Below are 136,054 nucleotides of genomic sequence, written 5' to 3' on the forward strand. Positions count from 1 at the left end.
CCGTCATACTGTCATGTCCTCCTGTGTATTAGTGCTATATTATGACCAGAAACAGCACAGGAGATTTATCTTGGTCATGACACAAAATATCCAGTTACATGTAAATCAAATCTACATTATATTTCACATTATAGGCAAAGTGTGCCTCCAAATTTAAGATGCTTTTTGCCACATCAGTCGTTAATGGTTAATTTTGTTCTTAAAAGGTGATTTGCTCTCAATAAAAAAGTCAGTAAAAAACCTGCAGCAGTGCAACAGTAAAATACATAAATATGCAGAGATTTGCATCAATAGTTATATCAAAGAAGTGCAAAAAAGTTGTTCTAGAAGTCACCATATTTACAGAGAAATCCGAGACGCATTTTGAGGGTTTTTATTTTATTCATATTTTGACCACAGCAAGATGGTGTAGAAATATAACGGTCCTCTCCGCTACCGTGCAAATCCAGCATCTGGATCCAATCATTTTTGTTAAGTCAGCCATCGACCTGCAGTGAAATATATGAAATATAAGAATTGTCCGGTCAGAGAGTCAATACACTTTCTTAAAATATGCTTCTTGACCAGACTCTAGACTCATTTCTTTGCCATTTGTTTTATATACATTTTTGACCTCAGTTAGTTGGTATAGAAACGTAACGGTCCTGTTTTCTACCCCCTCCCCCCTCCCCCCTCACTCCCCCTTACCCCCCCCTCCCGCCGTGCAGACAGAGGAAGAGCTGGAGTTGGTGAGTGAGGTGAATAGACTTCTAGACTTCTAGCCTCATGGATGTGGTGTCGAACTCTGTGTGATTTCACCGGGCATGAGTGTGTGTGACACCGTCGCCAAACGCATCCCACCTGGGCTGACTCACTGGCAGCAGTGCTGTGACTAGAATAGAGGCGGCGGCGGCGGCGGCGGCGTTAGCGTCAGAGCACACGGTGAAAACTTAGTGCGTCGCCACGGAGCGCGGATCACACGGTTGCCCCGGTTCTTGGGAAAAATTTGGACCGTGCAGAGTTCACCACGGGCTGGGTTCTACAGGGTTCCTCTCACATCTTGAAATTTACCACAAAATCCATGCCATTTGGTGGACACTTTTTACCCAAAGCATCTTACAGTGAGTGGCCCCCCAGTGGGAATCAAACCCTCATCAACCTCTGGGCAGTTAAATACCAGCAGACCATCATTTAGTGTTTTCCAGTAACTTTTTTCCTCCCATCAGGTGGGTTCAGATTAGGGATGGGCATTTTAAGTAATTTTTAATATTCGAGTACTCGCATTAAATTATTATAGAGTACTCGAGTACTCGCAAAAAAAAAAACTAACGTAAGAATATGGTCCAAAATTAACACCCAAGCGAAAAAGCGGAACCAGAGTTTGGCTAACGCTAAACAGTTAATTTCATAGGCTATAGGCCTGTAAGAATATCTATTACTATCTAATGCTTTCACATTTATGTAAATTGGCCAACAACGGAAAACAAGTGCAATTTGAAATTCATTCATTGAACAACCAGGCTTCAATTAGTCTATTAGCCTATTACGTTTATATTTATTATATACATATATGTTTTTTTTACAAAGCAGTACTCATGCCCATGCCTAGTTCAGATCGCATGTAATCGTATTTTCAACTCACAGTGAAATTAAAATGACTTCTTCACTTTGCTAGTTCTCCATATCATGTGTATCAAGTGCACCTATTTAACAATAAATGCCAAACAAATTTATATCAACTTTTTATATCAAAAGCCCATTACTTCCTGGAAACTAGTATATTTTCAGTGGTTTTAGTGGTTGCAGTGCATAATACCAATACAGAACAATCCCCAGACATTTTTGGGTCTTCACCCCTGAAAATCCTTTTTCCTTTTCCACCAGGTTGAGTCTTGGTGGTTTGAATTTACTGATTTTGAAGAATCAGAAATTTTCTGATAGCTCAAGATTATGAGCAGAGGATTTTTTTTTTTACTTTTTCTGAATCGATGTCAAATTACGGAATCAAGACGCCATAGAAATGCTGTTTCTGTGTGACTTTAAACAATTCAAAAAAGTCAAAGCTGCAACACATTTTTTTATTTTTTTTTTATTTCAAGCTGCACTTACACGCCATTTGGCCATTTACATTGAGTGGTAAATTTCAGTGTCAACAAAATGCATGGGACCAGGTACAGTAGCCCCCAGCCTTAAGTGAAACTGGTGTGATACAAATAGAGGAAAGGGAAACAGGGCAACCAAGTGGCTCCTCCGCTCTGTCGTGAATGCATTGTGAATGCTACTGAGCATGTGCATGGTTGGTGTCACACGGGTGTTAGCTGGTGTGAGGAGCAGAACGAGGAGCGGCCGGTCGCTGCAGGCATGGAGACATGTCGCATCATGTGACACCGACCCCTTCAATCCCATTGGCATCTTGGCACACACACACACACACACACACATGTACGCCGACATGTGTTCATCCACGTCACCTCATACATGTACACACACACACATACACACACCTCTCTCAATGTGCATCTACCTCCCATACCTCTCAGCACACGCATAGACAATCCTCTTAATTCACACACACACACTTTTCAATACACACACCTCGCTGTACGCATATGTACATGCACACACACACACACCACAGCACTCCCTACACACACACACACACACCCTCATTCCCACTCATTCCTCCTGTGCCACTTTAAGCCTTGTTGATGCATGCCTTTCTGTCAGCATGATTCTCAATAAAGCCTCTCATCACACCTTCCGCCGTGACGCCGCGCGACACGGGCGCCCGGCCCCGGCGACAGCGTTGCCGTGCCAACACCACCTTGAGATGCGAGGCGCTTTTCATCTTGCACGTCGATGTTAACGGTGTCACAGGAAAAAGTCGGAACGCCTCGCAGACGACCGAGGTGTTTGGATTTTATCAGAGGGAACGGAAAAAAACGGAGCGGAAACATGTAGTTACACTGTCCTGCGAAGGCAAAGTGCAGAGCTGGAACTGTTCATTTGGTCAAAAATTTGTGAATATTCAGACTTAATGAGACTTTGTTTTAAAGTATTTCCTTATCTAGTCCCCTGAAACAACATTGCAATAACTTCAAAAGCAGAGGTGGGAAGGAACAGAGTAAAAATACTTCATTACTGTACTTAAGTAGTAACTTTACTCAAGTTTTTCTTCTTTGAAGACTTTTTACTTAAGACTTTTTACTTTCTACTCACTCCATTTTCAAAACAGACTTGTTAACTCTCTGGAAATCATCAACTGTAAAACATTTGAAATGCCTTTTTTAGACTACTTTTACTTTTATACTTGAAGTAAATTTAAGACCATGTACTTTTATACTTTTGACTTGAGTAAAGGATTTACCAGAGTATACTTTTTTTTTTTATACCAGAGTATATTTTTAGATGAAGTGCGTATTTGCACTTTTACTTGAGTAAGGAATTTGTGTACTTCTACCACCTCTGTCTCAAAAGTGGCAGGAAAACCGAGGGTTCAAAGTTAGGTTCTATTTTTTTTTTTTTTCATTTTCATAAGTCACTGTTGCTGCACTTCACCTTTGCAGAGCAGTGGGGTAGAACTACTGCATGTTAAAAGGGCGATGAGATCAGCTGCCTCGTTTGAAATTCAACTAGAGGCAGAACGAGCCGTTTATCATAGTGAAACAGCTCAATAGTAATCATGTAATTTAATTGTTCTCAGTCACACTACAAGGTCTCTGGATCCACTCTGCTGTACAGTGGAAAGCACATGCTAGCCATTATCATTATTGCTGTTGAAAATGGATGAAGTCATGTGCCGTGGACTCCTACACCCGGCCCTTATAAGGAGAAAAAGACACGATTAGTTGTGGAACCAGACTGAGCTTTTCTCACGCCAGTCAGCCACAACACTGGATCCGCAAACCCAACACACACACACACACACACACACAGAGAGCGTTCGGCTGTAAATCTTAAAAAGATGTTCATGGACATTTTGCCACAGCACTCACTCACACCGACGCAGTAAACTGAGACCAGTGAGAATTGTATCATTCCACTGTATTAGTAGACCAGGGGTTCCCAAACATTTTCATGTCCCAGACCCCCAAATAGAATCACATTAGTGCCACAGACCCCCATCGGATAAGATTTTGTCCCCTGCACCCCTGCATTTGAAGGTTTTTGTTGTTTATTTAGTTTTAAATTGAGATTATAGTGGTGAGACTGGAACCTATGATTCCAGTAGTCATTTTTATACATTATTATTAAATTATTGTGAAATCAAACTATTCCACTTTTTGCTGTGGACCCCCTGGAACCCTCTCAAGGACCCCTTGGTGGTCCCCGGGCTGCACTTTGGTGAACCGCTTCACTTGAATCTTCACCTAGTCCACCTCTTCCACTTCCCAGTGTCCCCAATGTTCAACTTCCTTCCTCCGTCTGCCTCTGTCTTCCCAGAATGCCCAGCGGTTAGGCGGCTCCCAGGTGGCGCAGTCGCTCACTACGCCCGTGGTCTCCGTGGCAACGCCCAGTCTCCTAGCGCCCTTCTCCGGCATGCAGACGGCCTACAACACCGGTAAGCCACAGAAACAAAAGACAGGACATTATACCTTTTTTTTTTCTTTTTTTTGGTGATCAATTGTTTATTAAACTTAGAGTAGGTAGGACAAAAATGTAGATTAAGCACATAGGAATATTACAATTAAGAGTGGGATTAGTGAAAAATTCAAGAGCCACTTTTACTGTTTTATCAGACAAAATGCCTTTTAGAATATACATGACTCTGGTTAGTTACCTGCCATAACAACTGATTAAAGTCACAATCAGATGACAAGTGACTTTTTCACTTTGAAAGCTAATTCTCCTAAAATACACATATTTAACAATAAATGACTCAGGATTCACATAACTTTCATTCTCTCATATATCATATAAAAATCCCATTACTTTTACTTCCTGGAATATGTTTTAATGGTTTTTTGGTAATGGTAATTTTTATTTTGAATGGTTACTTCATGGCAGAGGTGGGATCTAACAAAGTAAAAATACTTAATTACTGTACTTAAGTAAGATTTTCAAGTATCTGTACTTTACTCAAGTTTTTTTTTCACTGAAGACTTTTTACTTTTACTCACTACATTTCAAAAGAAAAATCTGTACTTTCTACTCACTACATTTTCAAAACAGACTCCTTACTTTTGGGAAATCATCAACTGATGTTCTAAGAAAAATGTATTTTCAGCATCAGACGGCTTCCATCCCGGAAGCAGCTGATCAAGAGCCAGATGTGATTGGCTGCTTGTTCAGTAAAGTGACACCAAAAATTAGAGAAAGGGAGAGAGAGAAGCAACACAAAGAAGAGAGAAGCAACAAGAGAGAGAATTAACGTTAGTGAATTCAGCTGTCTCTGTCTCATCTGGGATTCAGAGGAACGCTCAACAGAAAACCAGTTTAGAACATTAGAAATTACTTTTTTAGAGAACGACTTTTACTTTTATACTTTAAGTAAATTTAAGTCCACGTACTTTTATACTTTGACTTGAGTAAAAGATTTGAAATGGTACTTCAACTTCTACCAGAGTATATTTTTTAAAAGAGTATGCACTTTTACTTGAGTAGGGAATTTGTGTACTTCCACCGCCTCTGCTTCATGGCACACCAGTAGTATGATTCAACATGCCTAATTTTGAACGATCCCCAGCCGCGTTTTGTCCCGCCCCCACAACATCCTGTTTCAACTGGAAATACGGCGAATTACGGAAGCAAGGCGCCATCGAAATGTTGTTTTCTTTTGCCTTTAAGAAAGCCAAATCTACCACACACACAACCCCAAAATTTACCAGCATCCGTCTGGCTTCTGCTGGTAATTTCCCTCCCTGATTGTGTGAACGGTAACTCTCTGTACAGTGGCACAATATCGAAGCATTATTATAGTATTGTATCAAGGAAATAAAAACATCAAAACAAGTAAAGGGTAAACGCTGTGTTATGTTATCAAGAGCTTTACTGCCGTGGAGGGAAAACTTGAAAACCTCGCAGTGTGACACCACAAACTGCCATGAATATTCACTTTGTTTATTGTGTGAGCGCTTCTGGAATGATTCCACTTCAAAGGTCTCCATTAATATGGATTAGCCCTGATTAATATTGATGCACCAGAAAGTTGTATGATGTAAAACAATCCCCCTCCCCTTCTGTTCTCTCTCTCTCTCTCTCTCTCTCTCTCTCTCTCCTTCCTCCCTCCCTCTCTCTGTGTCTCTCTCTCTCTCTCTCTCTCTCTCTCTCTCTCTCTCCCCCTCCCTCCGTCTCTCTCTCTCCCCCCTCCATCCCTCTTTATCTCAGAGTACCAGCTGACGAGTGCAGATCTCACGGCGCTCCAGACCTTCACACCGCCTGGGCTGGTGCCTGGCAACATGGCCGCCTGGCAACAGCAACAGCAACCAGCAGTATCCCAGCAACAACAGCAGCAGCAGCAGCAACAGCAACAACAACAGCAACAGCCACAGCAGCTGAGCTTGGCGTCGCTCAGTAACTTGGTGTAAGCTCCCTTTTTTTTTTTTCAGTCAACTAAAAATGTCAATGAGGTCGATTCGCCAGTTTCCTCTCAGCTGTATTGACTAAGACTTAACATGGCTGACCTTTGACCTTCCCCCTGACATATGTGACCAGTAGTGACTGATTTAAAAACTGTGTAGCCACTGTCTTAACAAGCCTTGTGCGCGTTAGCTTATTCAATACGCCAGCCATAACACATGCACATAAAACACTTGAAGCACCTCTCTCATATCTCTGTGGTTGATTCATCTTCCTGGTGACCTAGATAATTCCCCTCGCTCAGCTCCCACTCCCACTGGAAACCCACTGATTTAGCTTCCTGCGGCGGGGCTCGGCTGCTAGCTGCACTGTTAGCCCCGCAGACAGGATTTGAATCTGCTGGACTGGCAACCTTGTAAAATAATTCATTAACTCGTACATACTCGTTCATACTCGTACACTTGCTTGGCTAGTAAATAATGGCCGGTATATGATGTAGCTAGTTTTAGTTTAGCTTGTGCTATTCCTATCGAGCAAGGCTACTACATTTCCTTCTTCTGCAGTGTTTAAAGGATAAGGCCGGGGTTTTTTTTAATGCATTGCTGACCGTCAACAAATCCTATGAAAATAACAAAATCAACAATGCGTTTGCTCTACTCCCGTTACTTTCTGACTTCCCACGTACCGTTTTTAGCCGTCAACCCGGAAGTCATCGGCTCCAATTGTAAGCTAAAAACCTTGAAATACAGCTCACAAAGACATAGTTTACATTTTAAAAATCGCTAACTGTTACCACGAAAAGTCAGGCTGTTGTAGTTATTACCAAATCAAATTCAAATGGGAACAAATTCTTCATTACGCCGGGGACTATTTTCTGTGCTAAGGAACTACTTTCCTGAGATCGCAAAGTGTTTACAGCCGGCTTATTAAGTTGTTTGAGGAAAAAGTCGGCCGGCCCGGTGCATGGTGATGATGAAATATGTTGCCCAGAGCAACGACATGGCTCTTTGACGTGTTTTCAACCGTTTTTTTAATACAATGGAGTTCTATGGCTGCTGGGACATGGCTACACTGGGCACCGGCTACATGGACGAGACTTGTTGGCAAAACAAACACCCATGAACCTGCCCAGTGAGCATTTTTCCGTTGAAAAGACATTTAAAAAATGACTATGGTCACCGGTGAAAAGACGTTCAAAACAGGTTCAAAAGTGAACGTTTTTTCACCGACTATTTGAAGACGTTGATTGAACGTTCACATTTAGATCATATTTCACCGGGATATTACACCGGTGAAATATGGTCTAAATGTGAAAATAAAGGGAGAGAGAGAGATGGGGGGCGACATGCGACAAAAGTCCACAGCCAGATTCAAACTGCAGACCGCAGCAGTTATGAGGTATGCGTCTTAACCAGTAGGCTATCAGAGCACACTGCATTTTGCATTAAATATTTTAGTATATAACCATTAGTATATACACCACTTAACTATGTCAGTGTCAGTTGTAGTCGAAGCTGTACCACCGACTTGCGCATGCGCGTTACAGCAGTAAGCGCAATTTCTTACTTTACATTAATGTATAGAAGTGCTCCCATTACGATGTCCTGGAAGCTTCTTGTTGGCAGCACACAGCCTGTATAGTTCCATATTTATGACATTTTAAATGAAACATTAAATGCGTTGAAATTACATCTTCGTGTAGACCGCATTTCGCCTACCAGTGCAATATGACTTTGGAGAAATACCTTAACCCTAACCCCACTAATCAATATCGTCTCCCTTTCAAGCTACAACTGAACAAATTATCAAATGATTAAACAAATTTGTGTTTTGTGACACGTTGATGTTGTAACCGCGTTTTAGCTGGTTGAAAATAGGGCGAAAAGAGGTCTTAGACGTTCAGACCGAATATCACCCAGTTTTCAACTAGAAATCAACGTTGAAATCCCGGTTGGTGCTCACTGGGTGCTGTAGCCTAGCACTACTGCTGCAGCCACATTACTGTACTGTACCTTATTAGCATTGTGGCTAGCACTAAGTCTTCGGTGTTGTAATGTCACGCTGTGCTAGGCTAACCCATCGACGGGGGAGCGGCTTGTAACTGCCTCTTGTTTTGTCCTCCCTCCCCCCCCTTTTGTCCACAGCATGTGGGGTGCAGAGAAACAGAATGGGGAGATGGTTAACTGCATCTCCAGTTTTGCTGCTAACCTGAGGTGAATGACTTTAGCATTTAGCAGCTCCGCCGTGCATCTCTCTGTGAAGTTTACTGTGTGGCTCATAGGTGCCGGGCTCACTTATGAGCCAAAAGGAAAAAAAAAAAAAAGACAAAGAAATGCAAGAATACAACACATAAAATGACATCCTTAAATCCTGATATCAACACACCTTTTCTTTCCATTTACATGTTGGTCTTGATGCCTGTTGTTGCTTTGCTGTGTGTCTTTCATTGCTGTTTTTGTTCCATTGGAGACAAATGCACAGTTTTCCAGATTAGAAGAGGTAACCAGCGTGTTTGTAAGAGTTTTCATGTCACCTAAAGCTTGGATCTGACGTTCTTTGTGAGTGTCGGGAACAAAGAGGGAGAAGCTGCAGCGTGACAGCGACGGCGCGCCACTTCGTGTTCGAGTGAAAGCCGTCAATCATAAACACTAAACCAAAGCACCGGTGTGTGTGTGTGTGTGTGTGTGTGGATACTGACACGCTTATTGCATTTACAGTTTACATTTCAGCCGTTTTAGCCGACGCTTTTAGCCGGAGCAGCTTACAATGAGTGCAGCGGTGGCATAAGCTTCAATAAGCTTCAGTTCCTTAGATGCATGTAGGCCTGTATGTGTAGATGTAACTGGACACTGGCATGTATTGTAGCACTGCTGTAACATGAGTATGTGCAATGGTCGTGACTGAAAGAATAATTTAGATTTGGATAGCCTATGTATCAAGAAAAGTGAGTTTGATGTTGTTTTGAATTTGATGGTGTTCGATAGTCATTTAACTTCCCGCAACCCCTCTGGAGTCTAAGCCCACTTTTGCGATTTTGATATACATGGAAATTGGCACTTGTGCAACAATTAAAAAGTATTTTTACCCCCTTAATGCCGATATCCTCTCGTTCAGTACAAATTCAGCTACAGATGCATTTTACCATGAAGTCGGTTCAAGAGACGACACAGCTGCTCAGAAGCCCTAAAGACAACAAAGAGATTTAGAAATTCACTGATTTTTCTTCTTTTTTTTTTTATACACTCAAAATAATGTGAAAGTGAATGTCAACAAAGAGAAACTTTTTCCATTTGTTATCATTTCATCCAAGGGGAATATTATCCATGAAAATATGACAATAGGTTGTTTGTTATTGTTTACAGTAACTGTGACTCCAGGGGGTTCAGCATCTTTGTTAAGCAGCACTATAGTCAGTTTATACCAGGCGGTGCACAGTGTGGACTGAACACTTCCCTTTGTCAAACAGATCAGTAAAACTACTCAAACTGAGACGCCTGAACAAGCAGCCAGCACTCACTTCCCCTTAAAGAGGATTTGCTTTAACGATCCATTTGCCCTCAACTGCTGTTTCACCACAGCAGGCCATGTATAGTTTTTACCATAGCAGAAGTAAAACAGTCTTATTACAATTTCAGTTTCCATATTCCCATATTGGAAATACTGAAGCATTTCCTTTTTAGAATGGCTGCTGTACTTGAAAATAGCCGAGATGTTCCTCAAGCCACTGATGCTAATAGCCTTGCAATGTAATCAGGATTTTTATTTTATCCATAATCCTGCAGCCAACTATTGGTTATGGCACAGCATCAGCACCGTTTGGTTTGCCATTGGAATACCAAGCAGGTCTCCTTGTTTTTTTTTTTTGTGTGGGAGCAATGACAGCGTCCCTGCCAGCGTCATTTGTACCGCATAAATGTGGGAAGCTTCCCAGCTCGCCAAACTGTTCACAAAACATAATGGAAAACCCGTGGCGTCCTGAGACAGGATGGGCAGACGTGGGCGCTGCTGCTGCTGCGGTGGGGGGAAAAAAAAACAAAGTCCAGACTCCATTGGTTTGTTTTTGGTTTGGTCACACGGCAGCCTCACAGCGAGCGAGCGAGCGAGAGAGAGAGAGAGAGAGAGAGAGAGAGCGAGCGCTTCCAATCAGACGGTGATTGACAGCCTCGCCTCCGCTGTCATCCACGCTTTACCTCGCAGCAGGAAGCACGAGGAAATGATTTCTGTCGTGTTATCCTTTTCTTGCCCCCCCCCCTGTAATGCTTCCTTCACTTCTTCCTACTCTTCCGCTGAGTGGGCCAATCATTCTCCGCTCTCGTGTCAGGCTCGTTTTAACTCAGCGCACACCTGTTGACCCCCCCCCCCCCCCCCCCCTCCAATCTTTGCTTTTGACTCGTTTGCCTGTTTATATGGAAGCGGGATGCCAGTTGCTTGCAGGCGGAGCAGGATGTGTTGCCGTTGTTTGTTCTGGTTCCGAGGCGATGCGTTATCGGCAGATGGGGCCTCCAGTTGGGACGCTTTCAGAGGAAATGGAAAAAGAACGACTTCAGCGACATCGTCTGCTTGTGCATCATTGTCCTTGTTGTCCCTGTCTGTGTATTCGGTCCATCCTTACACCCCATGTGTGGTTATTTTTATTTTTTTTTTTATTTTTTTTTTGGGGGGGGATGAATATCAATATGGAGCCTACAGAACGGGTGTAATGTTTTATCGGTCTAACTCTACCTCTGTCTAATTTTTTTTCTTGTCTTTATTTGTGTTTTTTCGCCCACAAAAACACAACTTTCTGTCTGTCTGTGTCTGAACTCTCTCGCTCTCTCTCTCTCTCTCTCTCTCTGTATGTCTGTCTGTCTCTCTCTGTCTCTCTCTGTCTGTATGTCTCTCTCTCTGTGTCTGTCTGTCTCTCTCTCTATCTCTCTCTGTCTGTCTGTCTCTCTCTCTCTCTGTGTCTGTCTCTCTGTCTGTCTGTCTTTCTCTCTCTGTCTGTCCCTCTCTCTGTCTCTCTCTCTGTCTCTCTCTCTGTCTCTCTCTCTGTCTTTCTCTCTCTCTGTATGTCTGTCTGTCTCTCTCTGTCTATCTGTCTGTCTCTCTCTCTCTGTGTCTGTCTCTCTGTCTGTCTGTCTTTCTCTCTCTGTATGTCTCTGTCTCTCTCTCTCTCTCTCTCTCTCTCTCTCTCTCTCTCTCTCTCTCTCTCTCTCCTCCCTCTCTCAGCTCTCTCTCTCTCCCTCTCTGTTGTGGTTGAGGAAAACCACTGGCAGACAGTGCACACACTGCTAAATTGCTTACAGGACACACTGTTTGTCTGCAGGGCAGGATGCAGCACACATGCTATCAGAGCCCGTCCAGTAAAATTCTCCCCAGAGGAATCGCCGTTTGCCCAGAGTGCAGATTAGGGAATCACAGTTTAAAGCACAGCAGCGGCTTCATTAGGCTCTGCAGTGCTTCATACCTGGAAGACTGGAATGATGCTTCATAGAGCTGCAATGATTAATCGATTAGTTGTCAACTATTAAATTAATCGCCAGCTATTTTGATTTTTGAATCGATTAATCGGTTTGAGTAATTTTTTAAGAAAAATAAGTCCAAATTCTCTGATTCCAGCTTCTTAAATGTGAATATTTTCTGGTTTCTTTACTCCTCTATGACAGTAAACTGAATATCTTTGGGTTGTGGACAAAACAAGACATTTGAGGACGTCATCTTGGGCTTTGGGAAACACTGATCGTGATTTTTCACCATTTTCTGACATTTTTAGACCAAACAACTAATCGATTAATCGAGAAAATAGTCGACAGATTAATCGACAACGAAGATAATCGTTAGTTGCAGCCCTAATGCTTCAGTTGAGCCCACTTCCAAAGACAAATGTAGTTTTATTTTGCACACAAGGTATGCAGGTATGTGTTCAGTCAATACAATGTTACAAGATGGTCATATGTTGTTACTTAATGTCACGTTAAACAGCGAGATAACACTTTGCATCCGGCTGTAATAAGGGCTGGGTATCAAAAAATCAATACCTATCAGTGCCGATTTCTGACAGGGGAGTCGATTTTTATCAGAAGGCCTCAACATGTTGAATTCTTACTTATTTCAGTTATTGTGTATGGCAATTTTACTGAGAAATTCAGTTTAGTGTTTAGGAAAAGCAGATGTCTTTCCGTTTATTCATTCCATAATGAAATATGCTTTCATTCAGCGAAGGAAGCATAGCGTGTGGCCCGTTAACAAATGTGTTTCAGCACCAGCTTCAGTATCGGACAGTTTCCAGCTACACCCAGCCCTGTCTGTAGCAGTAGTGCGGTGTGACTGAAGTAGGTTCTGAGTCTCTGCAGTAACCCTGTCTGTTTTGGCCATCACTGGCCACCGTCCCTCTGTTTTCCCTCCTGTGTTAGGTTTTTAAACTTGCCTGTGTCTTTTTCCACCTCCCTCTACAGCTTGGCCTCTCAATCCAACTTGCTCTTTGGCAGGGAGGAGGGCCTCTGCTGGTACTGTACTCTTTCTACTTTAGCCGCACATCTATGGCACGCTTGTTTCCCAAAAAATCTGCTGCTCGAAGGAACCTCAACACTTCCTGGTTATCACTGAAAACCCAAATCTATGCTCGAAGAGTTTTGCTACCAAAATGAGATGATGTCCAGTATTTGAAAAAGATGAAACTTGAATGATCCCTGTGGGGAGATTAGGTGTTGTGTTCACAGCTGTAAATAGTAGTAGGATACAGCACAGATAAATAAAGCAAAAGACGGTCGTATATACTGTATATCTATATATACACAACCGACATGCTATGTAGAAATGTATGAATGAAAGTATGAGTCATGGATTATAAGGGTATGCAAAATAATGTAATCCACACCCTCTTAAATTTAAATTACACCTACTCATACAAAATCATTGATAACGCAAGATGAAAACAAATCACAGTGCTTTTTTTTAAAGAATTCTTCGAAACTTAAGTCCTTGATTTGTCAAAAAGCAACTGGATCCTCAAGAGTTACTTGAGGAACTTCAGATAATGATGTTTTTCCAATGTGGATATACAGCCAGTTTCAAAAGTATGTGTACTACATTTTTACAATGTACACCTACTAATATTTTATAGTAGTATTACACACATTTTATATATTTGGATGTTTGATATTATCAATTGAATGTTGAATAATTTTTTTCAAAGTCAAGTACTCAAGTACTAAATAAGTTAACAATGACAAAAAATGATACAACTTAAAACTACTTATAATTATTATTGTTATTGTTATTATTATGAAACATAGTATATCTACTTTTTGAAACACCCAGTGTAGCATTTTGGAAATGATCTCTTCAGTTATACTTAATGAGTTTGACAATGACAGGAGACTAAAAACAAACCGTCTCATGTGATTTGAATGGAGGAAGTTGTTTTTGGGAAAGCAGAGTGTTTTGGGAAACACGGCTGCACCCCACCACACCGCACTGTAACCAAGTGTTGCTGCTTCTGGCTGCGCTGGCTGTGTTAGCGCTCGGGGCGAGCCTGCCGCTCTCGCCTTCATCACTGTCACCGGCCCGCTGACTCGACCGTTTTCGCTCGCCATAGCAACGGCGCCCCCGTGGCGCCGCAATCCATCTACCTGCGCCGGTCCGCACCGGCACGCTCAGGGCGTGATGAAGTGGGCATGCCGAGACGGAGTGAGCCTCACCGCCTGGGGATTTGACTGTGTGTGTGTGTGTGTGTGTGTGTGTGTGTGTGTGTGTGTGTGTGTGTGTGTGTGTGTGAGTGTGTGTGTGTGTGTGTGTGTGTGTGAGTGTGAGAGAGAGAGAGAGAGAAAGAGAAAGAGAGAGAATGAATGTAGGAGAGTGTGTGTGTTTGTGTGTATGACTGTGTTCGTGAGTGAGTTAATATAGGAGAGTGTTTGTGTGTGTGAGAGAGAGAGAGAGAGTGGATGTAGGAGTGTTAATATAGAAGAGTATGGGTATTAGGGAGTATGTGAGTGTGTGTGTGAGTGAGGGAGTGAATGTAGGAGTGTGTGTGTGTGTGTGTGAGAAACAGAGGAAGACAGCGTGCACATTTGCGTGCCACAGACCCAAATTGCCTAGAGGAGTCCTATCTTAAATTCCCCTCTCGGTCTGCCAGTAATTGAGGGAATATTAGAGATGCTACGGACGGTTCATGATGTGCCGTATTAGAACATACCCGAGGGGCGAAGCGCGGTAATTGGGCGCTTCACATTGGAATCGACTCCACTCCATGTGTCAAGCTGAGGGGGAGAGCGCCAATTCGAAACAATCCTGTCGACATTGTCAAAGAGCGAGCCACAGTGCAGCGTCAACAACCGGTGTCAGGCTCGGTGACAGGTTCAGCACAGCAGGAGGAGGCGGGGGGGGGGGGGGGGGGTTAGGGAGAGGGGGAGGGGGAGGGGGAGGTTGATCAAAGAGATTTAGCAGGTAGAGATGCAGACACAGACATAGACATATGCTATTTGGCACATGCTTTTGTCCAAAGTGTCTTAGGGCGCGTTCACACCAAGAATGTTTAGAGCGATTTACTTGCTCCTTCAGGCCGTGCTCTCAGCGTTTTGAACGAGCCTTTGTTCAGTTGTTGTCAATGGTTTGGTCGCAGCAGGCGTGCATCTCCCCTTATCCCCTTTGTTACTTCAGGTTAGCTAGCTTACACTAATTAGAAAGCTGCTAGCTTACACTAATTAGAAAGCTTGCAAGATGCTGTCAAACGTGTTGCATAGCAACAGGATTGATGTAATGTTCCTTGCAACCTTTGAGTTCTTGCTCTCTCTGTTACTAGCTGCGCCTCTAAGGGGTGAAAAGCATGAGGAAAAAAAAGCATCCTGTCTGATCACAGCTATAGTTTGGTTTGTCTGTCCAGGTGAGAACGATGACCTTTGAACTCTGGTCACATCAAATAACGACAGAGAGTCTCAGTCTTCTAACAAGAGAGCTGTGGTGCAGTTCTACAACTACAGGAAACAAACAAAGGATTATGGGTATAAGGAGACAGATGTTAAAATCTGATAGCCAGCAGCTCCTCATATTAGAGTCTAGTATAACAGAATGAAGTGAGGGCAAACTGCATATGATGCTCATATTCAGCTATTTCCTCATGTGTTCTTAACGGGTATGAACACCAGAGAAGGGAAATTACAGCAAAGAGGCAGACAAGTACATCATGCTTAGCTAAAGTTACCGGGACTGGAATCGCTGCCAAAATCTCAAACCTGGCAGGATGACAGGTGACCAAAACTCTGTCCAATAAACAAGCTACTTGTGAGTCCATGAGACTTTTGTTTACAAGCCCTGGTTTGTGTATAATTGGGCAGTGTGATCCTAAACGAACCAATGCAGCAAAGTAAGCTTTTCTATTACGGTTTGAACCAAAGAAAACAAACTGTAGGTATTACTGCACCCTGACAGTACCATGAGTGCAGACATGTTTAGCATGGGTGACCCCACTGAGAACTGAACGCCTAACGCTGGCGGTGTTAATGCTGCACTCCAGCCATCTACTGATCCGACGGGAACACATATGAACATATGAACTTAACGTGGAGGTTTGGCTGCATGGCTTATGGACAGTGTGCTTTAATGTGGCCAATCATTTAGTCCTGTTTGTATTTGTGTGTCCTCCTTGTGTTGAAGTCCACCTGCATCAGCCTGCTGCTCCGGTGAATGGCATCATGCAGCGTGGCTTGGGTCTGTGTTTCGTGTCTTTGAAAAGGCCCACATGCTTATCTGGATATTGAGGCAATGGTGCATTCATTTGCCAGTGGCCATTCTTTAAGGTTTTTGCAATATGAGCTGTACTTTATGTTCCATCCATGCAAACAGTTTATACTGTTATTTAATGAAGTCCTGCTCTTATGTTAAAGGACAATAGGTAGAAACAGGTTCCCTAGCTTTGTAATTGCCTTGCTGATCCAGTAGGTGTCTTACTCTCGCTTCTTTTTCTTTCCCTTTGTTCCCCTTCTCTGTCTGTCTCTCTCTCTCTCTCTCTCTCTCTCTCTCTCTCTCTCTCTCTCTCTCTCTCTCTCTCTCTCTCTCCTCGCTCCACCTCTGCAGGCCAGTGGGCCACATACCTCAAGGCGCCACACTGACGGTCAACACAAACCCCAACATCAACATCAAGTCCGAACCCGTCTCACCCCAACCGTGACCGCACACCCCCAGCTCCATCGCGGCATGCGAGGCGGCCAGTCCAGGGCCCCGCTACCCGGGCTCCCTGCGCCTGGAGCCCGGCGCCCAGGGCCGCTCGCCCGTCGACAGCTCAGCAGCAACGGCAGCTCGACGACGGCAGCGACCGGGACGACGGCGCCCAGGGAGGGGCCCAGGGCCGAGGGGGCGCCCCGGACTTCCACCACCAGCCGGCGCGGGGCCCAGCAGCCCACCATGGTCCTGCTGCGGCCCTCTTCGGCCGAGCGCAGAGGAGCGGGCCACGTCAAGGGATGAGACTGGATACCTGGGTCACATAGAGAGACGAGCGGAGCGGGACGGACGGATGGACAGACGGACGGAGAGGACGGACGGAGATGTGTACTTGTGGCTTGTGTACATGCCCCCCCCACCAGCCCCGACCCCCCCCCCCCCCCCCCTTTTGTCCTCCCCTGTGCATACACACATATCCCCGCCATCTACCTAGTAACCTACTGTCCACACAGGAAATGCTGACCTCACACCATCTCATTTACCACACACACACACACACATGCAAACACAAGCATGCAAACACACACTCTCTCTCATGTGGCACGTGTGGACACTGATGCACACTCTTATGGCAATGTGCGTACACTTGTACTCTAATGAACTCTTTCACTCTCACAAACACACACACACACACAAAACCCTAAGGGGTTGAGCCACCGAACCAGGGATTATTTGTCAGTACAGTTATAACGTTGGACTTGAGTGTATTTGAATTGAAGTGAATGGGTTAGTTTTTAATCTATCCTTACCATAGTCGGAAGGAGGAACTTGACATGCCGTGGTCTTTGCTGGGTTTCTTCTTCACTCTCCATAAAACATGCAGCATATTAAAACACAGACACGTAATGTGCAGCAGGACAGGGAACTAACTTTTTCGTCTGCAGGCCACAGTGGCTACTAAATCAAAAAATGTTGCCACTTTGACTATTTCACCTCCCGCCGGCTACGAGTTCAAATTGACCGGCAGAGCGGACAAACTTACCAGCCTCGGTTTCCCAGCATGCCCTGCGTTTGTTTGGCGGCTGGTGGTAAGTTCCCACCCTGATGTCCTGTCTATGTGTTTATCCACAGTGGGTTTCGGTCAAAAGCAGCTGCACTGCTCTGTTGTGAAACGGTATCACCAAATGAGTCCACTTCTTTGTACGCATCGGCCCGGCCGCCGCGGTCGTGTTGCTATCGCTCTAGATTATTGTTTCTTTTCTAAGAGACTGGGCTGTTTTTTGCTCTTTTTAAGCGTGAAGTTTTGTCCTTCTGTCTGACTGTTGATCTCCTTTAGAGTTTGGATTCGTTTCAGTTTTGAATATGAAGACACTAAAAGAAACTCCGCCTCCCTCCCTCCCCAGCCGAGCCGGCGGCCATGTTTGGCGGACCGGCGCCACGCCCCCGTACGAGACTGACGCCCCCCCCCCCCCCCCCCGTCTTCATTTAATCTGAACCATGCAGACTAGCTAGTAAAACGAGGAACAAGATTTGTTGCCGAGGTAAAAGACTGTTTTTCTTTGAATCAGGGACGGGCTGCAACAGCTCAACGACACACGACACAGATACTCAAAGTTTCGCCCACATTGTGTCAACTACAGATGCTGAGGAGTGTGTGTGTGTGTGTGTGCGGTTGGTGTGTGTGTGTGTGTGTGTGTGTGCGTGTTCATTACCTCAACTGCTCTGTTTTTTAAGAAAGTGAATTTGGCAAATATTCATTCTCGGTTTCATCCTTGAACACACACCTGCGACGCGCACACAGTCGGAACTAGTTTTGTCGAACGATGAACGTTTTGAACGGATCTAAACCGCTGATGTCCGGAGGGGAGAAACGTGAGGTACCATGTATATAAGCAATCTGTAACCTTTCTTTGTGGCTTTTGTGTGACAGGGATAAGGTGTTTTTAAAGGTAAACAACAAAAAAAAAAAAAACAGATCATATACAAATATATATTTAAACAGCTTCAGGCGGTAGCAAGCGAGGTGGGAGACGACAACAGACGACAGGGATTGTACATAAGAAAACTATATATTCGGCAGGATGTCCCTTAAAAAAAAAAAAAAAAAAAGCAAATGCGTTGATTCTCAGTGGATCCGTCTTTTTTTTATTTATGCGTGTATATAAAGTGTAATATGTTGACGAGCCAAGAGAGGGCGCTGTAGAGGCAGAAAGGGAAGGCGTACAGTAGAGTAATCGTGGTGACTTGGACTGTTTTTGAGTGAGCAATGGTTAGTACTCTGTCACTGATGGAGCGCACTTTAACCCCCCCCTTCACCCCCCCCTTAAAACGCCTGACACCGCCTCAGACCCCAACACACACACACACACACACACGCTAGGGTTAGAGTGATATGTCAGGCCGATATTGGGCTTTTATTAAATATCGGATATCGACTGGTAGATATGATGGAGGTTCCTCCCAGACTACAGCTATGCAAAACAGTCTGTAAAACCTCCAATTAATTTTTTTTCTGCACATTTCATTTTTTCATTTAATTGCCCAAATTCTTCAGTTTTAGTGTCCCATGATGCTCTAAACGCTGTTTCAGAGGCTTTTCCACCCCGATAAGAATAAAAATTCCAGGGGAAAACTCTGAATACTTGTAATTTCCAAATTTAAAGATATAGAATATCGGCACAAAATATCAGCTAAGGAAACAGCGAATACTTATTTTTAAGTAATTTGTGAAAAAGTGAAAAGATATTGAATATCGGCTATCGGCAGCTTCAATACAAAAATATCAGTATCGGCCTTCAAAAACCCACATCGTTCGAACCCTAGCACGCACACACAGACACACACTACCAGTCAAAAGTTAGGACAGTGACCAAAAAAGTGTTAAACAAATCAAAACTATCTTATATTTTAGATTCTTTAAAGTAGCCGCCCTTTGCCTTGATGGAAAGGCAAAGGCTTTGGCATAGGATCAACTTCACTATTTATATTTGTCTTAAGAAACAAATTTCAAGCATTTAAGCAGAAGCCTTTAGATCAAAATGGCTTTAAGAGAATGAAAAACACAGAACATTCAGTCAGGTGGGCCCGGACTTTAGACTGGTAGTGTTTTCACAGACATACGATCACGCGAGCCAAGGATGCCCCCTGTCCCCTCTTTGGTTTAAGAAGTGGCGTTCCCTTGTCCTCTTTAGAAGCGAAGCCATGTGTGTATATTTAAACGACCTCTCCTCCACCTGTCACACGGGTCGGCTGTAGTTTTATATTACGGAGAGGTAAAAAACAACATTAAGCGGTTATAGTGCATTTGTGCATTTTGTGAACTATGAAGGATGTCATTTTTGTACTCTATAAATGTAGGAACATGTGATTTGGGGGCTAGGGTGGATGGATTTAAAAAAAAAAAAAAATACAGGTCAAGAGTGCAAATTTCTGTTTTGTTTTTTTTTCTTTCTAAAAGCACTCAGTGTCCATCCATTTGCTGGGTAAAAGCTGTGGAGGCAGGTTGGGTGTGGGTGCGGTTAAGCCGGAGGTACTCAGCACCAGTCTGATCTTTTAATGACTACCTCCCAAATCCAGCGCACACTTGTCCACTTTACCACATCGCCACCAGATCCTTCTTACGGGCCGGCCTTTTCACCTCCATCTGACCCCCGCCAGGCTTAACCTTAATGTGCCACACACACTCACACACACTCTCAAATCACACTCACACACACACCTCTTTTCTGTTTACTCCGTCCAGACAGCGGGTGTTAGCTGAAATGACACTGGCTCTTTTATTGTTTTTGTTTTTGTTTTGTTTTTTAAAATTTTTGTAGATGTCGTCGAGCAACAAATCGACAAGTCAAATTATATCGGGGTCGTTTCCATGGGCAACCAACCCCCCCTCCCCACCCTAACCCCACTTCATCACACACTACTACCATCATCTTCCTCTCTCTGTCTCTCTCTCTTGTTTCTCTCTCTCTCACTCACTCTCACACACATTTATTCACACTCTATGACGAGTGTGTGAGTCTCTATGTAGTTTTTCTGAGCGAGTGACAGAGCGAGCATAAACTCACACACTTAGACTGTTAGAATGTTGAGCTTTGAACAAAACAAACACAAAACTCGACCTCGAGGATTTTTGTGGATTCGTCAAAAAAAAAATCAAAAACAGAATGGCGTCTGTTGCGAAGGGGCTGATGGGAGATGTAGTCGTGTCGGCGAGGCGTCTGACACGTTCCTCAGAGCAACACCAGGGGTCGCTGTAATCACCAAACGGAAAGACAATCGTCATGAGAAATAGTTTAAAAACCCACAACCCCCCCCCCCCCCCCCCCCCCCCCCCCCCCAAATATATTTCCTCATGTATAATGATGTTTAGAAGTCTCACTCACTTTCCAGTGTTACTTTGTGCTGGTGACAGTTCTATCGTCTGTTTTTATTCTAACTGTTCTCTGATAATTGATATTATTACTATTATTATTATTATCATCACTACCACAGCCATCGCTGATGGAAACTGTCATGATGATATAGAAATGGCAATTTTACTTTTTTTTTTCTCTCTGCGGTTTTTTGTGTAGGTTAGGCATCTTGTTTTATTTGGAATTTGATTTTATTTTATTATTATTATTATTATATAAAATATTCTATAAATATATTTTTTGTTTTCTTTTTTTGGGATTTGTTTTCTTTTTTCTTCAAAAAGGGTGTTACTAATATTGCACGATTTTTATGAAACAAAACAACACAGCCGTAGTGATATTAGGAGCGAGGCGCTAAAGCACCAGTTCAATGCTGCAGTTTTTAGTCGGATGTACGAACCTACAGTGTCCAGCTGGGCGGGGCGAGGGGGGCGGGGGGCGCGGGGGGGGTGAGGGGGAGGGGAGGGGGGGGGGGGGTGGGGCAGCGTGACACGTCTAACTTATTCTGACCGGACAACGATGTCGATGCATGGGCGCTAAAACGAGCGAAGAATGAATCATGTTATAGGAAACAAAATACTGAAATGTAATATCGACACAAATATACATCACACAGAAATAAATTTAAGAAAAAAAAAAAATAGAAATTGAAGAAAAAAGTTTAAAATAAATTATAGCTAATATATTGTGTTCGGCTAGTCTGCTTTTTCTTTTTGTTGTAAAGATAATTTTTCTGTTGTTTTTGGAGAATGATATACAATTTGTGTATATTTTCATAAATAAAGTATGCACTGATATGTTATTACAAATTCTATACTGCTTTTACAAAAAAAAGTGTTTGTTATTGTACCAAAGTATCCATTGGTCCCCTCTTCCCCTCCCCCTTTTTGCGTATGTTTTACCGTATTTTATATATTAAATAGACAAGTTGACCTACACAGAGGCCCGGCTTTGTGTCTTTATTGAGACTTTCTGTCATCTGCTCTGTTCTGTTGTTGCGCTGAGGTTGATGCAGTACCGTGTTTTTACCACCAGATGGCACCCTAGTGTTTTGTTACAGTGGCTCTGCAGTGCCTGATGCAGAACGCAGTGTCATTTGTGATCCTGAAGGAAGTTCCGTCTGCAAGGCCAGTGCAGAAAACACACAGTGTCTGCTGCACCTCCAAAACATCAACTACTCAGGAACTAACACAAACAGCCTGCTTCTTGGTCTGAAGTCAAAACCATTTTGAGTTTATGCAGTGAGTTTGAAAGAGTTTGATCAGCCCGAGAGGTTTGAGATTTTACTCAAACTGTAGAGGAGCATGTGACCCTTCAGTTGATGTTACAACATGAAAAGTACCAATTCAGAGTTACAAGACAAGCGTTCCTGACTCCTCTTCCATTGTGTATTTTAAAGGGAAATTGATTTATAATACAATCACAAGAGAATATGAGAAAGGTGAGTTCTGACAGTGAATATACAGTTTGATGGTGCTTCATTTATTGACCCTCAATCATAAAAGATCTGTCACTTCCTGTGTGGAGGAGAAGATTTCCTGCCAGCGACCAAATGAGTGACTAATGAGATAATTTCTGCCTCTGAGAAATGACAGTATAGCTAAAACTCCCAAAAGAGAAGAGGGTGGAGGAAGGGGAGTGGGTGGGGTGGGGTGGGGTGATGGATTTGGACCCCCCCCCCCCCCCTCCCCATCCCATCCTCTCTCCACCGCCCTGTCAGCTGCGGCAGTCAGCTGGTTTGTCCGGAGCAGCCGGTCAGCTCATGTCTCAGACAGACTCTCTCTCCTGGATCAACAGGCCGCTAAGAATAAACAGACAGACAGACGGTTCAGTCAGCTGTCTGTCTGTCTCTCTGTCTCTCTGTCTCTCTGTCTGTCTGCCTCTCTGTCTGTCTCTCTGTCTGTCTGCCTCTCTGTCTGTCTGCCTCTCTGTCTGTCTGTCTGCCTCTCTGTCTGCCTCTCTGTCTGTCTCTCTGTCTGTCTGCCTCTCTGTCTGTCTCTGTCTGTCTGCCTCTCTGTCTGTCTCTGTCTGTCTGTCTGCCTCTCTGTCTCTCTGTCTGTCTGCCTGTCTGTCTCTCTGTCTGTCTGTCTGCCTCTCTGTCTGTCTGTCTGTCTGTCTGTCTGTCTGTCTGTCTGTCTGTCTGTCTGCCTCTCTGTCTGTCTCTCTGCCTGTCTGTCTCTCTGCCTGTCTGTCTGTCTGTCTGTCTGTCTGCGTCTGTGCAAACAGAAATCCTCCAGAGTGAGGACATGGTGGCCATTCCTCTCCTTTAAAGGCCTAGTGTAGGGTTAGGGAGTTGGGTTAAGATTAGGATTAGGATTATCTTTAGGTTTAGGTTAGGGAATAAATGTAGTCAGTGAAAGTTCTCAGAATAGTAATACAAATGTGTGTGAGAGAGAGAGGATTTCCTTTGCCTTTCTCTCAAGTGTGAAGTGTGTGTTAGTGTGTACTCAAGAAAGAACTGTAGTCCTTGTACTAATCTTTAAATTTGAAGTATGCATGTGTTTGTCTTATTGCAGGTGTGTGTGTGTGTGTGAGAGAGAGAGAGAGAGAGGGGTGGAGGATAGGATGTTAACCATTTTAGTAATCTTTGTGTGTGTGAATGAGGAAGACTTGTAGTCATTTTACTAATCTTTGCCTTAAATTTGAATTATGCATGTGTGTGTTTTATTGCAGGTGTGTGTGTGTGTGTGAGAGAGAGAGAGAGAGAGGTTTCAGTACACACACTATTTTCTTCCATCTTCATCTTTCACTTCCTCTCTGCTGTGCAGAGTGTGTTCCTGCAGGCTGGGTGTGTCCTGTCTGCCGCCGCTCACATAACTCAATTTCCAGCCGCTGATTAGATTACTGTGTGGGCATCTGGTGGCCGACACCCCCCAACACACACACACACACACACACACACACACACACACACCGGCAGGAGAACTAATCCACCTCGCTTCTGTTTACCCAACGTTTCCATCTGAATCTCACTGATATGGATGAGGGTCTTTATTAAAACAGACGAGTGTCACAGCCTTTCTAAATGTTCCTCACATGGAGGATCAGGGTTTGATTTTTCCCAGAATCCCATTCAGTCTGGATCCCTTTACAGACCTGCACACTTACAAATAAAAGCTCTAGCCGGACACATGTGGAGTTCTTTCACTAGAACTAGAATTCCACTAGAGCCCAACTAGTTGGAGCCGCTTTTGAGGGTTAAACCTGGAAAACCCTCAGAGGGATTCACCTAGAACCCTTACTGAAAGGTTCCACAAAGAACCCTCACATGTTCTTGAGGTTCTATCAAGAGCTATTCCTATAGAGGTTCTGCACAGGGGTGTCACATAGAACCTTTCAGTCAGTCAATCAATCCAACTTTATTTATATAGCACCTTTCATGCAAGATTGAAGTATACAAGTATAAAAAGAAAATAAAATAGATACAAATTTAATCAAAATCCCTTTACCTTAAAAACATAGCCAAAGTCAAGGACGTTATGACAAAACAAGATTTGGAAAAGCTGATTCATGCTTTTATCTCCAGCAAAATTGATTACTACGATGGACTTCTGACAGGACTTCCTAAAAAGACCATCAGGCACCTGCAACTTATTCAAAATTCAGCCGCAAGAGTTCTGACCAAAACCAAAAGGACAGCCCACATCACCCCAGTCCTTAAATCTCTACACTGGTTGCCAGTAAGCCACAGAATTGATTTTAAAGTTTTATCACTTACTTATAAATCAGTCTTTAAATCCAGACTGAAAACCTTACTGTTCATTGTCATTGTCTTACAAAGAGCCTCTGAGGAACCTTTCCAATAAAAACAGGGGTTCTTCAGATGTAAACAGTTCTAGGTAGACCCCCATCCCCTTTTCCGCTCCGAGTGAAGCCTGATTTTACTGAACATGAACATGAGACTGTGTCATATTGATAGAGATGAGACAGCGACACTCCCTCTCTGTCTTTATCAAAATAGACGAGTGTGAGCTCAAACATCCGGGTCACGCACTTTCCAAATCTTCTTCTCGTGGAGGATTAGGGTTTTATTTTTTATTCACAAGTCATTCCTGAAACCTCATTCATCCCAGATCAGTTCCCCGGCCTCGCCTGTCATTAGTGGATTGCACATGGCAGAGCAACCTCTGCTCTGTTCTAATGGAGGTCGGCGGCCGGTCGCTGACGATTATGTCTGTTGTGGCTGCAGACGGGATTTGACGGTGTGGTGATACAGATAAATGCCTTATAGCCTACACACAGATGGAGAGAGTACTCCAGTAAAAGTACAGTTACTTCCACAAAATATTACCTGAGAAGAAGTAAAATTACTGGTGTAAAAATCTAAGGGAAAAGTACCTTGTTTAAGTTGTAATTAGAGTAAAAGTTAGTAAAAAATTACAAATATAAATCATATAATAATACAGTTTTGTTTAATTTTGTTAAAGTTTATTTTTGTTTATTTTTGTTTCATTTAAATGTAAAAAAAAAAAAGGTATAAAATAATAATAAAATTAAACAAAATAAAAAAGTTACAAATACAAAATTAGAGTAAAATTTACTGAGTTACTTTACAAAACAGATATTGTTTCATACAATCTTTCCCAAATAGGACAAGAGGAGAGAGTTCAAACTAGCTTCTTTCAGTAAAAAAAAAAAAATCACAGTATAAAGTGCATTAACAAAGAAAAGAATGAATCAACACAATTCATTCAACAATACTATGACCATCCAGTTTCTGATGCAATGCTAATAGAGAGGCTGCAAATATCTGTAGCCTACTCTGTAATGGATACAATTTAAAATGTAGTGATGCACAATACCTCAATCAAAACATACTGAAGTAAAAGTAAAATGACTGACTTTGAAAAATACTCAAAAAAAAGCACTAGTACACAAAAAAAGCTGCTCAGTTACAGTAACGAGAGAAATCCACCCTCGCTGACATGTGAGGATGATTCACACATAATTGATGTGTGAGTGATGCAGGACTGCGGGCGGATCCTGACAGATGGAGCCATGACTGCAGCCAGTCATCTCTTCTGAAAGGCGTTTGTCTGAACTGCATCCATAAGAGCTTGTGTGTGTGTGTGTGTGTGTGTGTGTGTGTGTGTGTGCGCATTTACATTTCAACTAATGCTCTTAATCCACAGCGATTTACAATGAGTGCAACAGTGGAATAAGCTCCAGTTCCTAGATTACCAACATCAAAAGCAACTAACAATAAGGAGGTCAAAGGTCAGAGTGTCGTGCCCTGACAGCAGATGTGACAAATATCTGTGTGCCCTTAAAATGGCCATGACTCAACCTGTTAACAATTGAGAGCAAGCTGGGAACAGATGAGACAGATTAGCCCAAAATGACTCAGAGGGTCTAAATGAGGACAAATGGGATCGCAAAAGAAGATTCAAAATGTTTCACAGTCACAATTTTAAGTCATAATATGACTAGTAAGTATCAGGTTGCTGAATGGCAGTGAGTGCAACAAAGTGAGCAGCCATGGCGCACACGCTAAGGAGATTTCTGCATTCAAAAACACAGGAGCGGGCCGAGGCTGTGTGTTTTTGTTGTTTGAAGGCCCTCCTACCACACCAAGGTCCCTTCAAAAATCTGGCAATTTGTTTTTGACTTAATTATCGCCAAAAAACACTCATCTGAACATATAATTTGAGACTTTATTAGCAATCGGTAGGATGTTCTGGTAAATTTGGCATGTATATAATCCTCCAAATTTTAACGGACAGCCCATTTATGTGCCAAGGAAGTGGAGTTACTTCACACACAGAATAGCGACTCCATACCTTCGATATGCTCCAGAAATCCACAGACAGCAGGAGTCGTGGTGATGTCAGGATTCTGATCACATCCACTGAAACAAAAAAATCTGCTCGGTAAATCGGTAAAACAGTCCAACCTGCCCACCGTGCTGATGATGGTCTCGCTCTGCGGTGGGCAGAGTGTTGTTGCCATGACAATGCTGAACGATAGAGGCCAGCATTGGACCAGAAATTACACATAGACCCTTTAAGAAACTTGTCACCTGATGTACTTGTCACCAAAGTGTTTTAGTGAAAGCAGGGAAGCAGGTGTTTTTCTGTCCGGGTAGAAACAATTTTCCTTTTTTTAGTAATTTAATGATAAAAATGGATGAAAACTTTGACTTAAGACCTGCTTCTGTTTTGTCAGAAGTTTGCTCTCGACATCACATTGAGTCGGTGAAGCCTTTACAGCTGCTTAGCTTGAAGACTTTGCTGCAAAACAGTGATGTTTCAGTTCAGCTCTGCAGCTCCTCCATCCTCCACAGCAATGACATGAGGAGTAAATCAATGAAGAAGACGGGATAATGGATGGCAGATGGCTATCAGAGGAGAGTGCGCACACTCCCACAAAGAGCTGGGAGAGGTTTATGTCCCTCCTGACACACACACACACACACACACAAACACTCCTCCCCCATGTTAATAAACAGTAGCCTATAGCCACTGGTCACAGCTGGACCATAAGAGCACGTTCACACCAAACACGCTATGCACGGTTTATTCAAACTCTGCAGTGTTTCCTCTTTTAGTTGGATTATTTTTTTGTCCAGGTGAGAACAATGACCTTTGCACCAAATAACAGAGAGTCACAGTATAGAGTCTCAGTCCTCTAACAAGAGAACGGTGGTCCGTTTCTTTAGGAGTGAGAACGTAATCCAACCAACTACATGAAACCAATCAAAAACACAAAGGTTCTAAGCATGAGGAGCTGGTAACCAGCAGTTGCTCATGCTTGGAAAGTCTAGCATTACAAAATGAAGTCTGGACTGATGCTCATAATCAGTGGTTTCTTTGTGTGGGAAATTACAGCAAAGAGTGCAAACAAGTCCATCATGCTTAGCTAAAGTTACAGGAACTGGAATCAGATTTGAAGATGCTACATCTTTAATCAGTATTTTTATCTATATCTAATTCTGTGCTGCTGCGATGACCTAATTTCCTCTCTGGGGATCAATAGCATTCATCTTATCACAACTACTGGTTATCTAGTGAGAGTCCTGGGCAGGAGAGCGCTGTTGGTGGGCAGAATAAGAACATGCCAGACAGCTGCCGTCATGCCATTCCAGCACAACCGTCTGCGGTTTCCTTCCTCACTTCATCTCTCATTGGGCGGATTTGGGCAGCGAGGAGGCGAGCGGCCACTAAAATAGCCGTCATTGTTCAGTAAACTGACTAATGAATGACAAAATGGGGGGGGGGGGGGAGGACCGGGGGGGGAGGGCCGCGAAGCGGGACGAGGAGGAGAGGAGGTGAGGTCACCCATTGTTCCCTGGTTCAGACTCTTTCCTTGGCCTTCCCATGGGACGGTTTTTTGCTGTGCAGGGCCCCGGTGCCGCTTTGTTAGCCTGCCTGATTTGAGGTCAGCGAAACTGGGATGCAGCCAAGTCCACACACACACACACACACACACACACACACACACACACACACACATACACACACACACACACACACACACACACACAGCCTGTGGGTCTTCCTCAATGCAAACCCCAGAGGAAACAGAGATGGATGTTGCTGGAGGCAGCAAGCAGCTGGTTTCTTGACCTTGTCTTAAGGACGCAACTGTATTGTGAGTTAAAGGAAAGGTTCAGAGTTTTATTGATCACTAACAAAGCCCCCTCTTAAAGGAAAGGTTCTGAATTTCAGAATCCTGTCCTATTGATCACATCACTCTTATCTACTAATTAAACTAAACCAAGTCTCTTCATAGGGCATTGAAAAACTTTTCAAAAGTAGTATTTGTTATTGACAAAGTGGCAACAGCCTCCTCCTAGTATTTGTTAGCAATGGTAGTGCAAAATCCAGTTGTACTAATTGTAAGAATAAGTAATAGAACTACATGAAAGGTCTTGTATGAGACTGACAGTAATGGCTTCATACCTCATTGACTTGCCAACAAATTCCATTGCTAACAAATGCTAACAGGAGGCTAGTGCCAATTCGTCAGAAATGAAAACTCTGGCAGGAAAATGTTATGTTTAGTAGGGTCTGAAGGAGTTTCACACAGCTTTCCATCAGACAACTATAATCTGAAATGGTTTTATTCACAATGATAATGATGATGATAATCTTTTATGCTGACCACAGGGAATCTTCAGCAATCTATTTGCACCTACATGAGTTCTGTCAGTATTGTGAGGGCTATGGTGCAGAAATCAGTTCCACTGTGCAAGCAAACAAGACAAGAAATAAGTAAAAAGTAAAAAAAATAATGACACACCGAGTATATCTTGAATCTACAGTTTATTCTGAACCAAAATGGTACCAAGGCAGAATGAAACTTTACTGATGAAAATGAAGTCAGATCAATTTGATCCCTACATACCAAGCAAATAAACATAACACGGTTTGCAAATCCAAATGGCTACATGTTGTTATCTTTATTTAACATAAATAACCTTTTAAAACAATTCTTTCTACATACGTGTAAAACATGCACAAAGAAATTAGTTAATTGTAGTGTAGTGAAATGGGCTAACTCACTACTAGAACAACTAGCTGTCTTTTGTATACACTGTGAAATAGCAGCTCCTACAGGGAATACTATCCTTCTAGTTTCATTGATTTCAGTACAATCAGATTAGGCAGCAATCAATGAATGCTTTGACTTTCAAATGTCACCCTTTGTTCTGTCATCATGCTATTCCCTCATGCAGCAATTTCAAACCTTCTTCCGTAACGTGCGCACCAACAACGAACAGTTAGAACAATTAGGACGCAAGAATAGGACATGGTTAGTCAAATATGCCAGTGTAAGGAAACAGGGCAAGTGCTCAGTGTCTTTAGATAGAATTGGCACACTGGTGGTTAGCGTCACTGGGGTGTGCACCAAGGCACAACTTTGGTTTTCATAACGGATGCATTACGCAGCAAAAGTTAATTTTCATCTCACTAATACTGATAATGTGTTCAACTCTTTTTTATTTACTCTAACTGTTGATTTCTCACTATTTTGTATACCTATTCCTCCCCAGATGACCAGGATTCACCCTCATCTTCAGAATCCTCAGAATGGTCCAACTCCTCCTCATCGACATTTCTACGAAACTGCTTCACCTCTGAAGGCCTCTGTTCCTCCGCTTCCTTAGCGACCGCAGCCTTAGATGAGTCAATATCCATCCTGGAGTTCCCATTTGCCACATTCGGGTTTTCCAAATTCCCCCAAACTAGGCTGTCACCAAAGCCTAGATTCTGATTGGATTGCTCAGCTGCTTCGTTATAGGAATCATCCGGTTGATAGGTGGCACCTGTCTCCAAGGAGGAACCCCAGAAGTCATTGTTTACACCAGAGCTGAAGAAGCCATGGAGGTCCTTGTCTTTGCCATTTGTTTTCAGAGGTTCTGCTGAGTCCTTCACCAGAAATATGTCTTCCTCGGCCGGTATGCTGTCAGGGGAAATCTCGGGGGACTCCTCATTCTGTGTCATAGCACCTTGATGAGTGCTACCTTCATCATGGAAATAGCTTTGAGTTGATTCAGGTGCATTATCACATATTTGATCATCTTCATTCTGACCTCTGGTTTCAAAGTCTTCACTTGGGTTCTCTAGGACTTCCCATTCAGCTGTTTCTGGAACTTCAGGAAATGCCTCACAGTCTGCAACTTCCTCCACTGAACGTTCAAGAGATGCACCGGATTCTTCCACAGATACAGCCTCCTGATCTGCTGTTACATGTATTGTGGAGATCGGCTGAGAGCATTGGCTCGCATTGGGCGACTCATCCTCAGAGCTGTTGGATTCTTCCATATCTGAGTTATTCATGTTGATCTGACTCTCAGGCCTGCTGTTGAGGTCACTACAGACAGAGTGATCTTCTGTTACGTCAGCATGAGTCACCATTGACAGATTTGGTTCCTCTTCTTCCTCCCTTTTCTCTGGAGCACCCATAGTTCCTTGGTCTTTATGCTGGACCTCTTCTTCAGCCAAGGCATTTGTGTGAAGCATTTCTACTGAACTATCACTGAAATATGGGTGCTCATAAGGCTGATCGATAACTGTAGTGGAAGATGTAAGTTTGTGGTGTGCTGTCACTTCAGGCTCTGCACAGGAGAACATGTCCTCTCTTCTTTTGTCAGCCTCTTCTTCCTCTTCCTCTTCTTCCTGCAGATTTAGCACTGCCTCGCTCTCATTGGCCTGCTGCTGTGTAAAGTGTGCACTGTAAGTGGCTGTGGATAAACTTTCTAGCTCCTGTTCCACAAGCCTGTCCACGCTCTCTAACTCCTCGTCATAATCTACATCTGAGAATACCACGGGTTCCACCGGTTTGGTAAGTTCTTCCATTTCTTCATCGGAATGCCCCTCACTTATTTTCGTGATCATTTCAACTTCTGCACTTTTCTCATCATTCTCCAGTGTAGCATGCTCACTTATATCCCTATCATGGCCAACATCCCTGTCCTCAATATGAGTATATCCCAGATCATACTCCTCATCCAATGCTTCCCCTTCAGCTTCTTCGCACAGATCCTCCATAGTTCCAAATTTCTTTGACTTGCTTTCACTCCAAATGCCACTTCCTGTGTCTCCAACCTTCTTGTCCTCTTCACCCTCACTGGACTCGCTCTCATCCATGTGCGACGCCTGGGTGTTGGCATCAGTCTCGTCACTCTTGTATCGAATCAGAGGTCGAGTGTCAGCGAGTGTGTTATCCTGAGCATAGCTGTCACTTTCCAGCTCGGTCCTCCATGACACTGAGACATTTTGAGAGTCTTCCTCTTCGTCGTTTTCTTCTCCATCTTTGTCAGGGATCTGTACATGCTCCTGGTCTGAAAGAGCATGCTGCCCATTGCCTTCTAATTTTGTGTCCATCAGTGAAGAGGTCATGTTGTCGTCATGCAGTACTACAGACGCAACTTCTTCCCTAATTTCTTTCTCTTCACACTCTGGTTCTCTTGCTGATATGTCTTCCTCTGGTTCAGCATGTTGGGTTTTAGTTTCATCCTTTTTCATGCCATCATCTTTCTTCAGGTCAACCTTTTTTTCTATCACACTGTCCCACGTATCCATCTCTTCTCCATCAGGGTACAACTTATCCTCAAACTCTTTCTCATTTGTTCTTGCCATGGAACCCCTTATTTGCTGGCTTATCACCCCTGCAACATCATTAGAGATATTTTCCTCTTGACTGAACTCTGCCAGTTGGTCAAACATACTTTCTTCGGGCTCACACTCAGAAGCTGGACTGCTTGTGCCAGACTCAAGCGTTGGTTCAAGCACTGCCTCAGTTTCAGAATCTGAGGTTTCTTCTTGTACATGCTCTGCTTCTTTGCCCATTATCATCAATTCCTTCTCCACCCATGCATCAGTTGGAGCATGTGGCTCATGCATCTCTTCTTTTTTAGCAGGCTCTTCAAAAGGCACATCCTTACCAGATTCATCTGAGAAACCAAAGGGCTCTTCTGTCATTTGGACTTGGTGTGATGTGAGGTTCCCTGCGGTATATTGATGCTGCCTAATTTCATTGTTGAAGAGTGGTTCGCAGCTGAGGCCAGACTCAACCTGATAACTAACAGCTGACTCCACAACTGGTCCTTCCTCAGGAGGTCCAGCATCAAGAATGCTACAATTCTCCTCACTTTCCTTTTCCCCTGCAGTTGGTTCCTTATGGCTTGATCCAACCAGAGACTCTGCAAGAGGCTCTTGCTCATTGGGAGGAGAGAGAGGCTCAGCATACGTGACTTCTTCATGAACCTCCTGCGGTCTGAAGTGTTCAACTGTTCCGCTCTGCAGTACTTTTGGGTAAGGTGTTGCCCAAGTTGTTGACTTTGTAGATTTTGCTGTTTCTTGTCCAATCTGATTCTCTGCGTTTTTTCTCCAATACATCTCTGGAGTTTCATTGAGGGTTACAGGTCTTCTAGTCCAGATTGATGTTGTAGTTATCATGGCTGGTTTGGATCTGCTTCTTACACTATGGACAGATGAGAGGGGAGTGGTCTTGTGGCTAGTAGACAGCTGGGTCTGGTAATTCTTTCTAACCCCTTGAGGACATGAAACTGCATCTGTGGATGACATGTGGAGAGCTCATGAATATACAATAAACCTATCTACTGTACAAATAACACCCTGCATTGATATCTCCTGAAAACTACTACATTGTATTGAGTTCAGTGCCTCCACCGATATCTGACTAGTATTTCAAAGCATCTCCAGTTATCTTAACATGACAGAGATACTGCAAACCGCTTCCCAAAGGCATTATTAGAATACATGTTCTCAATGGAGGTTAGACACTAATGGGGAGGTATTGATTATCACTTCCTTTCCCCATGGTCTAAGTTACCGGAAAGCACAGCCATATGGCTCAATAACCTTTGGGGACCATCTTAGGTGGCTTGCATTACCGTACCCAAAGTGCCGAGCTCAGCCCCCTTAGCCAAGACCTCCCCTCCCCACTTAGACTAATGTGATTACAAACTGTACCAAGACAAGTCTGCCACATTGAGGAGCTTCTTATGAGTGAAATTACACAGTTACAAAGGGGGATTATTAATACAGGGAGAGTGGAAATAAGGGAGAAGATCGATGTGACATATTGTGATCCTGAACACTACAGCGATGAAGTCACTATGACATATCGGTTATTTATGTTGTTTAGTTTAATTACCTGTGATGTAGATGTTTCTTGGCTGATTTACTGAAGAGATGTCTCCCCTGAGGCTTTCGTTGTCCAGTAAAGCTCTGCAAAGAGAGATGAGAAGAGAAATTGTTTTTTTCATGTTCTCAAGTTGCACATCTCTTACACAGTACTACGAATATTGTTACATTTGGGATTTGGAAGAGCTGTGAATGGGGGAATGCCAACATGATGCTGCACACAGAGCAGTGGGTGGGAAGAGGAGTGAGGAGCAACTTTTGTTGCTCTTGAGCTGCAGCAGCAGACTGAGGCCTCTTGTTATGCTAATGGGGGAATGGCATTGCCATTGAGGAACCATCTGCAGGGCACAAACCTCTGCATCAATTCCTCTCACACACACACACACACAATCATGCACGCACATACACACAGTGACAGCTGATATTATGAATAGCCCATGCAGCACTAATGCCACTGTTTGCTTTCACAGATGTGGACAACACCAATGCCCATTCCAATACACACTTAGCGCATAGCTGCATAGCAGCTAATTATAGCAAATTAACTAATTTTCTGTGTCGTTTTTGTATCTTGATATCTTGTATCTTGAAAAAACAACAACATAACAATACAATACATCCAGATCTAACAGCCTGATGCGTAGTGAATGACATTGAAGTTTGTCCTCTAGGTTCTCCCACTCCCCACCCGCCCCCCCATACTCCTGTTACTCTAGACTCCCATAGCTCATAAATCGGTGACTACTCGCTGAAGGGTGAGGGTCAATATTTTGAGGAGGGGAGAAAAGGAGAAAGGAGACGCCACTATAGAGCTCCATAATGGATACGTTACTCTGCCCAAGACAGCAGAGGCTGTGTTTTCAGTGGGACGACCTTTTGTCCAGACGGCTGTGGCCTCTTGGACGAAGACCGCGGACAGCTCTATTTCATCAGCGTCTCTCTCTGGGGGAAGGGCGGTGTCCAGCTTGTTAGTGAGAAGCAGTGTTTGAATGGGTTAAACTAATCGTGTAAATCAAGTGTTGACATGGTAGTAATGATAGCTCAACTGGATGCGTTGTGTGTTTCTCACAGCTTTTCTTTCGCCGTTTGATAACATTCTCATAGACTGTTCACTTTGCAGCTGAAAGTGTCCCGATTCTGATTTTTTCCCCCTCAAATGTGACACAGATGTGATGTTTTCTAATCAATGTGGACAACAAAATTGAATTTGTTGAATTTTGTCAATTCCAATCCGGACAAAGGAAATATTTCCTTTAATATTAAGGACATTTTAAGGACTGCTTTTCTGTCCAGCACCTAGTACTAGATTGGATGTGTGTGCTTTTGTGTACCTTTACTCAATTTGTTACAGTTGCCATGACAACAAGTAAATCATTCAGTTGTCATTCAACTGAGACAATAGTCATATTTTTGGCTCCACGTCAGCTTGGCTGAGCAGCATTAGCATGGAGGAAACAAGACTCAACAATGGAAAGAGAGCAAAATAGCCGACTTGTTTGGAATTTAGGGAGACGCCTCAATTCAGTCAAAACTTTAAAGCTCATACTGAACTGTGTTCGAAACGAGTTACAAAAACGGATGTGACACCTTTTGTTATTGTTACTTTGCGCACTCATGTCTTTTCATCGGTCAGTTCATGTTGGTATCAGATATGGGTTACCAAAAAAAAAAATCTGACATGAACAACAATTCAGAATTGAGTGTGAAGGCCTGCAGTGTGAACATAACCATAAACTAACTTGAGTTCATATTTTTGTTCATATTAGCAATAAAACATTGAAAAAAAAAAAAACTCAGGATGTTTGGAAAATACTTTAGGAAAATACTTTAGTTAGTACACTGACATTCTGAGTGACAGGGCTTCCAACAAACATCAAAAATATGTGGGAGCTGCGTTTCCCTTTTAGGATGTTCAAACAAACATTAAATGCAGCATTCGTCACATACCTGTCTGACATCAAACAGGCTGCTTCCTTAGATCAACCTGGCAAAGTCTCAATATTTCTACATCACTCTGTGAAGCCAAACTTTCTCCTTTTACACAGCAACCTGACATTAAAGCTATAAACTGACACTCCAGAAAAGGCATCCTATCATATCAAAGTCAACACAAAGGCTGACTTCTCCAACACAAAACTTTTCTCTGCACACTGTATGTGGGAGGCAGCACTCCTTAGGCTTCTGCTGAACTGTTATATGTTGAGTCTGCTATTTAATTTCAAACCTGTCTGTCTGAAATATCCAATGATCCAACAATAAGCATACTCTAAAAGAGATTTTTGGCCCATTTATTAATCACAAAATCATTTGATACAAATCTGATAGCAAGATATAACTATACCGTATATTTCTGATATATTTCTTTCTTGGCAAATGGAAGCATTGTGTGCGCAGAAAAACATTTACTGTGAACTTGACCTTTGACTTGACTATTGCACAGGGATACTATATACCTCAGGAATATATCCACGGAACTATCCGAATTGCATTTATTATTTGCATTTATTTCATTATTTCTCTATCTCTGTTGTCTCTATTGTTGTATATTATGTTCACTGCCTTTATTCTATGTTAGTAGCTATTTCCTTTATCTTATCTTATACATCAATGGGATCCTGCCCAGATATAACGCAATGACACATGAGTGATGCAATTACATGCAATGCTAAGTGGTTAACATGTTGCAAGTCTCCACTTTCTGCTTCTCCAAACTGAAGAACTGATGAATCAATGATTTAATGTTTAGAGCAAATAAAGAGTTTCATTTCAAAATGTTGCATACACGATTTAAAAAAAAATAAATAAATAAAAAAAATACAACTACTCAAAACTACAACTTCTAAAATGAAACCATTGTGGGTTACTATTAAAGTTAGGGTTGAATATCATATTAAGATATTTTACTATAGAATCATCTGTGTTTTTGAAATTTTGACTGATGCATTTCAGGTAGCTCAGTTTTTCCAAAATCCATATATATTGATAGTTTTGGAATGAAACCTTCCAAATATTTGTCAGTATTGATTGGTGACTGAATCCTGAATCCATATATGTAATTCTAAATGTAGAGAGGACAAAGATGGTGCCTGGCCTTGTATCTTGGAATATGCGATCTGCTCACTCGTTGTTATTATCATCATTTCACCCTTTTATCTGTATTTATGTCCTTGATTTTCTGCAAAGCCTTTTGTGACAAACCTGTATATTAAAGGCGCTCTATAAATGGGTTTTGCTGGATGTGTACCAGCAGCTGACGGTTTGCTGTACCTGTAGGTGGCTACCTCCAAGCCCAGAGACATCTTCAGCTGCAGCAGGCCTCGGTTGTCCACGAGGAGACGATCGATCTGCCGGCCCAGCTCCTCCCTCTCCGCCTCCAGACCCGCCAAGTGTTCCTGCCAAAACGGGAAGTCAAACAGGAAAAGGAAGAGGTTAAAAAAAAAAAAAAAAAGGCTTGAAAACATTCTCAGCGTAGGGTGAGACCACATAAACAGTCTAGTTTGTCCTGTTTGCACCATGTACTGTGGGTTACACAAATGTAACTGTTGCTATGGTTAGGAAAACACAACATGTGGTGGAGAGTTGGTCCTATTAAAGCGAAGTAGGGCCAGATTTTACAGGATTTTACTGAGCGTACACTACCAGTCAAAGGTTTGGACACACACATTTTTCTTTATTTTTAATATTTTCCACATTTTAGAATAATAGTAAAGACATCAAAACTGTGAAATAGCACAAATGGAATTATGCAGTGACCAAAAAAAAGTGTCAAACAAATCAAAAGTATCTATGTTGTTTTCGTGGCGGTCAAGTGCCAAACAACCCCCATGTTAAAACTGAGTGGAATATTGCTTTAAGGGCAACTGGTTGGATGTTGCTGAGTTTAACATGTCACTGTGGGTGAATATTAGACTTGCAAATTACTCAGCAGTTCCTGGAAACTTGTTGCTAGTCATATAGGATCACACCAGAGCAGCCAGCATTGTCCTCAGAAATGCTTTATAAGGTTGCTTGACCTTCGCTGTGACCCAGAACTAATCCATCAGCCCCCAACCTATACATGTGCAGTCCGCCAAGCCTTTTCACACCCAAATGTTTTAATTTCATCAGAATATGAAATGAGGAAAGTGAGGGAGGGAGGTCCAGGGGAAACACCCACACTCCTGCAAGCTTCAGCAGGATATTAGGCAGAACATTAAAGGCCTTGTATGTTGGTTAGGGAATGACACATCAAGTAGTACAAAATGTCATGTTGTCATTGTGGTGGGGAAACAAGATCCTCAAGTACTATAAGTGGACTTTGAGGCAAGACCACAGTCTAGAAGGGTTAAACCGAACACATTTGTCTCCTGAGTCTTGCTGAGACAGAGGCATCATTGCATCTGTTCATCAACTGTCCACATGACATCATGCTTTGTCACCGCACTATTCCTGACGGTGTCTATTTGTGCCACATGAAGCTACGACAAAGACATCAAACATTGTGACTGATTGCCCATTTCATGAGCAATAGACGATGACCTTGTTGGGTAGATTTTCACTTGCGGTGGAAGTTAGCCAAGATGCTTTGGATGATTTTTAAATGACAACGCTGTGTGTATTGAGTAAAAGACCCATGCTAGTTTGAAAATCCATCTCCACTATAATGTTTAATAGATTTATATGTGTTATGTTTATTATTAGACCAAAGAAATGTTTTGATACGCACATTCAAGTTTCTAACTGGTGCTGGACAAAAAATGTTCAAAGGTGGAGCATATTTCTGAGTGCAGACCTGTTCTACTAGAGGCAATGTTAAAGCATGGAGCCAATACAATCATAAAATTATATTTACCGTCAAAATGACACCAAAATAAAAAAAACAGAAAACTATCCTATCCCATCAGATACAGAGCCTCTCTTACCTGGAGCTGCTGGATCTCCTGGTTGTGCCTGTCTCTCTGCTGGGCCGCAGTCTTCTCCAGATGCAGCCTGGTGTCCTGAGCCGAGCCAATCTCCTTCTGCAGGGTTTGGAGCTTCAGCTGGCTCTCGCTCTTCTCCTGGCCCACTTGGGCCAAGCGGCTCCTGGCCTGGTTCAGCGACTCCTCCAGCCGAGCCACCTGGCCCTGGTAGGCCTCCGCCGCCTCCTGCCATGCCCTGTTGGCCCTCTGGGAGTACTCCTGCCCCAGCTGGAGGAGGTTGGGCATCTGGTTGTGTGTGGGTGGCATTGCGTGTGTGGAGTGGGTCAGTGTGGCCTCCAAGTGGGCCACATCCTCCTGATGGGTTTGAATCAGGAGCTGGATCTCATTCTCCAGCTGGTTGACCGTCTCCCTCAGCCAGATCTGGGCCCTCTGCTCCTCCTCCATCTCCCTCCTACTCTCCTCCAGCTTCGTCCTGGCCTCCATCTGGGCCTCGGCCTCCCTCTGCCTGTGCAGGCCCAGGGCTCGGAGTTCCTCGGTCAGGCTTCCGACCTCCATCTCTGTCTGGTCCCTCTCCCTCCAGGCTGCATCCACCTCCATTCTCGCCCGGCGCAGCTCTTTCTCCAGGCCCGTCCTGCGCGATGAGGCCCCCTGGTTGCTGCGCCTCAGAGCCTGGATCTCGTTGTGAAGCAGCTCGTTCTCCTCCTCCAGGAGTTTGACCCTGCCCAGGTAGGCCTCCAGGCGCTGGTTCAGGTTCAGCATCTGGTGCTTCTCCTCACCCAGGTGGCCGTGGAGGAAGGGCTGACGCATGCTGTGGAGCTCCATGTCCAAAAAAAAAAGAGAAAAAGACAGAGAGATTTGGCAAACTGAGGCCTCACTCAGAAGTAGACTGATTATGATTTGGGAGCCAACTGTATCTGTGTGTCCAGGGCCTGAGCGAGTGTGTGTGTGTGTGTGTGTGTGTGTGTGTGTGAATGTGTGTGTGTGTGTGTGTGTGTGTTTTGTGTGTGAGTGAAGCTCCAGTGAGGCTCTGTGCCTCTGGTAGTGTGACTGCCAGCAAGAGGCTCCCCTTTCATACTGGAGTTAATGAAGGGGCTGGGCAGGCGGACAGGAGGGGAGGAGGGATGGAGAGGGAGGAGACTGAAGGATGGAGAGGGAGCGGAGGAGGAGGGATAGAGAGACGAGAAAGGAGTAATGGAGATGGAGGGATGAAGAGGGAGGGATGAAAAAGATGGGAAAGGGCGGACAAAGTCAGTGATGTAATTGTCAAGGTTAACTCTTTCACTGCTGGCAAGACTTTGGCTTTAAATGAGGAGGAAGATACACGCTCTTGCTTCAATGCATAATGCATAATTATTATCAAACACCGACATGTCGGCTTGTGCCTTTTTCAAGGTGAATAAACACCTGTGCATAAAGTTGTTCTTTTACAGGGAAACGCACCTGGTAGTAATTAGCGCTTCCTTTATCACATTACCACGCCTCCCTGCACTGCTGGAAGATGCATTACATGAAAATAGTATGGGAATTATGTGCTATTTTAGGAATGTTAAATAGCGATTAAACAAATGAAGCTGGAGTGTGTCTGTGCTCTTTAAAACCAATTCCAGAAACTAATCAACCCTCTGGGTGCTCAAGTACTAAACTATATACAATACAACATCACAGGAGAGTAAAAGGCATGTGCACACTGTGGGGAAAAAATGAGAATTTACACACAGAAAGGTTACCAATAATAAACTAAACTAGAATTTATAACCTCCTCCTCTCCTCTCCTTGTCTCCTCTCCTCTCCTCTCCCCTCTTCTCTTCTCCTCTCCTAATCTCCTCTCCTCTCCTCTCCTCTCTCCTCTCCTTGTCTCCTCTCCTCCTCTCCTCTCCTTGTCTCCTCTCCTCCTCTCCTCTCCTCTCCCCTCTCCGCTGCTCCTCTCTTCCTCTCCTCTCCTCTCCTCTCCTCTCCTCTTCTCTCCTCTCCTCCATGGTGGGACACACAAACACACAAACCGCTCTCCAATTATAGTAGTGGGATGTGAATTAGGAGTCTCAGAACCTGCATTAAGTAGGCCTACTATTTAAAGTACTGGTAGTTCAAAGAAATATAAAAACAAAATCCACTGGAGATAAAATGAAGAGTTCTCTTTTTGTTTGTTTGTTTTTTGGACTTCTTATTACCTGGATGACTGAACTGAATCTACACAGATTGGTGTTACAGTAATGCCTGGGATTGGCACAGTTTGACCTCACCGCCTCCCTCTGGTGGCCGTCTCTCCACACTGCAGCAGCCAAGTGACAGATCACAGACTGACATCAGCTTAACTCTCTGAAATATCAATGGATGGGTAGAAATTTGTCTACATAGATAGATACATATCTCTATCATATGCGTATCAATAATTGTTGATTTGAGAGAAAGACTCCATCATTTGTCTTTTGTTGGCAGCAGGATGGTCTAGCAGCTGGAGAGGCCCTCACCCAGAGGACCGGGGTTCAAGCTGACCGTGACCTCTGACCTCATTAAAGTATCACAAAAGAAAAACAACAATAGGGTTAGACTCATATATCAGTTTTCTGGTATTGGCCTTTCATTAAATCTTCAAACAAATGACAGTCAGTGCTTTTCAAAATAATTGACATCACCCATTGGCTTCTGAAGAGCCGTTTTGCCGCCATGTTGACATTTTTTGGAGTCAGCGCAGCCTAAGTGAGCCTGAGGGTCGTCACAGAGCCGCAGCGCTGCCTGCTATTGGTCCGTAATCGGCGACCTGTCGATCACTGGACAGGAAACCTGTCAATCACTAGGAAAACAATCCCGTTTTATAACCATTATATCCCGTTAATGATGCAATTATTTTGACTATCGCCATACGGACACACAACAGAAGAAATTAAATTAGCTACTGAGACCATAACCTTTATATTTTGAGTGAGAAGTTGGGTTGTGGTCCCATTGACTTGCATGGAGTTGGGCCGGGTTTGGAGCAAGCGCCTAAAACCACGGGTGAATTTTGAAGCCAATAAGGAAATGGCGGCAGGCGGTAATTCCTCTAAAAAAGGACTCCAAACTGCACAACTACAAAAAAAAATGTCAACATGGCAGCAATGGTAAACCCAAACTTTTGGCTTCAAAACGGCCCTTCAAGAAGCCTATGGGTGACATCACACTCACTACGTCCATCGGTAACACTTTACAATAAGGGTCACTAAGTAAAGGGTTAGTTAATGCTTAATAAGCATTAACTAACCCTTAATTAACAGTTAACTAATGTGTCTGGTAATTCGTTACTAATGTATTAATTTATACATTATTTCATTGTCATCTTTATAAACTATTCAATAATGTATAAATTAATACCTTAGTTAGTTATGAACACCATTAGTAAATTACACATTAGTTAACTGTTAATTAAGGATTAGTTAATGCTTATTAAGCATTAACTAACCCTTAACTTAGTGACCCTTATTGTAAAGTGTTACCCGTCGATCTTTTTTTACGGTCTATGGTTTGGAGTTGCCGCCTGCCGCCACTTCCGTATTGGCTCCAAAATTCACCTGAGGTTTTGGCGGCGTGGTTCACACATGTCAAAATGATCCAAACTTAGCAAAAAGGTCCTAAAGTCCAGACCAAACGATGCTGGTGTGAAAGCTGTTTGAGGCTTTTCCACCAAGAATAAAATTCTGGGGGAAACACTGAATAGGCCTACTTCTGTTTTTTGGCATGAAAATAGTTGAATTTAAAGATACTGAATATGGGCACAAAATATCACCTATTGGCATTTTCAATACGAAAATATCAGCATCGGACCACCCTTAAACAACAATTTGCTGGAGCACGTCTGGAGCGCTTCAGCTGTACTGTAACCAGCCGCAAACACAGCTTATTATCATATATCTTATCTGCACTAGCTACAGTATATTAATACTCTGTCTGTCAATAGTCATAGCTATTTGTTACTTTGTGACTCTCACTAATCTGAAGATAACACATGTAGGTGTAAAGTCCACTTCCTCATACAAACAGAGCTTCAGTGAGAAACGACTCAGCATGTGGATCGATGTGTTGCTGCTAAAACACCCACTGATGTGTCAAACATTCTCTCACGGGCTGTTAATGAATGGACACGCTATATTTCATTAGTTTGAAGGTATTTGGCATCTGGTCTGGGCAGGTCACTTTAAAAATGTATTCCATTACAGTAACTAGTTCCCTTATCAAAAGTGTAATCAGTAATGTAATCCAAGGAGTTACCCAAACATACAAAAGTAGTGCATTCTGATTACCTTCAGTTAGTTTCAGATTACTTAACAATATTTTTTTTTAAGTATTCCCAGATGTAATCCTCTAACTTTTCGCAAGTATCTGTAATCAGAATGCTTTATTTTAGGTAATATAACCAAATACAGTTCCATGTTTGTTTTTTTTTGTATTTGTGTTAGAATACAAAACACTGTTGGAAGTATTCCTTTACCACCCAACTGCAGACAATTGAAATATAAATTCTGCAGACAATTGAAATCTGCAGACAACTGAAATATAAATGTGATTTTGAATGGTGTGGAATGTGTTAGATCTCTGGATTGGATGCAGCCTGGACCCCCTCCTGTGTCTCACTTCCTTTCTCCTCTTTCCTACTGTCCCAGAAATGACCTGAGGATGGATCGTCTACTCTTCTATTTCGATTTCTTTTATTTAATATTTACTTAACCAGGCAGTCCCAGTGAGACTGGAGACTTGGCCAAGAAAGCAGCATCAAGACAAACATACAAATTGCAGACACACAACATACCTCAGTGTATGTGAGCAAAAATACAATTAAAATCTCATAACAGAGGATATCAGAGTCAAAAGTTGCTATGTAAGCGCTCATAAAGGCATTAGGTCAGGAGCAGAGCAGCTGAATCTATATGAAGTTTGGCCAAAAAAAGCATAAATATATTGTATGTTAAAATATATATCTTATTGTGTCTATAAAGCCATTTTTATAAGCAGCACTGGGAAACACAAACAGCTCATACTGGTGCATTCTCCTGCTGCAAAAGTGTGAGAACAAGGGGTAGATGTACATTTTTATTTGACTATTATTGAGAAATTCTTACACCAGCCTTAACTTGAAAACCACTCTGTCACCACTGCGGTGAGGTTCATTTGGTTGCTGCTATCGCAACATGAAATGTGTGTTTCCCCATACAGTGAAAAGCAAATATCATTTCAGGTGGCATAATGTCCTCTCTCTTCCTATCTGGACACAAAGCTAACTTTCATAACGTTGCCTTTCATTGTGATCAGAAAGATGTCTATCTTGCCATAAACACACGGCCATATATTTTCAGTGTCAATAATGCAAATGAGTTGCTCTCACAGCCTTAGCAAAAAGGGGAAGTTGGTCATTTCAAAGCCGTGAGTGATAGACTCTACTGAACAGGGGAAACAACCACTTCTCCTGTCAGGCTGGACTGTGGTTATTATTCAGCCGAACTTCTCCAGATAGTTGTCAGACAGACAAGCATCCTGGACAGAAAGTTTGTTTAGTCTGTTATGTTCTGTCTGAGTGATGGAGGAAGAAGTTAATTACGCTTCAGTTGTATTCAAAGCTAACAAAGCTTCGCCACCTAAAGGTAAATTTAATTTTTTTTTATATACATACATAAATCAGGAATGGTGATTCCACTGTTGATATGGATCAAATATCTTTGCTTATGCGATCACAATCATAAGTAGCAAGTTGTAGTAAAGCATTGGGAAGGTTACTTTAAAAATGTAATCCATTAGTAACTATCTGCGTGAACTAATAATGCACTGCAATTGTAAACATTTAGTGACATAATCTGATTATCTGCAGTTACATTTACCACATCAGCCTGTACAGCCGTTATCAAACACTGTTTCAAGATGTAAAATTATTTGTCTTGTCAATATAAATCCCACGGTATTTTCCCTTTAATCCTGTTCTGAATACTAATTTATCACCAAACTAACTGCAGTGTGGCTCCTGGGGTTTTAACTGTAGCGTTACGTTTGTTCAAAATCAAATTGCTGTAAAATCTTACAGGTAATCCGTTACTCCCAAACATACGTCACCCCAACATCTCAGGGTTACATCGATGTATTGGGCCAATATTGGATATCGTCATTCATGTGGTACATCTCTGATCTGATGGAAGTTCCTCCCTGACCACAGCTACAGGGAAACAAAACCTGCAATGACTTTTCTTTTTGATTTTCCTTTCACGTTTTATTCATTCATTTAATTATTCAATATGTTTTTTTTGTGAAGTACTTCTTCATTTAAAGGCCTAATGTACCTCAGAGTTTCTGAGGTGTGCTGGGTCACTCTGCCTTAAAGAGCAGCTGACACTAAAATCATTTCATCAGTCTGGGTTTCAGTGGAGAGTTTTAGTGTCCCATGGTGGTCTAAATGCTGTTTCAGAGGCTTTTCCACCCTGACAAGAAGACAAATCTGGGGGAAACACTGAATACTTGAATGAATTTCCAACTTTAAACTGCAATAAGCGATTGTAGACCCTGTAACCAATCCTATGTGCTACGTGCAGATTTCCGTGAGACGTCATGATATAAACAAACAGCAACACACACGGACCAGCTGTGTTGTTGTTTTCACCTCTTTCCTAAAGCTTGTTGACAGGTTCGGCCCGAGTCGTAGCTTTTCCTTTTTTTGAAACTAGCTTGTCTCCTCCCTCGCTCGTTTAAAGCGGCGCTCTCCCGCTCCCCTCCCTGAACAAACATTCTGGTAATGGTGGAATCGATGAAGCGAGTGAGTAAATGTTTTCATCTAGTAAACTTGCTACCTGCCTCTTCACTTGTCATTGGGGGACATGTGACCTTCAGTGGGAGAAAAAACTGGCAACCGGCAACATTTCTCCATAGGTACGTTTATTTTAGCCATTAGCCTTTATGCACGGTTTGTCCTAAGGGGCTTCTGTAGCCCAGCAGGTTTGCTGTGTGTGTTTACAGCTGTGTTGTGGTTTCTGTCACCCTCTAGTGGTCGGAAAAAATCACTTAGTGTAACTTTAAAGGCACAGAATATCAGCACAAAATGCTATCAGCAACTTCAGTCTCAACTACTGGTGTATTGGTATTGGCCTTCAAAAACCCATATTGGCCAAATCCTGTACAGTAATAGACCATAAGATTATTTTCTTCTTCCTTTCAGCTAAAAGTGAGGAGGAGACTGTGTACGATGAAGTGAAGGTTCAGGAAAAGACAACAAATCAAACTGCTGACACACCAGGTAAGCTGTACAGTAGAGGAAGGCAGCATTCAGCATTCAGATGTTATTCCTATGTGCCAAAGAGGATAATAATAGTGCTAGTGGGAATAATGTTACTGCTGCTACCACTACTACCACTACTACTACTATACTACTACTACTACTACTACCACTACTACTATTACTACTACTACTACTACTACTACTACCACTACTACTACTATACTACTACTACTACTACTGCTACTACCACCACCATTACTACTACTGCTACTAATAATAATAATAATAATTTGTGCAGAATTTTGATACATTTACAAAATTACAAATGTACATATATAAATGGTGAAATGACTTAGTGCAAATCTGACATTTTGAAGAATAAAACTGAAATAAAGACTATTTTGTTCTCTTTAATGATACATGCAGCATGGAGAGAAAGCTTATGTGGAGACAGGGCCAAACAAGGTCAAACATCTCCTAGACAAAGTGTCTCCTAGACCAGTGATTCTCAACGTGGGGTCCGGGGACCACCGGGGGTCCTTGAGGGGGTTCCAGGGGGTCCCAAGCAAACTGATGGATTGTTAAACTTCAAAATTATTTCATTTACAAGAAACTAACACAATTAGAGAATGTAGAAGAATGACTGTTTTGGTCATAGTTTCTCTGTTATCTCTCTACCTACAATACAGACAGTCATGGGAGTCTGGAACAAATCATATCTGACAATAAAAATATTCTTATATTTGGGTCTGAGAGACAAAATCTCATCAAATGGGGGTCCGTGGCTCTAATGTGGACTAAATTAGGGTCCTTGATATGAAAAAGGTTGAGAATCACTGTCCTAGACAAGGCAACGTCTCAAGATGGCATCACGATTACAGGAATGTCCTTCTAATTCTGAACCTCTAATTACATGTGGACACATGAAGGAAGAAAGCAGATATCCTGGCCTCAAGCAAAGACACACAATGCAACTTTTTCTCCGCACTTTTACAGCAAGATGAGGCTTATTTTATTTTACAGTGGTGGCAATCGTTCTAAATGTGAAAACGGACTGTACTGAGATGTTTTACTTAAGTGAAAGTAGCAATACAACAATGTAAAGATACTCCATTACAAGTAAAAGTCCTGCATTCAAAATCTTACTTAAGTAAAAGTACATAAGTATTGGCAGCAAAATGTACTTAGAGTATCAAAGTAAACGTACTCATTATACAAAACAAAATTTAGAGAGTTATATTTTTCATAAATGATTGGAATATTAATACTGATTCATTGACATACATGTACATGTAAGCAGCATTTTAAAGTTGTCAACGTGAAGCTAATCTTAACAATTTAGCTATACTTTTGGGTAGTCTAATCTATAACAATGCTATTTTATAGTTATTTTATAAAGATGATCAAATGTTTTAAATATAAAATATTGATCTGAAAAGTAACTATAGCTGTGAAATAAATGTAATGGAGTAAAAAGTACAATATTTCCCTCTAAAATGTAGTGGAGTATAAGTGCAAAGTAGCATAAAATGGAAATACTCAAGTAAAGTATAAATACCTCAAAATTGTACTTAAGTACAGTACTTGAGTAAATGTACTTAGCTACTTTCCACCACTGTCGGTCAGTAATACAAATTGAGCTTTCAGGCCAAATGAAAATCATATTACTGAAATAAAGACGTATCTACAGTACCTTTAAGGTTATATTTCTGTCAAAATTAATTAGAAAAATCATTTTCTGGAGATACTACAGTTTTTATTACATGTTTACAAATTATGTCATGTTCAAAGTTTTTTTTTTGTCTTCTCAAAGAGTTTTTCAGGTTCATATTGAACAGTCATAGACCATAAGAGACAGGGAGACAATTGCTTGATATAGTGTGATAAAAAGTCACTCATCAATAAACAAACATATTTATACAGGCGTATAATTTCATATGTAAATTGAGCAATGGAAATATTTCATAAGTAAATTAATCTAATTGCAGTGGGCATAAATGAGTCTACTCTCTCAGGACAGTAGAAAATGGCACTGGCCTTCCTCAATGTCTCGTTTCACAAGTGATAAAGTTATTAAAGTGGTAAATCACAAGATTCTTATTTTTTTTTCTTTTTGTTTTGGTGATATCTTTGTCGCTCAGCCTCACCGTGGTGTTTCTGCACTGCACTTCCCAGAGATCACCTGTCAATCAAACAATGTGGGCGGAGCTTGGATTTTCAGTTGATGCAGTTTGTGTTTCTCTTTTCTCTGTCTGTTCAGCCATGGTGGCTATCGCTGCTCATGCTAACTACCCAGTTCTTCTTCTTCTGTTTATTTCAAACAAACATAAAACGCTTCCTGTGCGTCAGAGGATTTTTCCCAGGAAAGAGCTACCAGACACCGGCTGTTTAGAACAGACAGTGGAAAAGCTTTATGAACTGGATATAGGTTGGATCACTGTTGTAATATCAGTTGGTGATAGCACGTAGCAAAGCGTACATCTCTTGTTACTTTAAAATCACCAAACCCCCTAACCCATCCCCCCATCATCCCTGTCTCTCTCCACTGTAAACTGTCAAATAAATCAGAAATGCCACAAAAATTGTCTTAAATCTGATTGCAAACAACTGAAATAACTGTTTCTGTTCCATTGCTGTTTGCCATCAGGAGTCTTGCCAGACGGGAAGTCGTCCAGCAGTTGTCCTCATGTTCAGGTGGTGGCGTGGTGTTTGGGGATTCTTTGTGTTATCTTGCTGTCGGCCGTCATAGCCCTCTGTGTCTACTGTAAGTACACACGTCTGCTATAATACTGTTGTTCCTTCTTCTGTATAAGCTAATCACTTTGGAGGTAGATCTTAGAGTATAACACAAAAACTAGAATTACACCAGTGTTTTGTTTTAAGGGAACAATTTTCTTATTGTAGTTGCTACAGCAATTCATGAGCGTGAGAGGTTGGTAAGTGATCTGAAAGCAGACAGTGACAACCTGACCAACCGCATCAACAACCTCAGCTCAGCCAATGATGAATTGAGGAAGGATTACAGCAATCTGACAATCCTGATAGGCAACCGGACACATGGCAATGGCATCTTGGAGAGCAGAAACAAGAACCTGACTACAGAAAACCTGCAGCTGAAGACAGAGAAGAGCAACTTAGAGAGACGAATAGAAAACATGACCGGAGAGAGGAATGAGCTCAACTTGACTCGTGCCCAGTGGAGCCTTAATGCCTACTGCCCCAAAGAACGAAACAGTAAGTCATCTTAAAACCAGTTCAGTTTGGTCCAAAAATGAGTCAGTGATAAAGAAATCACAACACAGTAATCATATTTATTAATTTTCCTTTCTTATTTCTCTCAGGGAGACAGTGTAAAGCTTGTCAGCAGGGCTGGATCCACTCTCCCTCCCTGTCCAGCTGCTATGGGATTGTAGACGAAACAAATGATTCTAAACAGAAAACGTGGGAAGAAGCTCGAGAAGACTGCAGAGGAAAGAATTCACATTTGGTTATTATAGGAAGTCTAGAGGAACAGGTAAACAGAACACTATGGGAATGTTAACATGACAGGAACAGGGAGGGAGATTAATATATGTGGGATTTATTAGCAGAGTTAGTTTGGAAAAGCAGCTTCAGAAAATCGTAAAAGAAGTTTGAAAAAGATAAAAAAAAAAGAGTCCTAAACTCACAATGTGTCACTTTCAACCAACATTTCTGTCATTAATCATCATTAATTCTGTGGTCATAAGGAATTCATCTATGCTAATAATTACGGCCGCACCAGTGAAACCAGTGGCTACTGGATTGGCTTGACAGATGCAGCTGGGAGTTGGAAGTGGGTTGATGGAAGCGATCTGACTGAAGAGTAAGACACATTCCTAAACACCATGAATCATAAAATCTGTCACCCATCATCTAACCATCATGTTCTTCCCTCAGCTACTGGATAAAACAACCTGCTGCCAACGCTCACTGTGCCATTTCTCTCAGAAAGACTTCGCCCTATGGATGGAATGCTGTGGACTGTACTGAGAGAAACAGATGGATCTGTGAAATGAAAGCTTTGTCTGTTTAGGCATTGCTGTCAGAACTGATAACGTTATTGTAAAATTGTGCTTTGTATTATGTATTGATTACCTGTAATGCAGTAAACTGTAATTTGAATAGTGTTATTAACATCATTTACAATGCAACCAGTATCAAACATTATTTCTAGATGTGTAGAATGATGATTGTGTCTAGAATCTTACAGCGACTCATTTGTATTCAAACATGATCATGAATAATTATCCTGTGTGTGTGTGTGTGTGTGTGTGTGCGTGTGAGTGTGAGTGTGTGTGAGAGAGAGAGAGAGAGAGATGCATTAATTGCTTACAAATTTGGGGTGAATAATATTGTAAATGTAACTGTTGAGAGTCAGTATTTAGAACAATATAGAAATTGGCCTCAAGGGGGCGCTGAAAGGACAATTCCAGCTTGATTGGAGTTTTTGCTGCATTCTCTTACTGGTTTACATCACTGTCGATCATTTAAGTGCTTTGATCATGTTATGAGATATCTGCCATTTTTCCCTCATCTCAGTTGTTTTTCACAGTAAACATTTTGAAATAAATGCTGTTGAAATATTATGAGTTACTTCCAGAGAAGAAGAGGGCAGCAGCTTTAAGCAGTAATTGTGTAAAATGACTTGTGTATAATTACTTTTTCGTTTTCATGTTAAATGTCATCTGTTTCTTCTCAACTCTTGAATGAGGTCAGGGGACCCCTGGGTGATGTGTAACTGGTTAGGGTGAGGAGGATGTGACACAGGAGAGAGAGAGAGAGAGAGAGAGAGAGAGAGAGAGAGAGAGAGAGAGAGAGAGAGAGAGAGAGAGAGAGAGAGAGAGAGAGAGAGAGAGCTGGGCCTTTTGACAACTCTTGTCACTGTGTTCAACATTTGACCAGGTAAATCTGTCCATCTCTTATCAACGACCTCAGGAACTACAGAGACAATCAAAAATGAAGCAATTGTAATGGCCAGACATACTCAAACTATTCTATCTATCTATCTATCTATCTATCTATCTATCTTCTGATCATTTTATCTGGAAGCTGGTTTTTTTTTTAGTTATATTTGTTCACCAGTGAATAAATCTGCAGCCAGACATTCTTGTTATTGATTCATGTTTTATTTCAACTTACTCCTTGAAAATGAAAGAAAGCTTTCATCAAGTTAGAAAGAACCACATGAGACAGGATCCTCTAACATGTTTGAACAGGATAAGACAGTAACAGGTCCGGCCTCAGTCTGTCTTGGTGTGTCTGCTCCATTTGGACTTCACTACCAGGTTACATACACTGTCAACATCAGCACCAACACAGCTCTGTAGAGAGGGATAGGAGGAATCATTATCAGGGAAATATCATATTGTGTATTTCACAAAGTGGGATTTCATCTCCAAAATTCTAGAAAAGGTGGTCATATAACATAACAGAATATTTTTTATTATCCTTAACTATTTTTTTATCTATCTTTCTTCAGCCCTCGAGGTAGATAAAACTGAGGTTTTAGCAGTTGGAGCAAAGTTGCAGAGAGAATCGGAGTTAACTCCATTATCACAAAATGTTAAATTTGGGTGTTATCATTGACTGTGATCTGAACTTTGAGCCACACATAAGGACTGTTAACTAAAGCTGAATTTTACCACCTGAAGAATATTTCAAAAGTCAAACTGAACTTTTTATTTATTTTTTTACCAAATGACGTATGAACACGACTGCATCTCCAACTGAACACCAGCTCATTTTAACCACTGGAGGGCAAAACTGAGCCAGGCTTATTCAGATAAATACCATAAAAACCAACCAAGCAGCCAAAGCCACGGGTGAAGCCAAGGAAGTGTCTGAAAGCTGCAGTTCCTCTAACGTCGGCTAGGCTCGGCTCCAAAAAGACTCTCAAACCCACCCAACTCCATTCATGTCTATGGGACGACAGCTCAACTTCTCACTCAAAATATAAAGTCAATCATTTTTTTTGACAAGAGGTTATGGTCTCAGTAACTAATTTCACTTTCACACAAAGGCTGGAGTCTAGCTGAGGTCTTTCCATGACAGAGTGTATGATCCAGCAGCGAGTGGATGGCAAACCAGGGATTATAAACTGTGTGCTGATGAGCTGATGGGAAGCAGGTGAGCAGACTGGGGATGAGCTGATTACAGGCAGGTGTGCAGGAAGAGCTTGAGCTGGGAGCCAGGAGAACAAGGGGAGACCACGCCCACACACAACAAGACAGACAGAGAGAGACAGACAAAAGATCACTGGGAACACCGGGAAAAGGAAACACAAGGAAAATACAAGGGCTAGGCAGGGATCATGACAGCATCTCCTATATTTTTTTTTTATGACTTGTTAACTAGCTCTGATGTAAACTTCATTGCATTTTAATGAACAAAATGTGCTATATAAATGAAGTTTGATTGATTGGTTGATTGATACTAAATTCTTACATCAAATCCGTAAAAGCTTACTGTCTTGATTAAATAAATTGATTCTAATCTGACTAATTCTGTGATTAAAAAACAAGAATGGGATTAATGAAGTGATATTACTACAACTACTAATACTATTTCATCATGGTTTATGTGTATTTTCCCAATACTATATACTCAATCAAACAAAACAATCTTCCCAAGTTCATGAGTTCTGTTTGGATTCTGATAATAAAATCTCAAATTGATATTTCAACATTTGTATTTTATTATCTATTTGGTTTTTTTTTTAGAGAAAATTTAGGAAGAGGCTGACATTGACCAGTTGACATTTGCCAGAGAAACCGCTGAACACACTGCAGACTCGAATCACTGAACGACAAGAATCAGAAGGAAAACCTGCATCCACAATAGTGACAACCAACATCCAAGAAAGTCCCCGTACTATTTTTGTCACAGAGTCAAAGAGTCTGGTCAGGACAGGAGAGCATTGAGTAATGTTTGATGTTTATTGACCTCTATCAGCGACCAAGAACTATGTTTACATGGACAGCAATAATTCGACTATTGGCCTTATTCTAAATAAGACAATATTCTGATGAGCTTCCATGTGTTGCCTATAGAACTATTCCATTCATATCCCTGTTTACATGATGTGGAACAAAGTCCGATTAACAGAACAAAGGAGAATCACTGGAGTCACAAGCTACTATCGTTTCCAGCATTTCTGGTGTCAGTCATGTTTTTCCTCTGTAAACAAGTTCCCAACCTCTGGAAGGCAGAGCGAGCGTCGTCAAGCGGTCGGATCGCCGCTCGTGTCGCAAAAAGCCGCAAATCCTCCGATAGAGAGTCCTAGTTGGATTCAGGTGTTTACGGTCTAAAATGCCCTTCAATAATGAGACTAAAATCAGAATACTCCACATGTCTTAATGCAATTCTGCTTACTACGTCTATGACCTTATTCGGGTTAAGGTAATCATAAAATGCTGTTTACATGGCAATTTCTTATTCAGACTATTGTCTTTATTGCCAAGAATCTTACTTACACCTTTTTGAGTGTTTTAGGGTGGATTTTTCATTTAGGAGATACCCTGTATTGAAAGATAAGAAGAGTTTTGATCTGCTGACCGCAAGAATTATTTTCAGTTGTTGTTGTTAGATCATCCACAATGTACAACTGTAATTAGGGCGTTGTACATGAAGGACCACACTGCATGCATGGATGAAGCTCTTACAATGGAACAGAGGAACTGGTATTGGAGCCAAAGAGCAATTACATGGCCTGCACCCATTGTAGTTATGGCCTTTCTAACGCACATAGATGGGCTTGTTTTTTAACTTGTATTTCCAGCTGCAGGTTTGCTGAAGTCAGGTTGTTGACGAGGCTCGTTAGGTGTTGATTTGCTTTAGGGCCATCTGGTTTTCTCTCAGCTCTCTCTAGTTTCCTCTCAGCTCTGCGTTGTTCTCAGAAATGACCGAGATAACTGTAGTGAAGGAAACAGGAAGGTCTTCAGATGTCAGATCGGTAATACTATAAGAATTTGTTGTGCTGTCAGTTTATGACTAGATTAAATTGAAACAATTTTGCATAAAATTGAACTGATATTCACATAACATTGTGACATTCCTGTTACCGCCCCATCCCCTTTACTTTTAGAGAGCAAGCCTGGGACCGAGTATTTCATCTGAACATTAATAAGGACATGTATATTCTTACAGAATAGGGGATAAATGTTCAGTTTGTACTCACAGTAGATACGAGGAGCCATGATTCCTACCAGTATCACCCAACACACTGCAATCAGTAGAGAAGACTGGAAATGGGAGGGAGAGCTCTCATCTAGCAGAAACAACAAAGAATCCAGTCAGATATCCTCAACAAGATGATTCAACAGTTTAACAGTTTCAGCATGAAACACACTGTTCCTTGCAAATTTTATCACTTTCAATTTTCAATGTTCAAGTCAAAACTTATTTTTTAGTTCCCATACATGTAATATAAAATAAAAGAATGTATAATTCATAATTTACCTGATGATGATTTAACAGTCAAATGTATTTTAATTGTCAATATAGAACAAAATGTTTGTTGTAAATATACAGTTAGTTTCAAATTTAATACTCAAAAATCATGTTTTTTAATTATCACACATTAACTCTAGATATTAATGATTAATGAGGAATTAATGAATCCATAACCATTTCATAATTTCATAATACTCACATCCTACTGCATTAGCACAGTCAGCCTCTTCCTCAATTTTCTCTAAAATATGATAGATAATGCTTATCAGATCAACATGACATCAGCTTCTAAACCATAAGGAACAACACAGTCACAACCTCACAGCAGAACTACAAACACCAAACACAGTGGACCTTCAGTGTGAAATAAAACTCTGGCACTCTGTCAGCGTTGAGACTTCCCTTCCAGCCCTCATACAGGACTGTTGCTGATCTGTCTGATTTGTGCAGGATGAACAGAAAAGCACAGGAGCCGGCTGTTATTTTCAAAAACCCTCATGTTTCTCTGTCTGCAGGTAAGATGCTTTTACTACATCAGATCTTGTTGAATTGCTTGAATCCCTTTAGAAACAATCTTTCCAAGTCCGTCTTGTGAATTATGAGTTCTCCGATCTGTTCAACACACTGCAATTAAAATCTTAATGAATATAAAAGATAGGCTATATATATAAATATATATATATATGTATATAAGATATTTCAACATTTTCATTGTTCAGACAAAATTGAGGAAGAAGCTGACTATGCTAATACCACGGGAAGCATTGCTGATCAAAGTCCAGCCATTTCAGGTAAATTATGAAATGCAATACATTATTTACCATACTATAATGAAATTTGTAAAATTTCTGTCATTTTCAAAATGACAGAAAAATATAATTGTTTCATGTGTTTTTATTAATCATCATAATCCGAACCAAATGCTTGGGAACTACAAAAGATGAAATTTTGACATGAACATCGAAAATTGAACACTGTACATGATGCATATTTACAAGGAAAAGTGTGTTTTATACTGAAACTGTTAAACTGTTGAATCATCTTGTTGAGGATATCTGACTGGATTCTTTGTTGTTTCTGCTAGATGAGAGCTCTCCCTCCCGTTTCCAATCTTCTCTACTGATTGCAGTGTGTTGGGTGATACTGGTCGGAATCATGGCTCCTCGTATCTACTGTGAGTACAAACATTTATCCCCTATTCTGTAAGAATATACATGTCCTTATTAATGTTCAGATGCAATGCTATCTGTCCCAGACTTGTCCCTAAAATCAAGGGAGGGTGGGGTCAGAGTGTCATGAGTGAGAATAACTTTTATGTGCCAATCAAACTTGATGTCAGATTATTTCTATGACCTTGTCCCACAGTGACAGCACAACAAATTCTTATAATGTGACTGATCTGACAGCCCAAGACCTTCCTGTTTCCTTCACTGTAGTTACCTCGGTCATTTCTGAGATCAACGCAGAGCTGAGAGAAAACCAGACTGGTTCAGCAGCAGCCTGTGGTATCTTAGAGAGCAGAAACAAGAGCCTGACTACAGAAAACCTGCAGCTGAAGACAGAAGACAACTTGACTCGTGCCCAGTGGAGCCTTGATGCCTACTGCCCCAAAAAAGTAAACAGTCAAGGTAATCTTAAAACCAGTTCAGTTTTGATCCAACATTAGCCAGTGATAAAGAAATCACAACACAGTAATCATATTTATTAATTTTCCTTTCTTATTTCTCTCAGAGAGACACTGTGGACCTTGTCAGGAGGGCTGGATCCACTCTTCTTCCCTGTCCAGATGCTACGCGATTGTATACGAAAAGTTTTATTATAAACAAAAAACCTGGGAAGAAGCTCTAGACGACTGCAGAGGAAAGAATTCAGATTTGGTTATTATAGGAAGTCGAGAGGAACAGGTAAACAGAACACTATGGGAATGTTAACATGACAGGAACAGGGAGGGAGATTAATATATGTGGGATTTATTAACATAGTTAGTTTGGAAAAGCAGCTTCAGAAAATCAAATGAAGTTTGGAACAGATAAAAAGAGTTCTAAACTCAAAATGTGTCAATTTCAATATTAAACAAAAACATTTCTGATAATTCTCATTAATTCTGTGATCATCAGGAATTCATCTACAGACACAGTTGGGGCACCAATGAAACCAGTGGCTACTGGATTGGCTTGACAGATGCAGCTGGGAGTTGGAAGTGGGTTGATGGAAGCGATCTGACTGAAGAGTAAGACACATTCCTAAACACCATGAATCATAAAATCTGTCACCCATCATCTAACCATCATGTTCTTCCCTCAGATACTGGATAAAACAACCTGCTGCCAACGCTCACTGTGCCATTTCTCTCAGAAAGACCTTCAGAAAGCCCTATGGATGGAATGCTGTGAACTGTACTCGGAGAAACAGATGGATCTGTGAAATGAACGCTTTGTCTGTTTAGGCATTGCTGTCAGAACTGGGAAGGTTACTGTAAAATTGTGCTTTGTATTAAGTATTGATTACCTGTAATGCAATCAATTGTAATTTGAATAGTGTTATTAACATCATTTACAATGCAACCAGTATCAAACATTATTTCAAGATGTGTAAAATGATGCCTGTGTCTAGAATCTTACAGCGACTTATTTGTCTTCAAACATGATCATGAATAATCCTACAAGTAATTCCCTGTGTGTGTGTGTGTGAGAGAGAGAGAGAGAGAGAGAGAGATGTATTAATTGCATACAAATTTGGGGTGAATAATACTGTAAATGCGGCTGTTGAGAGTCAGTATTTAGAACAATATAGAAATTGGCCTCAAGGGGGCGCTGAAAGGACAATTTCAGCTTGATTGGAGTTTTTGCTGCATTCTCTTACTGGTTTACATCACTGTTGATCGTTTAAGTGCTTTGATCATGTTATGAGATATCTGCCATTTTTCCCTCATCTCAGTTGTTTTTCAAAGGAAAACATTTTGAAACAGGTCCGGCCTCAGTCTGTCTTGGTGTGTCCGCTCCATTTGGACTTCACTACCAGGTTACATACACTGTCAACATCAGCACCAACACAGCTCTGTAGAGAGGGATAGGAGGAATCATTATCAGGGAAATATCATACTGTGTATTTTATAAAGTGGAATTTCCCTGTTTGTCTGATGGAGCTTCAGTCTTTTTTGGTTTGTCTAAACAGAACTGAAAGAAAGTAGGGAAATGTATTTCCATTATGATAAGAGACACTAGAAAATGCACAACTATAGTAGCGTGAGAAGATGCTAGAGTCACATAGTTTTGGTTAACAGCTTTTGAGACACCTCTGCTTATCAGATCAGCTTCTAAACCATAAAGAACAACACTGTCACAACCTCACAGCAGAACTACAAATATCAAACACAGTGTGAAATAAAACTCTGGCACTCTGTCAGCGTTGAGACTTCCCTTCCAGCCCTCGTACAGGACTGTTGTTGATCTGTCTGATTTGTGCAGGATGAACAGAAAAGCACAGGAGCCGGCTGTTATTTTCAAAAACCCTCATGTTTCTCTGTCTGCAGGTAAGATGCTTTTACTACATCAGATCTTGTTGAATTGCTTGAATCAAAACAATGTTTCTATGTCCGTTTTGTGAATTATGAGTTCTCCGATCTGTTCGACACACTGTGCAGGATTCTGCAAATAATATCTTAACGAATATATAAGATAGGCTATACATATACAGTATATAAATATACAGTATATATAAGATATTTCAACATTTTCATTGTTCAGACAAAATTGAGGAAGAGGCTGACTATGCTAATACAACAGGAAGCATTGCTGATCAAAGTCCAGCCATTTCAGGTAAATTATGAAATGCAATACATTATTTACCTTACTAATGAAATTTGTTTAAAAACGACAGAAAAATATAATTGTTTCATGTATTTCTGATTAATCTTAAACATATGTATGGGAACTACAAAAGATGAAATTTTGACATGAATGTTGAAAATTGAACACTGTACATGATGCATATTTACAAGGAACAGAGTGTTTTCTACTGAAACTGTTGAATCATCTTGTTGAGGATATCTGACTGGATTCTTTGTTGTTTCTGCTAGATGAGAGCTCTCCCTCCCATTTCCAATCTTCTCTACTGATCGCAGTGTGTTGGGTGATACTGGTAGGAATCATGGCTCCTCGTATCTACTGTGAGTACAAACTGAACATTTATCCCCTATTCTGTAAGAATATTCATGTCCTTATTAATGTTCAGATGCAATGCTATCTGTCCCAGACTTGTTCCTAAAATCAAGGGAGGGTGGGGTCAGAGTGTCATGAGTGAGAATAACTTTTATGTGCCAATCAAACTTGATGTCAGATTATTTCTATGACCTTGTCCCACAGTGACAGCACAACAAATTCTTATAATGTGACTGATCTGACAGCCCAGGACCTTCCTGTTTCCTTCACTGTAGTTACCTCGGTCATTTCTGAGATCAACGCAGAGCTGAGAGAAAACCAGACTGGTTCAGCAGCAGCCTGTGGTATCTTAGAGAGCAGAAACACACACCTGACTACAGAAAACCTGCAGCTGAAGACAGAAGACAACTTGACTCGTGCCCAGTGGAGCCTTGATGCCTACTGCCCCAAAAAAGTAAACAGTCAAGGTAATCTTAAAACCAGTTCAGTTTTGATCCAACATTAGCCAGTGATAAAGAAATCACAACACAGTAATCATATTTATTAATTTTCCTTTCTTATTTCTCTCAGAGAGACAGTGTAAAGCTTGTCAGAAGGGCTGGATCCACTCTCCCTCCCTGTCCAGCTGCTATCAGATTATAACTCATGATAGTTCTGGTCTGAAAATGTGGGAAGAAGCTCGAGAAGACTGCAGAGGAATGAATTCAGATTTGGTTACTATAGGAAGTCCAGAGGAACAGGTAAACGGAACACTATGGGAATGTTAACATGACAGGAACAGGGAGGGAGATTAATATATGTGGGATTTATTAGCAGAGTTAGTTTGGAAAAACAGCTTCAGAAAATCATAAATTAAGTTTGGAACAGATAAAAAGAGTTCTAAACTCACAATGTGTCACTTTCAATATTGAACTAAAACATTTCTGATAACTGTCATTAATTCTGTGATCATCAGACATTCATCTATGAACACAGTTGGGGCCACACCAATGAAACCAGTGGCTACTGGATTGGCTTGACAGATGCAGCTGGGAGTTGGAAGTGGGTTGATGAAAGCGATGTGACTGAAGAGTAAGACACATTCCTAAACACCATGAATCATAAAATCTGTCACCCATCATCTAACCATCATGTTCTTCCCTCAGATACTGGATAAAACAACCTGCTGCCAACGCTCACTGTGCCATTTCTCTCAGAAAGACTCGGCCCAAAGGATGGAATGCTGTGGACTGTACTGAGAGAAACAGATGGATCTGTGAAATGAACTCTTTGTCTGTTTAGGCATTGCTGTCAGAACTGGGAAGGTTCCTGTAAAATTGTGCTTTGTATTAAGTATTGATTACCTGTAATGCAGTAAACTGTAATTTGAATAGTGTTATTAACATCATTTACAATGCAACCAGTATCAAACATTATTTCAAGATGTGTAAAATGATGCTTGTGTCTAGAATATTACAGCGACTCATTTGTATTCAAACATGATCATGAAAAATTATCCTACAAGTAATTACCTCATTGTGTGTGTGTGTGTGTGTGTGTGTGTGTGAGAGAGAGAGAGATAGAGAGAGAGAGAGAGAGAGAGAGGGGTTCATTAATTGCTTACAAATTTGGGGTGAATAATACTGTAAATGTAACTGTTGAGAGTCAGTATTTAGAACAATATAGAAATTTGCCTCAAGGGGGCGGTGAAAGGACAATTTCAGCTTGATTGGAGTTTTTGCTGCATTCTCTTACTGGTTTTACATCACTGTTGATCGTTTAAGTGCTTTGATCATGTTATGAGATATCTGCCATTTTTCCCTCATCTCAGTTGTTTTTCAAAGTAAACATTTTGAAATAAATGCTGTTGAAATATTATAAGTTACTTCCAGAGAAGAAGAGGGCAGCAACTTCAGAATCAGAAATAGAATCAGCTTGATTGGCCAAATATGTACACATACAAGGAATTTGACTCCGGTTTTTCCGTTGCTCACAATGTACTTACACAGAATAAATATACAGCTAAAAACAAGGACAACAAAATGGAGGTAAACCTAAACATCTAACTACTATGTACAAATATGCATATATATAAAAAAAGTTTAAAAAAAAGTATAGAAAGTATATATATGTATATAAATAAACATATGTAAAGAACACTGAGACAGTAGTGCAATGGTGCAGAGTGCAAAGATGCTGGAATAAATGCTGGAATAAATATATATAATATACACAAATCAGCTATTCTTTTTTTTTTCTTTTTTTTTCCTTTCCCTTTTTTGTGATTAAACTTTTTATTGCTTTTTCAGCATTTGAACATACATTATAAATTTACAAACAATATTCAAATTTAAAGAAAAGAGAGAAAGAAAAAAAAAAAAAAGGAAAACAAAAAAGAAAATGCACATTCCTCTTGACAGTGTGTAACACAGGCTATCATACAACAATATTACATCTCATATTCATTCACTGAGCATAGACAATTAGACGATGTACAGAGACCAAGGATGGGGTATATAGGGCTGGACGATATGGTTACAATCAATATCATCATAATCACAAGGAACTTTCTCGACGTCAACATATATCACAACATGGTTCACGCATGCAAATTCACGTCAAATAATCAAATCAATGTTCATCCCATTGAACCGAATGGCAATGTCAGGTGTGATGCCAAACAAAACCAAAATCTTCAAACAATATTCCTACCACACCTCATCCCATCAGAGTTTCCAAGTAAAACCTGCTTGCTATCATCCACCTAGACAGCAGAAACGTGTGTCACGACATTAAGATATCCTCATATCATCACAACACGACTCCACCGAAAGACGACAAACGACAACATTGAATTATCGTCCAGCCCTAGGGGTATATGAATATCAATTGTCATGATAATCATCTCCACCTATCATTTCCAAATAGGGACCCCAGATCTTCCTGAAAACATTTAAACTATTATTAACTCTATGGATAAGCTGCTCAAAAGAAGCTATCCTAGCCAGCTCATCTCTCCATTCTTTGAAACTGTTTTTCTCTTTCGATTTCCAATGCCTTAGCACTATCCTGCTTCCCATTATGAGGGCTAATTTCACCCAGGAACACACTTGTGGGGATAGGTTGGTCTCCAATGGCAGGATACCCAATATGCATAATGCTGGGCCCTCAGTGAACTCTGTTTTCAGTATATTATTGATACATTGAACAATAGCTGTCCAGAAGTCCTGTACCATTTCACATTCATATAACATGTGGGCCAACGTACCCCTTTCTTTGTTGCATCTCCAACAGCTATCGCCCTCCCTAAGCCCCAACCTAGACATTTTTGCTGGAGTCCAGTAATTCCTATTCATTATTTTAAATGAAATTAGACACGTCTGCATGTCTTGGGCTATAGAGTACCATGACTGTACTGCTTTCTTCCAGGCTTCCCTGTGAAAAGGTGTTCCAAGGTCTTTTTCCCATGTGAGCTTAACACCCTCATAGTTTAGGGATTGATGTTTTCTAAGCATGTTATAAAACCTGGATGGAGAAATCAGCTATTCTATGGAGGATGATGATGATGATGATGATGGGGGGGGGGGATTATATACATGAGGTAGGTGTTACAGGTTTATTGCACAGGGATAGTTTCTGTCATTTAAGTGATTTAAGTGTTCATCAGAGTGATGGCCTGTGGGAAGAAACTGTTCTTGTGTCTGGTTGTTTTGGCGTACAGTGTTCTGTAGCGCCTACCAGAGCAGAGTTGGAACAGGCTGTGTTGTTGTGGTTTCCCCATGTGACAAAATAATCTTTTCTCAAGGCAGAAGAATGGTACAATGTGAAGATCTTTATTGGCAACAAAGACCTGAGTTTTTCCTGCAGAAGAACTGGCTTCATGCCAGACCACAATAGCTTTTATACACTTTTTCAGCATGACACCCCTTTAAGTTAACCACTCCTTCCCATGGGGTTTTTCCATAAGATCTCTCTGTTCAGTGTCACTTCTGGGTGAGGGCTGAGCATCATGTGAGAATCGTACCATATTGATGGACAGTCTCCTGACGTTCTATCAAGGTCTCCTCGTGCATTCCTAGACGTCTGATATCCCTCAAGGCGGCAGGCTAGTGGCCTTGTGGGCTATTTTGGGCTTACTCGGAGCTGTTCATTCTGCTAGTATATGGCTTTTGAGATCTTCTGTTTTACAGGCCTTTGACTTGATCTTATGCATACCAGAATATATGATTATTATATGTATTTATCAGCTATAAGCATGATTTTCTACTCCAGTGTCCAGGGTGTGATGGGTCTGCAGTGATCTTTCCTGCCCGCTTCCTGACTCTGGAGATGTATAAGTCCTGAATGGAGGGCAGGTCGGCACCAATTATTTTTTCTGCAGTCCAGACTGTCCTTTGTAGTCTGTCTGTAGTAGTAGCAGTAATTGTGTAAAATGACTTGTGTATAATTACTGTTTTCATGTTAAATGTAATCTGTTTCTTTTCAACTCTTGTCACTGTGTTCAACATTTGACCAGGTAAATCTGTCCAGCTCTTATCAACGACCTCAGGAACTACAGAGACAATCAAAATGAAGCAATTGTAATGGCCAGACATACTCAAACTAATCTATCTATCTATCTTTGGAACATTTCCGGTTCCTGTGATGCGATGTGTTCTGCTGTCTCTTATGTTTCCTCTTCTCTCCCTCTCAAGACACTTCATTCAGCAGCAAATCTAGCTCTAACTTTAAGGCTGCAACGCACAGTGAATCTAACAAAAGGGACTTCATTGTACTTCATCGCTCCGTCAAGGGGACAGAGCGTTTGCTCTCAGGGCCGATCTGGCCGAGGAAATCACTGTTGTCTCCCAACTTGGAACTCTAACCAACAGAAGGCTTACCAGGCCAATTTGAGATACCACCACCGACATAAACATTGCATTTGGGCCCGTGTCGCTACCTGACAATCATGGCCCCACTTACCTCTCCATCTGGCTGTGAGAGCTGCGTTCACCTCAGTCGGAGGATCACAGAGCTGGAAGGGAGAATATCCACTTTGTATCAGATTCGGGAGGAAGAGAAGCTCATTGATACTCTTGTATCTTTCGGTCCTGCCAGAGCTGGCGTTGCTGCCGCTGGAGAGTTGGATTCCACTGTTCCGTGTTCGGTTGATGCACTGTCCCTCGCCGAGGGTCCCTGGGTCCAGTTGGGGGCTAGACCCAAAGCCTTGGTCAGCTCCACTCCGCACCAACCGGAGCGTAAACATGGTGGAAGCCGCTCCTCTCGTCCAACTGCAACCTACGATGTGGAGCTGAGAAATAGATTTGACATTCTGGATGTCCAGGAGTTCCCCCCTCTGGCCAAAGATTCCCGATTCCCTCCACCTCCGGATAGGATCCAGGGCTCTCCACCACCTCCGCCGGATAGACCTGGGAAATCAGCTCATCCTTCAGTCCATGGTCCCAAGGCACGCAACGTAATGGCTCGGCGGGGTACTAGAACCACTCTTCGGCCTCATAACTCTTCCCCGGTCCGAATCCCCTCATCTTTTCCCCCCGCTTTACAGGGCCGAAGCTTATTGCCGTCCCCCCCCTCCACTCTGATTATCGGCGATTCCATTATTAGAAATGTCAAGAAAAGGTCAGTAGAGTCTCACTGCTTTCCTGGTGCTAAGATTTTAGATATTGTAGAAAAGCTACCTAGCCTTCTGGTCAAACACCCTCATGTCCGTAATGTGATTGTCCATGTTGGTTGCAACGATATCCCAAGCCAATCATCAGAAATACTGAAAGGTGATTTTATCCGTCTGTTTGACACACTTTCAGGCTGTGGAAAACGGGTTTTCATTTCTGGCCCAATCCCCTGTTTTGGTCGAGGCGTTGGTCGTTTTAGCCGAACTCTTAGTCTCCACACCTGGCTGCAATCGGTCTGTACGGCTCACAATATGGTCTTTATTGATAATTTTAACCTTTTCTGGAATCGCCCATCCTTTTTTAGGAATGATGGAATCCACCCGAGCGGTCTGGGTGCACGCATTTTAACAGAAAATATATTTTATACTGTTTTTAACGCCCCCAGAATCTGACTATCGACCTCTGCTACCTCTGCATTTCCAGATCATGGTCCAGATAATACACCGGTCACTAATTGTGTTTCTTCCTCACCACCACATCCTGCACTAAACTTACGCTCACTAGCCCCCCCTGGCGGCCTGGTGGCCTGCAAGTGTCTCCAGAGGATTTCTTCAATTATTAGGCCTAGGCACTCTACTCGGAAAACTGGCGGTGTTAATCCTCAGAGCCTTCGTCACATCACGTTAGCCCCTTCTACTACTGTTGTGAACCCGACATTGACCTCTTTCACTCCAAACGATTTTAAAGCACGTAAAGGGTCTCTTGGTCTCTTGCATTTTAATGCTAGGAGCCTTATAGCTAAGATGGACTTCCTAAGGATTTGGGTTGAGACCACAAACCCTGACATCATTGTTATCTCTGAATCATGGCTGAATAACACTATTTCTGATATGGATGTGGAAATAAATGGTTTTAACATCTTCAGAGTAGATAGAGTCAAAAGAGGTGGTGGAGTGGCCATTTTTGTAAGAAATGACTTAAATGTTGCTGTAAAGGTTTCCGTTTCTGTCCCAGGTCAGTTTGAACTACTGGCGATTCTTGTAGAAATAGGTAGAGACTGCCCTCTCATGGTTGTGGGAGTGTATCGTCCGCCGTCTGCTAGTTCTGTTCTGTTCAATATGACAGAGCTTTTATCTTCCTTGGTTACTTCGGAAGTGGTTATTATGGGGGATTTTAACCTGAACTGGTCATCTCATGTAGCTGATGGCTTGAAAGATATATGCTCTGAGTTAAATCTGACCCAATTAATTACAGAACCCACACGACCAAATATGAAAAACCTTGGGAATTCCACTCTTTTAGATCTCATTCTCACTAATAGGCCCCATAATTATCAGCATAGCTGTGTGTTCTCAATAGACTTCAGTGATCACTGTCCGGTTGGCTGTATTAGGGACACTAGAATGAAGAGGTCAGGGTCACAGTTAATCTGTAAAAGGTCTTTTAAGAAATTTGATAAACAAGCATTTCTACATGATCTATATCATAGTGATCTCGCTTCTACAGCTCTGGTTCCAGATGCTGAACCGGCCCTGGAACATTTTTTGTCTATTTTTAACTCTTTAACAGACAAACATGCCCCATTTAAGAGACAACGAGTTAAGAACAGATGTAACCCTTGGTTTACTCGTGAATTAAGTGGTCTTATTTTGCAGAGGAATAAAGCATGGGTATTGGCCAGATCTACTGGCTGTGCTGTGGACTGGCAAACTTTCAGATGTCTTAGAAATAAATGTACGTTCATGGTGAAAAAAGCTAAGTCTACCTTCTACCTGAACAGTCTGTCTGATTGTGGAAACAACTCAGCCAAATTCTGGAAATTGGCTAAATCTTTGAAGGGCAGTATTTCAGCCACTCTCCCGCAGCAGATAATGCTGGACTCTGGCCCTTTAAGTGACGAGAGGGAGATCTGCAATGTTTTTAATCATCACTTTATTGATTCAGGCTCTCTATTTGATAAATTGTATGGAGTACCTAATTCACAACTAGCTCTAGATGACAGGGTCGCTGACGCAAATGAGGAAGTGCCCTTGGCTTCTCCTCATGGAAGCGTTTCCATTTTCACAATCAGAGAAATTAACTACTATGAAGTTTTAGATGCCCTGTGTTCTTCTAAATTTATGAAAAGTTCTACAGGCGCAGATCAGTTAGACTCATATCTGTTACAGCTTGCTGCCCCCCTTATAGCTGAGCCTCTAACACACATTTTTAATTTAACAATCACCTCTGGCCTAATCCCTAAAATCTGGAAATCGGCCTTGGTAACTCCTTTACATAAAGGGGACGATACAAGTGATCTAAATAATTACCGGCCCATTTCTAAGCTTCCTTGCCTAGCCAAGATATTGGAATCTCTCATTAATACACAGCTTCGGAATTTCTTGTCTACAAATGCTATTCTAAACCCTTATCAGTCTGGTTTCAGAGCTGGTCATAGTACAATTACAGCTGCGAGTCTTGTAGTTAATGATGTAATTTCTGCTCTTGATAATAAGAAACATTGTGCAGCTCTGTTTATCGACCTATCAAAGGCTTTTGATACAGTAAATCATAGGTTACTTTTGGACAGACTGTCCTCTTTACGGTGTGATGAAGTAGCCTGTAACTGGTTTCGGGACTACTTCTTTGCAAGAACCCAACGTATAGAGGCCAAGGGCTTGCAATCCCAGGTTTTGGAAATAGTGAATGGTGTGCCGCAGGGTTCTATTTTAGGTCCAACATTGTTCACATTATATATAAATGACATTGGTGCCTCTGTAAAGAACTGTAAGCTACACTTCTATGCCGATGATACAATTCTCTATGCCTGTGCATCATCCGCAGAACAAGCTGTAAAAAATCTTCAAGTTGCATTTGACTGTGTTCAGAAATCTCTGACTGATCTCAGATTAATCCTCAATGACTCTAAGACGAAGTATATGCTCTTCTCACGAGCCAGAAACCAAGACAAAGCATTAAACATTTGCTCCCATAATGGGGCCAAAATTGAGCGTGTAGCCTCATACAAATATCTAGGTATCTGGCTAGATGAAAAGCTTTCATTTAAAACTCACATATTTGAGCTCAAAAAGAAACTGAGGACTAGACTGGGATCTCTCTACAGAAACCGATCATGCTTTACTCTTGAAAACAGGAAGGCAATTGTACAATCAACTCTTATATCAGTTTTGGATTACGGTGATATACTTTATATGCATGCTGCCCCTACTACTCTGAAATCACTAGATACATTCTACCATAGTGCCCTACGGTTTATAACTGGGGATAGTTTCAGAACTCACCACTGCTTACTTTATCTGAAATTAGGATGGCCTTCGCTTAGTGTTAGGAGGGAACAACACTGTCTCCTCTTTGTCTACAATGCATTACTAAATCAGTTACCTTCATATCTTACATCTCTTTTAAAGCTCAAATCTATCTCTTATAAGACACGTGCACAGGAATATTTGACTCTTGAAACTCCCTTCATTAACACTGAACTTGGGAAATTAGCTTTTAGTTTTTATGCACCAGACAAGTGGAACAGCCTGCAGGAATTGCTGAAACTAAAACAGTTGGTTTCACTCAATCATTTTAAGTTTTTATTGAAGGACATGGTAACAGTGGAGTGTTCCTGTTTCTATTGATCTGTAAAGATGCTTTATGTTATATGTATATGTATGGCTTTATGTAATTTCTATATATTGTGTTGTTATATCATGTGTCTCTGTGATGCTTTATTGTTATTGTATTGTGTCAGGGCGTCATTGTAAAAGAGGGCACCCGCTCTCAATTGACCACCCTGAATAAATAAAGGTAAATAAAAATATCTATCTTTGCTCACCAGTGAATAAATATGCAGCCAGACATTCTTGTTATTGATTCATGTTTTACTTCAACTTGCCCCTTGAATGAAAGAAAGCTTTAATCAAGTTAGAAAGAACCACATGAGACAGGATCCTCTAACATGTTTGAACAGGATAAGACAGTAACAGGTCCGGCCTCAATCTGTCTTGGTGTGTCCGCTCCATTTGGACTTCACTACCAGGTTACATACACTGTCAACATCAGCACCAACACAGCTCTGTAGAGAGGGATAGGAGGAATCATTATCAGGGAAATATCGTACTGTATATTTTACAAAGTGGGATTTTCCACACAGCAGCCTGTGGTATCTTAGAGAGCAGAGAGAAACAAGAACCTGACTACAAAAAACCTGCAGCTGAAAACAGAGAAGAGCAACTTAGAGAGACGAATAGATAACATGACCAGAGAGAGGAATGAGCTCAACTTGAACTTGTGCCCAGTGGAGCCTTGATGCCTGCTGCCCCCCAAAGAGAAACAGTCAAGATAATATTAAAACCAGTTCAGTTTGGTCCAAAAGTGAGTCTGTGATAAAGAAATCACAACCCAGTAATGATGTTTGTTGATTTATCTCTTTATTTCTCTCAGAGAGACAGTGTGGACCTTGTCAGGAGGGCTGGATCCACTCTCCCTCCCTGTTCAGCTGCTATGCGATTGTAAATCCTGATAGTTCTGGTCGGAGAACCTGGGAAGAAGCTCGAGAAAACTGCAGAGGAAAGAATTCACATTTGGTTATTATAGGAAGTCGAGAGGAACAGGTAAACAGAACACTATGGGAATGTTAACATGACAGGAACAGGGAGGGAGATTAATATATGTGGGATTTATTAGCAGAGTTAGTTTGGAAAAGCAGCTTCAGAAAATCATAAATGAAGTTTGAAACATAAAAAAAGAGTCCTAAAGTCACAATGTGTCAATTTCAGATTTAAACTAAAACATTTCTGATAATTGTCATTAATTCTGTGATTATCAGGAATTCATCTACAGATACAGTTGGGGCACCAGTGAAACCAGTGGCTACTGGATTGGCTTGACAGATGCAGCTGGGAGTTGGAAGTGGGTTGATGGAAGCGATCTGACTGAAGAGTAAGACACATTCCTAAACACCATGAATCATAAAATCTGTCACCCATCATCTAACCATCATGTTCTTCCCTCAGATACTGGATAAAACAACCTGCTGCCAACGCTCACTGTGCCATTTCTCTCAGAAAGACTTCGCCCTATGGATGGAATGCTGTGGACTGTACTGAGAGAAACAGATGGATCTGTGAAATGAACGCTTTGTCTGTTTAGGCATTTCTGTGAGAACTGATAAAGTTATTATAAAACTGTGCTTTGTATTAAGTATTGATTACCTGTAATGCAGTAAACTGTAATTTGAATACTGTTATTAACATCATTTACAATGGAACCAGTAACAAACACTAACCCTGATTCCAACTTGGTTCTTATCCTGTAGTAGAACCTCTAGAAACTCATTCTGCCTAAACCCTACTGTTACACTTTTCTCATCCCCAAGCCCCCTTTAACCCTGTTGATAGTTTTACACACAAGTAAGTTCGTTCTGGGGCTTTGACACCCAGACACAGGATGATTTTAACCAGACTCAGGGGTTGTAAATGAAAAACTCTGCCTAGCGTTTTATTGTCTAGGACAAAACCACTTCACTTCTATGCAGAGCTGAGGAGGGCTCACCCTAACCACAAAACTGCACTTCCTTTAAGTTATTTGTAGACACACTCAAGAGAAATAGAGAAATATATTTTAGAAAATTGTTTTTTATTACTCACCCAACAAAACCAGCAAAAATGTTGTCTTCAAATGCAGTTCATGTTGACAGGTTCATAAAAATCAAAATATGGTCCTTGTATTTAGCTATCTACCATACACATTCAAAGTTCTGCCATACTAACTTCAGCAAGAATTAAAGAGAATATTATCCTTATACGGAGTGTCAAAGAGCTCCACTGCAGTTGTCCAAAAAGCGGCCCCGGACAGTAATTGCTCAGCCTCTTTATATTGTCCAAGTTACATAAAAAGCAAGTTTCAGATGTCATGCATCGAACACCCACTCATCAGGTGCCATGTATAGGACACACACACCTTTTTCTACTGAACCTCGTACAGAATTTACAAACAAACAAGTCTCAGGGGTATATGCTTCACACAGACACAAATTACAAGACGAGTGTGACATTTTTATTTTTTTCACAACGTGCTCACTCAGTTCAGTTCAACCATGTGGTTTTATGTTCTTGCTTTCCCGTTGGTGGTGATGAGGGGTAAGTAGAGGTAGAAGCAGCTTGTACAGGCAACACTTTAGGTCACACGGAGGGCTTTGCACAGGGCCTTGGAGCAGTCCCTTAAGATGAAAAGGAGGGAAGGGGAAAGATGGGGAGAGGCCGTTTAGCTGGGAATCTGTTGGTTGCGGCTGGAGGCCTACACCTGGTCAGCTCCAGAGGTGTCAGGCGATGCAGGAGAGGAGAAGTCAGAGGGGTAGTAGGGGATGATGGGAGGCGATGACCCCCCCAGAAGATGGCGAGAGAGGGGGAATAGTTGCCGAGTTTACCTGTAATGCAATCAACTCTCATTTAAATAGTGCAGACGTACATTCATGTCTTACAAATCTGGGGTAAATAGTATTGTAAATATAACAGTTGAAAGTCAGTATTTCGAAAAATATAGAAATTTGCCTCAAGGGGGCGGGGAAAGGACAATTCCAGCTTGATTGGAGTTTTTGCTGCATTCTCTTACTGGTTTACATCACTGTTGATCGTTTAAGTGCTTTGATCATGTTATGAGATATCTACCATTTTTCCCTCATCTCAGTTGTTTTTCAAAGTAAACATTTTGAAATAAATGCTGCTGAAATATGATTTACTTCCAGAAAAGAAGAGGGCAGCAATTTTAGGCCATAATTGTGTACAATTTACAATTTACAATTTCACATTTGGCAGACGCTTTTATCCAAAGCGACTTACACATGAGATTTGCATACAACACAAGCAAGTTTCTAGATAGGAGAGAACAACGAGAGTAAGTGCTATAGAGCTAAGTTCTGGTCCAACAGGACAAAGGTGCTACGAGACAGTGCAACAAGCTAAGTTCTGGTCCAACAGGACATAGGTGCTACGAGGGAGTGCTACAAGGCAGTGCTATGAGGTAATGCATAGAGTGCATCAAAATTTTTTTTTTTTTTTTTTTTTTATGAAAGGAGGTATTCGCTAAAGAGCTGGGTCTTTAGCCTTTTCTTAAGGATAGAGAGGGATTCTGCGGATCGAATGGAGTTTGGCAACTCGTTCCACCACCGGGGAACCACAGAAGAGAAGAGTCTGGCTAGAGACTTAGGGCCTTGCTGTGGTGGCAGCACCAGGCGCCGCTCCATGGCAGAGCGTAGTGAGCGGGAGGGAGCATAGACCTGAATGAGGGAGTTCAGGTAGGTCGGAGCCATTTTGGTTATTGTTTTGTAGGCGAGCATCAAGGACTTGAACTTGATGCGGGCAGCAACTGGGAGCCAGTGGAGGGATATGAATAGCGGAGTGACATGTGCTCTTTTGGGCTGGTTGAAGACCAGACGCGCCGCCGCGTTCTGAATCATCTGCAGAGGTTTGAAAGTACAGGCCGGGAGCCCTGCCAGTAAGGAGTTGCAGTAGTCAAGGCGTGATATAACAAGAGCCTGTACCAGGAGTTGTGCTGCATGCTCAGACAGGTAGGGTCTGATCTTCCTGATATTGTATAGAGCAAATCGGCATGACCGAGCAACAGAAGTCACATGCTCCTTGAAGGTTAGCTGGTCATCAATCATGACACCCAAGTTTCTGGCAGACTTTGTGGGTATGAGCTCAGTTGATTCGAGCTGGATACTGATTTGTTGTTGTATAGAGGGACTGGCTGGGATGACAAGGAGCTCAGTCTTTGACAAGTTAAGCTGAAGGTGGCGTTCCTTCATCCAAGCCGAGATGTCGGCGAGGCATGCCGATATCCGCGCCGAGACTGTGGGGTCGTCTGGCGGGAACGACAGGAGGAGCTGGGTATCGTCAGCATATGAATGATAAGAGAAGCCATGTGAGCGGATCACTGCACCCAATGAGGTGGTGTATAATGAAAAGAGAAGGGGTCCAAGCACTGACCCTTGAGGTACCCCTGTGGACAAGTAGTGGGATTTAGACACTTCCCCTCTCCAAGACACTCTGAAGGATCTCCCTGAGAGGTAGGACTCAAACCAGCAGAGGGTAGATCCTGAGAAGCCGAGCTCAGCGAGTGTGGAGAGGAGGATTTGGTGGTTCACCGTGTCAAAGGCGGCCGATAGGTCAAGTAGCAGTAGGACAGAGGACTGACCGGCAGCTCTAGCTGATCACAGTGTTTCTACTACAGACAAGAGCGCAGTCTCGGTAGAGTGTCCGCGTTTGAAGCCAGACTGGTTGGGATCATACAGGCGGTTCTCAGAAAGGAATTCAGAGACTTGATTAAAGACCGCCCGCTCAAGTGTTTTGGAAAGAAAGGTGAGTAGTGAAACCGGCCTGTAATTATCAACCTGAGATGGGTTGAGTGTAGGTTTCTTTAGTAGCGGGGTAACCCGGGCTTGCTTAAAAGCAGTGGGGAACACACCCGCTGAGAGTGAGGAGTTGATGATGTGCGTGACTGCAGGGATAAGTGTGGGAGAGATGGCCTGCAGGAGGTTGGAGGGTATGGGGTCCAACGGACAGGTAGTGGGACGAGAGTCAAGTAGTAGTTTGGAGACTTGCTCTTCAGTGAGATGGGAAAAGGACAGGAGTGAGGTCCTGTTAGCTGATGGCAGCAGACTGAGTTGGTCAGGCTCAGAGAACTGATTACTGATGGTAGAAACCTTATCAGTAAAGAAGGATGCAAAGAGGTCAGCCGTGAGCAAACTTGAGGGTGGAGGTGGTGGAGGTTTGAGGAGTGAGTTAAAAGCTGAAAATAATTTGCGAGCGTCCTTGGCGCTGCTGATTTTCTCCTGATAGTAAGTGGTCTTGGCATTTTTTAGATGGGAGGAGAATGCCAATAAGAGAGTTTGATAGTCAGTGAGGTCAGTGGGATCACTGGATTTGCGCCATTTTCTCTCCGCTGCTCTGAGCCCCGCCCGTTGCTCTTTGATGACACCGGTGAGCCATGGGCTAGTGGGGGTTTTACGAGCAGGTTTAGATGAGAGTGGGCAGAGATTGTCTAGAGAGACGGCTAGTGAGGAGCAGAGTGTGTCTGTAGCCTCATTGACATGGAGTGAGGAGAACTCTTTATGAGGGGGCATGGTAGCCGCGACCTCATCGGAGAGCCGAGCCGGTGTGAGGGACCGGAGGTTCCGTCTGAAGGAGACCATTTGCGGCGGAACGTGAGGATGTTCCGGCAAGGAAACCATGAATTGAACAAAGAAGTGGTCTGACAGATGTAGGGGAGTGACAGTCAGATTTGCCGTGGAACAGTTTCGAGTCAAAATCAGATCGAGTGTATTGCCCGCTTTGTGTGTGGGAGCGGTGGAGACCAGTTTGAGGTCAAATGAGGACAGTAGTGTAAGGAAGTCAGCCGCTTGGGGTTTGTCAAGATAGAGATTCATGTCCCCCATGACAATCAGTGGGGTGCCATCTTCAGGAATAGCTGAGAGTAGCATGTCCAGTTCAACAACAAAGTTCCCCAGTAGCCCTGGTGGGCGATATATGATAACCACAATTACTGTTTTCATGTGAAATGTAATCTGTCACTTCTCAACTCTTGTTCATCTTCTCTTGTTCAACATTTGACCAGGTAAATCTGTCCAGCTCTTATCTACAACCTCAGGAACTTCAGAGACAATCAAAAATGACTTGAAAACACAGCTCTGTAGAGAGGGATAGGAGGAATCATTATCAGGGAAACATCATACTGTGTATTTCACAAAGTGGGATTTCCCACTTCAGTCTTTTTTGGTTTGTCTAAAGAGAACTGAAAGAAAGTTTTTTTTGTTTTTTTTAACAGCTTTTGAGACACTTCTGCTTATCAGATCAACATGTCATAAGCTTCTAAACCATAAAGAACAACACTGCTGATCTGTCTGATTTGTGCAGGATGAACAGAAAAGCACAGGAGCTGGCTGTTATTTTCAAAGGTAAGATGCTTTTATATTCTAAAGGCCCAAACGCACTGAAAGCGATAATTGACGCGCCTCATTTGACGCGCGTCAATTGATGCTCCTATGGCGCACTGCAGGCATCAGATTTGAAATGCCAACACCACAGAACCAGCAGTATTTTGGTAAAAGGTCGCTATTTATATGTAGGCAGGCACAAGTTTGTATGCTTTACAGATACCCCCCGTTAATTTTCTATACATTTCTATTTGAGTAGCCTTTAACGTTACGTTACATAAGGCAGGAGGGAACTGTTGGGTGCGTGCTGCTGCTTTCCTCAGTTGGTTGGCAGCAGAATACGGTAAAGCCACTGGGGACCAGCCATCTCATTTCATCTTTTATTTTTTCTTCCAGGTGGGTGAAAGTCACATAAAGCACAGCTAATCATAACTCTATACTATGTTAATTAATTGCTGTTGTTAGGTTTATGTAGCGAGTAAGTTTTATGACCAGTAGATGTCAGTAAACGTTCATGACAGATGATATGGGGTGGGTCTGTTATGCTAACGTAACTACCAAGGCTCTAAGCTTTTATTTTTCTTATTTTCAGTAGGCTATCTGACATGTGACAACACAGCAGTTCAGATCTATAGCAGTATAGCTGTTGGCAGTGGTAGTTGTTTTCGTTTAGCATTGCAGAATTACAATTGTACTGTTCATAAAGTTTTAAACTAAGCTAACGGTAGCTGTCACCTGTTGCCATAGTAACAGTAAACAGTCAGTAGTTTGCAGTCATATATCACAGGTCGTTTTTGGACTTCAATGATGAGCTTCTCCTCGTCCTGCTTTGGCTGCTCCTCAAGTCGGCTATTAGTTTTTTGTTTTTTTTTGGTGGCCGTCTAGTTTGATCAAGCTCTGATGTCAGCTCCCCGCTACATATCACTTGTTCTTCTTTGGTTTTACCGGCGGACTACACCACCTACTGTCCCGGAGTACTCCCCAAACAGGTACTGCGGCTGCAGAAAAAAATCCTCATTTGACGCTCCAAAATCGAAACAAGGTCGGAGTAGAGGCGTCAAGGCAGTTTGACGCGCCTCATAACGCTTTTGGTGCGTTTGGGCCTTAAATCAAATCCATTTAAAACAATAGGTGTACTTCAAAACGCGCGCGTCAGACGCTTTCAGTGCGTTTGGGCCTTAAATCAAATCTGCACATGGTCTTCATCTTGAAGAATGGACTAGATTTATATACTATTAATCTGACTAATTCTGTGATAAAGTAATTCCCCAGAGTGGGATTAGTACAACTCCTACTGCCATTTAATTATGGTTTATGTGTATTTCCCCAGTACATTGTTCTGATGTTCAAACATGTTGTGTCTGATGCTTAACAACAAACTGACATCAACTCTTTTTGAATTGCTTGAATCCCTTTAGATTCAGATTTACATCTTTCCAAGTCCGTCTTGTAAATTATGAATTCTGTGATCTGTTCAACACACTGCGCAGTATTCTGCAAATAAAATCTAAATTTAGATATTTCAACATTTGTGTTTTAATATGCATCATTTTTCAGGGAAAAAGGAAGAGGCTGTGTATGTTAATGCAGCGGAATGCATTGCTGATCGAAGTTCAGCCATTTCAGGTGAATTATGAAATGTATATTATTTACGTTACAATTCAAATCTGGTTAAAAATGAAAGAAAAGATTTTTGTGTAATTTATTTCTCATTCATTATCATGATCTACAATAAATGAATGATAATTTAAAAGGAAGAAGAAAGATAATTGAAACACTGTATATGTGGTACATTTAAAAATTTGAATTTCTGTGAAGGTGTCGCTCTTTTCTCTGTCTGTTCAGCCATGATGGCTATCACTGCTCATGCTAACTACCCAGTTCTTCTTCAGCTGTTTATTACAATCAAACTGGAAACGTAGGAATGAGCTACCATAGAACAGCAAATGTAAAGATTTTCATGAACTGGATATAGGTTGAATCATTATTGTGTTATCTCAGTCGGCAATAGAGAGTAGGAAATTTATTTGCTTGAAAATGTCACAGATTATTACTTTAAAATCACATGGGGCGTCCTGGTGGCTCTGGCAACTGCAGCGTCTTATAATCGAATCTGGCCTCAGACCTTTGTCACGTCATCCTCCCATCATTCCTGTCTCTCTCCACTGTAAACTGTCAAATAAAACAGAAAAAAAAATATCTTAAATCTTATTGCAATGACCGGGTAACAACTGTTTCTGTTCCATTGTTGTTTGCCATCAGGAGTCTTGCCAGACGGGAAGTCGTCCAGCAGTTGTCCTCATGTTCAGGTGGTGGCGTGGTGTTTGGGGATTCTTTGTGTTATCTTGCTGTCGGCCGTCATAGCCCTCTGTGTCTACTGTAAGTACACACGTCTGCTAAAATACTGCCATTCCTTCTTCTGTTTAAGCTAACTCATTTTGAGGGTAGAGTTCAAAGGATAAGATTTTCCTATCACTTATTATTGCCCATGAAAAGTCTAAACCCACTGATGTATTTGCCACAGTCAGAAGCTGCTACTGTCTGTTCTGCTGCAGCTTTGTGTTTCCTCCTGGAAGTCATCGGCTCTCATTGTTTTCAAAAAATAATTAGAAACAGCTCAGAGACAAACTGCTGCCCTTTCTAATGTAAAACATCATGTTGAACAACACCTGTACTGCAGTTTTTCCTAACATGACTTTATCACACAGCTAATTATCAAGTTTAATGGGGACTTGTTCATTGCTACGTAGCTACTGTTACTTCTGCTGGCAGTGAAGAGGCAAAACGAAACATAAGAGAGTGGAAGGCAAATACGCACAATGATCTGTACACATTCAATTCTGGCAGAATGGAACTACTTTTGATACAATTGCAGTGACTGTGGTATTATACAGTCATGTTAGGAAAAAAATACAATTACAGTTTCAAATGATGTTTTATATTAGTCAGGGCAGAGAAAAAAAAATGGGAACCTACAACTTAAGGGAAGTAATGCAAAACGCATCAGCAGCAGTAGAACAGACAGTAGGAGCGTCTGACTGTGGCATAGTATCTACTTATATTAGTATAATAACATTGGTGGGTTTAAAGTATTCATAGGCATTAATGTTGATAGGAAAGAACAAACTATTCTATGTTCAGACTGCCTTCTCAAATCTGATTTTTGGCTTGTCAGAAAGATTTTATCAAGTCTGAACAGCAAAAAACACATGGAAACCGATTTTGAAATCATATTAATCCACATTATTATTATTATGATTAGTATTTGTATGTAATTATTAGTATGTGGTTCGAAATGCTATTCACATTGGATTTCTACAGCTGCATCTCAGTCTGACGCTCTGGAAACTCAAAAGAGTCGACACAAAATGGTAACTGATGCTGGCCGAAACATTGCTGCATTTATCAATCTCCTCCTTCACTGATGTTTGCTGCGATGGAGGAATTCTGCTCCGTGACAAGACAGTCCTATGGTGTGAAGGCAAACAAATTGGATTTGCCTGCAGTCTGAACAAAGCCTAAAATTACACCAGTGTTATCCTTTAAGGGGACAATTTTCTTATTTCTTATTTGCTACAGCAACACATGAAAGTGAGAGGTTGGTAAGTGATCTGAAGCAGTTAAAAGACAACCAAACAACTCTACTGGCAGTCAATGGCATCTTGGAGAGCAGAAACACAAACATGACTACAGAAAACCTGCAGCTGAAGACAGAGAAGAGCAACTTAGAGAGACGAATAGAAAACATGACCTTGACTCATGCCCAGTGGAGCCTTGATGCCTACTGCCCCAAAGAAGGAAACAGTCAAGGTAATCTTAAAACCACTTCAGTCTGGTCCAAAAATAAGTCGGTGATAAGGAAATCACAACAGTACACACAGTAATCAAATTTATTAATTTTCCTTTCTTATTTCTCTCAGAGAGACAGTGTAAAGCTTGTCAGCAAGGATGGATCCACTCTTCCTCCCTGTCCAGCTGCTATGCGATTGTAGACGAAAAGGATTATTCTAAACAGAAAACCTGGGAAGAAGCTCGAGACGACTGCAGAGGAAAGAATTCAGATTTGGTTATTATAGGAAGTCTAGAGGAACAGGTAATGTTAACATGACAGGAACAGGGAGGGAGATTAATATATGTGGGATTTATTAGCAGAGTAAAAGCAGCTTCAGAAAATCACAAATGAAGTTTGAAACAGATTAAAAAAAGTTCTAAACTCACAATGTGTCAATTTCAACCAACATTTCTGTCATTAATCATCATTAATTATGTGGTAATCAGAAATTCATCTATGAACACAATTGGGGCCTCACCAGTGAAACCAGTGGCTACTGGATTGGCTTGACAGATGCAGCTGGGAGTTGGAAGTGGGTTGATGGAAGCGATCTGACTGAAGAGTAAGACACATTCCTAAACACCATGAATCATAAAATCTGTCACCCATCATCTAACCATCATGTTCTTCCCTCAGCTACTGGATAAAACAACCTGCTGCCAACGCTCACTGTGCCATTTCTCTCCAAAAGACTCGGCCCAAAGGATGGAATGCTGTGGACTGTACTGAGAGAAACAGATGGATCTGTGAAATGAACGCTTTGTCTGTTTAGGCATTGCTGTCAGAACTGATAAAGTTATCATTTGTATTAAGTATTGATTATCTGTAATACAATAAACTAATGTGAATAGTGTTATTAACATCATTTACAATGCAACCAGTATCAAACATTATTTCAAGATGTGTAAAATGACACTTGTGTCTACAATCTTACAGCGACTTATTTGTATTCAAACATGATCATGAATAATTGTCCTACAAGTATTTACCTGTGTGTGTGTGTGTGTGTGTGTGTGTGTGTGTGTGTGTGTGAGAGAGAGAGAGAGAGAGAGAGAGAGATGCATTAATTGCTTACAAATTTGGGCTGAATAATACTGTAAATGTAACTGTTGAGAGTCAGTATTTAGAAAAATAGAAATTGGCCCCAAGGGGGCGCTGAAAGGACAATTTCAGCTTGATTGGAGTTTTTGCTGCATTTTCTCTTACTGGTTTACATCGTTTACTCGTTTCCAAGTGCTATCTACCGATATCTGCCATTTTCCCTCATCTCAGTTGTTTTTCAAAGTAAATATTGTGAAATAAATGCTGTCGAAATATTATGAGTCACTTCCAGAGAAGAAGAGGGCAGCAACTTTAAGCAGTAACTGTGTAAAACGACTTGTGTATAATTACTGTTTTCAACATTTGAACATATGGCCAGTCATACTCAAACTATTGTATCTATCTATCTATCTATCTATCTATCTATCTTCTGCTCAGTTTGTCTGGAAGCAGTTTTTTTTTAGTTATCTTTGCTCACCAGTGAATAAATCTGCAGCCAGACATTCTTGTTATTGATTGTAGGCTATTTTACTTCACAACTTGCTCCTTGAAAATGAAAGTAAGCTTTAATCAAGTTAGAACGAACCACATGAGACAGGATCCTCTAACATGTTTGAACAGGATAAGACAGTAACAGGTCCGGCCTCAGTCTGTCTTGGTGTGTCCGCTCCATTTGGACTTCACTACCAGGTTACATACACTGTCAACATCAGCACCAACACAGCTCTGTAGAGAGGGATAGGAGGAATCATTATCAGGGAAATATCATATTGTGTATTTTACAAAGTGGAATTTTATCTCTAAAATTCTATAAATCTAGTCGCTGAGCAGCCCCTACAGGTGGTTGAAGGATACAACATGACAGAATATTTCTATTTTTTATTATTAACCTTACCTATTTTTTTTATATTTCTTCATTTTAATGTCATTTTACTAGGCAATTTCTGTCTTGCTTTAGCTTATATTTTTGATTTAATTTAAAGAGTTTGTTTTTGGTTGTAATTGTTTTAATCTGTTTATTTTGTGTAAAGGACTTTGACGTTTGTTTTCTTGGACCCAAACGCAGACACAGACAAAAGGTGGATGGAAAAGGAAAAAGGTTTATGGAAGGTGGATGGTTGGTTTGGGGAATGAGACAAAGAGATGGGTTGAGGCAGAAGGCAGCGAGGTGGAGTGGTGTAAGTGACCTGGACCGAGCTGGCTGGCGGGCAGACGAGTAGGTAGGTAAGCAGATGAGCTGAAAGGCTGGCTGGTAGACAAGCAGATGAGCAGGCGGACAAGCAGACGAGCAGACAGGCTGGCTGGAGTGGCGTGGGCAGGTGGAGAGAGAGACAGAGAAATCCTGGACACAGGAGAAACACGATGAGATGACAGGCACAAAAGAACACAAGAACAAACTCTGATATGATAGATACAGAGTGACCGAGAGAGTGTCTACCACGACTTATGCCTACCATACACTAGAAGACTTTAAAAAGACTTTGAAAAGACTTTGAAAAGACTTTTAAAAGACTAAAGTCTGACACCCTCTCACATCCAGCTCACATCTTTTTTTTTTAATTTTTAGTCACAGACTATAAGATTTTACAAAGACTGCCTACCATACACTAGAAGACTTTGAAAAGGGCTACCCCTGCTATTCAGAGTTTTCCAATAGATTGTAAACATGGACTGACTTGTGAAGAACTCTACAAATCCCCCTCCTACTGCACACACACACACACACACACACACAAGAGAAAGGGAGAGAGGGAGCACTGCAGCCAGATTTATATGATTGAAGTAGCTCGTAGGCTAATAGCAAACATTACAGTAGCTAACGTTAGCTTGCAAGTAGCCCCGTTCGGGACTGTGGTTAGCTTGCTAGCTATAGCATATAGCATACTCACCGGGGATTTCAAGGGCTACAGCAATTTCTGTCCACTTTTTTTTCCCTCAGAGAGAGCACAACTATTGGTTGTTGACAATGTTCACGTCATTGAACTTCACTATTTGCATGAGCCAAGACTAAAGACTGATAATATTAAACATGTTTGATTTGATCGGAACGTCAAGACGAGAAAAAGACTGACTTAAGACAGCTCGGACTGAGTTTTCTGACCACCTTACACCAAACGATCGAGATGACGGGAGCGCGCTACAACTGCAGCAAAACTCTCATGATTTTATTCCGACATTGGAAATTTGTCTGCGACAGTGAAATCTCTTGAAAAGTCGTTTGGTGTAAGGTCGCCTTGTAATAATTTCCTGAAAATGTAATAACACCTGAAAATGTAATAAAACCCAATAATGTAATAACTTGACCAATAATGTAATAAAATGTCCTGACTGATATTGTAATAACATTTTACCGATAAAGTAATACCTTTCAATATAATAAAACCTAATAATGTAATAACTTGACCAATAATGTAATAAAATGTCCTGACTGATATTGTAATAACATTTTTATCGATAATGTAATACCTTTCAGGTGGGTCTTTTTTTTTCAAAACTGATGATGTTCATTTTCAGTCCAGAGTTCTACATTTTGTGTTTTAAGAATTTAAGAATGTTATATACATTGGATTTGAAATGAAAGAATGACTATTAGGTTAAAGTGCAGACTGAGCTCCATACAGCCATATGCACATGGGCAGAAACTCAGGGACATGCAGCTACATCCTGGTCTTACTGAGCAGGTGATGGACTTCCTCCTTGGAGACCAGTCCAGGTCAGATGAGCTGAGCAGCACTGGGGAGCCAGGTAACTGTTCCCTAAACCTTCCTCTTCACTCTCTATGCCACAGATTTCCAACAAAACTCTGCCTCATGAAAACAACCACAATCCAACAAAACAACTTTCAGTAACACTTCATTTGAAGGAGGTATACATAAGCATTCATAACACCTACATACGCACTACATGACACCTGACATAAACAGACATAACCAGTCATAAATGTTTGTTCCACCTGGTCAGAAAGGGTTATTATGTCACTTTCAATGTCAAATTGACATCATCCTCTAAGTCAAGTGACATAGTGGTCAGTTGACATATACTGTCATACTGATATATTATGACACTTTCTGCTTCAAAATGACATAGTATTTTATGACAATTGAGTCAAAATATTATAACGAACAGCCAATCATTTTGGCCACTAGGTGGAGCTCTAGTGAAGCTTAACTGAAAATACCTCCAGCACTAGCTACACAAACATGAAATATAAAAATAAAAATAAAAATGTTATTACAATATCAGTCAGGACATTTTATTACATTATTGGTCAAGTTATTACATTATTGGGTTTTATTACATTTTTGATCAAGTTAAGTGCAAATTTTATTACATATTCAGGCGTTATTACATTTTCAGGAAATTATTACATTATTGGGTGCTACACGCCTTTAGGCGGAACAATGTGGCGGTGAGTAGACGGCAAGACGGGGATGATAAACTGTGGGCTGATGACATGATGGGAAGCAGGTGAGCAGACTGGAGACAAGCTGATTGCAGGTGTGTAGGACAAGCTGGGCGCCAGGAGAATGAGGGGAGACCACGCCCACACAAACAAGACAGAGAGAGATACAGACAGGGGAACACTGGAAACACAGGGAAAGGGAAACACAAGAAAAACACAAGGGCTAGGCTGGGACCATGACATGTATGAATTGTGCTATAAACATAAAGTTATTATCTTTGATAAATTTCAATTTGACTTTTGCCAAAAACACAGTACTGAAACTAAGAGTCACTAAATACCAGTAGCGGACCGTGCATTTGAGACCTAGGCCTTCAATGGGTTCCCTAAAAAATCCTAATGGCGCACAAACCACTATCACCGCACCAGACTATTACGCACGGAGAAACAATGTTACCACTGACATATTATTACTTATATATTATTATTATTATCTCACACACACACACACACACACACACACACACACACACACACACAAACACACACAGTCATTCTCTCTCTCTCTCCAACCGGGCCACTGGAACATTAAATAAGACTGGTAAGACTGAAGCAATAATCCAAAAACAATCTATTGGACAATGACGCACTAGTACACATGATTTTAGTATAATTATTCTATCAAAGAAATCTGTTCCAAATGACACACCGGCCATCACTAAATCATTTTATTTCACCTTGAAACTGAAACACCATAATGAGGCACGAGTAGCAAAAGCAATCAATGAATGAATAAGTGGTAGCCTACTCATCCACACATTACGCACAATCCTCTTGCAAAGAAAAAAAACGTTCCAAATGGTGCACAAGAAAATGCGCGCGCAGTAGCACACATCCAGCCAGGCCACTGGGTCTTAACACCTGAGCTTATCATGGGCATAAAATCACAAGAAGCATAAAATTAACTCACCGGTGCTGTTCTACTTGAAGATGAAATCCATTCTCCTTTCTTTTTGGAGGAAGCGGACAATTACGCGGTCATAAAGTTCGTTCTTGGCTTCCATGTCCAATAACAGTTCCTTTTCAATGGCAATGGTAGCCAGTGCTGAGAGTCGACCCTGTCCTGTTGTATTCCTTAAATACGTCTTTATACGTTTAAGCGCTGAGAAGGTCCTCTCAGCAGACACTGTTGACATTGGAATTGTTACAGCCAAACAGGTGAGTGCGTAAAGTTCACGCAGGCTGTCGCTGAGGTCTTTTTGCTGAAGGAAAGACAGGAGGTCACTGGGGCTTTTCCCTTGGAAGCCAGGCATGGCATACACAACTGTGAGCTCGGTTCTCAGCCGCGGTAAGTCGAAAAGGGTTCCATGGCTCTGCGTAAAGCTCTGGAAGGCCTCATTTGGGAATGTTTCCCGGAATGTTTGGAAACGGTGCGCGTCAAGGAGAGAAAGGAATGCAAGTTTCTCATGGTTTAAATGCTTTTAATGCTTTAAATCTGTTCCTTGTCTGGCTGAGAATGCTGTCCAAAATGTCACTGTGTAATTTTTGGTATTTTGCCCGAATGTCCTCTTGGGCATGAGCTCTCCTTGCACTTGGCGCACCTGTTTTACACACAGTGGACTCATAGATGTCACCAAATCACTGTCTTTCCCTCTCAACAGCCTGACAAAACTCACTGATTCTGTCTAAGCAGAACTGAATATCCAGGGCTTTGTTCTGAAGTAGTCCAAAGAGAACATCTGAGTGGTCAAAAATCCCATAGAAAGTGGAGAGCAAGAAGTTGAATTTGAAGTTTTCCAGATGTGTAATGTATCCATCGGCGCTGTTTACAGTATCGCTGTCATATTCGCCATGTTGCTCCACTATGTGTTCAAACACAACCTTAGGGCATCTCTCTTCTCAGACACGGTGGCAACCAGTCGCGAAGTGTAGAGCCACCTTGTTGGTGCCACGCGAGGTAGCCGTCTTTCACAAATCTCGTCAAGCACTTGGGAGCGCTTAGGTGACCGGGAGAAAAATGCAGAAAGACCGTTGAGAGTAGAGAAGAATATTTTGCACTCTCTGAACTTGGACATTCCTTGCATGAGAACCAGATTTAATGTATGTGAATAACAGTGGATGAATAAGGCCAACGGAGCTCTCTCTTTCACTTTGGCTTGCACACCATTTAAACTTGAGGCCATAACAGCGGCACCGTCATAACACTGGGCCACAACCTTGTCTAAGCACTCGTACTCCTCCAGGAATCCAACAATCAAAGCTGCAATATTCTGCCCGTTTCCTGGTGGTGACATCATCAAACCTGACGAACCTCTCCTTTACACCATGGCGTCACATAACGGAGCACACCATAACTCCTACAAACTTTGCTTTCTTGATCTCCCGTTTTATCTCCTCTCCCATCACATCAGCTATGGCAGTGATTAGATCGTTTTGTATTTTCCCTGATGTGCCAGTGAATACTTTATTGGTGGAGAGGTGATAATGGAGATCCTTGTCATATTCAGCTAAAAAGGAGAGCAGCTCCACATAGTTGCCACGATTAGCAGATTCCTTTCCCTCGTCATGACCCCTAAGAGCTCCTGTTTCCCCAAGAACATCACACAGTTGATCAGCTTTTTCAGTATTTCCTGATTTTTCTTCACCTTTTCGTTGTGCATTTCAGTTTCCCTCCTTCTCTGTTCATCCAACTGCAAGTCAACCCTTGTGTCCCCAAACGTTTTCAGCATGACAGTTGCTTGGAGGTGTCCTACCGTGCTCTGATGTCGAGTTGCTGCCTTGCTCAGGCAGCTCAAATTGCCAAATCCGACGTGGTTCCACACACCATACAGGTCGGCTGAAAACAGAAGCAAAACAATTTGTTCTTCTGCATCGAGCCAGTTAGCCACGGGTAACGCTGGAAGTTGGCCGACTGGAATCGGCCCAAAAAGCCTTTCCCTTGCTGGGTAAGCGCTGGTAAATCCGGTGTAGGCCGACTGTTCTGGACGATAGCAAGCTTGTCTTGAAACGATCTTCTTGAAAATGGTTTTGCCAATAAATCGGCTACCAAATCCACTCCTTCTCCTCCCTCTGCCATGATTTTTTATCACAAAGTAAGCTACTCCAACAATTCGCCAGCTAACGTTAGCTAACACTGCTCCAAGCTAACTACGCTGACTGACGTTTTATATTCCAGAGTTGCCGCCAAAGAACCTACGTCACCCAGGGCCTGCATGCAGGCCTGGCTCCCGCCCAAATCAACACACATCAAATTTTGATTGGATTAAAAAAATGACAATCCGAAATACCCCCACACCCCCTTCACACCAAGTTCTATGAACGGATGGATTCAATCAAAATTTTGCAGGCGTTGAGGGAGGAGCACAGATTTCACTTTCACCTAGAGACACACCAGGAAAAAAATCTGATTGGCTAAAAAAAAAACAGGCACTTGCAGTCACCGGACTGCTATAGTAAGTTTACATTATGATTTATGAACAATGTAAATAAGCTTAGAATTTTTATTTTTATAATTTTACATTACTGAACACGTTTTTCCCTTTTCTCTGAACACTAGTAGGCCTGCAGTGAAGGCCTTGCAGGCCTTGACAGCACGCCACTGCTAAATACATCCTAATGTGTGCTGATAATGGTAAATTGTCTATTTCGGTGTTACCAGAGTACATCTTTTGACACCACTGATCATGCCATCCTAATTGATAGGCTCAGTAAATTTCTATTTCCAATTCCAGGTCTTCGTCTGCTCGGCTGTTATGTGGGGTTCCCCAGGGGTCAATCCTTGGACCTATTTTGTTTTCATCATATATGCTTCCCTTGGGCCATATCATCAGTTGCTCTGGTTGTATCTCCTATCACTGTTTGTAGATGACACACAGTTGTATCTTTCTGTAAAGCCAAATGATCGAAGTCATTTAGTCAGTCTACATGACTGTTTGGCTGCAATTAAAGACTGGATGGCTCTAAAATTTCTTCAGCTAAACCCTGACAAAACTGAGGTTCTTGTTATTGGTCCCCATCACATTACTAACAAGATGCATCAGAGTATGGGTCCCATGGCCCTTAATATCAAGCCCTCCTCAGGGAAACTTGGTGTTATGTCTGACCCACACATGAAGTTTGAGCAGCATGTTAATGAGCTGGTTCAGTCCTATTCTTGCTGCCTTGCACTGGCTACCAGTATAGAATTGATTTTAAAATTTGCTTAATTACTTATAAGGCATGGCCTGGCGCTGGCTTACATAACTGAGCTGTTGATTCCCTAAACACACTGCAAGGGTCTTCTAGAAATCCCTTGTTCCAGACTTAGAGCTGATTGTGCCTTTGCTGTTTTGGCCCCCACACTCTGGAACCGTCTCCCCTAAACAACCTCAAAGCAGAACTACAAATACCAAACACAGTGGACCTTCAGTGTGAAATAAAACTCTGGCACTCTGTCAGCGTTGAGACTTCCCTTCCAGCCCTCGTACAGGACTGTTGCTGATCTGTCTGATTTGTGCAGGATGAACAGAAAAGCACAGGAGCCGGCTGTTATTTTCAAAAACCCTCATGTTTCTCTGTCTGCAGGTAAGATGCTTTTACATCAAATCTGCACAAGGTCTTCATCTTGAAGAAAAATATAGATTACATACCACTATTTCATTATGTTGTGTATTATCCTAATATATTGTTCTGATGTTCAAACGTGTTGTGTCCGATGCTTGACAAACTGATTTGCTTGAATCCTTGTAGAAACAATCTTTCAGAGTCTGTCTTTCTCTTCTCTTTATCTTCTCTGATCTGATCAACACACTGTGCGGGATTCTGCAAATAAAATTGATTTCGATATTTCAACATTTGTGTTTTATTATGTATCATTTTTCAGGAAAAAATGAGGAGGCTGTGTATGTTAATGCAGTGGAATGCATTGCTGATCAAAGTCCAGCCATTTCAGGTGAATTATGAAATGTATATTATTTACATTACAATTCAAATCTGGTTAAAAATGAAAGAAAAGATTTTTGTGTAATTTATTTCTCATTCATTATCATGATCTACAATAAATGAATGATAATTTAAAAGGAAGAAGAAAGATAATTGAAACACTGTATATGTGGTACATTTAAAAATTTTAATTTCTGTGAAGGTGTCGCTCTTTTCTCTGTCTGTTCAGCCATGATGGCTATCACTGCTCATGCTAACTACCCAGTTCTTCTTCAGCTGTTTATTACAATCAAACTGGAAACGTAGGAAAGAGCTACCATAGAACAGCAAATGTAAAGATTTTCATGAACTGGATATGGGCTGAATCGTTATTGTGTTATCTCAGTCGGCAATAGAGAGTAGGAAATTTATTTACTTGAAAATGTCACAGATTATTACTTTAAAATCACATGGGGCGTCCTGGTGGCTCTGGCAACTGCAACGTCTTATAATCGAATCTGGCCTCAGACCTTTGTCATGTCATCCTCCCATCATTCCTGTCTCTCTCCACTGTAAACTGTCAAATAAAACAGAAAAAAAAATATCTTAAATCTTATTGCAATGAACGGTAACAATGAATGGTAACAACTGTTTCTGTTCCATTGTTGTTTGCCATCAGGAGTCTTGCCAGATGGGAAGTCGTCCAGCAGTTGTCCTCGTGTTCAGGTGGTGGCGTGGTGTTTGGGGATTCTTTGTCTTATCTTGCTGTCGGCTGTCATAGCCCTCTGTGTCTACTGTAAGTACACACGTCTGCTAAAATACTGCCATTCCTTCTTCTGTTAAACTTATTTTGAGGGTAGAGTTTAAAGAAACGTTCGTTTTTTCTTATCACACAATTATTGCCCATGAAAAGTCTAAACCCACTGATGTATTTGCCACAGTCAGAAGCTGCTACTGTCTGTTCTGCTGCAGCTTTGTGTTTCCTCCTGGAAGTCATCGGCTCCCATTGTTTTCAAAAAATAATTAGAAACAGCTCAGAGACAAACTGCTGCCCTTTCTAATGTAAAACATCATGTTGAACAACACCTGCACTGCAGTTTTTCCTAACATGACTTTATCACACAGCTAATTATCAAGTTTAATGGGGACTTGTTCATTGCTACGTAGCTACTGTTACTTCTGCTGGCAGTGAAGAGGCAAAACGAAACATAAGAGAGTGGAAGGCAAATACGCACAATGATCTGTACACATTCAATTCTGACAGAATGGAACTACTTTTACTGCAGTGATTGTGATGTTATAAAGTCATGTTAGGAAAAAAATACAATTACAGTTTCAAATGATGTTTTATATTAGTCAGGGCAACAGTTTGTCATTGTTTTTTGAGAGAAAAAATGGGAACCTACAACTTAAGGGAAGTAATGCAAAACGGCAGTAGAACAGACAGTTTCTGACTGGCATTTTTTTTCTGACTGTTGTAAGTACATTGGTGGGTTTAAAGTATTCATAGGCATTCATGTTGATAGGAAAAGAACTAACTATGCTATGTTCAGACTGCCATCCCAAATCTGATTTTTGGCATGTCAGATAGATTTGATCAAGTCTGAACAGCAAAAAACACATGGAAACTGATTTTTGCAAATCAGATTGAAGCCACAATTGTATGTGGTTTGAAATGCGATTTTCTACAGCTGCGTCTCAGTCTGATGCTCTGGCCTCAAAACAGTTTTCAAACTGTCCTTCACGTCACTTGTAGCGTGTCACATGACATTACATTCAGAGCGCCAGAAACCAAAATGGTAACTGATGGTGGCCGAAACATTGCTGCATTTATCAATCTCCTCCTTCACTGATGTTTGCTGCGACGGAGGAATTCTGCTCCGTGACAAGACAGTCCTATGGTGTGAAGGCAAAGATGACACATCTCCATTCTGCATTTGCAGCTTTTTATTTTGATTATGTATTTGAAAAATGTGCCATCAATTACTGTACGTACACACGCTTACATTGTTACCACAGCAACCAATGCAGCTAGCTTAACGCTGCCTGAACACACAAATCCGACCTCATAACAGTGTGGACTAGCCTGGTGTCCAGCCCCTATGACTCGCAGTTTTCAGCACTCTTCAAATTTGCATGGCAATTCATAAGGGTCTGGACACAAGCCTATCCACCACTGATTCGGTGACATAATTTCTTGCCCCAACCAATTGGTTGCTGTTAGTTCTCAATGATCAAACTCTTTGACCAATCACAGGAGCAAAGCAGATTGACATAATCTGGAGGTGCCCCATAGCAACAACAATCATGGTAGCGTTCACTTCCCAGTGAAGACAACAGTGTGTTATGGTTGTACATACCATTTTTGAGTGAGATGGACCTCGTCAACGACAATTCCAAGCAACCGATCCTTAACCGTCGGCGATGATATCGTTTGTCGTCATTTGTTGCCACTTGTCGTCGAGCGCCCAGGCCCCCGGACTAACGTTACTTGATCATCCCTCGTTCCTGTATTTCCTTTGCGGAGTCCTCTCCAAGTCGCAAGGCAGAAATACCACATTTTGCAGCCTCTTTCACTTGATCTTCCATAACAGCGACCAACGGACAAATGACAATAACAAGAGGATTTGGCAGTCCCATTTCTGTAGCCAGCAGAGGAGCGAGCAGGTAAATTAAGCTCTTACCAAAGCCGGTGGGAAGCACCGCGAATACATCCTGACCTTTTAAAAAGGGTTTTAAACACACAGATTGTTCCTGTTTTAATTCATCAATGCCATTAAGTTTTTTAAGGACTGACGAAATCGCTAAACCTAGCTTGCTATCATCCAATTCCTTTTCCGCTGCCAGTGCTGCTGCCATGTTGGTTGTTGTTGTTATTGCTGCGCTCTGTAATGGCGTCATCAGTAGATTAGTCCCGCCTACATCGACCAACCAATCAGGTATCTCGGACAGTATCTGTCCGAAATAACTGCCAGTGGATAGGCTTGCGTCCAGACCCTTATGAATCACCATGCAAATTTGAAGAGTGCTGAAAACTGCGATTCATAGGGGCTGGACACCAGGCTAAGTGTGGACAGTCAGTCCTAAAGATCAGATTTGAGAAACAAATTGGATTTGCCTGCAGTCTGAACAAAGCCTAAAATTACACCAGTGTTATCCTTTAAGGGGGAAATTTCTTATTTCTTATTTGCTACAGCAGCACATGAAAGTGACAGGTTGGTAAGTGATCTGAAGCAGCTAAAAGACAACCAAACAACTCTACTGGCAGTCAATGGCATCTTGGAGAGCAGAAACACAAACCTGACTACAGAAAACCTGCAGCTGAAGACAGAGAAGAGCAACTTAGAGAGACGAATAGAAAACATGATCAGAGAGAGGAATGAGCTCAACTTGACTCGTGCCCAGTGGAGCCTTAATACCTACTGCCCCCTGACAAAAAACACTCAAGGTAATCTTAAAACCACTTCAGTCTGGTCCAAAAATGAGTCAGTGATAAAGAAATCACAACCCAGTAATGATGTTTGTTGATTTATCTCTCTTTATTTCTCTCAGAGAGACAGTGTGGACTTTGTCAGAAGGGCTGGATCCACTCTCCCTCCCTGTCCAGCTGCTATGCGATTGTAGATCCTGCAAGTCCTGGTCGGAGAACATGGGAAGAAGCTCGAGAAAACTGCAGAGGAAAGAATTCACATTTGGTTATTATAGGAAGTCCAGAGGAACAGGTAAACAGAACACTATGGGAATGTTAACATGACAGGAACAGGGAGGGAGATTAATATATGTGGGATTTATTAGCAGAGTTAGTTTGGAAAAGCAGCTTCAGAAAATCATAAATGAAGTTTGAAACATAAAAAAAGAGTCCTAAACTCACAATGTGTCAATTTCAGTTTTGAACTAAAATTGTCATTAATTCTGTGATTATCAGAAATTCATCTATGAAAACAGTTGGGGCTTCACCAATGAAACCAGTGGCTACTGGATTGGCTTGACAGATGCAGCTGGGAGTTGGAAGTGGGTTGATGGAAGCGATCTGACTGAAGAGTAAGACACATTCCTAAACACCATGAATCATAAAATCTGTCACCCATCATCTAACCATCATGTTCTTCCCTCAGCTACTGGATAAAACAACCTGCTGCCAACGCTCACTGTGCCATTTCTCTCAAAAAGCCTTGGATGGAAACGCCCTATGGATGGAATGCTGTGAACTGTACTGAGAGAAACAGATGGATCTGTGAAATGAACGCTTTGTCTGTTTAGGCATTTCTGTGAGAACTGATAAAGTTATTGTAAAACTGTGCTCTGTATTAAGTATTGATTAGCTGTAATGCAATCAACTGTAATTTAATCTATCTATCTATCTATCTATCTATCTATCTATCTAACTATCTATCTACGTGGACCCCAGGAAGAGTAGCTGTTACCTTGGTAACAACTAATGGGGATCCAAATAAACAATAAATAAACAATAAACAATATCTATCTATCTCTATCCTCACCAGTGAATAAATCTGCAGCCAGACATTCTTGTTATTGATTTGTGTTTTACTTCAACTTTTGGACTTCACTACCAGGTTACATACACTGTCAACATCAGCACCAACACAGCTCTGTAGAGACGGATAGGAGGAATCATTATCAGGGAAATATCATATTGTGTATTTTACAAAGTGGGATTTCCCCGTTTGTCTGATGGGGCTTCAGTATTTTTTGGTTTGTGTAAACAGAGCTGAAAGCAAGTGAGGAAATGTATTTCCATTATGATAAGAGACACTAGAAAATGCACAACTATAGTAGCGTGAGAAGATACTGCAGACACGTAGTTGTGGTTAACAGTGATTGAGAAAACTTTTCCCATCAGATCAACATTACATCAGCCTCTAAACAATAAGGAACAACACTGTCACAACCTCACAGCAGAACAACAAATACCAAACACAGTAGACCTTCAGTGTGAAATAAAACTCTGGCACTCTGTCAGCGTTGAGACTTCCCTTCCAGCCCTCGTACAGGACTGTTGCTGATCTGTCTGATTTGTGCAGGATGAACAGAAAAGCACAGGAGCCGGCTGTTATTTTCAAAAACCCTCATGTTTCTCTGTCTGCAGGTAAGATGCTTTTACTACATCAGATCTTGTTGAATTGCATGAATCCCTTTAGAAACAATGTTTCCAAGTCCGTCTTGTGAATTATGAGTTCTCCAATCTGTTCAACACACTGCGCAGGATTCTGCTAATAAAATCTTACTTTTTTAATTCAGCATTATTATTTCTTTGTATTTATTTAATGACCACGACATAGAGCATAACTAAAATAGAAAAACAAAGACATAAAAAGTAGATAACAAAGAACATGTAATGACAGTAGTCTACACGGGACAACAAAGGCCAACATACAATCTAGACAAGGGCGTAATTTACGGGGGTCGGGGGGTCGCGACCCCTCCCATATCACAAACAGGCCAGTAAGACCCCCCCCCCCCCCTCCCCAATAATATAGCATAACGAGTATAAATTAACTCCATATAATACAAACTGATAAAATCATTTTTTCCCCGCATTTGTTACGTCCATCCCGGAGGGTTGATTGGCAACTGACAGAAGTAGATCTGATCAATTTTTAAAAAACATGTTGTTCTCCATTGCATAGATGCTTGCTTTTGTACTGTTGGTAAGGCTAGGCTTCTCATGGAAAACACACTAGCTTCAGCTGTTTATTACACCATGTCATGAAATATACAGTATATGGCCTTTGAACAGCTTTCTGCTGATTTTTAGATAGAGAGTGATCTAAAAGCATTTAGTTCTTAATTTTTACAAATATGTCCCAGGTGTGTCCAGATTCAGATTCAGATTCATTCTTTATTGTCCTCTATAGAGGACATTTGTTTTCACAGTCTGTACACAATCAAACACTCAAAACAAGTAATGCTCAAAACAGGGTATGAACAAACAAGAACATCACAACAACACAAGTCTGTTACAGTGTAAAGATGTGTAAAGATCATCATGGTGATTAAACTAGCCTATTTATGTGAGGTTCCATTGCAGTGAGCAAGTGCACAAAATATCATTCGTTATAAGGACATTAGTGGGGAAAATGCTCTAGAATCAAGCATGGCCTGGACCCCTATAGAGGGTTGGTGTTCTCGGGGTATATGCATCTCAACCCCGCCAAGGTTCAAACCAAAGTGACGCCCTTGAATCTAGATATGCAATAATCCAATACGGTAATCAAACAAGAACAAGGGGGAGGGGGTACCTTGCACATTGTACTGCACGGAAGGCTGTGACTAAGACAGTGTCAAACCACAGGGTTGAGTAATTGTTTTGTGACTGGTAGAAGAGGTGGAGAAATCAGCTATTAATGAATTCCAGGACAGGGGACCAAGACTTTTGGAATGAACTGTAGTTATTTTTAAGAGTTGCAGACAGCTTTTTTAGTGTGGAGTGCTCAGTTAGAAGGTTGAACCAGTGATTTATGTAAAGTTGTTTTTTTTTTAATCTATTTTTCCAGTTGAAAAGAACAACCTTTTTAGCTGTTTTTAGAGATGTTAAAGTGAAAGGTTTAAGGTGTATAGGAATGTGGATGGAGTAGAGATCACCCAGTAAACAAACAGAAGGGCAAAGGGGGAGAATGGTAGACAGTCAGTCAAATAAAATCTTAATGAATATATAAGATGGGCTATACATATACAGTGTATAAAAGATATTTCAACATTTTCATTGTTCAGAGAAAAATGAGGAAGAGGCTGACTATGCTAATACAAAGGGAAGCATTGCTGATCAAAGTCCAACCATTTCAGGTAAATTATGAAATGTAAATTATTCACCTTACTAATGAAATTTGTTTAAAAAAATAAAGAAAAAAACAATGATCTCATTTATTTCTTGTTAAAAAGATGAAGAAAAATGAAACTTTGACATTGAAAATTGAACACTGTACAATTGAACAGTTTTTTACTGAAACTGTTAAATCATCTTGTTGAGGATATCTGACTGGATTCTTTGTTGTTTCTGCTAGATGAGAGCTCTCCCTCCCATTTCCAATCTTCTCTACTGATCGCAGTGTGTTGGGTGATACTGGTAGGAATCATGGCTCCTCGTATCTACTGTGAGTACAAACTGAACATTTATCCCCTATTCTGTAAGAATATACATGTTCTTATTAATGTTCAGATGCAATGCTATCTGTACCAAACTTGTCCCTAAAATCAAGGGAGGGTGGGGTCAGTGTGTCATGAGTGAGAAAAACGTTTATGTGCCAATCAAACTTGATGTCAGATTATTTCTATGACCTTGTCCCACAGTGACAGCACAACAAATTCTTATAATGTGACTGATCTGACAGCCCAGGACCTTCCTGTTTCCTTCACTGTAGTTACCTCGGTCATTTCTGAGATCAACGCAGAGCTGAGAGAAAACCAGACAGAAAACCTGCAGCTGAAGACAGAAGACAACTTGACTCATGCCCAGTGGAGCCTTGATGCCTACTGTCCCAAAAAAGGAAACAGTCAAGGTAATCTTAAAACCACTTCACTTTGGTCCAAAAATGAGTCAGTGATAAAGAAATCACAACACAGTAATCATATTTATTAATTTTCCTTTCTTATTTCTGTCAGAGAGACAGTGTAAAGCTTGTCAGGAGCAATGGATCCACTTCCAGTCCAGCTGCTATGCGATTGCAAATCCTGATAGTTCTGGTCGGAGAACGTGGGAAGAAGCTCGAGAAGACTGCAGACGAATTAATTCAGATTTGGTTATTATAGGAAGTCCAGAGGAACAGGTAAACAGAACACTATGGGAATGTTAATATGACAGGAACAGGGAGGGAGATTAATATATGTGGGATTTATTAGCAGAGTTATTTTAGAAAAACAGCTTCAGAAAATCACAAATGAAGTCTGAAACAGATAAAAAAGAGTCCTCAAGTCACAATGTGTCAATTTCAACAAACATTCCTGTCATTAATTCTGTGGTCATCAGGAATTCATCAATGATATATCTTTCGGCATCACCAGTGAAACCAGTGGCTACTGGATTGGCTTGACAGATGCAGCTGGGAGTTGGAAGTGGGTTGATGGAAGCGATGTGACTGAAGAGTAAGACACATTCCTAAACACCATGAATCATAAAATCTGTCACCCATCATCTAACCATCATGTTCTTCCCTCAGCTACTGGATAAAAAAACCTTCTGCCAACGCTCACTGTGGCATTTCTCTCCGAAAGACTCGGCCCAAAGGACGGAATGCTGTGGACTGTACTGAGAGAAACAGATGGATCTGTGAAATGAACGCTTTGTCTGTTTAGGCATTGCTGTCAGAACTGGGAAGGTTACTGTAAAATTGTGCTTTGTATTAAGTATTGATTACCTGCAATGCAGTAAACTGTAATCTGAATAGTGTTATTAACATCATTTACAATGCAACCAGTATCAAACATTATTTCAAGATGTGTAAAATGATGCTTGTGCCTAGAATCTTACAGCGACTTATTTGTATTCAAACATGATCATGAGAGAGGTGCGTTCATTATTTACAAATTTGGGGTGAATAATACTGTAAATGTAACTGTTGAGAGTCAGTATTTAGAAAAATATAGAAATTGGCCTAAAGGGGGCGCAGAAAAGACAATTCCAGCTTGACTGGAGTTTTTGCTGCATTCTCTTACTGGTTTACATCACGGTTTACATCGTTTTCAAGTGCTTTGATCATGTTATGAGATTTCTGCCATTTTTCCCTAATCTCAGTTGCTTTTCAAAGTTAAAGGATAAGGCCGGTGTTTTTTAATGCATTTCTTACCGTCAACAAATCCTATGAAAATAACAAAATCAGCAATGATTTTGTTTTGCCAACAAGTCTCGTCCATGTAGCCGGTGCCCAATGCAGCCATGTCCCATCAGCCATAGAACTCCATTGTATTAAAAAAACGATTAAAAACCCGTCACAGAGCCATGCTGCTGCTCTGCAGCATATTTCATCATCACGATGCACCGGGCCGGACGACTTTTTCCTCAAACAACTTAATAAGCCGGCTGTAAACACTTTGCGATCCCAGGAAAGTAGTTCCGTAGCACCGAAAATAGTCCACTATTAGTAATGAATGACTTTTCGTGGTAACAGTTAGCGATTTTTTAAATTTAAACTATGTCTTTGTGAGCTGTATTTCAAGGTTTTTAGTGGTACGTGGGAAGTCAGAAAGTAACAGGTGTAGAGCAAACGCATTGTTGATTTTGTTATTTTCATAGGATTTGTTGATGGTAAGCAATGCATTAAAAAACACCAGCCTTATCCTTTAACATTTTGAAATAAATGCTGTCGAAATATTTTGAGTTACTTCCAGAGAAGAGGAGGTCAGCAAATTTAAGCAGTAACTGTGTAAAATGCCTTGCCGTGTATAATTACTGTTTTCATGTTAAATGTAATCTGTTTCTTCTCAACTCTTGTCACTGTGTTCAACATTTGACCAGCTAAATCTGTCCAGGTCTTATCACCGACCTCAGGAACTTCAGAGACAATCAAAGATGACGTAGAAGCAATTGTAATGGCCAGACATACTTAAAATAAGATAAGATTTATTGATCCCCTAGGGGAAATTCGGGTGTCACAACAGCAATGTACAGCACAGTATAGCAGAACAAAGAGAAGGTAATAAAAAAATAATAGAAAAAGAATAGTGCAGAAAGGATACAGGCAATATACATAAACAATATAACACTATAAATATAAAATGATTAAACAGTGTCTCAATGTCCAAAGTTATCCAGTGTAATAAATTCAAATTTGAGTCCGGGGATTGTGATTGTGATTAGTGCAAGTTCTAGTGCAGGTTATGGGTGCGGGGCAGGGGCTGGGGGGCTATGTGGCTGGGGCTGGTGGGAGAGGGTCACAGCTGACTGGTGCAGGGGTCACGGATGATATTAAACAGTCCGATGGCCGCTGGCACAAAGGAACGCCCAAGGCAGGAGGAGGAGCCTGTGGCTGAAGCTGCTCCTCCTCAGCCTCAGCTCGTCGTACAGAGGGTGAGAGGGCTTCTCCGGGATGGCATTGATCTTTCCCCCTCATCCTCCTCTCTGCCACTGCCTCCAGACTGTCCAGCTTGAGCCCCACGACTGAGCCAGCTTTCTTCACCAGCTTGTTCATTTTGCAGGCTTCCCCTGCCTTGATGCGGCCTCCCCAGCACACCACAGCAAAGAACAGTGCACTGGCTGCTACAGACTGGTAGAACATCTGCAGCAGCCTGTTGCACACATTGAAGGTGTTAGGGTACGGTGACCAGACGTCCCGGTTTCAAGATGGGTGTCCCGAGTCCCAACAAATATCTGTAAAACATTAAAATGTCCCGGTTTTCAACATTCACTACCAAATTGTCCCGGTTTTCACCACAATTAAAATAATAATGGTGTTATACTTGTTTTCAGCGCTTACATAGACGTTTATCATGTTCTGTCCCGCTCATTATTACCTAACCCAATCAAAAAACAAACAATGCACCACAAGTCTGAATGTTTTGGTGGATTTTTGGAGACAAAACATCTTTTTTGGTTTGCTGAGGCACTGTCCATGGTGTTGAAAGGTGCAGTCACTAGGTGTGCTAAGTGCTGAAATAATTGTCCCCCATCCTGATGAAAACACCTATGGTGCGTGCATAAGCGCATACATGTGCGCGTGCATGAATGTGCGGGACACTTAAGGGTCCCGGTTTGGGGGTTTGAAAATGTGTGTTAGGGGGAGAACTCAGGGACTGGACCCAAATGCAAAACCGGCAGACAGAGAACTGGGGTTATGCAAAAAGCTTTAATAGCTGAACTTACGCAAAATACAAAACAGGCAATCCAAGGGCAAAAACTAAAAATCGCCGACAGGCAAAGGAAACAGAAGGAATCCAAGGCTGGCAGGGATCAAATCTAAGGACTTGCAACACGAAACACAGGTAACAGAGCAGGTCTTGGAAGCCAACGGAAAAACAGAACTGGCAACAAAGCGGGAAACACAACAGACAAACTGACAACCACTCCAGGGAAACACAAACAATATATACACACACACGGGACTAACGAGAATAGAGAACAGCTGGCTGGAGGGGAAAGAGTCCGGAAGCTGATTGGCTGAAAGCGGACAGGTGAAGGGCTAATGGGCTGATAGAAGACAGGTGTGTGTGTGCAGGAGGAGGGAAAGTCTGAGGACATCTGGTGGGTGTCTGGAGGATGACAGGACCGGGGAGTAGAAGGAAAACACCAGGAAAACACAAGGGCTAGGCTGGGACCGTGACAGAAGGACCTGAGCCTCCTTAGGAAGTACAGCCTGCTCTGTCCTTTCCTGTAGAGGACCTCAGTGTTGTCCAACCAGTCCAGATTATTGTCATAAAATGTACAGCGATGAATTAACAGTCAATTAATTTGTCTAAATATTTTATAGTGTCAGTTGTTTTCCTAGGGTTGACGAAGAAAGGCTGAGACATATTTGGCTTTTTTCATTTGTTTGGAAGGTTTTCAAAATATATGCATACAGTTTTTGAATTTGGCGAGGTAAAGATTTCCAATTCCTACATAATGTGTGCAATGCAAGAACAAGTGCAGCTCTGTTTCCACCTCTGCTTGTGACCAGTTTTCATTTGAGTTGTTCCATTTGTTTGGTTCCCCTTTAGTGTTTTTTTGGGGGGTTTTTGTGTTGTCTTTTTGGTTTGTGCTTTTGTTTAGTTTTTAGTTTGTTTTTCCATTTATTTGGGTTGTCATATTTTGTGGTTTAGGATTGGTGTTTTTATTTTGAATATCAGGTAGTGTGGCATTTCAGTGTTTTCTTTTGATTTGTTCAGCACTCACCTTGTCTCTTGACTCCTACCTCCTCTTGCTGCTGCTCTCTGGTGGGATTTGATGCATGCTCTCGGCCCACATGTGACTCCAGGGGGGGGGGTCTTACCTCTACACAATATCTGTTCACCACCGGCCTGCTGGAGGCTGCAATCTGCACTGATCTCAGGTCTGTGGAAGAGGTTTGAACTGTTTTCAACCACATCTGCTTTTCCCGTCTTGGTATTGAACCCAGCTCTTTTCGTAGAAGTTTCATAGAAGGTGTGTGGACTCCAGAGAGCCTTGCTGGTCCAGTCAGTTAGAGAGACTGTCTTGTTGTCAGAAGGTCCCAGGTTCAAGTCCAGCAGCTTCACCTTCAAGTGTAGAAATATCTTGAGGCTTCAGGCTCCGTATCAGAGCATCTACTGGCTTATAGGTGAGCTGTTGTTGTGAGCTGACAAAGTGGGGTTTCATTCAACAACAGGTTATCAAGCTGTGAGCTTTAGGGAGGTGATGTGGTCCAGTGAGAGCAGGATCATATCTGTTAACAGCAGTGTGTCTTCAGCAGGACAGACAGAAAAGCTGTAAAGTGTTGTACTGTCAGACAGCCTTTCAGCCTGTATGTAACTTTATTTCAACCAGCTGACCAGGTGGGTTTCATTCAACCAGAGATCATCAGGTGCAGCCTGGTGTCAGAGGACTGCAGACGGTCCAGTGATTAGAGAGGCTGTCTTGTAAACTTAAGGTCCCTGGTTCAAGAAGTAACTGAGGCTTTACAGCATCTAACCAGCCTTTATATTAGGAGTTCATCAGTGACCACCTTGGGGCGCTAATGAGCACATTTGATTTTAGTGTGCTTGAAGTTGGAAAATTCCCACAAAACAAAAAATGACATGCAAACCAGTTGGAGAAGTTGCTGTTTTATTGAAATCTGCTGTCTGCTGTTAGCTGTCACATCCAGCTGGAGTCTGACTGATGTTTAACTGAAAATCCAATAGAAAGTTACCTGTCCTGAGCCGATATTTCTGGGACTGTTATTGATACCTGGTGTTGTGGCAGATTGGTTTAAAGATTTATTTCCAGTCAATGAGTCAGTCAGTTAGTCAGCAGGTCAGTAAGTTAATTAGTAGTTAGTTTCTTGCTGGTTGGCTGAAGTCTTGGCCTCAAAAGCTGTTCAGATAGTCAGTCTGTTGGTATAACTCTAACTGCTCAGTTAGTTACTGTTAGTCTCTTACTGACAGTGAAGGTCTGACTTCCACTGCGGCCTCAGTCACCTGGTGAGGTCATTGTCAGTCAGGTAGTTAGTTTCTCTCTAACAGTGAATTTTATGCGTGTGATGTCTGCGTCTTAGCTTAGTAAATATGGTTCTGGTTGTTCGGATATGGATAAAGCCTAGCACTACACTAAGATTTTATTTTCAATGGAGATTTCCATTGGTGTAAAGTTTTTAAGTTTATTTATTTATTTATTTTGGTAATGAAGACCGCATCAACATGTTCATCACTGTCTTTCCCATGAGACCTGAATGCAGCATACTACTTACTGCCCTGCCAATGTCTTTACTGCGGCTGCGCGAATCGCCCCTCCCGGAAGCGACATGGTTGTTGTTTTGGTGTCCGCTGGTAGTGGTAGTCATCTGTCAAACGGTAGCAGGTTAACTTACACCAGACAGCTAGTAGCCACGGAATTAAGGACAGTCGTCAGCATTAGATTCAGAATGATTTTTCAAAACTAATAAAACGATTTGAGTTGCGAGTGGGTGATAGACGTTGTTTTAATTTGGCGAACGTTAGCTTCCTAGCTAGCTAGCCTCCTTGCTGGCTAACTTAAAGCTTGTCACTCTGTCAAGTTAACGTTAGTTCGTTATGGATTGCACGGCGCTGGAGCTCGATGCTGTCAAATTTGCCAAAACGGCTGTCACCTATGACCAGAATGGGAAGTATAACGAGGCTGTCTTTTATTACAAGGTAGGAGGCTGAAACTGAACTTGACAACTGTAAACAGCTGCCCGTTAACGTTAGGGTTAACGTTAGCTTACCTGCAAGTTAACATTTCACTTTCTCTTTCACCTGCACTAACCTTAACTTTAATGAACTCTCATAGCTTGCTTCTTTGGGCTTGTTTAGTGACACACACACACACACACACACACACACACTTTCAGGAGAAAACTCTTCGTTTTCTATTTTCTGTTTGTTAAGTTGTAGTTACACTTAAGTTATAGTTAAATGTTAGATACTTGGTATATTGATTACTAGTATTTAATATGTCATGTTCAACCACTTGCTTCCTCTGGGACTCTGTGGTGCAGGAGGCGGCCCAGGCCCTGATCTACGCCGGCATGGCTGGGTCCAAGCTGGAGGGAATCCAGGACAAAGTGAATGAATACCTGGATCGGGTCCAAGCCCTCCACAATGCTGGTGAGTTCAGCTTACAGGAGACACAAACGGGATCCCAGATTTCATTTGACTTTTTCCCGCATTTAGCTGGCATGCCTGTCCAGAGCGACTGACAGTGATTGAGCAGGTAGGGGTTCAGTCAGTGTCTGGCTCAAAGACACGACTGTGGGAAAGAAACCTGCCTTATGTGACGGCCTCTCTAGCAGCTGGCATGTCACACATCATTTGCAGTACTTGCTAGGGATGTCACTATATATCGAAATTCAATATATCTCAATACCAAAATGAGACAAAACATCTCGTGGGGCAGAAAAAAGAATCGTGATATTAGCTCCATTTTATTCTGCTGAAGAAATCACAAATGAGACGCTTGACCATCACAATTGATGGTCTCTTGATGGAATCTTTCCAGCTCTACTCTGCTGCTGAATCAATGTTGGGGAAACCCTGTGATCTTTGATATGATTCTCCACCTACGTTTTGTTCAAAGTAAAGTTCTGTGCTGGTGAACTGTTACTGATTAGCAAGCTAAGACGATGCTGAGGGCCTGCTATTGAATAGGAAACACTTTCTCAGCTCCATTCTGACTCATTTTTTCCATGACTTATGGGACAACTCTCCTCACGCTAGAGGTGTGTGTGTGTGTGTGTGTGTGTGTGTGTGTGTGTGTGTGTGTGTGTGTGTGTGTGTGTGTGTGTGTGTGTGTGTAGGTGCATGCATGACTGTGTGCGACCACAGAGACCATGGGAGTGTCCCATTTTGTTGCACAGCCAGTGGGTGTGTCTCCCAGTGAGCCGAGCCTGGTTAATGTGCTGTACTAAGTAGGCCAACGTGTTGCTGCTGGGTTGTGCCTTTTCCCTCAGTTTCCTATGAGATGAAAACATAACTTTATTGTAATAACTTGTCTAAACGTACAGGTGAAACATTATTTTTTCTTCATAGTCTTCATAGAAACTATAGGAGTTGAATAGACTCAATCTAACATGCCATTTTTTTTTTATCACCCTTCATCACTGCGTAGTAGAAACACAGTATTGAAGAAACTGACTGCATGAGGATTGTTTCCTTTGTGTTCATTCAGCTGCAGTGCCCCCCCACAGCTAGAAAAATTTAAATACAATGAGAACTGATCATCTGGCTTAGTTTCTCAGCCCGCCCCGAGAAAAATCAACAGTTAGGCTACAATTGCAATTACAACTTAATTTTCCACATATTATGATATAAACATCCAAATAAAAGCCATTCTTAAGCGGCAGCTGTTCTGGAACTGATCCAGGAATTGGCTCAGGAGTGATCCTGGATCTCAGAATCAAAATAAACCCCACAGCTACAGGAAACACTGCATGAGGTTATATAAACTTTTATGGTATCTAGCTGCCACACAGAACAGCTTACAATGAGTGAGTAAGAAGTGGTTCAGTGTCTTCCTCTACGACACACAGCTGTTGACAGTAGTGTTGCCACAGTAACCAACATGTCAATACTGAACTGGATCCCAGTTCACCTGAACTGGAAAATATGTAACTACTTCACTTACAGAGTCAACAAAGAAGAACAGCCAACTGACATCAAAATGACAACCAAAATCACTTGTCAAGACTCACCTGTTTAGAGAAGCATATACTTTATGATTGTGTTGTTAGTTTTAAGTATACTTAAACTGTTTCTAATGCTGTTTTTTTTCTTTCTTTTAATGCTGCTTTATTGTTTTTATTCTGTGAAGTGCTTTAAGTTATTGAGAAAGTGCTATATACCTAAAATTTATTATTATTATCAACCCCCTGTGGAAAAGTTGCTACAAAGCTGTCTAAGTCAACTGTGGTAACACATTGCTTCATGGTTTTTCTTGTTTGCTGTGGTGTCGTAGTAGTAGTCATTTTTTTGTATTTTCACCTTTATTGCATAGTAGTTGTTGCAAAGATTGGGTATGACAAGTGACAAAGGTCTTGGTCCTGATTCGAACCCAGGACGTTGCGTTTACATGTCACTCGTCTTATACCGCTGAACCACCCGGACGCCCCTGCCTGTCATATTCTTTAACCCGTCGCTGACCTTTGCCCCCAGTCCAGGCGCAGAGGAGCGACCCGCTGAAGTCGCGGCAGCAGGTGGACCTGGAGCGCGCCCACTTCCTGGTCACACAGGCCTTCGAGGAAGACGAGAAGGGAAACGGCGACGAGGCCATCGAGCTCTACACACAGGCTGTGGAGCTGTGCATCCAGACGGTGGGTCTCTCTCTCTCTCTCTCTCTCTCTCTCTCTCTCTCTCTCTCTCTCTCTCTCTCTCTCTCTCTCTCTCTCTCTCTGTTTCTCTGTCTGTCTGTCTGCCTGTCTGTCTGTGTCTTTCTCTCTCTGTGTGTGTGTCTGTCTGTCTGTCTCTCTCTCTCTCTCTCTCTCTCCCTCTCACTCTCTCCCTCTCCCTGTCGCTCTCTCTCTCTCTCACTCTCTCCCTGTCTGTCTGTCTGTCTCTCTCTCTCTCTCTCTCTCTGTCTCTCTGTCTCTCTGTCTCTCTGTGTCTCTCTCTCTCTCCCTCTGTCTCTTTCTCTCACTCTCTCACACTCTCTCCACACTCTCTGTCTCTGGCTGGATGCATCACTCTCTCATTCACGATGACTGGACCTATGATTCATTCTACCTGGCATTAAAAAAAGGTCTTAAAGGTCTAAAAAAGTCGTTTCTCGCTCTGTTTTTTCCAACAGTCCAACGAGACGTCGGACCAGGCGCTGCAGGCCAAGCTGAAGCAGCTCGCTCGCCAGGCCTTGGACCGGTAAGAGTTTCTGACAATTAGTGTTAGAGCTATCACCTGGATGGGCTGAGTAACTCTGTTTTGAGTTGCTGCAGTTTATTCTCCAGGCTCTTAATGTGGTTATTGTGTTTTGTTTAGCTGCTGAAAGTGTACTGCACACATGATCTGAGTAACTCTCTGGATAAGAATATCTAAAGCTAAATTCCTAAAGTGTAAATGTAAATGTGGTATGAACTAGTGCCTGCTCTCACTAAGTGTGTAGAAGGTGTAGAGTCATTTTTACATAGGTTTTGAATATAAGCCCACAAGTGGACTATTTCTAAGATATTTGTTGTTTTGTTGTTTTGTCAATCCAGTGTTTGGACCTCAGTGACAACATCAGTACCTGTATATCAGCATATTCAGCAGCCCTACATGTCTTTTCAATGACCAAACACAATGTAGGGTGTGTTCTTTTAAATAAAAGAGATGTTGATTTTGCTTTGTTGCTGTCAAGCCTAGTGCTCCAGTTTCCAGTGTGTGTTTATTTCTCAGTTCAGCTCAATTCAGCTCATCTTGATTCTTACTAGAAGTGAAATTTCTTGTCATTTATATGTTTGATGAGTTTCATTTTTCTGAAAACAGTGATTTTTCAGTTGCCTGATGTCCCAGACTGAAATCAACAACCACCTCTTATGTTATGTTACGACAGGGCGGAGGGTCTTAAAGAATCTCAGTCCAGATCGACTCCAGCCCAGCCTCAGGACAGGACCAAGCCCAGCGGCGGGGCCCCTCCCGGGGGTCCGGTCCGCCAGTTCTTCCCCCTCGGTCCGGACTTCTCCCTCCACGACCGGCCGCAGCCCCAGCCGGTCCGGGCGGTCCAGTCCAGCGAGCCCCAGGGCCAGCGCTACACATCGGAGGAGATCGAGGTGCTCAGGTGAGCTCGTAGGGGTTTGATTTTGTCAGGGTGCCAGTCAGAGTCAAGTCTGACAGAATAATAGAAAGGGGTCAGCGTGTGTCCCAGTTTAGTGAAACCCTACAAAGGATGCATGACAAATTATCCACACCCTCAGCATTTCAATACCATGACAAATAATCACAACCTGAGCACCATTATTTAAAAAAAAATGGGCTTGTGTGTGTGTGTGGTCCTACTTAGGACTGGAAAGTCTGAAAAAGTATGGAAAATTAATTAGACAATTTCTAGCTCATACATAGTTGTTGTAGTAGGAATTTGCTCTGAATGTCTGAAAAATTTTAGGAAATTTTGGTCTCAGCTGACTACTGGCTACACGTGTTATGTAGTTATATGCCCATTGTCAGTTCATGTATCGTCACTGTGTCGAGTGAAAACCTTTTATGGAAAACTCCAATTTTAGTGATTTTTACGTTTTAACTTCAATTGAATGATTACATGTTCCTCTACGGGTTGAGACAATAGATGCCAAGCTAACAACAAGGCTGTTTCCTCATCCTTTCTCTTTCCTTTTCTCATTCCTGAAAAGTTGTGGTTTTCACCCAACAACAGCGACGTGCTGATGTGAGGTGTAATGTTACGCCATATTAGTGATATTGATTAGCGATTATTTTCATTGTCGATTAATCTGTCGATTATTTTCTTGATTAATCGATTAGTTGTTTGGTCTATAAAATGTCAGAAAATGGTGAAAAATGTGGATCAGTGTTTCCCAAAGCCCAAGATGACGTCCTCAAATGTCTTGTTTTGTCCACAACCCAAAGATATTCAGTTTACTGTCATAGAGGAGTAAAGAAACCAGAAAATATTCAAATTTAAGAAGCTGGAATCAGAGAATTTTGACTTATTTTTCTTAAAAAATTGCTCAAACTCATTAATCGATTATCAAAATAGTTGGCAATTAATTTAATAGTTGACAACTAATCGATTAATCGATTAATCGTCAGTTCTAATATTGATGTATATCATTCTATACGTAGTGATACACACTTGACAGAACAAATCAGATTCCAGTCCCTGCAGCTTTAGTTCAGCATGAAGGTTTGAACACAGAGCAGATTTTGTCTGTGCTGCACTTTATCTTTCCTTCTGATTCAATAAAATAAACAGGAAAAGCTAAAGGAATGCTAGTTGATTCTAGATCATTACAGATCAGTATGCCAAATAAGAAATATACAGCCAATATAATGTGTTTATCTCACCTTGAAATTATGATTTTTTTTCTCTATATTACAAGCCAAACTAAAAGCTCAAATCAAGTGTTTAACTAAGTCAGTTCCTCTGTTGCACTAATCCACCTGTTCTTCGTCTTCAGGAGCACATCTACAATCAACAGCATAGCTTATGTTCCCTTCATGAGTGTGGACCTGAAGGAGAGATTTGCCTTTCCTGTCCCTTTCTCGTGAGTATGCTGCCTGTGGTTTGCTGTTTTATATCATTTTTCATCAGTCATATCAGATACAACTACAAAACAGAGATTCAACTAAAAACAGATGGAACTTTATATAAAAGTGTGCCGAACGACATGAATGCCCAGACAATACAAGTTGTCCCCAAAAGAGACAGTTATAAGTAACAAAATAAGTAAAAACAAGTAATAAAACGAGAAACACAATAACAAAATGACAGATAAAATGGAGATACAAGTATGAGGAGCGGTTCAGATAAAAGCCTGTCTATAAAAAGGAATTTAAAAGATGAAACTGATTTAGCAAGCCTAACTTCCTCTTGGGAATATATCGTCCAGCTGTAATATCGGGGCCAGGTGTCCATCCCACTTTTGTTGTTTCTTCTCCTCTCCAGGGATAAAACAGGCAAGCTGGCTCTGTCGCCCAAGCAGAAAGCGATCTTCTCCCGCTGGGTGCGGCCAGACGAGATCTGCAACAACCCCACCATGATCCTGTCTGTGTCCAGCTTCAGCATCAAGCAGGTCCGACCGCCAGGGAATTAAAGCAGCCATCCAATGCTCCAACTGTGTCTTCTCTGTCTGTTTTATAGCAGCGGTGCTTGGCTGTTAATTTCAGCTTTTTTTTTTTTTTTTTTCTACATGACTTGGTTATCATTCTGCTGCAGGCTTTAGCACTTCAACTGTTTGTTTTTGGATACCATTTGGAAATCATTATCATTGGCCCTACATTTGTTTATGTTTTTAGGTGGGAAAACTTGGTTAATTCATATTTTAAGAGCATAATAATTGCAAATCAATATTATAAAAGAATATTTTTTTTTATTTTATCAACGTGAGTGTGGGGGTGCATGTTTACATTTAACCAATAGATGGCACTATTGCATCAGAGTTTGTGTTGTACCCAGTAAACCTTTGGCAGACATGACTTGTATAAACAGGGTGGGAAATTGGCACCAGGTAAAGACTGGTGAATTCTGTCTGTGCCCAGCATAATGTACAGCACAACACAGTACATGACATACAGATTAGATTACAATAACAAGAAAAATACATTGCAGGTTGAAAAAAACACAACCTAATGATAGTCTTTCATCAAATCTAATCTTTTCATTGGCCTTTTAAAGCTCTGACTGTGCATTACTTAATGGAAGATTGTTCTTGTACACATAGCTCCATGCACTACAGTCCTGTGTGTGTTTGCATGCATGTGTACATACTGTATGTTTTCATGTTTGTGTGTGTAAATGTATGTGTGTGAGTCCACCCAGCAATCGAAGCACCTGTATCACTACTATAGACATGACTCGTATACTGACTCGTATACATGATGTGATCCTCTCTCCTGCTGCTCAGACGGTGGTGTCCGACTGTTCCTTCGTGGCGTCTCTAGCCATCAGCGCGGCCTACGAGAGGCGCTACAACAAGAAGCTCATCACCAGGTGTGTAGCCTCTTCGGTTTGACCGATATGGGCTTTTGAAGGCCGATACTGAATGAATTTGATTCTTATCAGGGTGGAAAAGCCTCTGAAACAGCATTTAGACCACCAAGGGACAACAAAAAATCTCTAATGAAGCCTAGGATAATAATCAAAGTAATAATAAGTAATGATCAAAATATCACATTAGAATCAATTCAGGTTTGATGCTTCCTATAGACCACCAGTGTAGTATTAATCAATTATACAATAAACATGTAATCATACAAATTATATAACCCTAAACCCTAACCCTAACCCTAACCCATTCATCATATCGGTCTTGGATAACACTGACTGGCCGGTATCCAATATTTGGTAAATCTCTGGAAAAGGGAAATAGTAAAGGGAAATGTGGGACTTTAATTGTGTGTGTGTGTGTGTGTGTGTGTGTGTCGCAGCATCATCTACCCCCAGAACAGACGAGGGGAGCCGGAGTATAACCCCTGTGGGAAGTACATGGTCAAACTTCACATCAACGGAGTCCCCAGGAAGGTAAAGGACAAATTCACTTTTATTAAGTCAGTTCATCTCCTGCACAGTTCAGCATCAGAATCACAGCTTACACAGTGATACAGCGCACACTGACACACTGAACTGGGGGCATTCGATACCACGGAAAATATCACAATATTCAGAAAATATCACGATATTTGATTAGGGTTGGGCGATAGGACGGATATATCGGCTATCGGTGGTTGGCTGAGTCCATCGCCGAGTCCATCGTTTATTTTTTTGGGGCGATTTTTGTCATTTTATTTTGCTAATTTAATGGTAAATAATTAACCTGTAAAGCGCAATTTAAAGCGTGTGCGAATAGGAACTGGCAGTTGGAGTTGGGCCATATTTTGCACGTTCTTGTTGCACTGATTTCCCGACGAGTCTTTCAGGGCAGTGAGCGACTTAATGACAAATAAGCCGTCTTTAGTGGTTGCTGTCCGATCGATCGGTGCTGAAAAGCAACGTCAATTCATAAATCATATTTGAGAACTAGACCAAAAGCTGTATGTGCAGTTGTGCACCCTGATCATTTAATAGCATAATATGTTATCCCCACCTGTTTGTTCATTTGGAGGCTGCAAGCGGAGGGAGGCTCCTTCATCTGACGCCATCCGACTCTTTTTCAAATCGTGTCGGACAGCTGTTCAATCTTTTTCCGGCACTACTCGTTTGCAAAGACGGCAAATTACTTCATTTAGGTCCTTCGGCTTGCCAGTTTCGTCCGGTTTAAAGCCAAAATAATCCCAAATAGGGGATTTTGTATTCTTTTTGGCAACGAGCTCTTCCGTGATTGTTCGCTGCACACACACCTGCACGAATATATCGGCAATTGCCGGTTGATGGGCTGACAGTGGCCAGTTGGAAAATTTTAACATATCGCCCAACCCTATATTTGATATTATTGAATATCAGCACAAGCCTATCACTCAACCTCATCTTTATACTGTCGGTCAAATTGTTGAAGCGACGCCCTCCCTCTGTCCCCGCTGCAGGTGATCATAGACGACTTCCTGCCGGTGGACCGGCACGGGGAGCTGCTGTGCTCCTACTCCAGCAACAGGAACGAGCTGTGGGTCTCGCTCATAGAGAAGGCCTACATGAAGGTGATGGGAGGCTACGACTTCCCCGGCTCCAACTCGGTAGGTGGGAGCGGAGGAGACTGGGAGAGACGCTCCTCAGGTGCTGACAGAGGGGAAAACAGCTGCTTCTGGGGGTTTCACATGTTCATCATCTGTGTTCACTGGGATGTTTCTTCTCACTGCTTGTTTAGTGATCTTTTCGACTTCGAAGCTCCCAGGTGGGAATGAGTGTATCTGTATGAATGTCAAGAACGGAATTGCTAAGAAAAACCATTCCTGCTGTAAAGGTTCAATGAAAAAATAGTAATTTTCAAATCACGCTTGATCTGAAAACATCTGGAAAATGCTTTTGATCATTTCCAGGTCTTGAAAAAATTGGAAATTGCACAAAATTTGGAAAAGTATGGAAAATATTGTTTTGTCCCCATACACATTTGACTACACATGATATGTCAATGTAGACCTGCTGTTATTTGACATATTGTGACATTAGTTGTATGTAGAATAATATCTAGTTGACAGTCATATTGCCCATCCACCATCAGCAGAAATCATATTGAACACTAACCAAAATCTTTTAAATCAAGAAATTACGGTCTGGAAAAAGTCAGAATTTCAGTCTGAGTTTTCGTCTAAGTAGTAATACTGTGTAGAACCGCAAGAACATACTGTAGTTCTGCTGTAGGATCTGAGTTGTGGTGTGTGTGTGTGTGTGTGTGTGTGTGTGTGTGTTTTCCTCCTCTGTGTGTGTGTTGTAGAACATCGATCTGCACGCGCTCACCGGCTGGATCCCTGAACGCATCGCCATGCACTCAGACAATCAGTCGTTCAGCAAGGACGACACCTTCCGCATGCTGTACCAGAGGTGAGCAGCACACACACACACACACACACACACACACACACACACACACTGATAGTTATTCACCCCGGGTCGGCTAGTGATTTTTTTTATTTTAATTTTTTTCATTTTCATCATTTATGCCAGAGTACAAGACTAAAACTTGTCTTTCTAAAAAGACTATCTCTGTATCTCTCTCTCTCTCTGTCTCTTACTCTCTCTCTCTGTCTGTCTCTCTCTTACTCTCTCTCTCTCTCTCTTACGGTATCTATCTCTCTCTCTCTTACTGTATCGCTGTGTGTTTCTGTGCATCTCTCTCTCTGTCTCTCTCTCTCTCTCTGTCTCTCCCCTCTCTCTCTCTCTCGCTCTCTGTCTCTCTCTCTCTCTCTCTGTGTCTCTTACTGTATCTCCCCCTCTCTCTCCCTCTCTCTCTCTCTCTCTGTCTGTCTCTCTCTCTCTCTTACTGTGTGTCTCTCTCTTTTACTGTATCGCTGTGTGTTTCTGTGCATCTCTCTGTCTGTCTGTCTGTCTCTCTCTCTCTCTCTCTCTCTCTCTCTCCCTCCCTCCCTCCCTCCCAGGTTTCACAGGGGTGACGTCCTCATCACCACGGCGACGGGCGTGATGACAGAGGAGGAAGGGGAGAGGTGGGGTTTGGTGCCAACGCACGCCTACGCCGTCCTTGACATCAGGGAGCACAAGGTTAGCATTAGCCTGTCGTCATGAGCATGTATTTAAAGAGCTGTCCTATGGGAACCTAGCATTAGTATTTCTGGCGTATTGGGTATACAGTATAATGACACTGGGACAAAACCAAAATCCTGAAGTTTTATGGAGATGTGGTGTTTTTGTAATAGTTATGTAAATGCCTTAGTGTAAATTCACCACTTGCTGTAGCAATAGAAGTGAGATATCCTCATAAGCACACATACATCAGGTGTTTCAAAAGTAGGTTTACAGTTTTTTATATATTTTTTGTTGTTGTTAGTACAATACTTCACTAAAAATGTAGTTAAGTAAAAGTAAAATTACTGACTTTAAAAAATACTCAAAGTTACTCAGTTACAGTAACTGGAGTAAAGGTAATTTGTTAGGTAATTAGCCTGTGTCTGTGTCTGTGTTGTAGGGAATGCGTTTCCTCCAGCTGAAGAACCCGTGGAGCCATTTAAGATGGAAGGGCCGCTTCAGCGAGCGAGACGAGAAGAACTGGACCCCCGAACTCCTCAAGTACCTCAACTTCGACCCCAAGACGGCACAGAAGTTTGACAACGGTATTCCTGTTCTTTCCCTGAACGCAGTGAACTCCCTTTTGAGTAATAATTACTGTCTGAGGTCCCGTAGAGGGTTTTCATTTTGTCAACCAAGGACTTCCGCTACCTACTGTCCTGTAATTTGTTGTTGGAGTTGGACAGGGGTTATGTTTTCACCTCATTCCATCTGTAGAATTCCAAGGATTTCTTTATGGAAATCAACTGTCACATTAACAGGAATGTCTCCTCCCTCACCAGTTTAGACCAGTTATTACAGCAAAGTTCACATCTCACAGGAAAGTGATTTCAAACAGCATAAGAGCATCAGCTACACACTTGAAATGGAAATACGTGTCCAAAAGAACCTGAGATCCTTAAAAAAAAACACTGAAAATCTTGAAAGTGAAATCCCTGTACACTGTATGTGTGACTGGAATAGTTTCTTGAGTCTTTACCACTGTCAATAATAAGTGTAGTTTTTATTTGCTCCATTATTAGTCTCAATAATGTGGAAAAAAATATATTTTATTGTGCTTTTTGCTTCTTATATCAACATCCTGACTTCCTGACTACAGTGGGTGTTTCATAGGAATTTGAACAAAATTAGTTTTAATATGTCGTAAGTTCTATTATTATTTATTGTGCAAGCTAAAATTGCAGTGCCTGATGTTGCGGTGCTGTGTTGCTCTTCAGGTGTTTTCTGGATCGTTTGGGAGGATCTGTGTCAGTACTACGATGTCATCTACCTGAGCTGGAGCCCCGCCCTGTTCAGAGAGTCCTCCTGCATTCACAGGTCTGTCTGTGTGTGTGTGTGTGTGTGTGTGTGTGTGTGTTTGCAATATACATGTATATTAATTTTCGAAACCAACTATAATCAGAACCCTGTTGAAAGCTTGTACTGGTTAGAGAGGCCGTCTTTCAACCAGAGGAACCAAGTTCAAACCCCTAAGTTGACAATCATCCTGACCTCTGACCTCTCTGTGAAGGGGGGAAGGTAAAAGGAGAATTTCCCTATGGGGGTCAATATAATATCACATTACTATTACTTTTATGTAGGACACAGGGTATGTTATCCCATTGTGGCTTATCATGTTATGATAATGAATTCACCCTTTTTAAATATTATTTTCCATGCATTGTGTACCTTGTAGCAGTTGAGATAGAAATGTGTGTGTGTGTGTGTGTGTGTGTGTGTAAAGATGTCTCTCTCTGACTGTGTAAAACATGCCATGAAGTGCTGGCAAAAGAATAAAATACTGTATGTTACATATTCCGTAGGCATACTACAGTTTGATGCAAGTACTATAAATAGACTCATTCCAGTGTTTCCCCTAGGAATTTTGTCAGCAATTAAAGACATTAAATGACAGTTGATGGCATAACTAATTAATTAAGCACACATTTATTGCTATCGAGGACATTCACTTTGAAAGGGAAACATGTAGTCTAACTAATAATATATAAACTAAATAATATTGCATAATTCAAGAATGTGTTCTTAATTGGGTAAAGGTTTGGTAAATAGCAAAATTGAGAGCCTCACTGGCAACGTTTCAACTAAAAGGAATGAAATGACAACAGTGGCACATTTATTGCTATCCCAGACCGTACTTTTGAAACACAAACATGTAGCCTAACAAAAATAATATTGTAAACAAGAGTTTGTTCTCAATTGGATAAAGTTTAGGTAAATCGAAATATTGAAAGCCTCACTGGCAAAGTTTGCAGCTAAGAAATACAATTATTTACATTACATTATTGTTATTGAAGACCTTAGAGGATACTTTATGAATGTTTAAGTAAACTGTGGAATCTAGCCACAAACTACCTTTTGCTGCCACTTTCCCTGCAGCTTCAACTGATTCCCTGCAGACTCTCTGTGTCGCTCTAGTTTGACCCTCCACTCAAAAATAAAGATGCACTTTTTTTTCCACCAATCAGCCAAGTGGTGTGGTGTTCAGGCTCCTCAGTTCTGCACCCATAATGTCTGCATGTTTTTTCACCACCACAGACAGCCGTGCGGCCTCGGTTACTTTATTTATTTATTTATTTTAAAAGGGACAATGCACAGTTCAAACATAAATGTCACCATTGATGCACCGTACCAGATTATAGCTGCAAGCTAATTCACATCTGTAGTCCCTTGGCAGGTCAAAGTAAAGAAACAGCACAATAACAAACAGCACAGAGTAAAAACAACATACAAAGTTATACAAAAAAGAACACACAAGACACAAAATGCTAAACTACACAAAAAAGTACATCACAACTGTATACTTGTCAAAAAAAAGACCATAAGGTAGAATATTAAAGTCAGTGAGTACAGAGCTGAGCAGCTTTTAACAGACTTTTAAGTTGGTTTTGAAAGTGATGATAGAGCTGCAGGAACAGAATGCAAGTGGCTGAAAACAACTCCGCTTGTGTCGGTGACATGTCGTCAAATTGTGAAATCCCACAGGAGAGGGATTAAGTCTCTGTCTGTTCTGCCTTGTTTCCGTCTGCAGCAGCTGGGATGGGAAGCAGGGTCCAGTGAAGGACGTCTACAGCCTGGCCAACAACCCCCAGTACAAACTGGAGGTCCAGTGTCCCACAGGGGGCGCTGCTGTGTGGGTGCTGCTCACCAGACACATCACTGACAAGGTCCGGTTTACCACAATCATTCTTAAACGTCTACATTTTGGGGCATTTAGCTGACACGCGATTATCCAGAGGGAGTTACCATTACTTATTGCTACATTACTAGCTGAGTGAGCAGGGAAATTCGGTTAATGTGTACGTCCAAAAAACTCATCATCTGCCGTCAACAGCCAATCTAGGGCTGGGCGATATGGCTGAAATCAATATCACGATAATCATAAGGATTTTTTTTCGATACCAATATATATGACGATATGGCTGATGTCAAACTAAACTGAAATTTTCACATAATATTCCTACCATACTTCATTTTGTCTGAGTTTCTAAATACAATTAGCTTGTTCTCATCAGTTCAGACAGCAGAATTGTGCGTCTCGATATCCCAAAATCACCATATCATCACAATATAATCCCACTGAAAGACAATAAACGATAATATTGAATTATCATCCAGCCCTAAGCCAATCAGATTTCTACGTTTCCTTGCTTCCCTACTGATGTGGTTTCGCTCTATGAACAGAATAGTTCCATCTGGCAAGACGTTTATTAAGAAGTTTATTAAAGCCACTCTACAACTTTGAATTTGAAAGACTACAGGAATGAAACAATACTTGGAGAGCAGCTGCACCACAAATATTAACAGCTATGAAATATATTTTCCTCAGCTGTGATAGATTCACACGGCCCATCCAGATACAGGCGAGTTACTGCTAACACACTAATTTTGCTGCCTTTATCCCTGTTAGCATTACAGAGTCATCATTTCTTCCCATTTTACTTTTTGTCGACAACTCAGACTGCTACATATGTGCAGGTTAACAAGGCTAAAAATAAATTAGTAAAAGAAATTAAAAATGAAATCATTGCTTCTATTGGCACTATCAGCAGGTGTTGAATAGTTTTAGAAAATGATAAAAGTGTCTGGAAGTCTGGGTTTTCTGTTCTGTCCCAGTATACATATTGATCATATATTGCATATAGTTGTAGACCCACTGTCATTTCATATATATATATATATATATATATATATATATGTATATATACAAGTGTGGAGAACAGTCAGCTATAGATTGATGCAGATTTTTTTTTTTGAATCATGTACTGTATGTCCTCATATTTTATCCATAAGACAGGGTTCCTACTGTTTGGAAACACATGGGAAAAGATTTTGATAATTTCCAGGTCTTGAGAAGTTTGGAAATTGCACATAATCTGGAAAAATATAGTTTTGTCCTGATACACATTTGATTAGACATCATATAATCAACATAGACCCACTGTCATGTGACATTTTTTGTAGTGTAGAATAATATTCAGCTATAGAGCGATATGGCAAGGCAAGGCAAGGCAGCTTTATTTGTATAGCACATTTCATACACTGAGGCAATTCAAAGTGCTTTACAGAGTAATAAAAAATACAGTAAAAGTAAAAAAATTTACAATTAAAAAGTGCAAACGTACAGACAAGAGATCCACAAGATAAAAGACTTAAAAAGTAAACTAGTGCAGAAAAAGATAGTGCAGGAGGATTAGAAAAGTGCATTAAAATCTCATTTAAAAGAAAATAAAAAAGATATAAATAAATAAATAAATATTGCCCTGATTTAAAAGATTGTAAAGTGGAGGCAGACCTCAGATTTTCTGGAAGTTTCAGGCATGAGGAGCATAAAAACGAAAAGCTGCTTCTCCATGCTTTTATGGTCCAGTTTACAGTCATATTGCCCAGCTACTATCAGTAGAAATTATATTGAACACTAACCAAAGTCTTCAACTCCAGTTTAGAAATTGAGGCTTGACAAATAGGTGTGTAGTTTTGAAATAAAACTGTTTATCAGCCCTGTACAGACCCTGGGTTTAGCATCTGTCTGGTGGCATTCTAACACTTATCTGCCTTATCTGATGATGAAGTGTTATTTGCTTGTTTGTTTGCCCAGGATGACTTTGCACAGAACAGGGAGTTTATCACCCTCGTTGTTTACAAGACAGATGGGAAGAAAGTTTACTACCCAGGTAAGTGTTTTGTTTTTTTCCCCACCTCTCTTGATAAATGATTAAGCGGTATCAGTGTGATCCGACAATCTCTCGGCAAACGCACACAGCGGAGAGCGTTTTCTCTCTGCGGTAACCGAGCTGTGAAATTTATACTGTAGCGTGCAGGGTCCCTACGCAGGTCTGGAAAGTCTGGAAAAGTATTACAAATGAATTTGATCATTTCCAGGTCTTGAATAGTTTGGGAATTTGAAAAAAAATGTCTGGAAAAGTATGGAAAATGTTGCGGTTCAGGTCCGATACACACATAATTCTAGCTTTTATGTTGTTGTAGAGCCACTTTGAGTCCACAGTTTTTGTTGATGTGAAGAATAATGTTCAGATAGAGGGACGCTCTTATTACCCAGCCGCTGTCAGCATGCATTATATCAAATACCGACCAAAATCAAATCCAGTCAAGAACATAGGGTCAGGGAAAAATGTGGAATTTTAAAATGGAAACCGTGTAGGAAGCCTGAGCGTGAGAGGCGGTGGGTTTTTTTTTCTGCTTTATTTCTGTCAGACAGTCACACACCACTAGGCCAGGTGCTGCAGGCCGTACAGTGAGGTTTGTCCATCACAAAACCTTAGTACTTCATTAACAGACAAGACAAGAGCAGGCGTCAACTGCATTTTGTGCTGATTTAAAAAAAAAAAAACGGGTTGCATAACACTTCGTTCCCATAGCGACTACCTGCAGTAGTTGCTGCTATCAGCAAACAGCGCTTGGGTCCAACTTAGAAACACTTTGAAGCACAACGCAGCCACTGCGCTCCATGCTGACTCTTTCCGATCAGCGTTTCTAACAACTTTTTTGCCGCTACTGTCTCTATTTTCACTCTGGTTGTTGTTGTTGTTGTTGTTGTCCTAAGCTGCCAGCTGCTGTACGCTCTGTACCGTGAAAACCTGCTTCTTCTTCTTCGCTGTTGCAGGCACACCTTCAGTTTCTTGTAGACAGGTGTGTAGGAGGAAAAGTCCATAGACAAGAGAAGAGAGAATTCCGCACACTGTCCTTTTACTTGGAATAAACTTTATTACTGATACAACATTGAAATCATCATAATGAAATCATCTTGGTTTTATCAAACATAAGGTTTAGTACTATATGCTACCAATCCCAGCTGTGGAGACACTGGTACAGTTGTCTCTTTGTAAGACATTAATATAGATTTTAAACCATGATCTTTTATTGACCCCCCCCCCCCCCCCCCCCCCCCCCCCTTCACCCACAGCGGACCCCCCTCCCTACATCGACGGCATCCGCATCAACAGCCCCCACTACCTGACCAAGATGAGGCTGACGAGTGCGGGGACACACACCTTCACCCTGGTGGTTTCCCAGTACGAGAAACAGAACACCATCAACTACACACTGCGGGTGAGGCTGCTGCACACGCACACACACACACACACACACACACACACTCCAACACATGTTGTATACACACAGTTACATGCTCATACACATACATACTTGCACATTTGCATGCACATATACATAGGGTGGATGGATTTGATAGAGAAACAGATAGTTTCCCTATCCAATCCATTTTTATTTTTTCTCAATATCCATTTTGTTTTTTTCCTAGTTTGGTCTTTTCCTTTTGTTTATATTTTCTGGATTCAAGTTTTTTTTGGTTGCAAGTGTCTTTCCAGTCGAGACTGAGCTGACAAAATCTGCAGAACGGTTGATCATGTGATTCCTAGAAATCATTTGGGAATTGCTGTAGTCTAAATTTTGGTGTGTGTGCTGTGTGTGTCTCAACTTTTTAGAAAATCAGAAATTTCTACTACTTTGATATTACTACCACAGGCACTAACTGTACATGCAGATACATATACATAAACATACTGTACATACACGTACATATGCGCACACAGACACACACACACACACACACACACACACTATATTCCTTTACAACATAATTCCCATGTGAGTTAAGATATTTCTTTTGAATTGACGAAGGCTGTCATCCCTTTGTTGTAATGCACACATTTGCATTAAGTTAGCATTTCACTCTGCAGTTAGATGGAAAACAACTGTGTGTGTGTGTGTGTGTGTGTGTGTGTGTGTTGGGGGGGTTGGAGAGAAAAATAAATAGTAATGGAAGGTTCTTGTTGTGTTCAAGGCTGGAGTATAGATTTATCGGTATGGAAGAAGAGAGTTAGTCTAATTAGTCTAGTTACTCCTCTCCTCCTCCTCTTCTCTCCTCTCCTCTCCTCTCTTCCTCTTTTCTTCTCTCCTCTCCTCTCTTCTCTTCCTCTCCTCTCCTCTCTTCCTCTCCTCTCCTCTCCTTTCCTCTCTTCCTCTCCTGTCCTCCTCTCCTCTCTTCCTCTCCTCTCCTCTCCTTTTCTCTCTTCCTCTCCTCTCTTCCTCTCCCCTCCTCTCCTCTCCTCTCCTTTTCTCTCTTCCTCTCCTCTCCCCTCCACTCCCCTCCTCTCCTCTCCTCTCCTCTCCTCACTTCCTCTCCTCTTCCTCTCCTCTCCCCCCTCTTCTCTTCCTCTCCTCTCCTCTCCTCTCCTCTCTCCCTCCTCTCTTCCTCTCCTCTCCTCTCTTCCTCTCCTCTCCCTTCTACTCTTCCTCTTCCTCTCCTCTCCTCTCTTCCTCTCCTCCCCTCTCTTCCTCTCCTCTCCTCTCCTTTTCTCTCTTCCTCTCCTCTCTTCCTCTCCCCTCCTCTCCTCTCCTTTTCTCTCTTCATCTCCTCTCTTCCTCTGCTCTCCCCTCCTCTCGCCTCCTCTCCTCTCTTCTCCTCTCCTCTCTTCTTCTCCTCTCCTCTCCTTTTCTCTCTTCCTCTCCTCTTCCTCTCCTCTCCCCCCCTCTTCCTCTCCTCTCCTCTCTTCCTCTCCTCTCCTCTCTCCCTCCTCTCTTCCTCTCCTCTCCTCTCCCTTCTCCTCTCCTCTCCACTTATTTCATTACATCCAGTTCTGCATGGCAAACCAAAACCTCAGGACTGTGAAACCGGTTGAGAGAGCGAGGGACTTTGTGTGTGTGTGTGTGTGTTTGTGCGTGCGTGTGCGTGTGTGTGTGTGTGTGTGAGCGCGCACGTGTGTGTGTGACCCAAATATATTTTTTTTACTCATTTATATTTCATGGACTCCCCTCTAACTGCAGCGAGGCCTGTGAAGAACTGTTTACTGAAATCACTCACAAAACAACATGTACTCTGTCTCTGCTGTGAGGAGGTGTGTGTGTGTGTGTGTGTGTGTGTGTGTGTGTGTGTGTGTGTGTGTGTGCTCTGTCATGTCCCCTGCGATCTCTCCGTCCACCCAGCACACGGGGAAAGTGATCTCCTCTCAGCTCAGATCAGCGTTTCTCTTTGAGAATCGTCCCGAGGATAAACGATCCGACTCTCTCTTGTTCGTTGAAGAGTTTTCACCGCAGATCAAAGCGAGAAGCAGGAAACATAATTTCTTTCCTTGATATTTTTCCACCAGCGTGGCACTGATATTTAAGATGTATATTTCATGTTCATGTGCGGATATGGATAAATAAATGAACAGCTTCGTTCCAAAGTGAGATATCCACCATTTGGAAACGCTTTATACTCGGAGTAGTCTTACAAAATGGCTGATAGAGCAAAACTAAGACAAACACAGGTGCCTTTTAAAGTGATAATAAATAAAATAAATGTTTATTGACTTTTTCATTAAACAACTGAACAAGTATAACACATACACGTAATAAGCTATGGCACAGTCGGCAATCCATTTGGCATGAGGCATTGACTCAAAATCTTGAAAAAACAGTTTGTTAATCATATTCAGATAATCTAAAAAAGCAGATTAATAAAAAAAGCAAATTAATAAAATAACACATTAGACAGACCATTTGATTTGAGGTATTAATTTGATACATAAATACTTAATTAAATTCAGAGTTGTGGGATGTCAAGAAAAAAAATCAAATTATACAATTCAGTAAGACCCCATACATCCCCAGCCTCACATTATACCTTTGGTTGTGGTGATGATACATTACAAAATATCGCCAATATGTCCTTTTTTCCAGAAAGTTCATAAACAGCCTCCATATTTCTTCATACAATAACATTTTAAAGGATAATAAGTTACTTAAAGGGGCGATGAGTGACATTTTACTGCCCCACAGCACAAAGTGGCCATAATATATTTGCAGGGGTTGATAGGATTGTGGATCAATACCAATGACTCAGTCTCTGTTTTAAACTCCGCCTGCAAACCAAAATTCCTTTAGAGGACAAGTTGGAATTGATTTGTGTTCTGGAAATGATGGATGGTGATAAATCACGATCAATATAAACTGATACTAACTAACTGCTGCCTTGGCGGGTGGAGTCATTGGTTTCTTTCGGGGGTATGGAGTTTTCTTAGGGGCCCCAAACTTTTAAACTTTTAAGCTTTTTCACTTTTGAATGGCAGTGTGTCTCCTTTTATTATCGTTTATTTTGTAATTGTGTTTCTTCTTCACGTTCACTTTTATCTGTTTACATCTGTGTTTAGTTGCATGTCTGTTCGTTTTGTAGTTGTATCCATTTATCCCCTGTATTACCTTTTATTCCTTTTTTTGTTATATTTTGTATTTATTTATGTTTATTATTCAACTGTTTTATTTATTTGATTGTGGTAAATTCTGCATCATTGTTTTTTGGGGTTTTTATTGTATGTAAAACACTTTGTAAACTTTGCTTTTAGAAAAGTGCTATACAAATAAAGTTATTATTTAAGTTATTAATAGGTTTTGTTTCCTTCCTCAGGTTTACTCCGGGTGTAAGTTCACCTTCTCCAAGATCCCAACTCCCTTCACTCACACTAAAAGGGTACGTTACTCACACACTCCGAGGTGAACAGATATTAATGTGCTAATTAGTGCTGTGTAATCCTTGTTCTTTCAGAATACCAGGGCTAGAAATCAACACTAGCCATAAGAACATATACTTAGATCAGAGGTGTGACCAAATCAACTTCACTCGAGTCCCAAGTCAGTCTGACAAGTCTCAAGTCTAAATGTAGAACAGCAAGTCAAGTCAGAACAAATCAAGAGTCCAGTATCAATTTAATATCTTAAAGAAAACTAAATATCTAGGACTTTCCAATGCAATCTGGTTTTAATAGGATAAAAACTTGGTAAGAGCATCATGAGTTTGATTTCTATAATCAGTTTCAACTTCAATAAATTCAATCATTCCATACAAATTCAGAAAACAGAATTTAAATTCAGTCGTCTGCTGGAACAAATCTCATCACTTTCAATCTAAGTCATTTACACAAACACAAGAAGTCAAGACTTTAGAAACCTTTTCAAGTCATCAAAGTCAGAGTCAAGTCCGAAGTCACCAGAACCCAAGTCAAGTCTCAAGTCTTCTCTTCATGCATCAAGTTGAGTCTCAAGCAATGAAAACAGTCATGTGACTCAATTCCCCACCTCTATATGTCTGGTATGTTAGTCTAATCTACCAGCCATCATTTGGAAATCCTACTTTTCTCTAGAAACATAGCTGCCTGGTGAAAGAGTGAAAGTGGCTGGTGAGTCTTGTGTTCAGTGGAATTAGAGAATCTGTGCTCGTCCGTGTTTTTGTTCTGTGTGTCTGATGTTCCCTCTGTCCTCAGATCAACGGCCAGTGGAAGGGGCTCAGCGCCGGGGGTTGTGGGAACTACAAGGACTCGTACAAACACAACCCGATCTATCAGTTCAACCTGGAGCGGCCGGGACCGCTGCTCATCGAGCTCCGAGGATCCAGGTCAGGATAATATCATGTTTTGGTATGATGGTGGACAAAATTGTATATACAGAACATTGGCACAAAATAATCAGATATCGAATAGTGATGGGAATTACGGCTCTTTGAAGGGAGCCGGATCTTATGGCTCCGTTCCTTTCCGAGAGCCGTTCAAAAGAATGGCTCATCGTTCTTTTTTCTTTTTTTTTAGGGGGGTTACTAGGTTTATCTGCGAAAGAATCACTAGGATAATGATAGGGTAAGATTTGGATCAGATTCAAACTTAGACATCCCACCAATATAATTTAATTTCACATGTGTGGACTAGGTTTAGCAGCACTAAATTACTCGTATTGCCAGACCTAATGTCAATGATCTGCATTGTAAACATTACACAAGGTGATGCCATATCCCTCTGCTTTGTCAGTGAATTTACTACTTTGAATTTACCCTCTTGAAATGTGTTATGTAAATAAAGCTGCCTTGCCTTGAATGCAATTCATGCAACACTTAATATTAGAAAACTTTTTATTGGCACAGTAAAAAAAACAAGTATAATGAACTTTTGTGCAAAACAGATTTTAGTGCAAATCAGATAAACAATTATCTGAAAAACATTTCACACAAGAAGATTTTTAAGAATAAATAGTTTTGATAACAACTTATCAAAATAATAATACTTTGTGCAAAAGGCCCATACTACAGCCAATTTATGAACAGTATTTCAAGGGATTGAAGGCTGGATTTGCGAGATCACGATCACGCGAGACCATCTGGCTCGTCGGGTTAAGTGGATTCAGGGCAGGCAGTGAAATTTGGGCACAACGATAAAAAGAACGGTTCTCACCAAGTACGACTCGGTTCCCTTCGTTCGTACCAAAGAACAGATATTGCAGTTGTGATATTTACATCTGCGTTTGCTGACGTTTGATTGGATGCAGAACTTGTGCAGTCACGTCACGAATCCATTTGAACATGAGAACGGTTTCTCTCCGTCTCATTTCATTCCACTTCGTTTTAAATTAATCTGGCCAGCTGATTAAAAGACTCACTAATAGGATGAGTCACTGACTGTCCCCAGCCCACACTGTGTCATTAGCACCCGTAATGGTCTCACACACACACACACGCACACACACACACACACACACACACACACCAGGAGCAGACAGGATGACTCAGTCGCTGCAGTGTGTTTAATTCCCCCTCCAGCTCTGCTGTGATATGATAGATATTCTCTTCTCACACATATTCTTCACACTCTCTCCTGCTAAATTTACATTTACATTCTAGTCATTAACGCTGCCCATGAAAAGTTTGGGGACACCTTGCCTTTTCTCCATTTGCAAAGTCCTATTTAATTTCCTCTGTTATTTCTCAGTGAAGAAGTAAGAGGAAAAACTTGCCTGCGATGCTTTTGTTAACGTAAAATATCTATTTCCTAATACTTTTGGATCTATTTCTTCCACACTCAGCTTCATGTTGATCAAAGTGTCTCTCTGGTGTGAAGAAGCTTCTCTGAAAGTGTGAGCAGCAGTTCAGCTGCTGAGGAGGTTTTTTTTTGATGAACGTATAATTTAATTTATTTTAGCGTTACTGTCACAAATACTCAGTCACTCAAAGTGCTTTACAACAAAGAAATTACATGCACCAAGTGCTTCACATAAAACTTGATAATAATAGTGAAAATAAGATAAAGATGAGAATAGAATACATAGAATGCATCTTCACATGAAAATAGACATAGAATGAGCATAAAAACAGGGATAGAATGTCATAATTAATGTAAAATAAGATGGAGAATAAAACCCACTTGATAATAATAGTAAAAATAAGATAAAAATGAAGAATGCATAACATCACCAACATTACAGGCAACCAATAGTAAGGAGGTGAAGGGTGTGAATGACTTGACACTAAACATTGTGCCAAAACTTCATAGTGACCTAAATAAATACTGGACACATAGATGTAAAATTACTAGGGTTAGAGTGATATTTCAGGCTGATATTGGGCTTTTATTAAATATAAAGGTATCAGCCAGTCAGTGTCGCTCCACCTCTGATATTATGGAGTTTCCTGCTGATCAGCTGCAGAAGAACAGCCTGGAAAACCTGTTTTATTTTCTTTGTATATGTTTTTTTTTTTTTTTTAATTGTTCAAAAATGTTTTTTTGTAAATTAATTCTTCATTTAAAGGCAGTAACGTCTCCCAGAGTTTCCTCTACCAGTGGTTGCTGTGGGTCACTCTGCCTTAAAGAGATGATAACACTGAAATAATGTCATGCGATGTCAAAACATCTCAAAAATACCCAGATTTGTTACAGTTTTTTACTGTTTTTATACTTATAATACTTTTTCTGAACTCTTCACACACCAACTCACCTACCACAAACAGTTGGCAAAACAGTTAATTTTATGCTCAAAATCACATATTGTAAACTAAACACCAACACTAATTTTCAAAATGCAAGAATACTTCAAAATGCAAGAATACTACACTTCTCAAAATTTAGATATAGACATGGTGCTGTCAACTAAGCTGCCCATGGGGTGAGGGGGGGATGAATAAGCACCAGTGCAGCGTCACATAAAATTTATCGAGTGCCATGTTTCTGAAATTTTCTCTCTCCTTTTTTCCTCAACAAATTATGTAAAAAGGTTCAATAAGGGATTCTACGGATTGAATAAGCGGATTTGATACTGGATTCAGATTTGATAAAATGCTTTTGAACCACAGCCCTAACCCTGAGCAGAGTTAGTCTATGTGTAAATTATTAGTTGTTTCCCTGCCTCTGTCAGTAACCCCTCTCTGTGCGGTTCTGCCTCTGTCCGTCTCTCTAGGCAGTACAGCGTGGGGTTTGAGGTGGTGACGGTGTCGACGGTGGGAGAGGCAGGACCGGCCGGCTTCCAGAAGAAGAGCAGTGGAGACTACAGGTGAAACACAGCAGTCTCGGTGGGAGCACTTTAAAAAGAATCCACATGAAAAGGCAGCGGAAAAAATCGGCTCCCAATGGATCAGAGAACATGAAATAAAAAAAAAGATGGGAAACCATATAATGCACAAAACAAGTAGTTTATTTGCTGTAAATAGTGCTAACAAATACAAGCACTTCAAAGCAATAAATTAACTCAAGTACAGGCTTGGTTTATACAGGTTTCCCACCTTTACTGTTTTAGGGTTTTAAGACAGAGCCTCTGCTTCACACCTGTTCCTAAGGTCAAAGGTCAGGTGCAAAACTCAGTGTATTCAGCCATTATTATTTTCTATTTAAGTCTTATTTAACCAGGTGAGGTGTCTGTAAGCCCTTTGGGTTTTGATCTCACGTGCACAAATTCAGAATTTGTGCAAGTTAGTTTTTTTGTTTTTTTTACCATATTTGCCAGTCTGTTTTTTAGCACTTTGGTAATGTATTATTTATTTATTTATTCATTCATCATACGTTAAAACAAAATGCATGAAGAAATGAAATAGAATAGAAATATAAGTGTGCAGGTGAGGTGAGAAACCCACTCAGGGCTTATAGAGACCGAACTAAACACCAAGGCAAACTTTATTTATACAGCACATTTCATACACAGGGTAAATTCAGTGTGCTTCAAATAAAACAACAAAAATACATAATTCGTCAGGTACAATGACATTGTCAACTCATAAAATGACATTAAACAGAAAGAAAGAAAGAAAGAAAGAAAGACAATAGGCAAGTAAGGATAATAATTAAATGTTTAAATAAAATAAGTAAATAAAGAAAACAAATTAATAAAAATAATAACACCTGTTACATCTACATACAGATGATTTAGCCAAAGGCCACAGAGAAAAAGGAATGTTTTGAGCCTACAAACAACAACAAGATTAAACAGTTTACAAAAAAAACAAAAGTACTGTGCACATGAAACTAATCTAATCTAAAATAAAATAAACATGGAGTCTGATTGAAATAAAAAAAAATCTGTTTGTCAAGAGAGACCAGTCCTAGAAAGCAGAAAGCATCATGACAAACATAGAAAGTGTAGAAAAGCAGAACGCAGAGGCATGTGCTGTGAAGAGCAGCTTGTATCAGCGTTACAGATCAGAGTCACATGTTCCTCCATGCTGTCTGATGTTTCAGCAGTGAGGACATCCTCTTCAAAAAGGTCAAAGGGCAAACCAAAAGACCCCAAGAGGCTGACCTCTGCACTGCCTGTGTTCATTGAATAAGCTCGTTGAACGGATGAGGTTGAAGAGAGGCAAACACAACTGTTGACACTAGTTGTTTTGGTGTTTTTTTCATGGCTCATTTAGTGTTAAACTGAACTGAATGCATCTAATTAAAAGGAGAATTATGTCTTCGGACTTGTTTTCAGAATTTTCTTGAGACAATATCTTGAAATACACTCCACCTTTCTTCAGGATAATGTCACTTGATTCAAGAAAATTGTTGAAATAAGTTGATCTGCATTGGAATCGGTTGAAATCTTTTCACCCCACTGGAGGATTTTCCCTCTGTTAAATAAATAAGAAAATAAAAAGCAAAATAGGATCAGAAAAATCTGATTTCTAAACTCCAAACTAGATGAAATGAGTTGTTTAAATAGTTGAAATTGGTCCGTTAGCATTGGAATCAATTGAAATCTTCTCACCTCATTGTGGGTGACTTTTGTTAAATCAGAAGAATCAAAGAAAATAAGAGTTTATCAGATTCGATACTAGATGGAAAGACTTGTGAAGGTGGAACAGCACAGTAATATCAGCAGGGGAAGTAATTTCTTGGAAGTGAACAAACTGCTACAGCAAGAATTGTTGTTGTGGCGATTTGCATGGGAAAGACGAGACAAATCGGCGTGACAAGGCTCGGCCATGTGTGTTGGGGAAACATGTTTTCTGTGTGTATTCCCATACTGTAGCATGTGTGTCGCAGCACGTTTTCACCGTCACACTGTGGATTAGATCAAACCGGTGGAGTCGGGGGGCGGGGGGAGGCGTTCAGGAAATTAGTGGGATCATTTTGAAGTTTGGTCTCCATGGAAACTGAGGAGAGAACCGCCGTGGCATCTGCTAACTTCAGACTGGAGCTTCAGAGATACTGAGTGACGGACTTAAGGAAATGATTTTCCTCTTTTTCCATGGTGTGACTTTGTGCATCGCAGCATTAGCCAGGGATTAACACATGGTGTTGTTCATTTCATTTCATTTCAATGTTTATTTGAATAGGGAGAGATACATAGACATAGAACATTTAAAAGAAAATAGTCTGATGTCACATATCATAACATCTATAGCCTAAGCTAATTTGCAATGTTTGTCCCTAGATGGGCTTTTGTAAAAACACTGTTAAAGACAGATATACAATACAACAGAGATAGAATACACACACAAAAAAACATTGTCAACATAAGACAGATAGTACAAAAAATAAAACCTGGTATAAGAAAAGAAAACAAGGAAATCAAGAAAGAAAGAGAGAGACACTCATGACAACATGACTGGTTGCTCCTCAGAAACTGTTTTAGTCTGTATTTAAAATTATCCCAATTATGATCGTGTTTGAGATGTGTGGGTAATGAATTCCATATTTCATATATATGAGTTCCTTTTTTTTCAGAGCGAGTATGAATACATACTGTAGGAGAGAAAGGCTCCAGTCTCTCTCGCTGTCTGTATCTCTCTTTGGTTTTCTCTCCTCTTATCTCTCTCTTCTCTCTTGAACTCTGGTAGTATCTTGGGTTGTGTATCTTCCTCCATGATAAAACCCCAAAATTGGTGATTCTCTGTTACCTACTGCTCCAGTAGAGGAGCTTCTGACAATATATAAAAAAAAATAGTCACTGACTTTTTTTTTCGGCTATTTACAATTATTAGTAAAGTTACTATTTCCTTCATTCCATCAGCATAAATTTCCTCTGGCCAGATTTCGGTGTTACACTTGTTCAAATTGAAAGGTTTAATAAACATAAAGAAAGAGATTCAGTTCAGCAGAATAGTTTTTTTTATATATTGTCAGAATATGCTTTGTCAGCGTTTCTTTGTGCTAGAAGTGATTTTCAGACTGTTCCTCCATACAATGGCAGTGAATGGAGAGAGAAAAAAACACAATTCTCCAGTTTCCTCTACCAGAGCAACAGATCACAGAATCACTGATTTTGGGGTTTTATCATGGAGGAAGAGACACGACGTTAACACTGCTTTTTATCGTTTTCTTGTCTGTCCTTTTCTTTCTCTTTTCCTGAACACTTAATCATCATCTCTCTCTCTCTCTCCCTCTCTCTCTCTCTCTCTCTAGGTGTGGTTTCTGCTACATGGAGGCGGACTTCGTCCCTGCAGGCATCTACAACGTCACTCCCACCACCTTCCTGCCCAAACAGGAAGGACCCTTCTTCCTGGACTTGGCCAGCACCTCGCCCCTCAAGGTCTCCCAGCTCCAGTGAAGAGAGAGAGAGAGAGGGAGAGAGAGGGAGGGGCGGGGATTTGGAGAGAGACACACAGGGGGCATCATGGGATATCCCATGAAGCCGTACTTTGGATGCGATGTGGTATGAAGGCCTCAACCAAACCCAAAGAGAGACTGGTAGTTTCGGCTGGATACCGTTCCAAACAGACTTTCCCTGTCGTCTTCTCTCGCAGAATCCTTTTTTTTTTTTTTTTTTTTTTTTTTTTGAGTGAACTTTGATTCGTTGAAGCCGTTGTGTGGCGGTGACTCATCGGTACTAGACTGTTCTGGTAGAGCGAGAGATCACGAATAAGTGATTGTCAAGGCGGACGGAGAGGGAACGAGTGTTTGGACTGGAATCGGGCGTGTGAAAGAAACCGTTCACCAAAACAAAAAACAAACAAACTGCAAAGTAGTGGTGAGCGGAGCTTCCTTTGCCATAATAACAGAGACACAATAGCTATATCTATATCAAACTGAGTCACAACAACCAGATGCAATAACTAGCATCGTTTTTCTGAACCGACGGTCAGAAACAACAGTAATCACATGAGCACATCCTGGACTGGACTGACTGTGGACGAGCAACAGGTGGGAAACGAACACCAGCCACCGGCCAAACGCTGCTGAGCTCATCTCGAGTCTTGTCAGTGGAGATCTGTTTTCCTGTGATGAGCGGCTCAACGATCAGGAGCGTCTTCTCAGTACTGTGCGTCTCCCTGCAGGGTCACACGGCAGTCTGGAGAGGTTCGGCTTAGGCCTGCCACACAGGGACAGTCAGGGAATTTGATAAATTCTCTGGGGAGGTTAAAGAACATAAGGGAATTTTCCAAATCGAGTTCACTTTACAGGAAAATACCAGAATGTGTTGTAAAACACATTCATCGCATTAGATGGCGGTTTACAGCTGTTTTGTCTGTACAGCAAGCTCTACTAGAGTGGAAACCAGACTGTTTACCCCTTTATAACTTTATGAGCTGAAAAACAACATTAACAAACCGGGAGGGAATACATTTCTTAGGTGATGAAATTTGTTTATAGAAAGTCATGGAAAATCCCTGAAATTTTACTTCATGGCCACAGTGGAAACCCTGTTCTAACTCGACAAACTCACCAGCAACGACCAATATGTAGCAGCATTTGACCACATCAGTGTTTAGACTTGCACCTGGACTAGTAACAGGATGGGAAAGTAACACAAACCACTGGCAAGCTGCCGCTAAATTGATGGCTGTTGCTGGCAAGTTTGTACGGAGCCCCTCTGGGGTCACATGGTAGAAAAAAAACTCGGATGTGTAAATCTGTACGAACGGATTTGTAAACTGCGCACGGATTTGTAAACCGGCTTTTAAGGCTTTTAGGAGGACACCTACGTGTTCTGTTCGTGTTTTCAACAGCCGCCGTCACTATGACAACCACGACACATTTGGCTGAAAGTCACCAGTTAACACGGTCACTTGTTAAACCGAAACACCGGCAGATCCGCCGGATCCGCCGCTAAATTTCAGCAGCGAGAGCGGCGTTTCACCACGACCACACGGCCCATACAAACACTAACAAGTCAAGGGAGACTGATAAGACAGAGAACTGATGAATGCCATTCAGGCTTACATAAAATCATATTGTGAATATTACTGTCCATTAGAGCGGACATCCGGGCCAAGACTTCCTCTTCCGTCATAATGTTTACAGTCCGACGACGTCTCATATGTAAACTGCGAACGGATTGTGAAACGGTTTCCAAATCCATTCGCAGAGATTTACACATAGAGTTTTTTTTTCTAGCATGTGACCGCAGAGGGGCTCCATAAGTTTGTCTTCTAGAGAGCTAGAGAGAATGCCTCCTCGATTGTTGCGGTGCTCACTATGGAAAACAGAACTCAAACGGCAAGAAGAGGCTGCACACTGACAACCAGGATACACAACAACACTTTAATTCACTGTCTGAAGAAAACCTTTCAACAAAAGAATGCCTTCCTCAGGGTCTCTGGTCACAGGTCGTCCTCTTGGCGAAACTTTGTTTTATCCGATACATGAGTTATGAGTGTTGTTTGCAGCAGGGCTACAAATGTGTGGTGACTTCTTGTCGTTCACCGTTTGTCTACCGGACACTTCAGACTGTCTGGAGGTCCTGCCAGCTGAAAAATCATACCTGGCTGGTGAAACGGTAAAAGTTGCAGGTGGATTTTGGAGGCCGGTGGGTGGAAAGTGAGTTTCCTGCCATAACCATGAAGGTTTTTTTTCTCAGGAGCAGCGTAGCGTGCGACACCACAGGGAATCCAGTGTGGCAGCAAATGAATGATGTCTCTTTGTTTTTGTATGTGGACATGATGACTGTTTGACACACTCACAACTGTTTGAGACACACACTGTACATGTGTGTGTGTGAGTGTGTCTAAATGTGTGAGGTTTTACCGTCGACCTGTTCACGGAAAAAAAAAAGAAATGTATTGCCAATTTTGCATCCTCTCTTCACTTTTTGGTTGGTATCGCGCACTTTTATTGTTATTATTTTATACTGAAAACGGATGTGTCACTTACAGCTGTTGTTGCCCGAGAACTGAGGACCTCCAATATGGCCGCCAGAGGGTGCGACACATCACCTGAAAGCTTTATCATCATCTAGTTCAGGTCAGACGGTTTCTGTATGTGACTCGGCACACAGCGGACTACACAGGGTTTTATCTGTCAAAGCCATTCTGTAACTCAAAGATGAGAATTAACCGTTTACTTAAAGCGATATTCCAAGAACATTTTCACTCTCTAGCATGCATACTGTATATGCTGTATGATGTTCATCATGTCAACCACAAGCCTGGCCTACACTTAGTATCTGAAGTCATTTCCTTTCATTTTGAACTTGACATGATAAAGTTAAAACACAATGCAGTGCAAATTAAGCAATCTAACTGCAGTGGGGATAAATGTGGACCTGGTTCATAGTAATATTCATTTCTGGGACCATGGATACAGTTTTCAAGAAGTAATAATTGTTAAAATAAAGCTTCAGTGCCAGTGGAGACTGCTGGTTGACTGTTTATGAACTGATAATAAGGTGTGTGTGCTAAATTGTTTAAATGTTCTGCCAAAGTGAAATATAGCTTTAAATATCCATTGCCAAACACTTATGTTAAATGGCCATTCATTGTTGCTGGATGATAAATCATTATTGTTTTGGATAGCTTCTCTATCTGTTATCATTTTCACTGACTTCTTTAAACACATGTAAAGATGCAGGAGGACAATCTCGCGGCAGCCTGGAGTGATTTTTGCAGAACTTGCACTAAATGTTTGGTAGAGTGATGTGTTCAAACTTTGAATGGAAGGAATACAGAAACCTTGATGTCTGCATCCGTGTGTGTGTCTGTCCTTTTGTTAAGGGGGTTTGGGGCGGGGCTTTTATTTTGATAGAGCTAGTGACTTTAATCAGCTGGAAAAGTCTAGTGGGGAAAGTGAATAAGAAACGCTCTCCCAACAACTACTGCTGAGCTGAGTGACTTAAAGGGTAACTTCAGTATTTTTCAACCTGGACCCTATTTTCCCATCTCATCTTTTTGTGTCTAAGTGACTAAAGGGGACAACAATTTTTGAAATTGGTCCAGTATTGAGCGAGATCGCTTCAGCTGGCAACCGCGAAACAGGCTGCAGTGTAATCCGACGGGGCAAACTGAACCGTCAGTGTACGTCGACTAAAAGTTCTTGTTTTGTTTTTGCCACTGACAGGCTCAGATTCTTATTATAAGTGTCTGACAACATTATGGAAAGGACCCTACAGAGAAATGAAACGTTTTTCTTTACCTTTCGCTTGATCCAGTCTGTGTAACCAAGTCTCGCGAGAGTTGAGTTGTTGCGGTAAGTCAATTTTGGGATTCGGATATTCGTTTTTTAAATGTAATTTTATATGTAATCCGTAAGCCGGTTGTCACTGACGCTGTGAAGCAGTTTCTGTTTTTTTTTTACTTGCATTCAAACGTCAGTCACATTTGCTGATCGCCATGGTGGGACAGAGAAAAAAGTACGACCTGAAATTCAAGCTGTCAGTTTCAAATTTGCTGAACAAAACTCAGGAGAAGCAGCAGCAAGACATTTCTCTGTTGATCTTTTTTTTTTTTAAATCTTTTTTCTAAGGTAGGCTACCGGTATTTTGATACGGGGCTCTCTCTCCCTCTCTCTCTCTCTCCCTCTCTCCCTCTCTCTCTCTCTCTCTCTCTCTGTGCTTTAGAACGTAACCGCTGTGAAACAATCAGAAAACAACGTTTTATTTCTCTGATTCACCGGCTTTCTCGCTACTACCGCTCCCTCTCTTCATTCACTTTCTAGCTCGCTCGACCATCTCTCTCTCTCTCTCTCTCTCTCTCTCTCTCTCCCTCTCTCTCTCTCTCCCTCTCTCCCTCTCTCTCTCTCTCTCTCTCTGTGCTTTAGAACGTAACCGCTGTGAAACAATCAGAAAACAACGTTTTATTTCTCTGATTCACCGGCTTTCTCGCTACTACCGCTCCCTCTCTTCATTCACTTTCTAGCTCGCTCGACCATCTCTCTCTCTCTCTCTCTCTCTCTCTCTCTCTCTCTCTCTCTCTCTCTCTCTCTCTCTCTCTCTCTCTCTCTCTCTCTCTCTCTCTCTCTCTCTCTCTCTCTCTCTCTCTCTCTCTCTCTCTCTCTCTCTCTCTCTCTCTCTCTCTCTCTCTTAGTTGAAGTTATATGTATGTTAAGTATGTTTTCAGCGCTGTGTTTTTGTGAGGAGGAACTCTGATTGTGTGAACTTTGTTGGGTGAACCTGTTACCCGTGTATGGAAAGCCAAGCAGTTTGCCCCACTTGCGCACAACAATTTTTGGGTCTGCAGTGACCATTTTGACCGGGATGACTACTGCCAGCCAAAGAGGAGAAGAAATCCTATACCAAAGCACTTTTTCCTAAAGAAAAATGCTGTTCCAAGAGTGGAGAGACCTGTTGCAGGCAGAGTGGAGGTAATGTTATTACCTAAAGTTATTGTGTTGACCTGGCATCAGTAGGGTAGCCCGTTTCGCGGCTGCCAGCTCAATACTGGACCACTTTCAAAAATTGTTGTCCCCTTTAGTCGCTTAGACACAAAAAGATGGGAAAATAGGGTCCAGGTTGAAAAATACCGAAGTTACCCTTTAACCCCAACTGCTCCCATTAGCCTGCAGAAGACTGAGTGAAGCAGGTTGTCGCTGGAAAACCTTTTTATGAAGTTTCTTAAACACAACAGGACGATGGGTGGTTAGAGCGGACGTACTGAGGAGCCACAGAGATTTAGCAGCATTTATCTGGCATGTTGTTTATAACCCCATCCTGTCAACACCACTGAAGAAGAGACGGGGAGGCAGAGGGTGACTGATGTGTGTGAAGCAAGGGAAGACGGGTCATGAGGAAAACACTGAAGGTAAGGCTGTGTTCGTGCAGCAGAGAGCTGACTGAGCTGTTTACCGGCTCTGAAAAGCTCGTGTCTGATCTGCAGCAGCTGTGGCTAATCCACCGTCACCGGGCAGAGTGAACCACGCTGACAACACTGACTCAGCTGGGAACAAGTCTCTGGAACCAAACACACCTTCATGAGTTAGGAATGTTTGTAACTTACTTTTATTAATGTGTATGACCAAATTTATATAGATTTTTAGTCAGGTGTGATGAATATCTTGACCTGCACAGATACAGTACCTCTCAGTGGCATTTCAACATGACTCTGCCTAAATATGGACACACAAATATAATAAATTAGATTATCAGCCTTGTCAAATTATTGGATATGATCAGAAAATCATAGCCACTGTAAATAAGACTATTTGAGTTTTGCAGTTTTCTATATTCTTGCCTTGTACACTGGGTGGGAACTCATACCTGATGAATGTACACAAGTTCGTACAAAACCTGCAGATCCTTCAAATCAAAGTGGATATTTATTGGACACTATTTTTCCTCTCTTGTCCTCACATGGCAGCCGGTAAACACCCTTCATAACTAATGGCTAGCCCATGACTGCGGTCAAAAGGGTGAATTCACTCAGAAACAACACAGCCGTGACGAACGAGCTGAAAGTTTTACCTTTTCAGGAGCCAGACTGGAGTAAACAAACATGAGGGATAAAGATGTAGTTCTGTTTTGCTATTAATCTGCAAAAGAAATGTGCTGCGACACAGATTGCATTTAGTGCCGGCTTTAATCCAAACAGAGCCAAGAGTGCAGAAACCCCCGGCCCTGGCTGTGTTAGTGCCTTTTCTACCCACAATGCACGTTTTACTCAATTTACTGCTCATTCCTCAAACTTCCTCTAACATCCGAGCCAGGGCCGGATTCACCAAGTTCTTAAGATAGACCATAAGAAATGACATAAGAGGAAAATTTAGGAAGTTCTTAAGAAGGCTCTTAAGTGCAATTCATCAATATTTTCTTAGTTACAGTCTCATTTCTTACGAATATCTTTAATTTTCCTACTTAAGAACTTCTCAAAATAGGGCCTGAATTAAATATGGTTAATAATCTTTAGGCTTACTATCATTGAGGCTAGGAGACAAGGCTATGAGGCAACCCAAAGTGCTTCCATCTACAAAACAATTGGGGAAAAACCTATTTAGGGCAACTACAACTGATGAAGTATATGAAAAGATTTAAACATTGGTTGCTGTTGGTAACTGTAAAATTTGCAACATTTTCAACAGACTTGAGACAGAGGCCTACCTGGCCCTACACCAAATAAAGCTTTACAATACATTTTAATCTTAATGTTAGGTGTAGGGGAACCTATAAAGACTTTGAACTATAACCTACTTGTCTAAAATGTGTTTAAATATATGATATTAGAGGCTTACCTTTTCACTGTAGGAGTTTTAAGGCAGGTGAAGGGCCGTCTTAAAGTTAAGAAAAAAATCAAGAACAAATTTGAGAACTTATAAGAACTGTTTTTGAGAATAGCATTTTTTCCTATTTTTTTTTCTTGAGACTAAAGTTAAGAAAACAAATCGCACTTGAGAAGATTTTTTTTCTTAAGAGGTTTTGTGAATCCGGCCCCAGGTCCTTATTTATAAAAATACACTCGGATTTAATCTTGAACGAGCAAGTTGTGTCTTACACGTGATTTATAAAAATATGAGACTGAATAAAGCTGTGTGTGCTTGTTCAAAGTTTCATATTTCTGTGTCTTACGCACCTGGAACATATAAATCACAAATGAGCTTAAATTTGAACGCTTGTGAACGTGCTTTGTAATCAGTTCGCCTCCTGAACGCGGCACAACTGTTACTGTCCTATAAATCAAGTGCTGCGTTTCCTAACAGACTGCATAGGACATCTGATCCTGTTTTTACACCTTGGGGTTGGTTGTGAATTTCACATCCCTCACGCCTCAATTAACACGTTTCTGCACACCACCAATAACATTAAGCCACCTCTTAACATTAAGTTGTGTAGACTTAAAATTTAATTATAAGCTTATCAGCTTTTTCAACATTAAATTCATTTTGAAGAATGATATCAACATCACTCCATATGAAGTAAAGCCAGTGGTGGAAAGTAACTAAGTACATTTACTCAAGTACTGTACTTAGGTACAATTTTTAGGTACTTGTACTTTACTTGAGTATTTCCATTTTATGCTACTTTGTACTACATTTTAGAGGGAAATATTGTACTTTTTACTCCATTACATTTATTTCACAGCTATAGTTACTACTTACTTTTCAGATCAATATTTTATATTTAAAACATTTGATCATCTTTATAAAATAAC

At 41.4% G+C, this 136,054-nt stretch overlaps 5 protein-coding genes and 1 pseudogene across 15 annotated transcripts; 5 read left to right on the forward strand and 1 right to left on the reverse strand.

The window, feature by feature from the left end:
* Positions 1-707: 707 nt before the first annotated feature.
* On the forward strand, positions 708-16,935 carry LOC139650217 (myocyte-specific enhancer factor 2D-like; annotated as a pseudogene).
* A 12,543-nt stretch (positions 16,936-29,478) lies between these two features.
* On the reverse strand, positions 29,479-39,383 carry nes (nestin). The gene is made up of 4 exons (XM_071526821.1): positions 38,560-39,383; positions 36,926-37,050; positions 33,669-33,742; positions 29,479-33,063 (listed from the first exon to the last, which is right to left on the reverse strand). Exons 1-4 carry the CDS (start codon positions 39,376-39,378, stop codon positions 30,026-30,028), a joined length of 4,056 nt encoding a protein of 1,351 aa, XP_071382922.1. The 5' UTR covers positions 39,379-39,383; the 3' UTR covers positions 29,479-30,025.
* Positions 39,384-44,013: 4,630 nt separating this feature from the next.
* LOC139650214 (C-type lectin domain family 4 member A-like) lies at positions 44,014-60,586 on the forward strand. 8 transcript variants are annotated; one of them, XM_071526810.1, is made up of 9 exons: positions 57,156-57,274; positions 57,721-57,785; positions 58,000-58,071; positions 58,332-58,421; positions 58,689-58,739; positions 58,794-58,880; positions 58,984-59,153; positions 59,369-59,484; positions 59,559-60,586. In XM_071526810.1, exons 1-9 carry the CDS (start codon positions 57,159-57,161, stop codon positions 59,692-59,694), a joined length of 903 nt encoding a protein of 300 aa, XP_071382911.1. In that variant the 5' UTR covers positions 57,156-57,158; the 3' UTR covers positions 59,695-60,586. The 8 variants fall into 8 exon arrangements, with proteins under 8 accessions (XP_071382909.1, XP_071382907.1, XP_071382908.1 ...); XM_071526809.1 differs by having other exon boundaries at positions 58,689-58,880; XM_071526808.1 differs by lacking the exons at positions 57,156-57,274; positions 57,721-57,785; positions 58,000-58,071; ... (3 more) ...; positions 58,984-59,153; positions 59,369-59,484 and adding exons at positions 44,014-44,165; positions 45,722-45,799; positions 48,429-48,545; ... (1 more) ...; positions 49,123-49,295; positions 56,371-56,483.
* Positions 60,587-73,874: 13,288 nt separating this feature from the next.
* LOC139650215 (CD209 antigen-like protein C) lies at positions 73,875-79,222 on the forward strand. Its single transcript, XM_071526815.1, has 7 exons — positions 73,875-73,947; positions 75,484-75,552; positions 76,189-76,305; positions 77,506-77,736; positions 77,847-78,019; positions 78,205-78,320; positions 78,395-79,222. The coding sequence occupies exons 1-7, from the start codon at positions 73,908-73,910 to the stop codon at positions 78,528-78,530; spliced, it is 882 nt and encodes a 293-aa protein (XP_071382916.1). The 5' UTR covers positions 73,875-73,907; the 3' UTR covers positions 78,531-79,222.
* An 8,500-nt stretch (positions 79,223-87,722) lies between these two features.
* On the forward strand, positions 87,723-95,205 carry LOC139650219 (uncharacterized). The gene is made up of 12 exons (XM_071526820.1): positions 87,723-87,729; positions 87,781-87,897; positions 90,298-90,549; positions 90,654-90,823; positions 91,027-91,142; positions 91,217-91,311; positions 92,083-92,208; positions 93,834-93,905; positions 94,124-94,213; positions 94,481-94,612; positions 94,722-94,885; positions 95,086-95,205. Exons 1-12 carry the CDS (start codon positions 87,723-87,725, stop codon positions 95,203-95,205), a joined length of 1,461 nt encoding a protein of 486 aa, XP_071382921.1.
* Positions 95,206-100,723: 5,518 nt separating this feature from the next.
* On the forward strand, positions 100,724-131,644 carry capn7 (calpain 7). Of its 4 annotated transcripts, XM_071526816.1 has the most exons (21): positions 100,724-100,856; positions 101,201-101,309; positions 103,353-103,510; positions 103,984-104,051; positions 104,722-104,946; positions 106,301-106,387; positions 106,789-106,915; positions 107,747-107,832; positions 108,270-108,363; positions 109,362-109,508; positions 110,207-110,313; positions 110,868-110,988; positions 111,413-111,557; positions 112,230-112,329; positions 114,041-114,176; positions 116,108-116,183; positions 117,434-117,579; positions 120,938-121,000; positions 121,791-121,921; positions 124,744-124,836; positions 128,166-131,644. In XM_071526816.1, the coding sequence occupies exons 1-21, from the start codon at positions 100,755-100,757 to the stop codon at positions 128,308-128,310; spliced, it is 2,466 nt and encodes an 821-aa protein (XP_071382917.1). In that variant the 5' UTR covers positions 100,724-100,754; the 3' UTR covers positions 128,311-131,644. The 4 variants fall into 4 exon arrangements, with proteins under 4 accessions (XP_071382917.1, XP_071382918.1, XP_071382920.1 ...); XM_071526817.1 differs by lacking the exon at positions 104,722-104,946; XM_071526819.1 differs by lacking the exons at positions 103,984-104,051; positions 114,041-114,176; positions 117,434-117,579 and having other exon boundaries at positions 103,353-103,489; positions 104,930-104,946.
* Positions 131,645-136,054: the final 4,410 nt, after the last annotated feature.

Source organism: Centroberyx affinis, unplaced genomic scaffold (assembly GCF_046629955.1).
Source record: "Centroberyx affinis isolate AG114_WGS23_722 - 3 ecotype Tasmania unplaced genomic scaffold, CSIRO-AGI_Caff_v1 ptg001465l_1, whole genome shotgun sequence".
Lineage (NCBI taxonomy): Eukaryota > Metazoa > Chordata > Actinopteri > Beryciformes > Berycidae > Centroberyx > Centroberyx affinis.

Bases quoted from the DNA above. Each gene is read 5' to 3' on its own strand.
- LOC139650215 (XM_071526815.1), top strand. From the start codon at position 73,908: ATGAACAGAAAAGCACAGGAGCTGGCTGTTATTTTCAAAG. The intron at 75,553-76,188 runs GTGAATTATGAA...GTTTGCCATCAG, and splicing joins TCGAAGTTCAGCCATTTCAG to GAGTCTTGCCAGACGGGAAG. The intron at 78,321-78,394 runs GTAAGACACATT...TTCTTCCCTCAG, and splicing joins GGAAGCGATCTGACTGAAGA to CTACTGGATAAAACAACCTG.
- LOC139650214 (XM_071526806.1), top strand. From the start codon at position 44,102: ATGGAGGAAGAAGTTAATTACGCTTCAGTTGTATTCAAAGCTAACAAA. The intron at 45,800-48,428 runs GTAAGCTGTACA...GTTTGCCATCAG, and splicing joins TCAAACTGCTGACACACCAG to GAGTCTTGCCAGACGGGAAG. The intron at 49,296-56,370 runs GTAAACAGAACA...TGTGATCATCAG, and splicing joins TAGGAAGTCTAGAGGAACAG to GAATTCATCTACAGACACAG.
- LOC139650219 (XM_071526820.1), top strand. The intron at 87,898-90,297 runs GTAAGTACACAC...TATTTGCTACAG, and splicing joins CATAGCCCTCTGTGTCTACT to CAGCACATGAAAGTGACAGG. The intron at 94,214-94,480 runs GTGAGTACAAAC...CCTTCACTGTAG, and splicing joins CATGGCTCCTCGTATCTACT to TTACCTCGGTCATTTCTGAG.
- nes (XM_071526821.1), bottom strand. From the start codon at position 39,378: ATGGAGCTCCACAGCATGCGTCAGCCCTTCCTCCACGGCCACCTGGGT. The intron at 37,051-38,559 runs GTAAGAGAGGCT...CCGTTTTGGCAG, and splicing joins AGGAGATCCAGCAGCTCCAG to GAACACTTGGCGGGTCTGGA. The intron at 33,064-33,668 runs GTAATTAAACTA...TGTCATCCACAG, and splicing joins AAGAAACATCTACATCACAG to ATGCAGTTTCATGTCCTCAA.
- capn7 (XM_071526816.1), top strand. From the start codon at position 100,755: ATGGATTGCACGGCGCTGGAGCTCGATGCTGTCAAATTTGCCAAAACG. The intron at 114,177-116,107 runs GTCCGGTTTACC...TTGTTTGCCCAG, and splicing joins CCAGACACATCACTGACAAG to GATGACTTTGCACAGAACAG. The intron at 117,580-120,937 runs GTGAGGCTGCTG...TTCCTTCCTCAG, and splicing joins CCATCAACTACACACTGCGG to GTTTACTCCGGGTGTAAGTT.